Below are 144,179 nucleotides of genomic sequence, written 5' to 3'. Positions count from 1 at the left end.
ACAGTGGTACCTCGGGTTACATACGCTTCAGGTTACATACGCTTCAGTTTACAGACTCCGCTAACCCAGAAATAGTGCTTCAGGTTAAGAACTTTGCTTCAGGATGAAAACAGAAATCGTGCTCCGGCGGCGCGGCAGCAGGAGGCCCCATTAGCTAAAGTGGTGCTTCAGGTTAAGAACAGTTTCAGGTTTGGAACTGGCGGAAATGACTGGCAGAATCCGAGACCAGGGAGAAGAGTTGGTGGAAGAAGATTGGAAAAAATTGAAAGTATAATTACAGAAACATTGTAAAATTAATGAGTGTTAGAAGGATGCTGGAATGAAGCTATATGGTTTTAGTAGAAATGCAACAAAGAATTAAGTAAAAGCTGATTGATAACGGGTTAAAATGAAAAAAATCAAGGTTAGACCGTTAAGATAAATTATTGAATAAAAATTGAGAAAGATGGGAAGAATTTGCTGAAATAGTGAACTGAACTAGAATACAAAAAAAGGGAGGTGTGAGGAGGTTGATGAAACAAGTAAAGGAAAGGTAAAGATATGGAATATTGGATGTGTGTTTTAGTTTTTTCTTTGTTTTTTTTTTGCTGTATTGTTGTATTGCTTTTCTATGTTTTTTCTTCTTCTCTTTTTTATTGTTGTCTTTTTTCTTTTTTCTGTAATTTTTAAACTTTTAATAAATATCATTTTAAAAAAAAAAGAACAGTTTCAGGACCTCCAGAACGAATTAAGTACTTAACCTGAGGTACCACTATACATACATCATAGGAGGCAGTCTACAGCAGAAATCCTGCCTGCCAGGATACCTGATAATAGTCACTGATTGCATTACCTGGGCAGCCTGGCCATTCTTTGGTGATGGTTAATACTTTAGTTCCTGAATCCAGGTCACAGGCTCACGCTATTCATACACAAAGACGCCCTTAAGACAGGATTTGCAAGCAAAAAGACAATGAGAAGGCTTTCCCCATTTGCCTCTCTTACTGCAGAGGAATATTTGAGGTCACTGTTAAGAGTCCAAATGGCTTCAGGATTGCTCTCCTGTACCATGTATAAACACATAGTTTATACATTTAGATATGTGTGCATTTATGAATATTTATTCTATATTTGAGACCTGAAAATTCTTATAACACTAGGGAATGGCAGGGGGCTTGACGGAAACGCATCTCTGAACCTCAGAGATGGTCCTGTCTCCCACCTGCATTGAGATGCATGCATTTTCCAACTTTTCTGTCTGGATTTTCACTTTCTGAAATATGGCAACCATAGCAGATGTTGTTGTTTAGTCGTTTAGTCGTGTCTGACTCTTCGTGACCCCGTGGACCAGAGCACGCCAGGCACTCCTGTCTTCCACTGCCTCCCGCAGTTTGGTCAAACTCATGTTCGTAGTTTCGCGAACACTGTCCAACCATCTCGTCCTCTGTCGTCCCCTTCTCCTTGTGCCCTCCATCTTTCCCAACATCAGGGTCTTTTCCAGGGAGTCTTCTCTTCTCATGAGGTGGCCAAAGTATTGGAGCCTCAGCTTCAGGATCTGTCCTTCCCGTGAGCACTCAGGGCTGATTTCCTTCAGAATGGAGAGGTTTGATCTTCTTGCAGTCCATGGGACTCTCAAGAGTCTCCTCCAGCACCATAATTCAAAAGCATCCATTCTTCGGCGATCAGCCTTCTTTATGGTCCAGCTCTCACTTCCATACATCACTACTGGGAAAACCATGGCTTTAACTATATGGACCTTTGTTGGCAAGGTGATGTCCCTGCAGATGTAGTTTACAGCAGAACAACAGTGAGGGGGTAGCAGGGGTGGCCTAGCCCATTTTGCCACCCTGTCTGCTGCTTGTCTCCCTTGCTGCCCCTGCCAAAGCCCCTGTCCCATACTGGGGGTACACAGCTGTGGCTGCCCGCGAGATCTCCTGAGAGCCCTGCAAAAGCATGCGGAGGCCTCCTGCGAGATCTTGAGTGGCTCTCACGAGATCTTGCCGGAACCCGGAAGCAGCCACAGCCACTTCCGGCTTTGTGTGTGTGCCCACAGAGATGCCCCTCAGATTCTGCTGCCCAAGGCAACTGCCTCAGTCTGCCTCATGGGTGGGCCAGCACTGCTGAGCAGGGCCGAGAGCTGCCAGTCTGAAAGCGCCCTCGGAGAGCGAGCGGAAGAAACTTTTCCCCGCCCTCCCTTGCCACAGAAATGCCATTGTGCCTGCTGTCAAAGAAATAAATCTCTGCAAGAGCCACAGGCTGCATTGAAAGCTCTGATTAGCCTGGCAAAGAGTCAACCCAGCAAGAGGCTATAAGGAAGAGGAGATCCCGAGCAGGAAGGGTTTTCCTGTAAATGGTAACACCAAAGGGAATTTCCTTTGTTTTGGGAGGGCCAAAGCAAACGTGAGGTGGCAGGTGAGTGTTTGTATCATATGAGTGCTGCAAAAGAGGTGCAGGAAAGCAGGAAGAAGGCTTCAGCTGGCAACTAGTTTCGGCGCACGGTGATGCTTTGCAGAAAATGATCTGCATCACCAGGAAATCCTTGACTCGCAACAGCACTCCAAGCATACAGAGATGCGTGATGGCATAAAAAGAAACCCTTTGATGTGCAGAGGGAGGCAACTTGCAAGGCCAGAAAGACATGAACATACATCCCTTGATGGCAGCCTTACTAGCAAAAATTAGGCAGCAGCGTTAATCAAAACTAGAAGCAATTCAATAATAATAATAATAATAATAATTTATTTATACCCCGCCCATCTGGCTGGGTTTCCCCAGCCACTCTGGGCGGCTTCCAACAAAACGCTAAAATACAATAACCTATTAAACATTAAAAGTTTCCCTAAACAGGGCTGCCTTCAGATGTCTTCTAAAAGTCTGGTAGTTATTTTTCTCTTTGACATGTGGTGGGAAGGCGTTCCACAGGGCGGGTGCCACTACCGAGAAGGCCCTCTGCCTGGTTCCCTGTAGCCTGGCTTCTTGCAGCAAGGGAACCGGCCGGAAGGCCCTTGGAGCTGGACCTCAGTGTCCGGGCAGAACGATGGGGGTGGAGACGTTCCTTCAGGTATACTGGACCGAGGCCGTTTAGGGCTTTAAAGGTCAGCACCAACACTCTGAATTGTGTTCGCATCCCCACCACACATTAAAGATCTATTCCTTCCTCAAAGATTCCTGAGACTAAGGTTCCCATGATTCTTTGGGGGAAAGGGATGGGCTTTAAATGTGTGGTGTGGATACTGGCCTGGTTATTGCTGCTGCTATGCTATGCTATGCTATCTGCAGAAGGGGGAAAGGTGAAAGGAGGAAGGGAGGTTTCTCTGTATCTCCAGGGGGAGAAAAGCTTATGGGGGACCCTAGATGTTTACATGGCTGAGTGTGATGTAGGGGGTTGAACTCCATTGGACCCCAACCTGTTTTGGTGTGTGGGGTCTGAACTTATTCTATGTGGCTCATTTAAGGGGAACTATTTCTCGAATCGTGTTGGGGATAGCCCTGCTCAATCTGAGCCACTCCAATACAAATCTATGCAGAAGAGCTCACGAATCTGGAAAAAATATGAAAACATGCAAATGTTGAAAATACCTGCCTAACAACATGGAAATTAATAAACTAGATATGCTTAGTTCAACTAAAACCCCATGCAGGGACAAAACTGAAAGGAAACTGCTTATGTTTTTCAAGTTTGGATTTAATTATTTGTGAACTTCAGTCATGATACCCATACTTAATCTTTTTTTTAATGCAACTATATTTATAACTATCTAAACCACCCATTTTTAGGGACGCGGATGGCACTGTGGGTTAAACCACAGAGCCTAGGACTTGCCGATCAGAAGGTCAGTGGTTTGAATCCCCGTGATGGGGTGAGCTCCCGTTTCTCAGTCCCTGCTCCTGCCAAGCTAGCAGTTCGAAAGCACGTCAAAGTGCAAGTAGATAAATAGGTACCGCTCCGGCGGGAAGGCAAACGGCATTTCCGTGCGCTGCTCTGGTTCGCCAGAAGCGGCTTAGTCATGACCTGGAAGCTGTACGCCGGCTCCCTTGGCCAATAAAGTGAGATGAGCGCCGCAACCCCAGAGTCGGCCACGACTCGCCCTAATGGTCAGGGGTCCCTTTACCTTTACCTTTAAACCATCCATTTACTCAGCCTCAGTTCTTAGGAGAAAACATGGTGCCAGATGCATGATGGGAGATGGAGCGTTGGCACCGACTTCCTGAATAATCTTCTGATACCAGAGGGTGACCAAGGCATCGACAGCACCACCAGCCATGTCATCAGGAAAGTCCCGCAGAGCTGTCTGAATTTTGATCGTCTCCATCAACCTTGGTGGACCAATCCGAATTTTCCCTCATGCCCATGGAGGTTTATTATGTGTTCATTTGTTGCATTCATTGCCTTCCTTCCAAGGTGGTTTGCAATGTGAAACAAGAAATGAACATCAGAAAAGGTAGAATGGCAGGTAGAAAGGTAGAAAGGTAGAGTCCTCTCAGGCTGTCTGGGGAGCTGTTAGCACAAGCTCCCTGGCCTGGGTTTCATAGCTGCCACCTTTTCTCAGGTCACACGGAGGTCTTCAGTAGCCCCAGGAGAAGGCAGGATGAAAGGCTTCTACAGCAGTTCCCTTAGGTCACCTATGGCTCTGTCAGGAGCCAACGGAATGTGCTTCCTGGCCTGGCCTTCCTCACTTCCGCCTTCCTTCAGGTCACACAGAGGTCTTCAGTAGCCAGCCCCAAGGAAGGTCAGGGAAGGGCTATTATTGCAAGAAGATGCTGTGAGGTTGCACCTCACCACATATGGCACCCGTCTGTGACAAGGGGACCTTCTCAGTTCCTGTTCCCTCCTACCCAGTACAAAACTCCAGTTTGGTATTACCACCCGCTCAGAAGTGCAGGGCCAGCTCTTCTGAGAGATGGACTCACAGCTGCATGAGAGACCACAGAATCTTGAGCTGGACCTGACCGTGTGGGTGTGTGGGTGTATAGATAGATACACACACACACACACACACACACACACACAGGCTGTGAGACTTCAACACCACCCCGAGATCTCCTGAGGCTGTTCAGACAAGCAGTGAGCTGGGCAGCACAGTAGCAGAATCCCTTGTCAACGCGTTTAAAACTGTCTGTAGAGAACTCCAGTTGTGTTTATGGCCTCATGCTCTAGCACAGAATTAAGACCAATGAAATAACTGAATTTTGTTCACACAATCCCTCCATCATTTATTATAGGGCAACAGGCCCATGTCTTTGCTCTCCAGTGTTCTTGAACCTTGGCTACAGTACAGAACCTGTTTATTCCAAAGCAGTATCTTACAATGTTAGGACCTGCTTCAGAATAAAGCCCTGTTCATGCTTCCCCCCCTCACACAATTCCAGTGCTTTCTGCCCCCACCCCATCAGTATGTTTTGGAGCACAATTCAAAGTGTTGGTGCTGACCTTTAAAGCCCTCAATGGCCTCGGTCCAGTATACCTGAAGGAGCATCTCCACCCTCATTGTTTAGCCTGGACACTGAGGTCCAGCTCCAAGGGCCTTCTGGTGGTTCCCTCCCTGAGAGAAGTGAGGTTGCAGGCAACCAGGCAGAGGGCCTTCTTGGTGGTGGCCCCCGCCCTGTGGAATGCCCTCCCTTCGGATGTCAAGGAAATAAACAACTATATGACTTTTAGGAGACATCTGAAGGCAGCCCAGTATAGGGAAGTTTTTAATGTTTGATGTTTTATTATGTTTTTATATGTTGGAAGAAACCCAGAGTGGTTGGGGTGACTCAGCCAGATGGGCAGGGCATAAATATGATTATGAAGATGATGATGATGTAGGAGCAGCAACAGAAACAAAACAGATGGGACAGTAAGTATGGGCCACCCCACGGGCTCCATATGTGATTAAAATCTCATGAAGGGGAGCTCATGAATAGGACTTAAGTTTATTGCAAATGAATACATCACGAGTGAATTTATTCCCATTTCACTTCACAAAATTTGTGTTGGCGCTTGTATGTGTGTTTTTAAAAAGCATTGAATATATTTTGGGAACGATTTTTGGTTATGTGAAAAGAATGCATACAAGGCCTAGAAACCTGCGTACGCAAATGCTTCCATCAGCCTTATATTAATTTTGCAGCTGTTTGGAATATTTTTAAGAGTTCAAGTTGCAGTAGAAAACAGGAAGAGGAAATAACTGTACAACAAAAGTATTTGATAATTAAAAAAATATTGTTAATCATAGCCAGAGTAGTCTGGGCTTGAAAGTGGAAAGCTTCTCAGATTCCAACTATACACAAAAGGCTGTGGAAATGTCTTAAATTTAGCAAAGACTGACACATTTATGGGAGGAATGGTATGTTTTTGTCACACAAGATTTGTTGAGAGGTGGGTGCTTTTTTGTGAATTATCATAATGCAGATTTTGGAAAGATTAGAGTTGAAAGTCATTTCTTGAAGTAAAGTATTATTTGTGCATGTTTTGAAAGATGGAAAGAACGAAGGAAAGGGTGAAAGAAAGAAAGAAGGAATTCAAGTACTTTAGAATTACTGCTAGAAGCTCAGTTGGTATTCTTTATTAAATAACAGCCACAGCATGGCCTGATGAGGAGCATGGGATGGGATGAAGGGGACTTAAGAGTCTTAGAGTACTCATGGTTCCAGTCCAAAATAATGACTCCATTGCTGCTATTTGCTCTGGAGGGGAGAGGCTATTGGCAGCTTCCTTCCCGAGGCAAGTAGCACTGATGGGGGCAGAGGGACAATGATGGCAAAGACCCCCCCCCCATATGGTCCATAGAGAGGCCATTCATGTGATTAATCTCATGTATAGTGTGGCCCCTTGTTTGGGGGAAGATATGGGGTATGGAATGGGAATATCTGCAATTATTAAAGGAGGAGGGGAAATAGCCCAAGTTTCTAGCAAATTTCTTCTCTCTCTCTCTCTCTCATTTTTATTAAGAGTTAGGTAACCTCTGTTGTTGTTGTTTAGTCGTGTCCGACTCTTCATGACCCCATGGACCAGAGCACGCCAGGCACTCCTGTCTTCCACTGCCTCCCGCAGTTTGGTCAAACTCATGCTGGTAGCTTCGAGAACACTGTCCAGCCATCTCATCCTCTGCCGTCCCCTTCTCCTTGTGCCCTCCATCTTTCCCAACATCGGGGTCTTTTCCAGGGAGTCTTCTCTTCTCATGAGGTGGCCAAAGTATTGGAGCCTCAGCTTCACGATCTGTCCTTCCAGTGAGCACTCAGGGCTGATTTCCTTCAGAATGAAGAGGTTTGATCTTCTTGCAGTCCATGGGACTCTCAAGAGTCTCCTCCAGCCCCATAATTCAAAAACATCAATTCTTCGGCGATCAGCCTTCTTTATGGTCCAGCTCTCACTTCCGTACATCACTACTGGGAAAACCATAGCTTTAACTATAAGGACCTTTGTTGGCAAGGTGATGTCTCTGTTTTTTAAGATGCTGTCTAGGTTTGTCATTGCTTTCCTCCCAAGCAGCAGGCGTCTTTTAATTTCGTGGCTGCTGTCACCATCTGCAGTGATCATGGAGCCCAAGAAAGTAAAATCGCTCACTGCCTCCATTTCTTTCCCTTCTATTTGCCAGGAGGTGAGGTAACCTCTAGCAAATATATAATACTAGCAACCTTGTCTCCAGTGCTTATTGGGGATTCTAAGAAACAAACAAACAAACAAACAAACAGTGTTGTGTTGAAAGCAGTGGTTAACATCAATGCAGTTTTGAAAAGTTCAGTCTGCTATCTGGAAGGAAAATGGTGTCTCCTTGCACATACGAAAACCTGCTCCTCGATCTCAGAAACCATCATGCAAAAATTGGCTAGGATACCTAAAAGGGTGTCAAAATGCAGAGCGTTCAAACGGCTTTCCAAAATACATAGCAGATTGTCTCAATATTTCATAACACTCATATATAGAAGCCCATTCATTGCTCCCTTTCTCTTTGCTTCTTCCCATTGCTCAGCTTGTTAAATTCAGTTATTTCAATTGTTCCCCTGTTTCTGGAGACATAATCCATTAAAGAGCATGGCACAAAACCAGTAATTTTGATTGGACAGACTTACTGTGGAGATCAAAGGGGACCATTGCTGGTCATGGAGATAAATGACGTGGAGCAAGTAAAATTTGTTTTGGGAGTGTAGGGGCTAATAAATTTCAGGGTTTTAAAACTGAAGCTGCTTATAAACACGTTAGGGACACGGGTGGCGCTGTGGGTTAAACCACAGAGCCTAGGACTTGCCGATCAGAAGGTCGGCGGTTCGAATCCCCGCGATGGGGTGAGCTCCCGTTGTCAGGCCTTAATCCTGCCAACCTAGCAGTTCGAAAGCACATCAAAGTGAAAGTAGATAAATAGGTACCTCTCCGGCGGGAAGGAAAACGGCGTTTCCGTGCGCTACTCTGGTTCACCAGAAGCGGCTTAGTCATGCTGGCCACATGACCAGCTGTACACCGGCTCCCTCGGCCAATAAAGCGAGATGAGCACTGCAACCCCAGAGTCGGTCACGACTGGACCTAATGGTCAGGGGTCCCTTTACCTTTTTCAACACATTCCAACATCCATGGGGATATGAAACCTGGATCTAGTAGGCAACACCAGTATCACAGTACCAGAAAAGGACATGTTCCAAGTCCTCTTCGGTGTACCCTCTAAAGGTGTGGACATCCAAGCCAAGACCTCACTAGATGACCAAACAACAAAACTCCCTCCTTTAAGGCCTATGATTACCAACATCATTGCTTAGCTTCCAACACAAATTTAAAAACGTTTTCATTCCCTCGGGCTTTTCCTGGGGCCTGTGACGATGTTGTTTGCAAACTGACTGTATTGTTGTGTTGTTGTGTTGCTGTTTTGCATTTTATTTTTTTGGTGCGGTTTTACATAACTGGGGTCGTGGAAATAACGATGGACAGGGCAGGATGTAAGTGCAAATGACAAATAAACAACAAAGTTGGAACATGCAGGAAGGGGACAGGCTCTCGCTTCAATATGAAGAGCACCATCTGCCACGCGAAGCTTCATTTACAGGGACATTTGCTATGGCTTATGCCTGAGATCTTACTTCAGATATTATTATTATTATTATTAATGCATAATTTTTATTATTTTTCCATTTAACAATATATAATTACATTATTATCCACTTTACGCTTCAGGCTACAGACTCTGCTAACCCAGAAATAGTGCTTCAGGTTAAGAACTTTGCTTCAGGTTGAGAACAGAAATTGTGCTCCGGCGCTGTGTCAGCAGCAGGAGGCCCCATTAGCTAAAGTGGTGCTTCAGGTTAAGAACAGTTTTAGGTTAAGAACGGACCTCCAGAACGAATTAAGTACTTAACCTGAGGTACCACTGTACTGGGATGGGATAGCTGCAATCTTTTCCCCAGTGGGGGTAATAGCAGTTTAGAGGTGATTTCCATAGGGGAAGTGACATGAGCCCTTCTGTTCAACCAACTTCCACTCCTTTCTTTTTCTTCCAGTTTCTGACTCGTTGCATATATTTCTAGTTCTCTAAAAAGAAACATTGGAAATCTTATCTTAAAAGAACGTCAAACTGCATGTAACATGGAGTTCAGCCCTTAAATCATGTGTGTGTGTGTGTGGATTCCAAAAGGCAGCACAGAGGTCTCAGAAATAATCGCTTTGGGGAAAAGCACAAACGTTGGAAAGCTGAAGATGAATTTGCTGAATCATCTTTTGCCTTCCTGTTTGGTCATAAGCTTTGGGCTGACAATTTCAGTGTCTTCAAGTGATTCTAGACAACGTGCGTCACTTGTATTGCATGCAAGCGATGTGCAGTAATTCTACTTTTGGGACATCACTTCATTTCCTGTGCTTTGGGAGCACGGCCGATAAACCGGGGGGAAGGTTACGCACATATACATTAATATAATTTCCATGCACCTTTACCCCACTCTTCTATCTAAAGGCAGAGTTGCTAAAAAGATTGGAAAACAATAGTTACGGACTACAGTGTAATATAAGGGACGCCGGTGGCGTTGGGGGTTAAACCACAGAGCCTAGGACTTGCCAATCAGAAGGTCGGTGGTTCGAATCCCCGCGATGGGGTGAGCTCCCGTTGCTCAGTCCCTGCTCCTGCCAACCTAGCAGTTCGAAAGCACACCAGTGCAAGTAGATAAATAGGTACCGCTCCGGCGGGAAGGTAAACGGCGTTTCCGTGCACTGCTCTGGTTCGCCAGAAGCAGCATAGTCATGCTGGCCACATGACCCGGAAGCTGTACGCCGGCTCCCTCAGCCAGTAAAGCGAGATGAGTGCTGCAACCCCAGAGTCGGCCACGACTGGACCTAATGGTCAGGGGTCCCTTTACCTTTACCTTACAGTGTAATAAAAAAGCAGCAAAACTACACTGGGGGGAAAACGTTTAGGGCAGGGGTAGGAAAATGGATCTGACCAGTAGGTTGGATGCACAACACTTTGATAGTTGGGTGGGGTTTCCCGCCTGCCAATCATCTGATGGGCAGGGGTAGGAAAATGGATCGGACCAGTAGGTTGGATGCACAACACTTTGATAGTTGGGTGGGGTTTCCCGCCTGCCAATCATCTGATGTCACCAACCTCAAGAGTCCAGGCATAGCTTGATAGCACAAGGATGGAAGAATGAGGAAACCCCGATGAAGGAACAGTGACAAGAAAAATGGATGAACTATGCAGAATTGGCTAAATTGACATACAAACTGCGAGATGAGGACAACTGTGACTTCAAAGAAGAATGGGAACTTTTCACAAAGTATTTAAAAAGACAACAAAATGAATTGGACTCCTTGGCAGGTTTTGAATAAACATACACAAATTTAGTGATTGATAACATGGAAGATAGATAATATAAGGATTGAAATAATTTTATAATATGCAGAGAATAACATGTGCTGAGAAATCAGATTGCGGAGCTGAGGGAAGTCTGGGAGAGGGAGGGAGGGTTTGATGGGGAATGAGAAAAAGGGGGGAAATAATGAATTTGATATGTTTTGATATATTGTTATGTTGAAATTGTTAATAATTTTTTTTAAAAAAGAGAGTCCAGGCATAGTTTGAAGCAAGGTATATAAAAATCAGTGAATTTTTTTTAAACCCCCCCCAATTGATTTTTTTAAAAAATAATAATCTGATTTATTTATTTAAAGTGGATTTTTAAAATAAAATGCTTTTGAAGGAAAAATCTTTCTAACGATAGTTTTCTACTTAAGTTACTTTATAGTCCAAAGGCTATTCGTCAGGGAATATGGATTTGTTTAAAGTTTTTCATGTGTGCTAAAACTAAGGCTAAGGTTTTTTTAAAAAAAGTTTAACCATCAGTTAACAAACATGGATACATATGCTATAATGTTATTGTTTTAGTTAAATCCTGTAAATTGTTTAAACTATTATTAAGGAAATGATTATTTTCCTCCTTCCAATAAAGTACAGCAGAAAAGTTGTCCAAATATAAACAGTGAACTTATTAAACCTCACAATAATTTCATAATTATCTGTCAATGTATTTCTAATAGTATAACCACATCAGTAATTTTTTATACAGCTGTAAAAACTACTCTGAAAATTTATTACTCCAAAAATGAAACCTTCATCTGGTTGTAAATATTAAGATTATACCAGCAAGAGTGAGTCTTTCTGTAAAAAAATTGATTTAAATCAAGTCTTACTGACTAGTGATTTAAATAACGATTTAAATCGATTTGATTTAAATCAAATCCATCCTGGCTTTTTTCCCCAGCACCTGCAAAGCACCACGACCTGGAGCTACCTTTTTACAGAAAAGACCAGAACCACAACGAGATGGCTCAGGTGATTTAGAAGGTGTTTGGGTTCAGGGGTGGACTTTGTGCTTTCAAATTTCAGCGGCGCCCTGCGCAAGGCCAAAATCCGCCCTCCGGCTTGCCCTATCGCTTTCTGTTCCGCTCAATTCACTGAGTCACAGTTGCGACATGCCAACAATCCTACTGTTCAGAATTGGAAAGCTCTGAAGCACCTTGCCCGCTATTTGAAGGGTGCACTACAGACTGAGGTTCACAAGTCAGAAGACTGGAGGTCTTGAAATCTTTGCAGATGCTAGTTTTGGAAGTGACACCACGGATGGTACAAGCACTTCTGGTGTGTGCTACATGTACAACCACTGTCTGTTTGGCTGTGCAAAAAGCAGAGGACAGTAAGCCTAAGTTCTTGTGAAGCAGAACTCAATGCCCTGTCATTTTCACTCATGGATTGTGAATGGTTGATGCAACTGCTTCAGGACATCAAGGTTTCTGTGTAATGTCCTATACAGGTGTATCAAGACAATAGATCCTGTTTGGCTTTGCTGAACTCAGAGAGTTGCAAGCAAAGAACCAAATACTTGCAGATTAAGTTACATAGTGCAAGGGAGTGTATTCAGAAAGGACTCATTCAGGTGTCCTACATGCCAGGAAATGAAATTCCTGCAGATCTGTTGTCTAAGGTTGTTAACAGAGAACAACTTAAGGTTTATGTACAGAGGTTGCAGTTGGGTTGAACCACAGGTACTACAGGTTACACAGAAAGGGGGAGGATGTTAGGATATAGTTCTGTTCCACCTTAAAAGGGAACAGGCATGACTGTTGTGTGTCACATGCCTGTTTACTTCCAGCGCTTGCTGGGAACTTCCGTTTGTATATAGCTTTTGCATTGCTGCTGCTGTTTTGCTGGACACAAAGGGAAGCAGGCATGTTTTTTCCTTTGTTCCTGCTGCTGAATAAAATGCTGTAATACACTGCTTACAGATTTCTCTGTCCACTTCTTCTGCTGTAAGAAGATTTATTCACTCTGCTGATAGAGCGTGCACAGGTCTCTAAAAGTATCTGCCCTAAGCTAGGGCAATAAAGAAGGTTGATCACCGAAGAATTGATGCTTTTGAATTATGGTGCTGGAGGAGACTCTTGAGAGTCCCATGGACTGCAAGAAGATCAAACCTCTCCATTCTGAAGGAAATCAGCCCTGAGTGGAAGGACAGATCCTGAAGCTGAGGCTCCAATATTTGGCCACCTCATGAGAAGAGAAGACTCCTTGGAAAAGACCCTGATGTTGGGAAAGATGGAGGGCAGAAGGAGAAGGGGACGACAGAGGACGAGATGGTTGGACAGTGTTCTCGAAGCTACCAGCATGAGTTTGACCAAACTGCGGGAGGCAGTGGAAGACAGGAGTGACTGGCGTGCTCTGGTTCATGGGGTCATGAAGAGTCGGACACGACTAAACGACTAAACAACAATTGCAGCTGGAATGTTTATCATAAGTATTTGATTTATCTGGTTTATATATTTTCACGGATATCACCTGGTATGTTTACTTTATAATCCATTTAAAAGATGGTAACATCCATATTGTAAAAACGAATCATTTATCCGGATTGTCATATCACGTTTTGAAAAGAATGAGCCCCTAGATTACTATTGTAACGATGTACTGATTTGCAACTTGCAATTTATTCATTTATTTATTTGCTTTCCTGTGAGCCACTTTGGGCACACTTATGTAGGAAAGCAGGGACGCGCTGTGGGTTAAACCACAGAGCCTAGGACTTGCCGATCAGAAGGTTGGCGGTTCAAATCCCCGTGACAGGGTGAGCTCCCGTTGCTCTGTCCCTGCTCCTGCCAACCTAGCAGTTCGAAAGCACGTCAAAGTGCAAGTAGATAAATAGGTACCGCTCTGGCGGGAAGGTAAACGGCGTTTTCATGCGCTGCTCTGGTTCGCCAGAAGTGGCTTAGTCATGCTGGCCACATGACCCGGAAGCTGTACGCCAGCTCCCTTAGCCAATAAAGCGAGATGAGCACCGCAACCCCAGAGTCGTCTGCGACTGGACCTAACATTCAGGGGTCCCTTTACCTTTACTATGTAGGAAAGCAAATTGAAACAAACAAATAAATAAAAGTGCTGCGGTCGATGGGATCAACCCCTTTCCTGCATGAGTGGACGAGGAAGAGGCAGGAGAGAAAAGAGCTGGCGATCGGTGTGACTACTTGCAAAGTAAGGAAAGGGATGAAATCTACAGTTAGCAACAATCTGCCAGGAAAGGACCAGGAAATGAATCTGTCTTACCTGTCAGCATTCCTTCTTATCAATTATATCCTTGCAACAGCAGTCCTTGCCACCGTTCTCTCTTTGGTTGCTCACACACTTTGGCTGAAATATGGCATTTGATGCATTGCACGTTCCTCAGAGTTCTGCACAAAATCCACTCTGGATTTCAGAGAAAGCCGAAGTCAGCTTGGAAGGAAAGCGGCTCTTCCCCAGAAGGCAAACAATGGCCAAGGTGTGGAGCATTTTAGAATTGTTCTCTATCCTGCTTTTGGCGATGCCAGGAAAGGCATGGTTTGTTGCTCAGGTGAAGACTGACCAGCCTCTATGGCCGTTTTAAATGACTGATCATGAGAAAATGAAGGTCAGCATTGTAGCTGACCATTTCTATAATAATATATAATAATAATAATTTATTATTATACCCCGCCCATCTGGCTGGGTCCCCCCAGCCACTCTGGGCAGCTTCCCACAAAACACTAAAATACAATAACCTATTAAACATTAAAAGCTTCCCTAAACAGGGCTGCCTTCAGATGTCTTCTAAAAGTCTGGTAGTTGTTGTTCTCTTTGACATCTGGTGGGAGGGCGTTCCACAGGTTGAGTGCTTGGTTCCCTGTAACTTGGCTTCTCACAGCGAGGAAACCACCAGAAGGCCCTCGGAGCTGGACCTCAGTGTCCGGGCAGAAGGATGGAGGTGGAGACGCTCCTTCAGGTATACTGGACTGAGGCTGTTTAGGGCTTTAAAGGTCATCAGCACCAACACTTTGAATAGTGCTTGGAAACATACTGGGAGCCAGTGTAGGCCTTTCAAGACCGGTGTTATATGGTCTCGGCGGCCGCTCCCAGTCACAAGTCTAGCTGCCGCATTCTGGATTAATTGTAGTTTCCGGGTCACCTTCAAAGGTAGCCCCACATAGAGCGCATTGCAGTAGTCCAAGCGAGAGATAACTAGAGCATGCACCACTCTGGCAAGACAGTCCACGGGCAGGTAGGGTCTCAGCCTGCATACCAGATGGAGCTGATAAACAGCTGCCCTGGACACAGAATTGACCTGCGCCTCCATGGACAGCTGCGAGTCCAGAATGACTCCCAGGCTGCGCACCTGCGCACAGTTACCCCATTCAGGACCAGGGAGTCCTCCACACCCGCCCGTCTCTTGTCCCCCCAAAACAGTACTTCTGTCTTGTCAGGATTCAACCTCAATCTGTTAGCCGCCATCCATCCTCCAACCGCCAAAATTTCTATTTGCACGAGAGGCTCACTTCCATCCCCTGGTATTTGGCAAAGAGCCAGTGAACATTTTCTCTGCTCGGATAGGTGGCCTTTGTTCAGAAGCTCCTATTGCGGTTGCTCCTCCCACTCCTGACCATGACAATTGCGACAAACGAAGATTAGGCGTAGCTTTTTATTACCCCAAATCTGATCTGGAATTTAGTGGAGGGGACAAAACTCATAGGCGGTGCTAATACCTGATGATGGTAATGATTTGCAGTTCTAACCCACCCTCACCATGCGTTCCTAGGGAGGATTACAACAACTTTAAAATGCAGTATTAAAATTAGTTTAAACCAGTTTCAGTCAAGAAAATAGGGTTCATCCCAACAAATCTATCTCAACTCTCAAAGGCCTGGGTAGAGAGATATCTCTTCAGCATACAGTGGTACCTCAGGTTACATACGCTTCAGGTTACATACGCTTCAGGTTACATACGCTTCAGGTTACATACTCCGCTAACCCAGAAATATTACCTCAGGTTAAGAACTTTGCTTCAGAATAAGAACAGAAATCGTGCTCTGGCAGCGCAGCGGCAGCTGGAGGCCCCATTAGCTAGAGTGGTGCTTCAGGTTAAGAACAGTTTCAGGTTAAGAACGGACCTCCAGAATGAATTAAGTACTTAACCTGAGGTACCACTGTACAGACAAAAGCCACACCATGGGGAGCTTGCTTATCTTTATTATTATTACTATTAAAATGCTATGCATTTTGCATTTTTATGCAAAATGTCGTGGACAAAGACTTCAGTGCTCAGCATTGTCTGCTCCAGGGGTCAGCAAACTTTTTCAGCAGGGGACCAGTCCACTGTCCTTCAGACCTTGTGGGGGGCCAGACTATATTTTGAAAAAAAATAATGAACAAATTCCTATGCCCCACAAATAACCCAGAGATGCATTTTAAATAAAAGGACACATTCTACTCATGTAAAAACACACTGATTCCTGGACGGTCTGCAGGCTGGATTTAGAATGCTATTGGGTCGGATCCGGCCTCCGGGCCTTAGTTTGCCAGCCCTTGGTCTACTCTGTGTCCCAATCGCCAAATAACTGCTTTGCCACTAGATCATGATAAAAACACCCTTAGGTCTCTTGCATCGCAAAGTTGCCCTTCGTGTTTGAAAGAGAAGCATGAAGCAATTGTACAAAATCGCCAACAGTTGCGGAAAGAGAAGCATGAAACAATTTTACATTTTGCAAAAAAGATTTAATTAAAAAAACCAAACCAAAACAAAACAAAACCAGACAATGATTTAATCATTGCAGGGCAAGTGAAAGGCTGCGGCATGGATATATCTCACACTACAACTCATCCAGAACGCGGCAGCCAGACTGGTGACTGGGAGCGGCCGCCGAGACCATATAACACTGGTCTTGAAAGATCTACATTGGCTCCCAGTACATTTCCGAGCACAATTCAAAGTGTTGGTGCTGACCTTTAAAGCCCTAAACAGCCTCGGTCCAGTATACCTGAAGGAGCGTCTCCACCCCCATCGTTCTGCCCAGACACTGAGGTCCAGCACCAAGGGCCTTCTGGCGGTTCCCTCACTGCGAGTAGTTATGTTACAGGGAACCAGGTAGAGGGCCTTCTTGGTGGTGGCACCCCCCTTTGGAATGCCTTCCCGTCAGGTGTCAAGGAAATAAACAACCATCTGACTTTTAGAAGACACCTGAAGGCAGCCCTGTTTAGGGAAGTTTTTAATGTCTGATGTTTTATTCTGTTTTTAATCTGATGTGGTTGGTGGCTGCCTCAGGTGGCAGACTCTGTTGTGGGGTGTTTCTCCTGAGTCCCTTGACCGTTCCCCTCTTTTGGGGGTCAGAGCTGTGTATGCCGCAAGGTCTGTCCTGGACCCTCTAACTAGCCTGCTAGTTATGCAAGTGGTATAGGCAGCAGTGTATATGGCCTGAAGGTACCAAGGTCAGAATTAGGCCTGCTCAGGTAACTGCTGATGCCCAGGTCCTGCCAAGGGCTCCCTGTTGCAAAAAGTGAATAAGCAACTCATTCTAGAATGATTTCATTTCTGAAACCAAGCCAGCTCCTCAGTCACGTTTGGTGATTCATTAGTTAAGATATTCCAGAATTTCCAGTCCAGGCTTCGCCATTTCGAAAGCACTTGAAAACGAAATGATTTGACACATGCTTTTGCCGTTTGTCTTCTGGTCGTCGTTTTTCATAGAATCATAGAATCATAGAGTTGGAAGAGACCACAAGGGCCATCGAGTCCAACCCCCTGGCAAGCAGGAAACACCATCAGAGCACTCCTGACATATGGTTGTCAAGCCTCTGCTTAAAGACTTCCAAAGAAGGAGACTCCACCACACTCCTTGGCAGCAAATTCCACTGTCGAACAGCTCTTACTGTCAGGAAGTTCTTCCTAATGTTTAGGTGGAATCTTCTTTCTTGTAGTTTGGATCCATTGCTCCGTGTCCGCTTCTCTGGAGCAGCAGAAAACAACCTTTCTCCCTCCTCTATGTGACATCCTTTTATATATTTGAACATGGCTATCATATCACCCCTTAACCTTCTCTTCTCCAGGCTAAACATGCCCAGCTCCCTTAGCCGTTCCTCATAAGGCATCATTTCCAGGCCTTTGACCATTTTGGTTGCCCTCCTCTGGACACGTTCCAGTTTGTCAGTGTCCTTCTTGAACTGTGGTGCCCAGAACTGGACACAGTACTCCAGGTGAGGTCTGACCAGAGCAGAATACAGTGGCACTATTACTTCCCTTGATCTAGATGCTATACTCCTATTGATGCAGCCCAGAATTGCATTGGCTTTTTTAGCTGCCGCGTCACACTGTTGGCTCATGTTTTTCTCTGGCACGCATGGCGGCAGTTTATTTTGCAAGGAATTTTTTTTAAAAAACCAATTTTCACACTCAGAAAACTCCACTGCTGCCCAAAATACACAAGTAAAGGAGGAAATAATCTGTGGGGTATCAGCCTCCTTGCAGCTTCATCTTTTGTGAACATGTTGTAAGTTTAAAGTGGGGGAAATCGGGAGAGGAATTAATTTAACCAGCGATTATAATTACTGCCCATGGGCTGTGACACTGCGGTTAGAAGGAATCCCTGAAACTAGTGCCAGATTTGTTTCAAATTACAAATGTAATCTGGAATCTTTGGCTCTTGGTAGCCCTTGGTTTATTGATAAAATCTGTTTTGTGGAAATAAAAGAGGATTATGGTTTGTTTGGGTTTCTTTCTTTCTAACTTTATGAAGTCTTCCAATTACACGTGTTGGACAGGATCTAAAGAAACATGCAACTCGTTCACTAAGGCCAAGCTAAGATCTAGACTTGTTTTTTTGTTTTTCTTGAACTGCAGGTGTCTGCTGCCTCTGTTCCTTCATGGAAAACAGCATAAGCAACCTGTTTGTACATGTGAACTCCTTGTGGCTTGTTCGGTGGGGAGGAACCCTGAATAAAACGGTTTATTAAAGTAGTGCCGCCCTGGGCTCATTTGGGAGGGTGGCTAGGAGATAAATTAAATACATAAATACATAAATTTAAAGAGCCCTGAAAGTTCTAATGATCAGTCCATTAGATAGATATACAGCATTTCCACTGATAGCTAAAAGAATCAAAAGGGTTCAAGCTAAAAACTACCAAAAGTTGACATTTTCATATTCAATGGATGGAGATGTTGCACTAATAATAATAATAATGATTTATTATTTATACCCCGCCCATCTGGCTGAGTTTCCCCAGCCACTCCGGGCGGCTTCCAATCAAGTGTTAAAAACAATACAGCATTAAATTTATTTATTTATTTATTTATGGATGGGGTGAAAGATTTGTATGATCTGAAGAGAAACTAGAGTATACTATTTGTTTGTTTCTTCTTTGACTGAATCCATTTATTTATTTATTCGTATTAAATTTGTATACTGCCCTTCATCTGTAAGGTCACGGGGCGGTTCACTACATAAAACTACAATATAAAAAGCACAAAACATGTTTTAAAAAACCAAGAACAAAAACAAAACTAACCAACAACCTCCCTTACTCCACCCCAAACACATTTAAAGGGCTAGAGGAAGTAATCAGCTAAAGGCCTGGTTGAAGAGGAACGATTTTGCCTGGTACCTAAAGGTATACAATGAATGAGCCAGGCAAGCCTCCCTGGGGAGTGCAGTCCATAATTGGGGAGCCATTTTTGTGTTACCACTCGCTGGACTACTCGTGCAGGAGGTGCACAAAGAAGGGCCTCAAAGGGAAATCTCAAGGTCTGGGTCTGAACCGCTTCCCACAAAAGATCTCAAAACGATTCGATGTTTCATTTCTAATTGAAATCACCTTTCCGAAATGAGTTGCTTGAGGTGATACAATTATGCCTCATATGCGCCGTTGCATTCCAAGCGCATGAGAGCAGCTGGAAAGTTCTCAACCTACCTAGACTTGGGTGTGGAACTTGGCTGAGAACCGTGCAGCCAATTTTGTAACAAGGATATATCATTAACTAGCTGTTGTCGTCATCAGTGGGCAACCTGTGGCCATCCAAATGTGGCTGGACTCCAACTTCCATCTCTCCCAGCCAGCATAGCTACTAGCCAAGGATTCTGGGAACTGGAGTCCAAGAAGAAGAAGAAGAGTTTGGATTTGATATCCCGCTTTATCACTACCCGAAGGAGTCTCCAAGCGGCTAACATTCTCCTTTCCCTTCCTCCCCCACAACAAACACTCTGTGAGGTGAGTGGGGCCGAGAGACTTCAAAGAAGTGTGACTGGCCCAAGGTCACCCAGCAGCTGCATGTGGAGGAGCGGAGACACGAACCCGGTTCACCAGATTACGAGTCTACCGCTCCTAACCACTACACCACACTGGCTCTAGAGCATTTAAAGGACCACAGGTTCAATCAATCCTTCTTATCGTCATTATTTTTTATACTAACTTTTTTGGGATCCCCCTTCAGCACACTAGACAATTCACACCTGGCAGCTTCTCTGGCGTGATTGATGCTTCTCTTTTTCTTTTATAATTTTACAAATTAAAAATTACTTTCAAAATCCCGAATAATAAAAAGATAAACCAACAAAGATTCAATCAAATCTCTGGACTTCCCCCCACCCCTCCATGGGTTTGGTCACTAATCCTTTTCTGCTGCATATTTTAAGTCACTCCGATTGTTTTGATATCCCATGTATTCTTAGTTCTTGTTACATTACAAGTGCTACTCAAATCCTGCTAAAGAGCTCGACTGTTTATAGTGGTCTCTAAGGTAAGTTATTGGGACGTGGGTGGTGCTGTGGGTTAAACCACAGAGTCTAAGACTTGCCAATCAGAAGGTCGGTGGTTTGAATCCCTGCAATGGGGTGAGCTCCCGTTGCTCGGTCCCAGCTCCTGCCCACCTAGCAGTTCGAAAGCACATCAAAGTGCAAGTAGATAAATAGGTACCACTCCGGTGGGAAGGTAAATGGCGTTTCTGTGCGCTGCTCTGGTTCGCCAGAAGCGGCTTAGTCATGCTGGCCACATGACCTGGAAGCTGTACTCCGGTTCCCTCGGCCAATAAAGCGAGATGAGCGCCGCAACCCCAGAGTCAGCCATGACTGGACCTAATGGTCAGGGGTCCCTTTACCTTTACCTAAGTTATATATTTCCCCCATTCTTTATTGGAATTCTGTTCTTCCTGGTTTCAGAAACCAATGATTGATGCTTCTTAGTCAATCACTTGGTTCACATGCGCAGTCAGGCTGGCTCTGTCAGTTTCCAGACCTATGGCAATATAGGACATCGCATGCCCAGGTGGAGACCCCCCAACCCCAGGTTACACCCAGGTGGAACAATGACTCGTGACGTGTTATGGGATTAAAATTGGCCACAACTTTATTAAACTTTCAGATGTAGGAAGACCTTGGCTTAGGCCTTGGGCGTTTATCAAGTCAAGTAACCTTTATTGGCATCACATAAGAACATTCAGAATACATTCAGAATAGATAGGCCAGTGTGATCTTGTTGCCACCCCAACAGCACAGTCACCTGCCAAAGGGCAGAAGAGGCGAGCGACCCACCTCATCTCTGTGAGTTTCCAGCAAGGGCAGGATCCTGTAGCATATTTCGGCGACAAAAAAATCAAATAGAGGAACTTAGCTACTGTCTTGGTGAGCTCCTGGTCTCTCCCCTGTAATAAGAAGCGCATAACCTCCATCTCTAGAAATTGTTGGCGGAGATCATCATACATTTTACATTTAAGGGCCATGTGAGCTTGGGTTTCCACCAGGTGGGCATCGCAGGGGCAGATCCTATCTCCTTATGCCAAACCCGCAAACTTGGGCGTTTATCCCATCCCAGCCCCCGGCCGGGGATCTGGGGCACATCCGGGTTAACCAGTCTGTCTGGGAATTGGGCTGGCTCTGGAAGACATACGTTTAAGCAGAGAGCCCGCCCCCATTTCACTGCAACACAGTGGAGTGCACTGACAACCTTTCAGCGTATGGCCAGTGACTCCCCTCAACACAACCCCTTTAACGGGGAGCCCTGGGATCACCGCAGTAGGGGGGGGGGCGTGTGTCACCTCAAATGTTTCTCTGCAAGGAGGGAGGAAATGGGAAAGCCTCACCATTGTCTTTTGCTTACCTGTCTTAAGGGCATCTTTGGGTATGAATAGGGTGAGCCTGTGACCTGGATTCAGGAATTAAAGTATGTACCATCACAAAAGAATGGCCAGGCTGCCCAAGTAAGCAATCACTGGCCATTGTCAGGTATCCTGGCAGACAGGATTTCTGTTGTAGACAGCCTCCTTCTGTGATGTATGTATGGTGTTTTTTGGGGGTGGTCTTGAGCTACAGGGTGGGCAGTTTCAAAAGTCTATATAAGGGCTTGCGCACCATTGTTCTGGGTTCCTCCTCCCTCCTTCGTGTGGTGAGTGAGGACCCTGTTGCAACAGTTTAATAAAGATCAGGCTTACCAGCCGCTTTGCTTCTCAATCTTCTCTGGTTGGCCTCTGTTATTTTCTCCTACTGATAGGGAACCTACTTAAGGACTCTATACGGGCTCTAAGGGAAAAGGAGCAGATTTTGTTTACATCAGTTTTATGGTACGAAAGCTTCGGTACTGAAAGCGGATTTGGAGACCATGTTGATTCTCTTTTTGGAGGAACCGGATGTCTGGATAAAGCTATGGGCTTAGCAACTGCTTTCTCCTGTTTTGATGATACTTGCCAGCGTAACGAGTCTCGGGGGGGAATGATGCACCCAAGATTAAAATGTAGGAGTGCCCAGCAGTATGGTTGCAACACCTGACACACCCTTCTACCTATTCCGTTCTTTTCACTTGTACTAACGCTGATGGAGCCCAGGGCTGTGTCTCAGTGACACCCGTAAGATTGATGAGATGCTGGCAGGTCTCTGTATTAGGAAAGATCACCAGCTTTGTTGAATAGGATGTGCAGGCTGGGGTTGCAGGCACAAAGAAACAAATCAGGCAATGTGCATTGGGTGAAGAAGAGACATGGTGTAAGATGAAGGAAAACAAACAAGACCATCATGGGATGGGGAGCCATCCTTTCGTTCATTGCCACATGGCAGAGTAACATGCACAAAGCAACCCTTGTAAGAACATACAATCTAAAAGCCAGCTGAATGTAACAGTGGCAGACCGAAGTGTTAAAATCAGGATTACCATTTACTGCTTTCCTATGCGGGTGGCGCTATGGGTTAAACTACAGAGCCTAGGACTTGCCGATCAGAAGGTTGGCGGTTCGAATCCCTATGACGGGGTGAGCTCCTGTTGCTTGGTCCCTGCTCCTGCCAACCTAGCAGTTTGAAAGCACGTCAAAGTGCAAGTAGATAAATAGGTACCGCTCCGGCGGGAAGGTAAACGGCGTTTCCGTGCGCTGCTCTGGTTCGCCAGAAGCGGCTTAGTCATGCTGGCCACATGACCCGGAAGCTGTACGCCAGCTCCCTCAGCCAATAAAGCGAGATGAGCGCTCGGTCACGACTGGACCTAATGGTCAGGGGTCCCTTTACCTTTACCTTTACCAAACATTTGAAGCCCGATACACATGATGTAAGTCTCAACCCACACATAAGAAGAAGAAGAAGAAGAAGAGTTTGGATTTGATATCCTGCTTTATCACTACCCGAAGGAGTCTCAAAGCGGCTAACATTCTCCTTTCCCTCCCTCCCCCACAATAAACACTCTGTGAGGTGAGTGGGGTTGAGAGACTTCAGAGAAGTGTGACTAGCTCAAAGTCACCCAGCAGCTGCATGTGGAGGAGCGGAGACGCGAACCCGGTTCCCCAGATTACGAGTCCACCACGCTTAACCACTGCTGTTGAATGTGTCTCCCCTCAAAGCAGCTTCCATCTGATTCGAAAGCATCAACTGCAGGTAACCTGAGGTGTGTACACTTGGGACAGCTGTTGCACATGCTCAGATGACTGTTTTCTTGAGCAGGTGTTTGCAGGAGCAGAGAAACAAATCAGGTCACACACACTGGCTGAAGAGGTCTCCCTCTGTGATGTGCATAGGAATGGGAAAATGTGATGTGAAACGCAGCTGGGGAGGGAACTACCTAGCTGTATTTTAAGTCACAAATGCATAAATAGCTGCGCCCCGATATTTACTTACTGATTATTTGCCGATGGAATTGCTAAACTAGAAGGAACAACCACTCAAAAGAAAAACACCTGGGGCTCGACGGTTTTGTAGTGAAAATTGCAGGTGGAGGTATTGTTCAGTCTACCTTGTCCACCCAGCCATACTGCATTTTGAGTCACCTCTTCGGCCCTCACCTTTCTAGCTGCATATATAGGCATCATGCTGAAGCCAGAAGTAAACGGAACACACTACAAAAACGTCACAAAAAGGGGCAGAACAGGGCGGGGGGGGGAGGCGGAAAGGGGTGTTTGCAGTCTTTTTCAGTGGAGTTTCAAATATTCACAATTTCAGTTTTCACCTATGTCACAAGTCAATGGTGATTGCTCCTCGCTGCTTGTTTCCTTCACATCTGAAGGGAGGGTGTTCCACAGGGCGGGCGCCACTACCGAGAAGGCCCTCTGTCTGGTTCCCTGTAACCTCACTTCTCGCAATGAGGGAACCACCAGAAGGCCCTCAGCTCTGGATCTCAGTGTCCGGGCTGAACGACAGGGGTGGCGACGCTCCTTCAGGTATACAGGACCGAGGCCGTTTAGGGCTTTAAAGGTCAGCACCAACACTTTGAATTGTGCTCGGAAACGTACTGGGAGCCAATGCAGATCTCTCAGGACCGGTGTTATGTGGTCTCGGAGGCCACTCCCAGTCACCAGTCTAGCTGCCACATTCTGGATTAATTGCAGTTTCCGGGCCACCTTCAAAGGTAGCCCCACGTAGAGCGCATTGCAGTAGTCCAAGTAGTCCAATTGAATTAATTTGGCTTGATTTGTAATAATCGGGAATAATAATAATACTAACAACAACAGTTTATTATTTATACCCCGCCCATCTGGCTGGGCTTCCCCAGCCACTCTGGGCGGCTTCCAACAAAATATTAAAATACAGTAATAAAAAATCATTTGGATCAAATAGTCACGATTTCACTGGAACGTGAGCCCTGCATCAGTTGGGAGTTGCCTGTGGTTTCAGCAGGACAAAAGCTGGGTATAATATCAGCGCCAAGGCTAATTTTACTCTCGGTGGGGTGGGGGAGGGGACAAACAAGGGGAAACAAAGGCACAGGTGAGAAAGGATGAATGTGAACCAGTGGCATTACTCATACTTGCGCTTTGCTTCAGCCAAAAAAACGAGGATTGTTTAAAGCTGGTCCCTAAAGCACAAGTGCTATTTTCGGGCATTCCTTTAATCTGATGGTTTTTGTCAAGACAGAATCAGTCAGAAGGGTGGGGCAGCTTCATACGGATATGTCTTGTATTGACATCGCACTCCCACGCTAGCAATCAAGCCTACTCATGAAATCTGCTTTTCCGTGGGAGTCAAAACGGTTATTCTTTAGGGGAAATTACCTCGGACGGGAGTGCCATCAAAAGGAAGGTGAGAGAGAGAGAGGCTAAAAATAAATCAATCTGAAACACAATCCGTCACAGCGTATAATTGCACAATTCAATAAGATACTATCAAAGATGTCGGCGCAGATTACAGCCTACGCATGTGATATATTTTATATTGAACTCGTGGGGGAGTGCCCGGTGCTGCTTGGGAATCTGTAGAAACCGAAAAATATTGCCATTTTTAGATGGGTAGTGTAATTGGTGAGTTTGGACCCCTCACGCCAAAAATTGGGCAAAGTCAGGCCAAAGTCATGTTTCTGTCCGCCATCTTGCTAATCTTGCTTATCCAAATGCGAATTCACCTCAGGAACGTTTGCGTTGAGATTGGTGACAATACCTTGAGAGGTGGCTGAACCCATTGGGAACAGAAGGACGGCCACACCACTTTCCAAAATCTATAGTGGATTGCTCAAATGAGGCACCTTCTCGTTCCTTCTCCAGCTATGTATCCGCAGGCATTTCACCTACAAGAAAGGCTAGATACTCCTCTTGCCGTTAGCTGCATTAGGGTGAAAATACCAACCAAATGGTGTGAGTTCCTATGAAACTGCAGCCATTTATATGTTTTGTGTGATTGAGCGGGTGCCAGGCATGAGTAGGTTCAGCAGAGGATAATAATAATAATAATAATAATAATAATAATAATAATAATAATATATTTATATCCCACCCTCCCCAGCCAAAGCCGGGCTCAGAGTAACAACAGTAAAATAATACAGTGGTACCTCGGGTTAAGTACTTAATTCGTTCCGGGGGTCCGTTCTTAACCTGAAACTGTTCTTAACCTGAAGCACCACTTTAGCTAATGGGGCCTCCTGCTGCCGCCGCGCCGCCAGAGCACGATTTCTGTTCTTATCCTGAAGCAAAGTTCTTAACCTGAAGCACTATTTCTGGGTTAGTGGAGTGTGTAACCTGAAGCGTATGTAACCTGAAGCGTATGTACAGCATTCTAAAATCAATTCATTCTAAAATCAGTTTAAATAAGAAATAGTAGTAGTAGTAGTAGTAGTAGTAATAATAATAATAATAATAATAATAATAATAATAATATACCAGTATTTATGTATTTATATATATTCCACCCATCTTGACTGGGTTGCGCCAGCCACACTGGGAGGCTTCCAACGAATTAAAACATCTTACATTAAAAACTTCCCTACACAGCTTTGTGGAGAGCTGGAAGGGGAAAAGGATTTCCCCCCACCTTTTGCCCCACTTCTGAAACCTCCCTATATAGGTGCAGGTCCTTATAAAAAAACAAAAATGAAGAAACTGCAGAAATGGTATTCAGTTGATAACGAATATTTAGAAATATCTAACGAGTTAGAAGCCACCAAGCTGGATCGAATTCTCCTTCCTGCAGGAACTCAGTCGCAATAGGAAGAGACTTTACCACAAGATTTCCCAATGACTCATTTGTGAATTGCTTGCGCTGGGAATTTCCTCTGACAGAGTTGAAACATGGTACTTCAGGGCAAGTGAGATGGTATAAAAGCAGCAGGTCTTGCAGAGCTCAGACACAAACCTTCTGAAGCACTCCAAGTACCCTGCCTTTCAGGACAGCAGCCAAGAGAGAAATTCCTTGCCTCAACATGAACTCCAAGGTTGTTGTTGCAGTTCTGGCTCTATTCGTGCTCTCCAGCTCTCTGACGGAAGGTAAGCAAGACATTCCGGCTGAACTTTATTTAAAGAGTCCCAGGGGGCTGCGCTTACGACCGTAGCCACAGATACCACAATCCTACAGGGATAAGGAGGGGGAAGAATAGCTGATAATGCAGAAACAGTTCCTCAAGCTTGTTAAGAAGAATGTGAGCCAATGAGATTAAATACGATGTTACGCAAAGTGATTATATGTAAAACCCATAAAAATTATTATTAAAAAATAAGTAAATCGAAGAATGCTTAAGATAAACAGAGCTTCAAATCCGCAGATATGTTTGCCACCCTTGTTTTACATTGCTCCTTTGGGCATATCTTCACTTATGTGGTATAGTTTATTAAATAAATTCAGGGAGGGTAGGAAATTATTAGGTTTTTTAGGTATCTATTGCCTTCCCCCAAATTGAAATGCTTTTTATTGATGATGTCTAAGTTGGTGCATCAATTAAAATGAAACCTGCAGTCGTGAGCAACAGTCCGCTGTTTAGGGTAGCTGCTAACCCTAATGTTGAGATTCCCGCATTGCAGGGGGTGGGATAGAGGACCTTTGGTGGTCCCTACGATTCTATGACTCTATGACTCTAGCTCATAAAAATACAAGGAGGCACTACCAGCTGAATGGCGTCGAAGAGGCCTAGAGAAAAGCAGCTTTTTAAGTTGTGCTTTGGGGGCGGAGGAACAGATGTTCAGTCAGTGTAAAGATGTTTTGTAAAGAGAGTTGTCCCATTTAACCGGTTTCTATCCTTTTGCTCTTTCGTAGGTGTCTCACTGGCCCGGATCGGGAGCGAGTTGCGCTGCCAATGCATAAGCACCCATTCCACGTTCATCCCGACCAGACACATTCAAGATGTCAAACTGACCCAAAGCGGACCCCACTGCAAGAACGTCGAAATCATGTAAGTCCGCTTTTCGAAATTGAGTCTCTCTCTTGCTAGATTTAGAGCCCCATCTATCAAGACAGGACGCAGGTGGCGCTGTGGGTTAAACCACAGAGCCTAGGACTTGCTGATCAGAAGGTCGGCGGTTCAAATCCCAGAGACAGGGTGAGCTCCCGTTGCTTGGTCCCTGTTCCTGCCAACCTAGCAGTTCGAAAGCATGTCAAAGTGCAAGTAGATAAATAGGTACCACTCTGGCGGGAAGGTAAACGGCGTTTCCGTGCGCTACTCTGGTTCGCCAGAAGCGGCTTCGTTCTGCTGGCCACATGACCCGGAAGCTGTACGCCGGCTCCCTCGGCCAATAAAGTGAGATGAGCGCTGCAACCCCAGAGTCGGTCACGACTGGACCTAGTAGTCAGGGGTCCCTTTACCTTTACCTACCAAGACGTTCAGCAGCGAAAAGGCCCATTGCACAACTCCCATGTGTTTAAAACTCCCAGCTGGATCGTTTCCCAGTAGATTGTGCTTGTGGGTAACAACAGCAACAACAACAACAACAACAACAACAACATAATTTATTATTTATACCCCGCCCATCTGGCTGGGTTTCCCCAGCCACTCTGGGCGGCTTCCAACAAAATATTAAAATACAATAATCTATTAAACATTAAAAGCTTCCCTAAAGTGTCTTCCCCAGTTGTGGAAAAGAAATAGCAAGGTATCATGAACTATTCTGCTGAAACTGTAACTGGATATTCTTTAAAAAGTTGATTATTAGGGGATTAGGCACGCCCCACCCCCCATTTAAGACATTTAACCAAGTAGTTAGGTTCTTGTCAATGTTCTTGCATCATGAATGTATCAAAGGGTGTTATATAAATCTAAACAAACAGACAAATAAACAAATAAACAACACTCTGCAACGAAGATGCCTGACCTTCCTGTTTCCCTTTGCTTGCAGTGCTACTCTTAAGGACGGGAAAGAAGTGTGCTTGGAGCCCACAGCTAGATGGGTGAAAGTGATCATCAAAGCCATCCTTGATAAGTAAGTTGTCATTCTCTTCTGGTTTTAAGAACACTGCAATGCTATGCACATATATATTTGGGAGTAAGCTCCATTGGACACAGTGAGACTCTGGCCCAAACATGCCTAAAACTGTGCTGCAAAGCTTATTTTCAGTTAGGTTTGTGCAAGAAAACTTCCAGGTGCCATTGTCCCCGTGGGTCTGATTTGTCCCTTCTCCTTCCAGATATACCCCAAATCCTTCACCTGCCCCTCTTTGCAGGCTGCATCCACAACCAGACAAATGTTCATTAACCTTGTGATCAATAACTATAATGTTCTAATGGCTAGCAAAAGAAAACGGGATACACAAAGGAGATATTTCGTTGCCTTAGCCCTGGACCAAGCTTGTGGTCCTCCAGATGTCCCATAAGCCCTAGTGAGGACAAGCAACGATGATGGGAGTTGTAGTTCGACAATATCTGCAGGGCCGCCGATTCCCCATCCCTGCCACAGACCATGGCTAAGTCCCTGAAATATTAGGGTCATCTAGTCCAGAGGATGACTTTTGTTGGTGCAATCTTTGCAAGAGCCAGGCTTAACTGGGCATATCTGAACAGAGACTCAGGGCGCACTTCCACTTTCCCCATGCCTAGAAACATGGGTCTGCTTGTCCTGAGCTCTCTAGGCCTGAATCTGAATATTTTTGTCTCTGCTTTCCTCCAGAAAACCCCCTCTTTGGTGCTAAAACAGAACAAACAGCAATCCGTGGAACACTCAATTGCTTTTTGTTCCAAATTCGCACTAAAGATCAGGTTTCCCCAGGGGAAAGCAGGAGGGCAAGCAGAGGTTTGAAACCCTATCAGACAACGTTAGTAAGCATGACTCCATGCCTCAGCTTTGCCTATAAACTGAATCAGACCTTTAATGATACTGAACATCTGTTTTTTGCTTTTTACAAATAGCTTATTTCAGTTCTCCCAGGCCATTCTGTCGACTTGTTTCTAACCTCTCCTCACTTTTCCTTTATTCCAGGGCTCAAGCCAGTGCAGAATCCCAGCTATAAGGAAAAAACTTTCAGAATCTCTACTGTTTTGCTTCCTGAAAGAAGCTGAGCCATTTCTACCAAGCCTACTTTATATAAGAGCCTTTTATAAATGGGGATATTTTGGTCTTATTTATGTATTTATTTTACAACTTTGCTGATAGAAAACCCTTTGTAAGGATGTATTTAAAATAAGTGTAAAAGGAAGGCCTTGTGCAGGAAGCAGGAAGATGAGGTGGTTAAGTCAAGGTGATTTGGAAAGTGGAATGTATTGCTAAGTGCAGTAGCAATAGTGGTGAAACTGTGTGTACACCAAGCCATTATTATAGTACAAATTGGCAAATCCTGGTCCCTTGGGGCACAGGCAAAGCTAACACAGTTGCATCAAGAGAGCCAGCTACCTACTGTTGATCACTTTAGTAGTTACAGCACCAGGAGACACGGGTTCAAATCCCCACTCAGCCATGAAACTCAACCTATGGCCTTGGGCTGGTCCGTATTTGTCAGCCAAATCTACCTCATGAGGTTGAGGGGGAAAGAGCCGTGTGTGATGCTCCAAGCACCAGAGGAAGGGTGGGATGAAATGTTATTTAGTTAATATCTGAAGTGCCTTTCATATATTTTGGTTTTTTTTCCAGTTTCTAATCTATTTATTCACATGGTCATATCTGAAGTAATTATTTGTTGTCCTTGAAATCTTCTGTGTCTTATTTTAATTATTATTATTAGAAAATAGTCATATTTAAGTGGGGGGGGGGGATCTTATTTATTCAAATGGTTTGTCACAGCACAGCCTGAAGTTTTCCTCACTTGAGAATTCCTCACGCAGAGATGCCATTCTGAAGCCTCGCGTTTGCACATGAGATGTCTTTATTTATGTATTTATTGACCGAGAAATGTTGAGCACTGTCAAAGCATGTTTGCCTGTGTGCAACGGAATAAATTATTTTCATGTTGAAATATGGAGTTCCTTTGTGTTGTCGCTGCAGTAAGTGAATGTTTGGCTTCAACTTTGCTTCATTAGAGAGATTTCACACGTAAGCAGGACAGAAAGCTTTGTTACTGGGGGTGTGGGGAAGATAACAGGATCAGCCCCACTCATGAAGCAGACTGAGGGAGTCCCCTCAGCCAGTGGCAGAATCCAAAGGGTGCCTTCGTGGGTGATCCTTGTTGTTGGATTAACAGCTGTGGTGAGTTTTGGCTCCCGGCAAAATCTCACGAGAGCCCCGCGAAATCTCACGAGAGTCCCACAAGATTGTTCAAAGGCCTCCAAAGGCCTCTTGCAGAGATCCTGCGAAGTGAGGCTGCGCAGGCGGCAGCACATTCACAAACCAACACCTTCCCATTGCAGTCAGAGAAATGGGCCACCTCTGCCAGATAAACAAGTCTGTGAGGAAGAGGTTGGGGCTTCAGCGTGTCTTGCACCGAAATCAGGCTGGACAAGTTGCTGGGGTGTCCAGCAGAGCACACTGCCCAGGGGAGCCAAAGGTCAGGTTAGGTAAAGGACCCCTGGATGGTTAAGTCCAGTCAAAGGCAACTATGGGGTGCGGCGCTCATCTCGCTTTTCAGGCCCAGGGAGCCGGCGTTTGTCCGCAGGTAGCTTTCCGGGTCTGTTATAGGAATTCTAAGGTCTCAAATATAGAATGAATGTTGATAATTGCAACAAGGAAAGCACACATGCATAAGTATATCAACCACATGTCTAAAATAGTGCCGGAGAGCAATCAAAAAGCCATCTTGGCTCTCCTAAAGCAGGATCAGCAAACTTTTTCAGCCGGAGGTCAGTCCACTGTCCCTCAGACCTTGTGGGGGACGACGACAGACTATATTTTGAAGGGAAAAAATGAATGAATTCCTATGCCCCACAAATAACGCGGAGATGCATTTTAAATAAAAGCACACATTCTACTCTTGTAAAAACACCAGGCAGGCCCCACAAATAACCCAGAGATGCATTTTAAATAAAAGGACACATTCTACTCATGTAAAAACATGCTGATTCCTGGACCGTCTGCGGGCCGGATTGAGAAGGCAATTGGGCCGGATCCAGCCCCCAGGCCTTAGTTTGCCTACCCATGTCCTAAAGATTCTCAATATTTCCTCTGCCTCCTTAATCCCCCTTACCTAATATTAATCAGGGGACGTTCCTGAAGGGATTCCTTTCCTATATCTATGAGCCTCCTTGGTATTAATTGTCACTGTTTGCTCAGATGCTCAGCATTGAGGGTTCTCTGACTGGCATCCTGATTGTCTTATCAAATGTAGATGTTTTGTGTAAACTGTGTCTGGAACTATGCAAAACTTGCTAAAGCCTCAGGAATATCACCCCTTGGCCTGCCTGAGCCACAGTAACCCCACCTGAAGTGTGATGTAATTTCTGACTTTTTGTAGATGTTCTTCTTCTCCATGCCAAAATGCAAACCATGAAAAAGAGGTTTCTTCTGGATTCTGGGTCTCCCTTGCCTCCTTGCCAGGAGGGGAGGAAACTCTGTTGCAAAAAGAGAAATAAAGATCTGCCATGCTTTCACTTCATCCTGACCTCCATCCATTCGTCTCTGACTGATTGTGGACTTAGGGGAATCAGTCCCTTGGGGAGTTCGGCAGCAAAAGCCAACCATCCCTATTTTCTCTATATCATGGGTCATGTGGCTAGCATGACTAAACTGCTTCTGGCACAATGGGACACTGTGGCGGAAGCCAGAGCGCACAGAAACGCCGTTAACCTTCCTGCCGCAGTGGTACCTATTTATCTACTTGCACTGGTATGCTGTCAAACTGCTAGTTTGGCAGAAGCTGGGACAAGGCAACGGGAGCACACTCAATTTTGCGGATTCGAACCACCAACCTTCCGATCGGCAAGCCCAAGAGGCTCAGTGGTTTAGACCACAGCGCCACCGGCTCTCCTTCTCCAGAAACAGAGTGGTGTTTGAGCACGTTCCTGGTTTGCAAGTCTTGCCTGGGGGCATCTCACGTTAAAGAGCGCTGTGCAAAAGCAACAGTTTATGGTTGGGTAAGATTCTTGCGATTCTTAAAGGGGACAGTCGCCCATTCCTGGGGGGTAACAGAACGCAGCTTGTTTTGGGGTGCAGGGGCAGGGAAACCTCACTTTCTTATTGAGGCACCTCATGTTTGGCTCTGTTTTTGAGCTCACCTGAGAATAAGGGGAAAGGAAAAAACTGCAACCTCATAGAGCAAACATGCTTTTTTGAAAAACAAAACAAAAAAAACAGAAGTGCTCGACACTGCCACTTTTATCTTGAAGGAAAAGGAGTTGATTGGCAGTTGTTGCTGGTGGAGTGAAGAGAGACATCCGGATGGGAAACATTAAGTACAACATCTTCCTTACCCTGCCCTGAGACTGAGGCTAAAAAAAGCAGTGGTGGTGGTGGTGCTAAACACACACACACACACACACACACACACACACTTTCTCTCTCTCTCTCTCTCTCTCTCTCTCTCTCTCTCTCCCAGGACATTTCCAGATAATCCCTTGAACATTCATCCCAATTTGTTTCTAGGGAGATTAGACGACGTTGGCAATGGCATGAGCATTCATTCTGTTTGTGGGGAGGTTAGATGATGCTGCATCAGACCACTGTAAGCAGATGAAAACATTATTCGAAACGCCAACCTTCTGATCGGCAAGTCCTAGGCTCTGTGGTTTAACCCACAGCGCCACCCGCATCCCAACAAAAACATTAGCAGGGTTTTAATCTCACTTGTAATGTAACAAACACTATGGGCAATACGTATAGATACAAAACACAGACTATGAAATTATATGCAGTTGGAAATGTTGACAATAGGACCCATGGCTAGGATGGGGGTGGGGGAAGCCTCGAGATTCAGAGAAATTTGTATTTTATGGATATGTATTTGGTATTGTGGGACACAATTTCTATTACACATTGTTATCCATCTTATTTAGTATTCCAGTATTTAAAATGGAACTTGTTTATTCTAATAGGAGTTCTGATTTTTCAATATGGTTTTGCAAGTATCCTTTAAACAGCTTCCAGTCCCTGTCTATCTTCTCTTTTGAGATCCTTCCAATTTCTCCCATTGTTTTGGATATATTGTAGTACTCCAATAATTTGGCAAGCTACTCTATTTTTGTCGGTATAATACTACTTTTCCAATTTTTCCCAGTCAATAGCCTTGCGGCTGCAACCCCATAGTAGCCTTTGACTGTACTTTAAATATATATATATATATATTTATTAAAATTTCACAAGAAAAAAAACCACATTAATGAAGAAAAATTAACAATAAAAAGAAAAAATACAAAGTAAAAAAGAAAAAAAACAATTAAAAACAATTTCATCTTTTCCTCACTTCTTTTACATTTACTTATTTCTCGGACCTCCTCTTACCTCCCTCTTTTGTATTCTAATTAAATATCTTAGTCCAACAATTCCTTTCCCTCCTTTTTAATCCTAATCTTTAATCTTGATATAATATAACTTTAAATTTTAGATTTTACATATTAAAACTAATTTTTCCTTATTCTTTTAGCCTGTACAGCTAGAAACCTCTTAACTTCAATCCAACATCATTCTAACATTCATTAATTTTGCAATATTTCTGTAAATAGTCTTTAAATTTCTTCCAATCTTCTTCCACCGACTCTTCTCCCTGGTCCCTGCCAGTCATTTCCGCCAATTCCATGTAGTCCATCATTTTCATCTGCCATTCCTCCAGTGTGGGTAGATCTTGTGTCTTCCAATGCTTTGCAATGAGTATTCTTGCTGCTGTTGTAGCATACATAAAGAAAGTTCTGTCCTTTTTTAACACCGATTGGCCAACTATGCCCAGGAGAAAGGCCTCTGGTTTCTTCAAGAAGGTATATTTAAATACCTTTTTTAGTTCATTATATATCATCTCCCAGAAAGCCTTAATCTTTGGGCACGTCCACCAAAGGTGAAAAAATGTACCTTCAGTTTCTTTACATTTCCAACATTTATTATCAGGCAAATGGTAGATTTTTGCAAGATTGACTGGGGTTATGTACCACCTGTATATCATTTTCATAATATTTTCTCTTAAGGCATTACATGCCGTAAATTTCATACCTGTGGTCCACAACTGTTCCCAGTCAGCAAACATAATATTATGTCCAACGTCTTGTGCCCATTTAATCATAGCAGATTTCACCGTTTCATCCTGAGTGTTCCATTTCAACAGCAAGTTATACATCTTTGACAAAGTTTTAGTTTTGGGTTCTAACAATTCAGTTTCTAATTTTGATTTTTCCACCTGGAAGCCGATTTTCTTATCCAAATTGTATGCCTCCATTATCTGATAAGCCTTTGACTGTACTTAACCGTCCAGGGGTCCTTTACTTTTTTACCTGTTCTTTTCTAGCCTCTGCTGAAGGGTGGGAGAATGAGGGAGAGGCTACTGTTTCCTCCCTAACAACTGGTGCTCTTCCTTCCAGTTAACAGTGGCAGTAAAAAGCATGCTGAACACCACAGTGTACTTTCAGTCGATGAACTTGATAAGGCCCTTGGTTCAGCACTTGCAAAAGAAACTACTTATCTTCTCTGTTCCTTTCTGGCACAGTGCACAAATTAATTCCCAGCATTTGCAAGAGGTGGGTGGTAACCACTAACTCAGGCGCCTTTAAAAAAAAAAAAAGGATTAGAGAAGCTAGAGGCTTGTGGCCTGTGTTTGCATTGTTGTTTTGTTTGCACCCAGCAAAGATGATTCATTTCCCTTTGCCAAGGGATTTATTGCTCTTTGGTCCCGCTTGCTTGGCCCTCAGATAAAAATCTGGCCCTTGGACCAAAAAAAGGTTGCCAACCGCAGAGTAAGTACAGTGGTACCTTGGGTTAAGTACTTAATTCGTTCCGGAGGTCTGTTCTTAACCTGAAACTGTTCTTAACCTGAAGCACCACTTTAGCTAATGGGGCCTCCTGCTGCTGTCGTGCCGCCAGAGCACAGTTTCTGTTCTCATCCTGAAGCAAAGTTCTTAACCTGAAGCACTATTTCTGGGTTAGTGGAGTCTGTAACCTGACGCGTATGTAACCTGAAGTGTATGTAACCCGAGGTACCACTGTAGACCACACCAGTAGGAGACCCACCTTATTTTTACGGTTGTTATTGTTGGCATCTGTCTGCCTTGAGAGACAATGGAGTATGCCTTTGGAGGTGAAGCCAAACCGCTGAGTTAGCAGCCCTGAAGTGACCTCCCTGGGGTGGGAGCCTGGGCAGTGTGTATGGAGGTCCTGAGCTGCCCAGACAACAAGACCACCATCTTGGCCTCGCTGATGTGGTCTAAAGGAAAGCAGAGCAATATGTTTGGCACCAGCTTGGCTGCAGGAGTTGCTGGAAGGATGCAAGGCGCCATTGAACCTTTGAACTGTGTGCTTACTGACCAGGATGTTCCTGTGACATTGGCATAACAGTGCAATAGCGGGGGATTCATACAGGACCTTCCTCATATTATTCTGCTCTATTAGTTGTTCTGCGTTGCCTTCCAAATATTATTAAAAGGTACAGGGACCCCTGACCATTAGGTCCAGTCGTGACCGACTCTGGGGTTGCGGCGCTCATCTTGTTTTATTGGCCAAGGGAGCCGGCGTACAGCTTCCGGGTCATGTGGCCAGCATGACTAAGCCGCTTCTGGTGAACCAGAGCAGCGCACGGAAACACCGTTTACCTTCCCGCCGGAGCGGTACCTATTTATGTACTTGCACTTTGACGTGCTTTCGAACTTCTAGGTTGGCAGGAGCTGGGACTGAGCAACGGGAGCTCACCCCATCGCGGGGATTCAAACCGCCGATCTTCTGATTGGCAAGTCCTAGGCTCTGTGGTTTAATCCACAACGCCCCCCGCGCCTCCCAATATTAATACATTAAGGTAAAAAAGGTAAAGGACCCCTGGACAGTTATGACCAGTCAAAGGCAACTATGGGGTTGCGGCGCTCATCTTGCTTTCAGGCCGAGGGAGCCGGTGTTTGTCCATAGACAGCTTTCCGGGTCATGTGGCCAGCATGACTAAACCACTTTTGATGCAACAGAACACCATGACGGAAACTAGAGTGCACGGAAATGCTGTTTACCTTCCCGCTACAACGGTACCTATTTATCTACTTTCACTAGCGTGCTTTCAAACTGCTAGGTTGGCAGGAGCAGGGACCGAGCAGCAGGAGCTCACTCTGTCGAGGGGATTCGAACCGCCGACCTTCTGATCAGCAAGCCCAAGAGGCTCAGTGGTTTAGACCACAGTGCCACCCACGTCCCATTACAGTGGTACCTCTGGTTGCAGACTGGATCCGTTCCGGAGCTCTGATCTGGAGGGACCGCTTCTGTGCATGCGTACATGGTGAAACCCAGAAAAATACTTCCAGGTTTGCCACGTTCGCATCCTGAAGGATATGCAACTGGAGGTGTGCGTATCCAGAGGTACCACTGTATTACATTATTGCCATGCAGAAGTGCACCCTTGAACTATAGCGCAATGTTCACTGGGCCAAAGATTTTGGGTATAATATACAGCTGAGTGATTGGGTAAAATTATGGAAAGGTGGTTTAAAATTTACTGCATGCAATGCCCTAAAAGAAAATGTGATGAAAATGATGTATAGATGGTATATTACACCTGTTAAGTTAGCAAAAATGTATAAAGTCAGTAATAAATGTTGGAAATGTAAAGAAAAAGAGGGAACATTTTATCACATGTGGTGGGAATGTAAAAAGGTGAAATGCTTCTGGGAGATGATATATAATGAGATGAAAAAAATGTGCATTTATAAAGAAATCAGAAGCATTCTTACTGGGCATTGTTGGGAGTGATATAAATAGAAAGGAATATAAGCTCTTTTTATATGCAATAACAGCAGCAAGAATATTATTGGCCCAAAAATGGAAGCAAGAAGAATTACCGACAATTGAAGAATGGAGGATGAAGTTAATGGACTATGCAGAACTAGATCAACTAACAGGAAGGATTTGAAGCCGGCGGGACCAGAAATTCACGGAAGACTGGAGTAAATTTACGGACTATTTGAAAAGTATTTGTGAAGATCAGACGACGTTTGTAGGTTTGCAAGAAGTTTTGTGAGGAGTATTATTGGAAGTATTGCAAAAATGGAGAAGGGGAAGGATGATTTGTTAAGAGATGTAAAGGCAATATAAAGTTAATAAATGCAGAAGAAGTGGTTAAAACGGTGGATCATCAGAGGTGCTGATGGAAGTCTAAAAAGACTGTATAAGTGATAAGTTTTGTGGTACATTTTATAATTTATATGTTAAAATCAATAAAAATTATTTAAAAAAAGAAAGAACTATAGCACAATGTTAGGCTTCAGGGGAGTGTCTGCAATATTTAGGTCATGCCCAGAGGACTCTTGTTTAGGGAATTTGATCCTCCATTCCAGTGCAAGTCATCCCCAAGGGACAATGTGCCGTTTCCTTGAACCTGCGCTGAACTTGTGCCAAATCCTCAGGGCTGGCTGACACAAGGATGAGCCCAAGTTTTGTGGTCGGGATGTCTGGCCCTAAGACGGAAGGTGTGTCCCAAAGAAGAGATTGCAGCTCTTTAGCCTCAGCCAGCCAGAGTCAGGAAACACAAACATTTCCACACTCTGCTTATCAGTTAAATACGCCACGTATCGGCTCTAATCCCATGAAACGCAAGAGGAGAAAAACAGCTCTTGCATCTGGAGTACGACGCTCTGGAATGATTCACGGAGAGAACAGGGCAGACTGTTGCTTGTCCATCCTCTCAGAGCCAGCGCAGGGCTGAGACTGGTTTAACCAGCAGGGCCAGCCCTATCATTAGGGAGAGTGAGGCGGTTGCCTCCGGCGGCAGATACTGAGCGCTGGAGAGTGGCGACGTGGTGTCAGAAGTGCCTAAGCTAGGTCGCTTTCTCATCACCGGCGCTGGGCCAGTTTGGTTGCTTCCTCTATGTGCAACTGTGTGTGTGTGTCACTAGTTCCCTGTTCACTAGGTCTGTGTGTCACTAGTTCCCTGGTCATTAGTTCTGTCTGCTTTGCTTGTAATTATGGCAATTTTCTGGATTAGGCATGGGAGACTCGGATCCTAAGTGGTTGCCTGCATGCCAAGTCAGAGGGAGGAAGTAAGTGTGTGGGTGGCTGCTATAATAAGATATTCACTTGCTGACAGTCCATATTTGGGGGGAGGGTGTTGGAGGACCCCCTTCATCCCCAAATAGACCCTATGTTAGAGCAAGTTGCTGTGATTTGACCACATCTCAATCAAATCTCTGTGTGCTGCACAATATTTAATTTAATTTAATTTGCATTTGCATCCTCAAAAAACAATCGTACCTTTGAAAGCAGCACAATTCTTTCCCTTGCCACCTAAAGGACGCCCCCTGCAACAGACATGCTATTAAAATTTTATTTATACTTTTCATATATATACATTTCATTGATTTTACAGTCATTTTGACATTCTAAAACTTGACTTCCTTCCCCCTCTTTCTACAGTTCCTTAAATTTATTTTTAACATCTTCTGCATATCCAAATTAACTTAACTTACTCATTTATTTCTCTTCTTTAAATATATAATCTTATTTAACTGCAGGTTATTACAATAATCCTGCCAGTGTTTTTATCTGTTTACAATTTGTCTGTAAATATTCCAAAAACCATTTCCATTCTTTTATAAAAAGTTTGTTATCTCGATTTCTTATTCTTCCGGTAAGTTTCACCATTTCTTCATATTCCATAAGTTTTTGTATCCATTCTTCCTTTGCTGGGACTTCTTCTTCCCGTTTTTGGGCAACTTTCATTCTTGCCACTGTAGTCGCATACAACGCGGGTGGCACTGTGGGTTAAACCACAGACTTGTTGATCAGAAGGTTGGCGGTTCGAATCCCCACGATGGGGTGAGCTCCTGTTGCTCAGTCCCTGCTCCTGCCAACCTAGCAGCTTGAAAGCACGCCAGTGCAAGTAGATAAATAGGTACCGCTCCAGCGGGAAGGTAAACAGCGTTTCCGTGTGCTGCTCTGGTTCGCCAGAATCAGCTTAGTCATGCCGGACACATGACCCGGAAGCTGTACGCCGGCTCCCCCGGCCAATAAAGTGAGATGAGCGCCGCAACCCCAGAGTCGGTCACGACTGGACCTAATGGTCAGGGGTCCCTTTACCTTTATCCCTATAACTTCCAAGAGAAAGTCGTCTGGTTGTTTTTTTTAAACAAACATTCTTTTAAACATGCTATTCTCTGGCACGTACTATTAGCGCAAGAAAAAGCTTCAGAATAGAGTTAAATGACATTTTAAAGAAATGTGTGACTTCAGAATGTTCATCTAGGCATGTTGTCACCAGCAAAGTCGCAATCTTTTGCTTCACCATGCGCAATATTGGGAAGTTTCTGGGCTCCCCCTGCCCTCTTATGCAATATTTCACAGGCTGTCACTCGGAAGCACTTCCATAAAATGTGCTGAAAAGGCCATTTGTGCTTTGAGTCACAGAAAGCCAACAACATACAAAGAATGAAACGTTCACAAAATGACCAGGTCTGCTAATAGCCTGAGTTGCTTGGTAGCTAATCCGGGTATCTGGCAAATGTTTATCTGCCCAATAGCCAGAGTGAACCATTTCTTAATCTAAGGCTTGCGCCCACCTATCCTGTCAAGCCATTTCCCCATTTATTCACCGCATTTAAAGCCCACCTGGCTGTAATTGTAATCCAGTCCTTTCATTTTGCAATATTCCCTTCATATTCTCCACCACCTCCCCATGAACACCCTAAGGCAGTGATGGCGAAACATTTAGAGACTGAGTGCCCAAACCACAACCCAAAACCCACTTATTTATCGCAAAGTGCCAACACGGCAATTTAACCTGTATATCTCATTTTTTCCTGTGTGTTTCATGTTTCTTCTTTATGACTGCTGCTGTAATAAATAATCCTTCAGAAAAGTTATTGCATTACATTCTTCATTAAATTACCTTTCCATAATTTTATGGTATAACTCAGTGTGTTTTTTCCTAAAAAAATGTTTAAGGGTACTCTCATATTGACTCAAGAAAATCACCACAGGGCAGGGGGGAGGGAATGCAGTTCAAATAGGCGAAAATAAATACAGTGGTACCTCAGTTTTCGAACAGCTTAGTTCTCGAACTACAGTGGTACCTCGGGTTACAGATGCTTCAGGTTACAGACACTTCAGGTTACAGACTCCACTAACCCAGAAATAGTACCTTGGGTTCAGAACTTTGATCAGAATGAGAACAGAAATCGCACGGTGGCAGCGGAAGGCCCGATTAGCTAAAGTTAAGAACAGGTTAAGAACAGTTTCAGGTTAAGAACGGACCTCCAGAACAAATTAAGTTCTTAACCCGAGGTACCACTGTACCTGGAACCTGAAGACTTCAAGCCCGGAAATGAGTGTTTCGGTTTTGGAACTGGTGGTTTAGTGAGTGAGAGCAGGTAGCGGAAGTTATAGGTCTGGATAGGCACCCCATGATTGTAATGGACCGATACCGTTTATGAAAAACCCTGCTTGTTAAACTGCAATAAATAAACAGAAGTTTGTTCCAATTTAACCCTGACTGGACTCAGTATTGTACCAGGTAGGGCCTGGGTGGCGGCAGCGAGAAATAAATTGGTGGCACAGGGATCAATAGATGGTGAAACGTCCAGGGACCCTGTGTGATCGCCACACCTGAATCCAGCAACTGTTAAATTTTAAAGCAAGGATTCAAATGGTTGTAATAGGCAAACAAGTCTCCTAGTAACAGCCCACTAAGTATGGGCTGTTAAGCTAACAAAGGAAGTGGCTTGAAGAGGGAATCTGTTGTCTGTTTCCTCATTGTGCCCCCTCAAAAAACGAGCCTGGAGCCGTGGCCCGCCAGTCTCCTCTGCTATGCCACTGGTGAGATCTCACCCAGAATCGGCACCAATCTTGATGCCACACTCGCTCTCTCGCTCTCAACCTGCAGCTTCTCCCCAGCTTCCTTAAACCTATTTATGTTATTACAGGGGTGGGAGAAAGAAAGAAACTTCAGATGTTCAAAGAAAGATTATGTCCACGCCCAACAGGCTTCGAATTAATCCTTCTTTGAGGGCATGTTTTGAAAAGCGTTTCTCAGCAAGTACATCAACAGTGACAACGTCTCCTACTGTGATAGAAGAATGATTATTCCAAAACACATCGGGCCTGAATAAACTTTTTTTTCCCCAAGTGCAAGGAGTTTCTTCCTCTTCGCCCACCCCCACCCCCCATCCTGTCAGCGGTGCTTTCCCAGTTTTATGCACATTTTTCTATCGTTGAACTGAAAGATTTGTCAGTTTTCGTCCTCTCACTTCCTCATGTTTCCTGTCTTAACCCTAGTTCTCCACAGTTCTCTAGCAATTTTCAGTTGTTTAAAATAAAGAAGACCTCACAGAAATCCAACACTGTGAATTTCTCTTAATAAACAAATTTTACAGGCAGTTTTGACTAATGTACTTTTCTTTTGCAAGCAATGTTCCCTGGTATAATGCACTTTTTGTATACCATTTTCACTAATATATAAATTGTTATGCATACTTTCCCATAATATATGCATTTTTTCGAAGCACTGGTTGGTTGGATTACTGAATTGCAAGTTTGGATAAGTTTGAATTTCAAAAGAAAGCTGTGTTTCAGTTCTCACCTTATTTCAGAACGATCGAATTTGATAGATTCGCTTTTAAATGTGAACTGAATCAAATTTCCTTCCCATCCTTAACACTAACATAAACATATCAACACCTTTATTAGCCCCTCCCTTCAGATGGGAAGGAATAAGAAAATGTTTGTACCCCTCCCCGAAAAAACCCCTTACGATATATTTTCCCATTCAGAAATTTCAAGAAATATCTCCAGCTATTTTCCGTCCATTAGTTCTGATAAGGAACCATAAACCACTCACCCCAAGCCATTAATTCTCATTTGTCCAATACAGTCGTACCTTGGTTTTCGAACAGCTTGGTTCTGAACATTTTGGCTCCCGAATGTTGAAAACCCGGAAGTGACTGTTCCAGTTTGTGAACTATTTTTGGAAGCTGAACGTCCGACGGGGCTTCCGCAGATTCTGATTGGCTGTAGGAGCTTCCTACAGCCAATCAGAAGCTGCGATTTGGTTTTCAAACTTTTTGGAAGTCGAATGGGCTTCCCGATCGGATTCTGTTCGACTCCCAAGGTACGACTGTACATGCAAAAAGTCGTGGTTTTTAATACATGGGTTCACATGCACTGAATGTACAGTGTTGGAAAGATTCATTTATAAAATAAATATCATAGCAAGCAATAGCCAATGGTTAGTAAAAGTAAAGGGACCCCTGACCATTAGGTCCAGTCGTGGCTGACTCTGGGGTTGCGGCGCTCATCTCACTTTATTGGCCAAGGGAGCCGGCGTACAGCTTCCGGGTCATGTGGCCAGCATGACTAAGCCGCTTCTGGTGAACCAGAGCAGCGCACGGAAACACCGTTTACCTTCCCGCCGGAGTGGTACCTATTTATCTACTTGCACTTTGACGTGCTTTCAAACTGCTAGGTTGGCAGGAGAGCCAATGGTTAGGTCTACAAAATATTGTTGAGAGTTTGGGGGAGGGGTGGGCTCTATGCTTGAGTCCAGAAAGGGTTAAAATCTAATACTCATTGTTGAATTAGCCAGGCAAAGGGCCATAATGGCCCCCAAGTATGGGTTGTTCTGTGCTAGAGGGCAAATGGATGGACTTGGTTGGTAGATAGAAAGACAAAGGCTAGGGCATGGGTGTGAGAGAGCTGAGATAGAAACAGGCTGAAGCCAGATGCCAGAGAGTGTATGTCGCACCCCTTGGAGATTGGCGTGCCGTGCAGCAATATATGAGATTTTCAGACTGGTGTTCCAGAGATCCTAGGGTACACTGCCATATGCAGTTTGCACGAGACAAATATCTTCCACAGCCAAGCATGTTTTGATCCAACTCAGTGACAAAACCTATTTGTTGTTGTTTAGTCATGTCCGACTCTTCGTGACCCCATGGACCAGAGCACGCCAGGCGCTCCTGTCTTCCACTGCCTCCGGCAGTTTGGTCAAACTCATGCTGGTAGCTTCGAGAACACTGTCCAACCATCTCGTCCTCTGTCGTCTCCTTCTCCTTGTGCCCTCCATCTTTCCCAACATCACGGTCTTTTCCAAATACAGTGGTACCTCGGGTTACATACGCTTCAGGTTACAGACTCCGCTAACCCAGAAATAGTACCTCGGGTTAAGAACTTTGCTTCAGGATGAGAACAGAAATCGTGCTCCAGTGGCGTGGTGGCAGCAGGAGGCCCCATTAGCTAATGTGGTGCTTCAGGTTAAGAACAGTTTCAGGTTAAGAATGGCCCTCCGGAACGAATTAAGTACTTAACCCGAGGTACCACTGTAAAAGTAAATTGTTGCATGTCATAAGGCTTTTTCAGCCTATTAGCTTTAGGATGAAGAGACAGCACCCTGGGGATATTTTCATTCTGATCATGAAACTGTCCCAAATAATTAACACTGAACGGGTACGCAGGCTGAGACCCTACCTGCCCATGGACTGTCTCGCCAGAGTGGTGCATGCTCTATTTATCTCCCACTTGGACTACTGCAGTGCGCTCTACGTGGGGCTACCTTTGAAGGTGACCCAGAAACTGTAACTAATCCAGAATGCGGCAGCTAGACTGGTGACTGGGGGCGGCCGCCAAGACCACATAACACCGGTCTTCAGAGGGCCTTCTCAGTAGTGGCACCCGCCCTGTGGAATGCCCTCCCACCAGATGTCAAAGAGAAAAACAACTACCAGACTTTTAGAAGACATCTGAAGGCAGCCCTGTCTAGGGAAGCTCTTAATGTTTAATAGACTATTGTATTTTAATATTCTGTTGGAAGCCGCCCAGAGTGGCTGGGGAAACCCAGCCAGATGGGCGGGGTATAAATAATAAATCATTATTATTATAAACCCACTTGAAGAATCCTACCAGACACACAAAGGATCAAAGAGAGAGTACCTGATCATTATTATTTTTAGTAATTTTAAAATTAATTTTCAATTACAATCCTGTTTATTGCTTAATTATTTTCATGGCCAGTTCCCCATGACCTTGGGCAACCTAGGCTGCAAGTAGACAGCAATTTGGACAGCTCTGGTGACTAATCCCTTTAAAAGCCCACTCCACCCACAGTTTGAAAATCCCTATTCTGTTTCACGTGGCCAAACCTGTTCTCCCTGCTTATTATTTCATGGTGCATTGCTCTTCCTGTAATTGTGTGCATTCCATGAAATTCATCTAGAGATCATACAGTTATTTTTCCTCCTCTGCATGTTTGTAAACAGAAGTCCTCAGATGTGTTCCACCAGTAGCTGTTCCGGCAAATCCTTCTATTGCGCAGGGAATTCAAGGCTTCTTCACTTGCCAACAGCAGCATCCTCAGAAGCAACACTGAGTTAGCAGAGCCCCAGCTTTTTGATCGCAATGTGATTTTTGCAGCTTCCTTTTATATTTGTTAAGGTTTTTTTTAAAAAAAGATTTTACATATAAAACATAACGATTTCAAACATTAAAATACAGAGTTCTTTCGAACCCTTAGACCTCCTTCTCTCCCTCCATGCGTTCCATCTTTAAGATTAAATTTACTGCATCTTTTATCCTTATCTAACTATTGCCAACTATTGCTCCTGCCAACTTAGCAGTTCGAAAGCACACAGTGCAAGTAGATAAATAGGTACTGCTCCGGCGGGAAGGTAAACAGCGTTTCCATGTGCTGCTCTGGTTCGCCAGAAGCAGCTTAGTCATGCTGGCCACACGACCCAGAAAATGTACGCCGGCTCTATCGGCCAATAAAGCGAGATGAGCGCCGCAACCCCAGAGTCGGTCATGACTGGACCTAATGGTCAGGGTCCCTTTACCTTTACTAACTATTGTATAATAAGCACAATTACCACTAAAACTTCCACATTACAAGTGTCTTTACATCCCTGCCAAAGATTTGAACTGTTTACAATGGTCTTTTAAGTAAATTACAAATTTACGCCAGTCTTTAGAAAATACTTGATCTTCCTGGTTTCGGATCTTCCCCATCAGTTTTGCCATTTTCGCATACTCCATCAGTTTCATCTGCCATTCTTCATTTGTTGGTATTTCTCCTTTCTTCCATCTCTGGGCTAGTAGCGTTCTCGCTGCCGTTGTTGCATACATAAAAAGTCTTTTATCTTCTCTTGGAAACTCTTCACCTTTAATAGCTAGTAAAAAGGCTTCTGATTTTTAAACAAATGTATTTTTGAACGTTTACTTAAGTTCTTTATATCCTTTCCCAGAAAGCATTTAGCAATGCACATGTCCACCACATATGGTAAAAAGTGCCCTCTTTCTCTTTACATTTCCAACACAGTTTAGAACTTGTTTTGTACATTTTAGCAATTGTAGGTAAAGGTAAAGGGACCCCTGACCATTAGGTCCAGTTGCGGACGACTCTGGGGTTGCAGCGCTCATTTCGCTTTACTGGCCGAGGGAGCTGGTGTACAGCTTCTGGGTCATGTGGCCAGCATGGCTGAGCCACTTCTGGCGAACCAGAGCAGCGCACGGAAACACCGTTTACCTTCCCGCCAGAGCGATACCTATTTATCTACTTGCACTTTGAGGTGCTTTCGAACTGCTAGGTTGGCAGGACCAGGGACAAAGCAACGGGAGCTCACCCCGTTGCGGGGATTCGAACCGCCGACCTTTGATCGGCAAGTCCTAGGCTCTGTGGTTTAACCCACAGCGCCACCCACGCTGTGGGTATTTTACTCGGTGTTAAATACCAATGATACATCATTTTCATATAATTTTCTTTCAACGAACGGCATGCAGTCAATTTTATTTCCTCTTTCCATAACTTTTCCCAGGATGAAAGTTGGCTATTATATGCAAAGTCTCTATCATCACTGCCTTGATTTTTGCAGCCTTCTTGGGGCATGAGCAATGTGCAAGACATGACTTGTCCTTAGTGCCGGATTTACGTATAAGCTGAAGAAGTTATAGCTTAGGGCCCCACAAAAAATTAAAAGGGAAAAAACAACCGGATGTACATTTCCAAAATATAAGATAAAAAACAAATAAAATAAAACCTACCTACAGCAACAGCATTTTGTGTTGTGTAGGCTCCTATGATGTAAGTAATGGGCCCCGCCTGCTAGCCTGCTCCCTAAAATATCACTGGTTTGTTCATTTCTATATATAGGGTGCCTACATTCTGCATGTGCAAATGGCTTTAGATACCTAGTAAAGGTAAAGGGACCCTGACCGTTAGGTCCAGTCGTGAATGACTCTGGGGTTGCGGTGCTCATCTCGCTTTATTGGCTGAGGGAGCCGGCGTACAGCTTCCGGATCATGTGGCCAGCATGACTAAGCCACTTCTAGTGAACCAGAGCAGCGCGCGGAAATGCCGTTTACCTTTCCGCCGGAGCAGTACCTATTTATCTACTTGCACTTTGACGTGTTTTCAAACTGCTAGGTGGGCAGGAGCAGGGACCGAGCAACGGGAGCTCACCCCATCACGGGGATTCGAACAGCCGACCTTCTGATTGGCAATCCCTAGGCTCTGTGGTTTAGACCACAGTGCCACCCACGCTGCAAATGGCTTTAGATTTTTATTTTTTTAATTTGATTCTGTTATGGCTTTAGATACCTATTAGGCCCATAAATTACCATATAGCATATATTCAACATGAAAAACAGCAACAATTTGTTGTTGACAAAGGACAGCTGGACATATAAAGGGCTCGTTACCTTCAGTAGCTTAGGGCCTCATCAAACCTAAATCCAGCCCTGCCTTTGCATTTTAGCCTCACAACAATGGCTCCATATCCATACTCCTGGAACGCCATGATGGAGCACAATTTTGAACAGAAAGAGATGCAGGGGCAGTCTTCTGAAGCTGCTCCCGGGCTTCAGGTGTGCAGAGTTGAGTAAGGGCTCTGTTCCACACATTTGAGTGACACGTGTCATTTCCCCCTCGGTCAGGGCAGAGCAATGCACGGGGAAGAGGACATTTGTGCAAAGAGCAGCCGAATTCAAATCACAGGGCAGGAAAATCTCTGTCTTGTGGCTGCCTGCTGGCAAGGAGTACAACATCCTGTCCCATGCCTTGGCCGGCTTCTGAACCATAGAAAATACTTGCGCAGCCAGCAGCCTTATTTACGCAAAGGAAAATGCCAAGAAGCATGTCAACTGTGTGTGCTACTCCTCAGAACGCGCCCAAGCATTAATGCTTACGTGAAGGGAGAGGCTGGGGATGGTGTAGTCTTTTTTAAAGATTAAAGGTAAAGGTAAACCATTAGATCCAGTTGTGGCCGACTCTGGGGTTGCGGCGCTCATCTCGCTTTACTGGCCAAGGGAGCCAGCATACAGCTTCCGGGTCATGTGGCCAGCATGACTAAGCCACTTCTGGTGAACCAGAGAAGCGCATGGAAACACTGTTTACCTTCCCGCCACAGCGGTACCTATTTATCTGCTTGCACTGGTGTGCTTTTGAACTGCTAGGTGGGCAGGAGCAGGGACCGAGCAACGGGAGCTCACCCTGTTGCGGGGATTCGAACCACTGACCTTCTGATCGGCAAGTCCTAGGCTCTGTGGTTTAACCCACAGTGCCACCCGTGTCCCTTTTTAAAGATACCCCATCATAAATCTGGCAACAGGAGAAGTTGGTGTGGGGTGAAACCTTTTGACGAATGTCCCTCTCATTCCTTCTGAGAATGTGGTAGTGATGATGATCTTTGCCTGGATCAAAAGGTAAAAGGGGTGGTGGTCTTGTAGTAAGGGGTGGTCAGACCTCACCTGGAGTACTGTGTCCAGTTCTGGGCACCACAGTTCAAGAAGGACACTGACAAACTGGAACGTGTCCAGAGGAGGGCAACCAAAATGGTCAAAGGCCTGGAAATGATGCCTTATGAGGAACGGCTAAGGGAGCTGGGCATGAAAGCCTGGAGAAGAGGAGGTTAAGGGGTGATATGATAGCCATGTTCAAATATATAAAAGGATGTCATATAGAGGAGGGAGAAAGGTTGTTTTCTGCTGCTCCAGAGAAGCGGACACGGAGCAATGGATCCAAACTACGAGAAGATTCCACCTAAACATTAGGAAGAATTTCCTGACAGTAAGAGCTGTTCGACAGTGGAATTTGCTGCCAAGGAGTGTGGTGGAGTCTCCTTCTTTGGAGGTCTTTAAGCAGAGGCTTGACAACCATATGTCAGGAGTGCTCTGGTGGTGTTTCCTGCTTGGCAGGGGGTTGGACTCGATGGCCCTTGTGGTCTCTTCCAACTCTATGATTCTATGATATATAATGAAATGAATAGGATGTTTACAGTAACGTTTGTAAAACAACAACAACACAGAAGCTTTTCTTTTGGGAATTGTAGGGACAGAACTACCTAAACTGTATATTCATGTATGCAACTACAGCGGTAAGAATGTTACTTGCCCCCAAATGGAAAGAGGCAGAAGTCCCAGCAAAGGAAGAATGGATACAAAAACTTATGGATGGCAAAACATACTGGAAGAATAAGAAATCAAGGTTACATACGCTTCAGGTTACAGACTCCGCTAACCCAGAAATAGTACCTCGGGTTAAGAACTTTGCTTCAGGATGAGAACAGAAATCGTGCTCCGGCGGTGCGGCGGCAGCAGGAGGCCCCATTAGCTAAAGTGGTGCTTCAGGTTAAGAACAGTTTCAGGTTAAGAACAGACCTCCGGAACGAATTAAGTACGTAACCCGAGGTACCACTCTATCTTAAATTGTAAAACAGGATAATTAATAAAAATTATATAGAAAAACACATACACAAAGGGAATCAAAGGATAACCGTAGCTCTCCTGAGACCACCATACCCTGCCTAGGGAGGCTGCCATTTTGGGGAAGCCAATGCACCCTGACTGCTCTCAGGCACCACATACACCCAAGTCACCCCTAGGAGAAGAGACAGCGGCATCTCTGAGTGGTAACCCCAAAATGGAGATGTGTCTGGTACCACAAAGGCGACCATCTGCTGTCCTTGCTTCTCAGGAGGAAGTCAGATTCCTCATGTACCCAAAAGACAGTGAGGTAGAAGAGCAGTCTAGGCCTAGGGCAGGCTGAAGCAAAAGCTTCTCCTTGCTGGACAGCTCCCTGTTCGTCCTGAATACCTTGATTCCTGACTCACTGGACAGCTCCTCGTACTGGCAAGCAGGCCATTAGGCAGTTAAAGTGGCCACTGGAACAGCCAAGGCAGCTTTCAGACTAGGCAGCCAATGTCAAATCTGTTCTTTATTCAATTCACTCTGTTCTTCTTCAGATAGCAGGGGAGGGTGTAGCCAGGAAAACGGCCTTTCAGGGTTTTTCCATGCTATCCTCCCATCGTTTTACAGAGCTGGTCTGCAGCAATATTTCAGAAACTTAAGGTGCAGTCGCAGCACTTGCTTGTCGAGCGCAGGTGGGCAAGGTGAATTTGAAGTTTTGCAGGGTTGCTGTTTCCTTTTTGTTTCCCTCAGTACGCCAATGCAAACCTTGATCAGTCCCTCATGCAAGTCGCCAGGTAAAAGGTAAAGGGACCCCTGAACGTTAGGTCCAGTTGCGGACGACTCTGGGGTTGGGGCGCTCATCTCGCTTTACTGGCCGAGGGAGCCGGCGTACAGCTTCCGGGTCATATGGCCAGCATGACTAAGCCGCTCCTGGCGAACCAGAGCAGCGCACGGAAATGCCGTTTACCTTCCTGCTGGAGCGGTACCTATTTATCTACTTGCACTTCATGCTTTCGAACTGCTAGGTTGGCAGGAGCAGGGACTGAGCAACGGGAGCTCACCCCGTCATGGGGATTCGAACCACTGACCTTCTCATTGGCAAGCCCTAGGCTCTGTGGTTTAGACCACAGCGCCACCCGCATCCCTGAGGTAAAGGTAAAGGGACCCCTGACCATTAGGTCCAGTCGCGGACGACTCTGAGGTTGCGGCACTCATCTCACTTTACTGGATGAGGGAGCCGGCAGACATACCTTCAAATCTCAGGCTTGGCTAGACAGGTATCCGTAGAGGGAGGGACAGAGAAAGATGGCATCCCTACAGGCTACAGCTGGGATGGGGATCCTTTGGCTCTCCAGATGCTTTTGGGCTCCAATTCCCATCAGCCCCAACCAGTATTACCAGTTGTCAGGGCTGAAGTGAGTTGTAATTCAGCAATGTCTGGAGATCCACAGCTTCCGCATCCTGGGGACAGTGACACTTCAAATCATAGAATTGTAGAGCTCGAAGACCACCAGGGTCATGTAGTCCAAATCCACAACGCTGAGATCAAGAAGCTCATGTTCTACTGACTGAGCTATCCCAGCTATGTCCTCAAACAGAGGACATCATCTTCTAAACAACGTCTTTAGCCTAATTACACTTTTAACACAGTATTTCACCTCAGAATGAGTTAGTTAACAACACGGGTTGCCTTTTTTACTATTATAAACAGTACTTTTTGTTTCTAGTTAACAATATACATCTATAGACAGGGAAAAAGAAAACTCTTCACCGCACCGCATATGAATATCCGCTATAATTTTTCTTAGAATCGTTTTATTTACAGCACTCTAAAGTGATTTTATGTTTCGGAAGGAAGGCTTCTGATATCCCTTTGTGTCTTTGGGGCTGAACTATGTGTTCTGGTACTGGGCACATAATTTTGGTTTTGGACATCCTCTGTCAGGGTGTTTTGAGAGGAGATGGCTCTTCACATTTGATGCCTCAGGGCTATCTGTTCCTTGCTGTTGATGCTCCCTAATTCACCTCAACTTCTTCCCCTTGCCTCTGAACTTCCCATGATCCTCTCTGGCCGTCACCATTTTTAGATCCAATTAGCCTCTTACGACTCATGTCGATGAATTCCAGGCCAACTGTTATCTGAAGCATTTATGGCGTCCCTTCTCCTTCGGAGCGTCAGTTTTGTTTAGGGCTCTTTTAGCCCTCAGCGTAAAAGACAGTTTTGCTTGATCTAGGAGACCATTCTAGGAGCCCCTCAAGTGGGGTGAGGGGCTGATTTGGGGTGGGTTTCAGGAGAAACTCTCCTACTTTCTGTTTGAGGCTGGGCAGTTTCAATGATAGCAATGTATCGGCTATCACGAGGAACCATAGCTGTAATTTTCCTTTCTTTAAATTAATTGGCTTTCAGCTAATTGTAGACCAGCAGTGGCTAAGCAAGACCAGAATCACTATTACTTATTAAATTTGTATACCTCCCTTCATCCATAGATCTCAGGTTCAACATCATAGTCACAAAAGGAGAGTGTAACAGGGGCTGTGGCTTTCCTTGTACCAAACACCTTACAGAAATATTGTAATTTTTCCTATATTTGTTGGCTTTAATGCCCAGGATGGACTTTTAGGGATATATTCAACTAAGTAGTTCCACACATGTAATATTGGTAGTGCAATGGGACTCCCCCCCCCCAACTCCTCTTATCCTTCCTGTGTCATTCGAAATTGAGGGTTGCGAGAAACCCTAGGATGGATTTAGGGGGGCATGGAGAGAAGAGAGGGGGAAAACATTCAATTGTGCAAGGATAAATCCTTCCACTGACAGTACTAGCCATTTTGCCTATGCGGAATACAGCCATTACCTTCTAAATAAGATTTTAATAATGTGTCTTTTGTTTTGTTGTAAAAAACCCCAACACAAAACCTGTCAAGTCTGTAGATCATAGCAGAACAGAAATACGTATATAATATGGTGTTCACAGAGCTGAGCTATCAGAGCTCATGAAGCATTCATCTTTCAGGAACTAATATTATTGAGCTAATCTGTGCGTAGATTAGAGGGTCATAAACAGGGTGGTTGTTGAAGATTGACACATTCTGACGACAAAACCCTTACTCACCTGTGCAAACAGCCCCACAGACTCAGTTTGGATTAGCAATGTCAATTTTGTGTGTGTTAACAGCTCTGGGGATTAGGCGGAAATTCTTTAGCGGGTCTCCTGTCATTGACCTAATTTATCGCTTCACACACAACCGACCAATTTCTCTTCTTGAGTGAGGCATGAACAAGACCATATGCTTGATATTCCTTCTGTTTCTGAAAAGCTGGCTTCGTGCCCTCATCTTACGCAAAACATTTCTGGAATTTCCCCAAGGATAACATCTGTGTTGTTGCCGCGTTTCCAACCGAGTGGAAAGGAGCAGCGCCCCAGCCGCTAAACCGAAATGTTCTTACGCATCGGGGTGATCCAAAAGCAACATAAAGTAGGAGATTTGGTCTTAATAATGACTGTGACAAAACAAAAGCTTACTTGTGTGATAAAACATGCTTACTCAGATGGCATTTTCCCCCACCTTACTTCAGAGACCTAGCTTTCACTCAGATGTTAAATGTGTATCTGGCCTGTACCAGATCAGACTTTGGGCTGGAGTTCAGATGACTGAACGCTGCTCCATACAATGCTATTTCCCACAGGTTGAGCTAAATAAGGCTGCACATAGTAAAGGTAAAGGGACCCCTGACCATTTGGTCCAGTCATGACTGACTCTGGGGTTGCGGCGCTCATCTCGCTTTACTGGCCAAGGTAGCAGGCGTACAGCTTCCGGGTCATGTGGCCAGCATGACTAAGCCACTTCTGGCGAACCAGAGCAGCGCACGGAAACGCCGTTTACCTTCCTGCCGGAGCGGTATCTATTTATCTACTTGCACTTTGACATGCTTTCAAACTGCTAGGTGGGCAGGAGCAGGGACTGAGCAACGGGAACTCACCCCGTCACGGGGATTCAAACCGCTGACCTTCTGATCAGCAAGTCCTAGGCTCTGTGGTTTAACCACAGCGCCACCCGCGTCCCTAAGGCTGCACATACACAGCCTTTAAAACACACAGCATCCCTCAAAGAATCTTGGGAACTGTAGTTTAAAGGTGCTGTGAACAGTAGCTTGGCGAGGGTTAAAATATAGTTCCCAGGATGCTTGAGGGTAAGCCATATGTACATGTGCTGGGGGTTTGTTTGGCTTTTGAGTGGAGGGACATTTAACCATGAGAAACCCTACCTGTAGCTTGAATGGGGTGGATGAAACACTGGTTGACCACCTCAGTATAAAGCAAAGGTTAAGTTACCGTATTTTCGCTCTATAGGATGCACTTTTCCCCCTCCAAAAATGAAGGGGAAATGTGTGTGCGTCCTATGGAGCGAATGCAGGCTCCTTGGCTTCAGTGATAGCAACGTGAAACCTCCGAAGTGCAGAGGGAGAGCTCCCCCCGCGCTCCTTGGCTTCACGTTGCTTTCGCTGAAGCTGCCGGAAGCCCCCAGAGCGCAGGGAACTCCTGCTACGCTCCGGGGGCTTCAGGCGGCTATCCGCAAGCCTTCGGAGTGCAGCAGGAGTTACTGCTGCGCTCCGAAGGCTTGCGGATAGCCGCCTGAAGCCTGGAGAGTGAGAGGGGTCGGTGCACACCAATCCCTCTTGCTCTCCAGACTTTGCTTCGCTGGAGAGGCGCTGCACAGTTTTCCCTCTCTGCGCAGCGCCCCTTCAGCGAAGCGGGAGGAGAAATGGAAGGGGCTCCGTTTCTCCTCCCGCTTCGCTGAAGGGGCACTGAGCAGAGAGGGGGAGAAATTTCCCCCCCTGTTCTCCCCCTCCTATGGTCCGGTGCGTCCTATGGTCCGGTGCGTCCTATAGAGCGGTCTTGGGCTGGTTAACATTCTATGTCCTTTTAAATGTGTTTGCAAGGGGGGGGGATTGTTTTGTCCTTGTTCTTATTGTGCATTTTGTGTTTTTACATTGCATTTTTTTGCTGTGAATGGCCCCAAGATCTTCTGAGGAAGAGTGGCGTACAAATTTAATAAATGAATAAACAGAATAAAATACGCATGATTTCAGATTAAAGCTTACAGTGCTAGACTGCATAGTAAAAATAACAGATCTCATGCTTGCCAGCACCACACACACACACACACACACACACACACACTCTATCCCATTGATCCACAACACAGATCCTGACAGGGAGCTCTATCATTTGTATATAAAGACAAGAAAACCAATAGCAGTTCATAGAACCTTTCTATGTACACAGAGGTTGCTTATGATATGATGTGGTTTTAGGCAGATCCCATATTTATTTATGTATTGTTTAAAAGAGGATTCATAAGGATCCATGCCTCGGATCCATATCTTTGCACCATGGCAGCACTGGAAAGTACCACATTCGTGAATGTCACAGTTAAGTCGATGGAGACGGATAGGCAGTTGGAAAAAAACCAACTGTTTAAGCAGAGGCTTGACAACCATATGTCAGGAGTGCTCTGATGGTGTTTCCTGCTTGGCAGGGGGTTGGACTCGATGGCCCTTGTGGTCTCTTCCAACTCTATGATTCTATGTGGTTTCAAGAGGAATTCGAAGCAAGCACAATCTACTGCCAACCAGTCTTCTCAGTTGCAAGAAAACATTTAATGTAGCCATTGTATGATTGAAGGTCAAAATGAGTTACAGGCAAAATGCAGTCGCTTGGCTTCTAAAAATAATTGGCTCCGACGGTACATTTTAGAAGATATACACGTACCAGCAAGGAAGTACATCAAAATAAATGTCTAAGTGTGCTTTTGCCATATTAATTATACTCCCTGCTAGGAATGCGTTTCCCCCTGAGAGGGGAATCCACACAATAGTTTCGGTACAAACAATAGGCTGGAACAGCAAAACATGATACTGCGGATTTGCATATGCGAACGGGCTTGACCTGTTTGATACGGAACAGATCAACATGCCGTGGATACATGAATGTAATGCCTCGCCTGACTTCTGTATTTTTAGTGGTGACATATATATTGGCCTTTAGGCTAGTCTTTTCAGAAAATAATAATAATAATAAAAGATTGAGGCATAAACTCTACAGCATGGGTGTCCAACTTGGGGAAACAATCTATCGCAGAAGACCAGGTCCCTGCAGGACTTGACATCCTTCTGCAGGGCTTGCAAGACAGAGCTGTTCTGCCTGGCCTTTGGTCCAGGCCCAGTTTGACCCCACTCTATGGGACCCTGTAAGTTACCTCTTTGGCTCTTTTATCTTTTATCATGTGGGACTGTGATAGGAATTTTATGCTCTTAGATATATGGTAATGTTCATAAGTGTATCAACCAAGCACGTACATAGATCAGCACAGGAAGTCCAACCTGGAACCATTTTGATTCCTAAACTGACCAAATCTTTTCTCTGCAAGGTCAAAATGGAAAAGCCTCCCCATTGTCTTTTCCTTCACAAATCCTGTCTTAGGGATATGTCTGTGTTTGAATAGGGTGTGAGCCTGTGACCTGGCCCAGGAACTAAGTATTTATCATTACAAAAGGCTAGCCAGGCTACCCAGGAAATCCAATCAAGTAACCTGCCAGACAGGAGATAAACAACAACAGGAGAAAAACAATATTAAAATTTCTGTGATGTAGGTGTGATGTATCTGAGGGGTGGTCTTAGGTTACACCCCTTCTGTGATGTATGTATGATGTTTCTGGGGGTGGTCTTGATCTACAGGGCTGCAATTTCAAAAGTCTTTATAAGGCCTTGCACGCCATTTTTCTGGGTCCTCCTCCTTTCCTGCGTGTGAGGGGAGCACCCTGTTGCAACAGATCAATAAAAGATCAAGCTTACTAGCTGCTTTGCTTCTCAATATTCTCTGGTTGGCCTCTGTTATTTTCTCCTACCAATAGGGAACCTATGTAAGGACTCTATATGGGCTCTTGGATACCCCATAAGGGAAAAGGGCAATTTTTGTTTACAACAGGACCAACATGGATAGCTGGCCCTGAGGAATACTTGAGGTTCCCAACCCCCTATGGTTGTAATTCGTAGGCAGTCATTTAATTTTATGCTGATTCTAATTTTTAATCAATTGTTTGATTGTGTTTTAATGTATTTGATGTTAGCTGCCCTGAGCCCGGTCTTGGCCGGGGAGGGCGGGGTATAAATAAAAATATATTTACTTACTTACTTACCTACAAAAAGCTCCACTTCCATAGAAGCAGCAGCAAGTATTGTTCTAACATTCTATCATGTTCAAACATGTTTGTCGGGGGCACTTCCTGGTCTGGCTATTGACAAAATAGCTCTCTGAGCCTGTTAAGAAGCTTTGCCCTTTATTACTAAAGGAACTATTGTTTGTGGTCCAAAATTAATATTACTGAATATGTCGATGGTGCCAGTGCAGGTGTATTGCCAAAAGAATTGGTCCTATATATCAGGGCAGCCCAACTTTTCGTACCAAGTGGGTTGCAAGAGTACTTTGACATGGAATCTGCACATTGCCTTGTCGCATGCTGGGAGGGAGCGAGGCCAAAATTTGACACACACCCCTGCCCTCCTGCTACCTTCCCAAAGCTGGGAATGCCCTAACTAGGCTTTGGGAAGGTGTGAGGGCCGGGGGCAGGCCATCAAATGTTCCTGAGGGCCGCCAAAAAAGGCCTTGGGCTGTGCGTTGGACCACCCTGTTGTATATTATTTTAACAGCAAGAATTATAATCGTAACTTGGTACCCCTCACTCTGGAATATAACTGCAATGGAGAAAATTACACATAATTTGAGATTTCAACAAGGACTGGAACCTTCAGATACTTTATAGGATTTGGAATTATTTTATGACATATACAGCGGAGCCATCATTTTCAAGACAACCCCCATTACAAGCCTAGAAAATCTGGAACTGTACTTGAAGATCTGATAAAGCTGATTAACTTTGTTGTTGTTTAGTCGTGTCCGACTCTTCGTGACCCCATGGACCAGAGCACGCCAGGCACTCCTGTCTTCCACTGCCTCCCGCAGTTTGGTCAGATTCATTTTTGTAGCTTCGAGAACACTGTCCAACCATCTCGTCCTCTGTCGTCCCCTTCTCCTTGTGCCCTCCATCTTTCCCAACATCAGGGTCTTTTCCAGGGAGTCTTCTCTTCTCATGAGGTGGCCAGAGTATTGGAGCCTCAGCTTCAGGATCTGTCCTTCCAGTGAGCACTCAGGGCTGATTTCCTTCAGAATGGAGAGGTTTGATCTTCTTGCACTCCATGGGACTCTCAAGAGTCTCCTCCAGCACCATAATTCAAAAGCATCAATTCTTCGGCGATCAGCCTTCTTGATGGTCCAGCTCTCACATCCATACATCACTACTGGGAAAACCATAGCTTTAACTATATGGGCCTTTGTTGGCAAGGTGATGTCTCTGCTTTTTAAGATGATTAACTTTACTTGGACTTTATTTTAACTTATGTGCAGCTACTCATTCTATGTGCCTCTTTTGTAGTTTTGTTTCTCATCTTCCAATTTTCTCCTGTTGCTATAATTGTCCTCTTTAAAATCTTTACAAAAAGAGTCAGCTTTGACCTTAGGAATGGCGAGGAGACCACCTTTCACATGAACAGATAATTTATAAGCTTTTACTCCATCTTCAGGAACGGCATGTTTACCTGTTTCCTATGGAATAAATTGCAGGCTTTCATGAACTCTATCCGCCTCCATCTCAAAGAGAAGAAGAAACCTGAGCTGCTTTTTGAAATAACAATTTTCTTTTAAGGACCTGTCATGGTTTTCTGATGAATTGTGAACGTTTTGACAGGGGGAGGGGAAGCTGCGTATAACAGGAAATCAGAATCATGAGTCACTTGCAAATATTTATTACCTGCCTATTTGTAAGATCTGAATTGACTTTTGCGGAACTCTCGTTTCTAGGATAGGTGTGGAGTGGGGGAAATTCCTGCTTCAAAGGTCAAAGCCAGGACTCTGAACTGAGTCCAGAAACTAACTGGTAGCCAGCGCAGTTGTGCCAGAATTGGCCTAATATGTTCAGACCTTCTGGTCCCAGTCAATAATCTGCCCACTGAGTTCTGCACCAACTGTAGAGGGATTCAAGTTACAAGAAAGGGGATTCTGGCTAAATATCAGGAAGAACTTTCTTGACAGTGGAATGGGAGGTTGTGGACCTTCACCGGAGGCTTCTAAGTAGAGTCTGGATGGTAATCTGTCATGGATGCTTTAGCTGAGATTCCTGCATTGCAGGAGGTTGGACTAGGTGACTCTCAAGGTCCCTTCCAGACAGTGTTAGAAATTATTCAGGAGCCAGGAGCATTTTGCTACTAACATGGGTTCAATTGTGGAGATCTCTGGATGCCAGATTGGCTTTGACATTGGTTCCTGCCATGTCAGATGGGGACTTCCCAAGCGCCATCTGAAAACCAGTTGGATCCATCAGCCTCCTAGGGTGGACCATTCTAATAGATCCCCCACCTCTCCAGAAAAGCCACTGAAAATCTAAAACTCATCAGAAGAGGACCCAACCATGAAAGATGCAGCCCTACCCATTTACAGAGGAAGGGCTGGGGGGGAAAACCCTAAGATGGCAAAGTTAATGTGCTTAATTAGAGAAAAATCAAAATTGTCAACATTTATTCAGAACTGGAAACTTCTTACAGACTTCTTGCATGAAAGAGAAAACAAACTTGTAATGTTGGGACATGGAGATTGAAAAGAATACTGGTTTACAGAAGATGGTTGGATTTTATGAGTGAATACTATATTTAGCTGCAGGACAGAGAACCGGAAGTCATTTTATCTTTCTTTAATCTCTCTCTCCTCTTCTTTTGCTTTCTCTCTCGCTTTTATTTTCATTCTTTCTGCCTTTATTCTTTTTTAGATTAAGAAGCTGTTTTGTTTCAGTGTATTATGTAAAGATACCTTGCCATGGGTATGAACCTTTCTATATTTTTTAATAAGTCTATCCATATCTATATCTATCTATCATCTATCTATCATCTATCTATCTATCTATCATCAGCATCTAATCTCTATCATCTATCTATCATCTCTCTCTCTCTCTCTCTCTCTCTCCCTCTCTCTCTCCCTCTCTCTCATCTATCAAAAAAGAGAAGGATTCAACCAAGACAAGACATTGATGTTACAAATTCCCCACTCTGAGAATTCCCCTCTTTCTGCCCTGTTGAGAAGACCAGATCAGAGTGTGACCTGTCACATGCATTGGGCAGATGACATGTTGGGAGAGCCCCATGGTTGTCACAGCAGTGATAAAGTTCAGCACCACCCCAGACTTAGTGACCACAATATGAATGTTGAGCCATTAAAGGAGATTAAGGGACTTGGTGCAAGACGGCAAATGGGTGGGGGGCCCTCCCTCCACAGACAAAGCCAGAGTTTGGAGTAATAATAATAATAATTTATTTATACCCTGCCCATCCGGCTGGGTTTCCCCAGCCACTCTGGGCGGCTTCCAAAAGAATATTAAAAACACAATAAAACATCAAACATTAAAAGCTTCCCTAAACAGGGCTGCCTTTAGATGTTTTCTAAAAGTCAGATACAGTGGTACCTTGGGTTAAGAACTTAATTCGTTCCGGAGGTCCGTTCTTAACCTGAAACTGTTCTTAAGCTGAGGTACCACTTTAGCTAATGGGGCCTCCTGCTGCCGCCGCGCCACCAGAGCACGATTTCTGTTCTCATCCTGAAGCAAAGTTCTTAACCTGAGGTACTATTTCTGGGTTAGCGGAGTCTGTCACCTGAAGCATCTGTAACCTGAAGTGCCTGTAACCTGAGGTACCACTGTAGTTGTTTATTTCCTTTTTGACATCTGATGGGAGGGCGTTCCACAGTACAGGCGCGACTACCGAGAAGGCCCTCTGCTTGGTTCCCTATAACCTCACTTCTTACAATGAGGGAACCACCAGAAGGCCCTCGGAGCTGGACCTCAGTGTCCAGGCAGAACGATGGGGGTGGAGATGCTCCTTCAGGAGTAGAGTTTTGGGGAGTGTTGTGAATTGATATTTGTTCTTCTGATTCAGCAGTAAACTGCGGGTTTTCCCAAGTGGTGGGACACAATAAAAACCTCTCAGACATGTGCCTAGAAATAACAGAATAAACAGAAGTGTGGTTGAGCCCATTCTCTGGAATTCTTAGAAAAATCTGATTAGGCGCATGTTTCATTGGCCTCACAAAATAAATCACTATCTCTCTTTTTTTTTAAATAACTTTTTATTCAAAATTAAGACAAAACATATTATCCAGAAAAATATCATCCTTATTCCCCCTCCATTTTTCCTCCCTCCCCCCACAGACTCCCCCCACCCCCCAACTTCCCTCAGTTCCAGTCTTTGATTTCTCTAAAAATGCTGTTTTCTGCATGTAACACAGTTGTATAGATCCTCAAACTATTTAGCTGATTATTATCAATAAAAAGTTTGTGAATGTTTATTCAAAACCAGCTAAGGAGTCCAGTTCACTTTGTTGCGTCTTCAAATACTTTGTAAAGGGTTCCCATTCATCTTTAAAGTCACAGTTATCCTGGTCCCGTAGCTTGTATGTCAATTTTGCCAGCTCTGCATAGTCCATCAATTTTTCTTGCCATGATTCTTTAGTTGGGGTTTCTTCAGTCTTCCATCCTTGTGCTACCAGAACTCTCGCGGCCGTTGTCGCATACATGAAGATGTTTTTCAACTTTTTTGGCAGGTCTTTCCCTACAATCCCTAACAAAAATGCCTCGGGTTTTTTAACAAATGTTAAATGGAACATTTTTTTCAATTCGTTGTATATCATTTCCCAAATTTTTTTAATTACCTTACAATCCCACCACATATGATAAAATGTCCCCTCCTTTTCAAAAGAAATCACTCTCTACCCTGAAACAACATGTGTCATCCACCCAGTGGATGCCCGCCTTTGCTGCGTAGCTAATGAAACGATTCCAATTTTTAAAAGGACGCACAGACTACAAAGGTGTTCGCCTACGGAAGTTGCATCAAATTGGATTGGTTAAGAGCCCTTTGGTGCTCTTCAGACTCAGCCGCCAGTCGTTTCAACAGAGCTTGTGTAGAAGGAAGTTTAAGTGGATTGTGCTGTGGGGTTTCCTTGTGTTCTTTGTATGATTTAATGTGGCTGACAAAACTCGTTTTCTCAAGAGTTGGCCAAGGAATGTGAAACTGAGATACTAACAATCTTGCTCTCTAGCTTTAGACAAATGCAAGTTCCCTAGCCCCGCAAAAAACACACACAAAAAAACCACTTTGGGAATTTTGTGGGGAAATTACCCAAACGCTTCTGGAGAACTAGAAATCTGTTTAGGAAGTTTATGACTGTGTGAGAAGCATACGTATTTGAGGAATTCTTCTAAGCATTAATCACGAATTTGTTGAAGCAACTGAACTGAAACATCAGTTAATATGTTAACCACTGCAGCTTCAAGCGGATTTATAGAGTTAGCAGAAGCAAAACTCCATTCTTAGGGTAAATTTGTAGCTATTACCTCCTTGGTTATCAAGGACTTAGAAAAGATTGTGATCGGGTTCTTTTTTTATAATCTTCTAGCAGCCATTAAGGGTGTCCCAGTTGTGTCCCAGAGATTCAACCCCCAAGATATCATTTAGGCTACTGAACTGAAAAGTCAATTAATGTGTTACAACTGCAGCTTCCAAGGAATTTGTTGCTGTTTCATTATTTAGCAAAATGCTTCTTACTTACTAGAACAAAAGACTTCTAAGGGGTTTACAGCAGGCAGCCTAAATTACTCATTAGAAACACCAACAAAAACATTAAAAACAAATTACTTTATCTATCTATCTATCTCTATCATCTATCTATTGTGTGTTTGTGTGTGTGTGTGTGTGTGTGTGTGTGTGTGTGTCTGTAATTTTAAAATGATGGGGAATAAATTGGTAGATAATATTTAATCCTAGATCCCTATGTGATGTATGGAAGTGAGAGCTGGACCATAAACAAGGCTGATCGCAGAAGAATTGATGCTTTTGAATTGTGGTGCTGGAGGAGACTCTTGAGAGTCCCATGGACTGCAAGAAGATCAAACCTCTCCATTCTGAAGGAAATCAGCCCTGAGTGCTCACTGGAAGGACAGATCCTGAAGCTGAGGCTCCAATACTTTGGCCACCTCATGAGAAGAGAAGACTCCCTGGAAAAGACCCTGATGTTGGGAAAGATGGAGGGCACAAGGAGAAGGGGACGACAGAGGACGAGATGGTTGGATAGTGTTCTGGAAGCTACCAGCATGAGTTTGACCAAACTGCGGGAGGCAGTGGAAGACAGGAGTGCCTGGTGTGCTCTGGTCCATGGGGTCACAAAGAGTCGAATACAACTAAACGACTAAACAACAACAACAACAGATCCCTATGTGTGTAGGTGAAGAAACAAAGGAATACAGCTTCCCGCTTGTATTCAAAGCACAGGCCTGAACAGACTCTCCAATCGGAGATTATCACGAGGAGTTTTATTGTGATGTGGAAGAGTGGGGAACTGAATTTAAGATTGGAAAAACGAGAAACTGATAGAAATTAACATACCTGTTCTTCCCTGTTCCTTAGAGCCTGGAGCAGCATTCTACTGGAGGACAACAGCATGGATGGAACTGTGAACAGGCCCATTCCTGCTTGGAAGTGAGGAGGCTGCGCTGCAACATTTTGTTGTAGATCCAACCTGCTTTCTCTAGTTGTGACCTCAGTTGAAAATAAAAAGAGACTTCCCAAATAATAAGGTCATGGCTGGTTTCTGTATGCTTAGTCAGGGGGGGTTGTAGGTTGGTAAACACAAGTAAATTTTGTAAATTTATATTTTTTATAATTTATATTTTTTATAATTTATAATTTTTTGTAAATGTTTGTAAATTACAGGAGAAAGGGGGGTGGGGAGCCAAAAAGGGGGTGCTGTGGTATTGAAAGGGCTAGAGCCTTGGTTGTAACGCACATCACTTTCATTTACCGTACTTGCCCTTTCATTTACTCCAAACCAAATGAATGTAATGACTCAAGAATCTTAACAGCAAAATACTGGAAAAACGATTTAACACCAACAAAAGACGACTGGCGGTTAGAGTTGTGCGAGTACCCTGAACTCCCCAAAATGACAGAGTTAATTAGAAATCAGGCAGAAGATAAGGTTAAAAAAGAATGGGATTGCTTTAAAAATTATCTGAAAAAACATGGCTCCAAATAACAGCACTTGGTTGTGTTTAGATTAATTCCGCAGAAAGGGAACCCCACCCCCCGATTGTTTGGACAAACAATTAAATACAGATTATTTAAATGCAATAGTGGAGTTGAAACCGCAAAGAGATAGAGCGAAGTCAACAAACTCATAAGGGGCTCACAGCAGAATGAAGGTAACTTCTGTATAGGATTTTGTGTACAGAATATTCAAGTTATGGTTTGTACTCCTTAAATAATGTTGCAAATGATAAATAATTTTTCTTTCTTTGTTTTGTTTTGTTTTGCTCTCCTTTTTTCTTTCTCCTTTTTAATTTTATTATTTTTTATTATTTTCTTTTTTGTTCTAGATATTTAAATATTCTCACTATATAATTTGCACCAGTGTTTTTTTTTTTCTTATTGTAGAATATGTAGTTTAGGTTCAGTTTATTATTGTTATTCTTCTCATTGTACATTTCAAAAATGTAATAAAGTATTAAAGAAGAAAAACGCAAGGTATTGTGTTCAGAGTCCATTTTTGTGGGGAAAGGTAGCTGTGAACTCGCTGGTCAAATGCCAGAAAGCTGGATGAACCAAACCTAACCATCTCCATGCTTCTAGAGGCTTCAACCAAGATGCATCTCTTGAAACCCGAGATCATCTTGCATCACATCCCAGACAAAGCAGTGATGAAGGCCTGCTGAATTAATGAAGAGAATTTTTATCATCCACTGGGTTCCCCTGATGCAGATCAAGTATATTTGCTTCTGTTGTTGTTGTTTAGTCGTTTAGTCGTGTCCGACTCTTCGTGACCCCATGGACCAGAGCACGCCAGGCACTCCTGTCTTCCACTGCCTCCCACAGTTTGGTCAAACTCATGCTGGTAGCTTCGCGAACACTGTCCAACCATCTCGTTCTCTGTCGTCCCCTCGTGCCCTCCATCTTTCCCAACATCAGGGTCTTTTCCAGGGAGTCTTTTCTTCTCATGAGGTGGCCAAAGTATTGGAGCCTCAGCTTCAGGACCTGTCCTTCCAGTGAGCACTCAGGGCTGATTTCCTTCAGAATGGATCGGTTTGATCTTCTTGCAGTCCATGGGACTCTCAAGAGTCTCCTCCAGCACCATAATTCAAAAGCATCCATTCCTCGGCAACCAGCCTTCTTTATGGTCCAGCTCTCACTTCCATACATCGCTACTGGGAAAACCATGGCTTTAATTATACAGACCTTTGTTGGCAAGGTGATATTTGCTTCTAATACCTCCTAACTCAGAAGCAAACCGAGCAAAATTAATTGTTGAGTTTCTCTTTGTTTTGGAAGGTTGCAAATAGGCACACACACAAAAAACCCCACATAGACAAATACATTGACTTCTAGCAGCTTGTGACTACGAACCAAGTAGAGCCAGTAATGGTAAGATTCAGTTTTAAACAAATTCCAATGGCGTAGCATAGCCAATAAATAGCCTTATTAGTTGGCTGCAGCAAAATCAGCAAAGAACCCTGACCCCTTAAAGCTAACCATTTTATGATAGTATCAGCTTCTCTCTTTTTGGATAGGTGCATCTGACGAAGTGGACTGCAGTCCACAAAAACTTATGACATGACAAATTTGTTTGTCTTTAAGGTGCCACAAGACTCGCTGAGCCTCACGGAAATCTTCCATTTTGGAAAATTGCAGATATAGTCACACTTGACTTTTGCACAACTCCGGAAAGCTTTTACAGAGTTACAATTAAATACAATAAACTCTGCTTATAGAGATGGGAGACATAGAGGCATACCAGTAACCGAATGTGTTTGTATTAGGGGATGCCCTGAATTAGAGGACCTTACGCATTATATTTTGCTCTGCCCCTTATATCTTGAAGCAAGAGAACGGTTTTTGACACTTATAACGATAAGGTCCCCTGGCCAGAATCCTTCTGACAGGATTCTATATCTCCTTGCAGACATTGATAAGCATGTGACCTGGAGTGTTGCACTTTTTGCAACTGCCGCCAGGAAAATTAGAAAAAAATTATATAGCCGATATCGTTATCAACTGTAAAGGAGATGAATTTATTTGACCCCATCTACACCAAGCTACATCTTTCTCACTAAACTTTGTACATAATTGTCTATTGTATTATTTAACATTACTTTTAATATATTAGTGGCCCCACGGTGATTTTAGCTTATAAATTCTATTGTTTAATGTTTCAATTTGTATACTAAGGAGTTTCTATAGCTTTGTGCAGATTAGGTCATGTTTTGACAATGTAAATGTTTTAAGTTTTCGTATCAAATTAGTATATATTAGTATATATATATATATATAGTATACAAATGACATTGTATACATTGCAGCAGCCTTTGGCTATAAGCAATAAACTTTACTGACAGACAGATATAGTCACACAGGAAAGCACACAAAATGTAGTTGCCCAGTATAGGACAGGTATGGTTAACATCAATAAAGCCGCTATTCACCTTATGTACTTCACTGGGTCACCATGGAGAGTTTGGGAGTTTCCTGGAAACACAAGCTAACTGGTGTGTTGGTACGTAAATCGGTCACAAGACAGGGAGGTTCAACAATTGTTAGTACAACGACATGTTAGTGGGCAATTTTTAATGGGCATTTTCCAGGCGCCATAGGCCACACCAAATTTTGATGGGCTGAGAAGATCTTGAGATCTTTAATGTAATGTGTAGTTTGTCCAAAAGACAAGAAGATGGCAACTGCCTGATCCATCTCAAATCTATTTGATATGTCCTATACCTGTTGCAGGACACACACACCCCCAAATCATTCAGTTTGTACAAACACGACACACACACATTCACACACGACATATGCGACGCTTCTGTTATAAATTCAAAGAAAATCACCCTGTGCTGGTCCAGAGAGGAGGTTACCGTGGGGCGAGGTCCTGGACCTGAGTTGAGGGTCGGCAGACAGTCCTCCTCAGGTGAAGCGGGGTCCATAGCGAGAAGCCGGGCAAGGACAGGAACTCTGGGGAAACAGGACTGGATGCTGGCCGAAACAGCTCTTCAACGACGTTGCTCCCGCAACCTGGGACCGGGCTGACTGGCCTTTATCTTCTCTGAGGCCAGGGGCGGTCCCGGCCCCCAGGAGACCCGCCTCTCCTGGCCTTAAGGCGAGCACTCCTCCTGGGAGAAACCAGTTCCCTTCGCCTCTCTGCCCTGAGCCTCTGCAGTTCAGGAGAGGCTGAAGGGTTACTGGACCCAGGGGGAGACTCACCTGTAGGCACTGAGTCCTCAACCACCTCTGGAGCCAGAGCGGATTCACCTGGTGCCTGCTCCTGAGGATCCGGCACAGGTGCAGGCGCTTCAGAATCAAGGCCCTGCCCCAGTTCAGCCGGCGCTGGAGGCGGGGACTCCTGTGCAGGCTGGGATTCCTCCGGTTCAGCCTCTGAATCGGATTCCCAGGCCATCACACACCTGTACATCGGATCTGTACCGTTCCACTTTTATTTTACACCATGAAGGAAGGACTATCAAAGGTGGGAGTCTTGACACAAGGCAGCCAACACATCCGCAGCGAGCCCTACCCAGTTGGCATGACAACCTTGATGGTCCTAGACAGAAGATCATTACACTCACAAAGGACCTGCATATGGGAGTGGATTCACCGCGGACTGAAACAAAGGACAGTGATCAACTCTTCCCTCTGGAGACAGGAAACTGCAAACTCCCCTTTGTCTTCTGGAAAGTACTCATGGGGAGGGGGAAAGGAGGAACCGGCCAGGTGACAAGACACTCAGGTTACCACCCCAACTCCTCTCTCAACCCTTCCTTTTTGTGATGTGTCAATGATGTAGTCATGATGTAGTTGTGATGTAGTCTTAGGGGTGTAGCATGAGGGATTAGTAGCTAATAAAGGTTGGGGTCTCCTTTTGTTCAGGGCTTCCATCTTGCTTCGACTTGCAGTAAGTGGGAGTCCTGTCACGACAGTCTTCAATAAAGACCAAGCCTACTGGCTGCTGTTTTGCTCCAATTGTCCTGGTTAGTGTCTTTGCTTTTGTCCAAGGGAGCCCTCGGATTTCTCCGTTAACATATCAGGCTTCCTCAACCTCGGCCCTCCAGATGTTCTTGGCCCACAACTCCCATGATCCCTAGCTAGCAGGACCAGTGGTCAGGGATGATGGGAATTGTAGTCTCAAAACATCTGGAGGGCCGAGATTGAGGAAGCCTGTCCTATATTATTAACACACTGGACTAAACCATGTTTTGACTGTACACGTACAAGCCTGACTAAAATTCATGCAAACCTCTCTTTCTTCCACCCCACTCCCAGCATGTTGTTTAGTCGCCTTAGTTGTGTTCGACTCTCTGTGACCCCATGAACCAGAGCATGCCTTGGAAATTCTTCCTTTCTTCTCAAAGCTTCTCCTTTTTTATGTCCATGGAGTTTTCTTGCCAAAATACTGGAGTAGTTTCCCAGTTCCTTCTCCAGGTGGATCACATTTAGTCTAAACTCTCGGCTATGACCTGTTCGTCTTGGGTGGCCCTGCATGGCATATCTCACAACTTCTTGGAGCTATTGAAGCCCCTTCGCCACGACAAGACAGTGATCCATGAAGGGGACCCCCAACATAGTTATTCCCTATTTTCTTTCCGATTTTGAAGCAAGCTGTGGCGTTTGCCCATTCCTCATGATGATGTTTGTACAGGGGGATGGAAACGGTTACTGTAGATTGACCAATGAGAAAGCTCAGAGGCGGAGCCTACCTGGTTTTGAGGTTTACCATGGGGAGATAGAGGAGTGAGGGTCAGACAGAGGCAGTAAAAGTCAAATGTAGTGGTTGTGACCGTTAGAGTGACAGACAGGGATAGAACTGAGAGAGGAGTGTGACAGTGTGAGATACTGCCACATCTAGTTAAGGGCGAGCATTTGAGAAACCGTTCTGAACATATTTAAAACTTGTTTGTTCTTCAATCAACTTTAATCTTCGTTGTTGACTTTACAACCTGAATGAGACTCAGTATTTCACCAGAAGAAACCTGGTTGGTGGCAGTGGAAGAATAAAGCAATGGTGTACAGGTCAATAGTCCGTGAAACGACCGGGAGCCCTGTACGAACCCCACAAAAGCCTTTGTTGTTTAGTCGTTTAGTCGTGTCCGACTCTTCGTGACCCCCTGGACCAGAGCACGCCAGGCACTCCTGTCTTCCACTGCCTCCCGCAGTTTGGTCAATCTCATGCTGGTAGCTTCGAGAACACTGTCCAACCATCTCGTCCTCTGCCGTCCCCTTCTCCTTGTGCCCTCCATCTTTCCCAACATCAGGGTCTTTTCCAGGGAGTCTTCTCTTCTCATGAGGTGGCCAAAGTATTGGAGCCTCAGCTTCAGGATCTGTCCTTCCAGTGAGCACTCAGGGCTGATTTCCTTAAGAATGGATAGGTTTGATCTTCTTGCAGTCCATGGGACTCTCCAGAGTCTCCTCCAGCACCATAATTCAAAAGCATCCATTCTTCGGCGATCAGCCTTCTTTATGGTCCAGCTCTCACTTCCATACATCACTACTGGGAAAACTATAGCTTTAACTATACGGACCTTTGTTGGTAAGGTGATGTCTCTGCTTTTTGAGATGCTGTCTAGGTTTGTCATTGCTTTTCTCTCAAGAAGCAGGGGTCTTTTAATTTCGTGGCTGCTGTCACCATCTGTTGCAATTTTCCAGTTCTGGCGTGCAAGGCCTGATCCGCAGGTTCAGGGCAAATGGCATACAGTTACTTGCCTGAAACTAGACAAGGAGCCAAAAAATCACTGTGTGCAAGAGAAGGGAGTGCATGGGCCAAAGAACCAGGCGAAGCCCATGCCCTTAAGGCTACTTAAGGTAGGTGTGATGAACCTTTAGTTCTTCAGATGATGCTGAACTAGCTTCTCCTGGTACCCAACATCAAAGCGTTGCTTTGATCGACTTCCAGTTGGACCTCTCACCATGGCATGCCCTCTTCACTAGGCGAATGGTCTCCTGGTAGCAATTTTCCACAAATATTCAGGAAAGGAAGGAGATAAGAACACCCTCAATAAGAAAGGGTTGACGGAGTCAGCCATTGCCATTTTTGAAATAGAACTTCAAATCCACACCCTCGATCGGAAAGCAAATGATGGATAATAATAATTATAATAATAATAATTTATTATTTGTACCCCGCCCATCTGGCTGGGTTTCCCCAGCCACTCTGGGCGGCTTCCAACAAAGATTAAAAATACATTAAAATAATAAAATTTATATCTACGCACCAAAAGATATTTACTTTCTCAACTTCCCCATTTCCCGAGAATTGGAATGTTTGCACAACACCCTCCCTGACCACTTAGTAATGTTCAGTCACTTAAAAACCAGGAAAGAGAGACATTTCCTTATTACCCAATATTTTTTTTACTTGATGACAATGCAAAATATTGTCATGTTGTTATGTCGCATGCTCATGGCAGTTTTATAATTACCCATTATAATGGTAAAAAAAAATCTTTTTATATTATTTTTATTCTTATTATTAATCAGATTAATCCGATTTATCCCATGCATCACTTTGTGTACTTTGGTTAGAAGGGTGGTTTGGAAGATGCAGGAATTCAACCAATTACATTTATTACCGTTTGCAAACCTTCCGTTTGACAGTGAAGCGGGGTCCGTTCCACTAGCAGCTCTTACTGTCGGAAAGTTCTTCATGTTTAATCCGAATCTCCTTCATTGCAAATTGAACCCATTGGTTTGAGTCCTGCCCAAACAAGGGGCAGGAGAAAAACAAGCTTGCTCCATCTTCTATGTCTTCAGATGCTTGAATATGGCTAACATAGTCTCCGTCTCCTCTTTCTCAGGCTAAACATACCCAACTCAGTATGTAACACAAAATAACAGTATACAGTGGTACCTCGGGTTAAGTACTTAATTTGTTCTGGAGGTCCGTTCTTAACCTGAAACTGTTCTTAACCTGAAGCACCTCTTTAGCTAATGGGGCCTCCTGATGCTGCCTCGCCGCCGGAGCACGATTTCTGTTCTTATCCTGAAGCAAAGTTCTTAACCTGAAGCACTATTTCTGGGTTGGCGGAGTCTGTAACCTGAAGTGTATGTAACCCAAGGTACCACTGTATAAGGGATAAAATGAGAGTTTTCATACTTCAAACAAACTGCCCAAGACAGGATCAAGACAGCTTTTTCTTCACTGCAGCCATAATTTCCTCTTCCCCAATTTCCATTTTTGTGTGTGCATGCCAAATGATTCAGCTAAAGCAGGCTTGGAAATTATATATATATATATATATATATATATAATTTTCCATTTAATAATATACGTTTACATCATTACAATCCACTTTACATCCCTGGCTCTTTAGAGCCTATCAACTTCCTTCCCTTCCACCTCATGGCTTTTAAAATAAACCTTTGTATCATTATATTTTGTACATTTTCCAATTCTAATTACGCTCATTACAAAATAACTCAAAATTTAAATAAATATAGAAAGGTAGAAAAATTTCTCGTTACAAGTCTCCGGACAACCCTTCTAGTGATGTTAATTGCTTACAATAATCTTTCAGATATCCTATAAATTTACTCCAGTCCTTTTGGAATACTTGAACTTGCTGGTTTGGGGGGGGGGGGGAGGAATTATTATTCATTTTGATTTGTTTGTTGCACGATCGGAGGGAGGCAATGTACCACAAATAAAATCAGTTACACACAGAACTCCGGTAGATAAAGCAAAATCTGGAGCCAGAATGAAAAACAGGCATTGATGATGGCGATCAATTCACCCAGCTGGCAAGAAAAGGAAAGAGATAAAAAAATAAATCAAGGAATTATCTGTGGGATTGAGTGTAGGTATGTTCGGGCATTTTTAAGGATTGTATGAAATGTATGTTTGTATGCTTGTATATTCGCAATACGTGTGTATTAATGCTGAATTATTTTAATAATAAAAACTTTTCAAAAAAAGAAAAACTAAAAAACTAAAATCAACCTCCCAATTGGTTCCGCGGACAGCGACACCTGCTGCTCCCGAGCGGAATTGCCCCGCGCAAGGACCGCTCCGTCGCATCTCTCACCCGACGCCCGCACCCGGCCAATGCCAAGGCGGTGCGCGGGGAAGGGGGCGGGACTCGTCCCTCGCGCGCCCCTCCGCGGCGGCGGCGGGGATCGCAGCAGCTAGGGACCATAAAAGACCGGCCGGCGCGACAGAGCAGCTCAGAGCGTCTCGGCGGCCGCTGCAGCATCACGTCGAGGATCCGCATCGGCTCTGAGCGCGTTGGTAACAATGAATCCGTGCCGTCCAGTCCCCTGCGTGGCCGCCCTGCTGGTCTTCCTGCTGCTAGCCGGGAGCGCTTCGCACAGCCAGGGTATGTTAACCTCAGGTGCATCGACGGGGCGGTCCATTAGCATCCTTTCTGCGCCGATTTGCATTTCAGGGGGGTGGGCGATTGCATGCAGCGGGGCAGGTCCCGGGTTTTCCTGGAAGCTCTGCTAGGCTCCAAAATCCATCCATTTGGGCAGCCGTCGGGGGCCAGGAAACTCCGCAAGCTCCCGGAGGCACCGTCGGAGCCTCCGTTGCAAATTTATAGCCGCATTCAGGGGAGGGGAACGAAACCAAAAAAGCCAGCTAGATGGTTGGTAGAGAGGCAGACTTCGCTGAAAGGTCCTAAACATGATATTAAGATCTGCGACGGGTGGGACGCATCTTCTGAAACGCGAGGTGATGGGAGATAGCAGATGCCATGCTTTTTGGCATGAAAATTTTGTAAACCCAGCTCCCAGTGCCCCCGTCCCCACAGTCTGTGGATTTGCTGTGTTTTGTGAGGCAGATGAACTCTGCTCATGCTCAGAAGAGCTCTTCACCTCTGGGCTGTTCACAATAAAGTTGCTTTTTTGCTGGATAAATGGGGGACAGAGGGTTGAAGTTGTACCACTAAGGTGTGTCGTTTTAGGGGGTGAAACTTAGCTTTTGCAGGGTTTTTTGGGGGGGTATTAAAAAATATGCTTTCAGCTATGAGGGATTCAAATCTGCTTTTTTGTGATTGGATAATATTTAGCTTGGTAGGACTCTGTTTGATGATGAACTGCTTTCAGAAACCCAAAGAATTTGTTATTTTACCTTCAGAAAATGTCAGGTCATCAGCATCATTGCTGCAAATAATTGGCTATCATTTGTTTATTATTCCTATGCAATTTTACATGCCTTTTTACTTGACGAGCAAAACTAAATTATATAGATTTCACCAAAATATCTTTTGCATTCCCAAGTCATGCTACAGCTTTTTAGAACCCTTGTCTGGTTTTTTTAATCTGGAGAAGTTGAAAAAATTGACAGCCACTGTCTCTGCTCCTGACTTCTGCGTATTTAGTAGCTAGTTAAGGCAAGTTGATTGGATAGGCATGAAAGCTGGGATTTAGGCTATTTTCACACCATTATGAACACGTTGAGGTTGGGAGCAGAAGCCTCCCACCCCACCCCACTACCCATCCCCAGCAAATGTTTGAAGAGGGCTTTGCTAGACTTCTGCTCCAAGGCTGATTATGTAATGACCAGGTTCCAGAGACCTTCGGTCTTCATTTGTTGAAAATAACCATGCAGGGAACTTAGTTGTGCTAAAGCCCAAAGCTCTAAGACAGGGGTCAGCAACCTTTTTCAGCCATGGGCCGGTCCACCGTCCCTCAGACCATGTGGTGGGCCAGATTATATTTTGAAGAAGAAAAAAAATGAACGAATTCCTATGCCCCACAAATAACCCAGAGATGCATTTTAAATAAAAGCACACATTCTACTCATGTAAAAACACTAGGCAGGCCCCACAAATAACCCAGAGATGCGTTTTAAAGAAAAGGACACATTCTACTCATGTAGAAACACGCTGATTCCTGGACCGTCCGTGGGCCGGATTGAGAAGGTGATTGGGCTGCATCCGGTCCCCGGGCCTTAGGTTGCCTACCCCTGCTCTACGACTAGGCATCTGAAATTCTAAAACATGATCTAGCCAGAGCTGGGCATCTCATGTCCAACAGCAGTGAAATTTTAAAAGCGTCTGTGATTGGATGGTGCCTATACTGTTGAAGGGGATGCGGGTGGCGCTGTGGGTTAAACCACAGAGCCTAGGATTTGCTGATCAGAAGGTCGGTGGTTTGAATCCCCACGACAGGGTGAGCTCCTGTTGTTCGGTCCCTGCTCCTGCCAACCTAGCAGTTCGAAAGCACATCAAAGTGCAAGTAGATAGATAGGTACCGCTCCGGCGGGAAGGTAAACGGCGTTTCCATGCACTGCTCTGGTTCGCCAGAAGCGGCTTAGTCATGCTGGCCACATGTGGGAGCTGTACGCTGGCTCCCTTGGTCAGTAAAGCAAGATGAGCACTGCAACCCCAGAGTCGGTCACGACTGGACCTAACGGTCAGGGGTCCCTTTACCTTATAGCAGGGGTAGGCAACCTAAGGCCCGGGGGCTGACTGCGGCCCAATCTCATTCTCAATCCGGCCCACGGACGGTCCAGGAATCAGCGTGTTTCTACATGAGTAGAATGTGCCCTTTTCTTTAAAATGCATCTCTGGGTTATTTGTGGGGCCTGCCTGGTGTTTTTACATGAGTAAAATGTGTGCTTTTATTTAAAATGCATCTCTGGGTTATTTGTGGGACATAGGAATTCGTTGATTTCCCCCCCAAAATAATAAAGCCCGGCCCCCCACAAGGTCTGAGGGACAGTGGACCGGCCCCCTGCTGAAAGTTTGCTGACCCCTGTGTTGGAGGGAGGTTGGGTTAAGCGTTTGGTGTGGTTGCGCTAGGTATGTTTTCCTGGGAGGAAGCCAGGAAAAGATACCTTTTGTGATTTGCTTCTCAGTAAATACGCCTAAGGTTGCATAGTTAAATTTCTGCGCTCTCCTTCCGCAGCTGCTCCTATGACTGGGGAGCTACGGTGCCAATGCATCCAAACGGTCTCCCGTGCGATTCCACGCAAGCAAATTGCTTCCGTCATTCTCCTCCCCGAGGGACCTCACTGCGTCGTTCCTGAAGTCATGTAAGTGTCCCGGCCTGGGCTCATGACCTCCCTTGCGACTCTGTGCTGTGCAAAAAGCCCCTTCGCTCACCAGCTCAATTCTCTGCCTTCTCTCCCCTCCTTTGAACAGAGCCACCCTGAACAACGGGAGGAAAGTCTGCCTGGACCCCCAAGCGCCGTGGGTCAAGCTGATTGTCAACAAGATTATGGCAAAGGTAACTACAGAAAAGTGCTGGGAAGGAGCCGCGCGCAGGATGCGGCGTTTACAATATCATTTGGGATCCATGGTGGAAATCTCAGGGCTCGTCTCAGGGTTTCCTTTTTGGGCTACATTTCTAGGTGCAGGTCAGCGTTTTAAGCTGTGTGTCCGAGAACCTTCCCCCCCCCCTTTTATTGCTGAAAACAATTATGTGAGAAACCCAAATTAATGGCACCAGTCCATTTTATTTATAAAATGGATTTCTGTACTCCCATATTATAAAAGGTATCAAGGTGAAATAATAATAATAATAATAATAATAATAATAATAATAATTTATTTATACCCCGCCCTTCCCGGTTCAGAAAACTGGGCTCAGGGCGGCTAACAACAAATTAAAAACACTTAATTGATACAACAAAAGACAGCATAAAAACGTGAATAACAATAAATTCAGAATTCAAAAATCAATTGAGAGGGGAAATCCATCCAATAAACATTAGATGATCACCAGGGCTAGCTGGTTAAATTAGTCCTATTTGGGCCAGCAAGGAGACCAGGGGAGAATTAGCTGTGGGATCCCAGAGCAGGTAATCTTTATAAAAAGCGGAGGGGGGAGGGAAGGAAGGGGAATAAAAGATTAGGCTAAGTTCAAATTGAAAGCCAGGCGGAATAGCTCTGTCTTACAGGCCCTGCGGAAGGAAGTTAAATCCTGCTGGGCCCTGGTCTCGTGGGACAGAGCATTCCACCAGGTCGGAGCCATCACTGAGAAGGCCCTGGCCCTGGTGGAGGATAATTTGACTTAGGGCCCAGGACCTCTATGCTACGATTATTCATGGACCTTAAGGTCCTCTGCGGGGCATACCAGGAGAGGCGGTCCCGTAAATACAGCCTCATTTGAAATTAAATAAGTTAAATTAAATAAATTAAATAAGACATTAAATTAAATCATTCAGGCAGCTGACAATATGTAGCTCATGATGACATATACCTACTGGGTCTCAGCTTGAAGTGCTTTCAGAAGGTCAGGTGAGGCAACAAGCTTTGCAGTTTCTCACCTTCTCATTTGCATAAATATATCTCTTCCTTTTTCTGGTTTCAGCCCTAACATGACAAGCTGCGAAAAATGCTTCGGGCATGTCGTACGGAGCGGTTGTGGAAAGCCTCCGGTTAGAGAAGCTGGATGTTGAGCACCTTAAGAACTGAACCACTTTACAACTATCCACTCGTATTTATTATCGAAACTGATCGGAATGTATTTATTGCTACCTGTAGCTATAGCCGGCCGCCTGATGGATTCAGCACGCTAGATGCCACTGTTATGTATTCTGCGAAGCCAACTGAATGTACACTGAGCACTGTTTCTGCAACGGGGGGGGGGGGGTAGAAATATTCTCTATTAAGTACAGTGGTACCTCAGGTTACATACGCTTCAGGTTACAGACACTTCAGGTTACGGACTCCACTAACCCAGAAATAGTACCTCTGGTTAAGAACTTTACTTCAGGATGAGAACAGAAATCGTGCTGCGACAGTGGGAGGCCCCATTAGCTAAAATGGTAGCTCAGGTTAAGAACAGTTTCAGGTTAAGAACGGACCTCCAGAACGAATTAAGTTCTTAACCTGAGGTACCACTGTATATCGATAAAATGCCAAAGAGTGCCATTCAGCTAATAGTATTCTGGGCAGTCCCCGCTGAAATGAATGGGAGCGGCACAAGAGCTTTGGCACATTTTTTATTACACATATATTCATAGAATTGTGGAGTTGGAAGGGACCCTGTGGGTCATCTAGTCCAACCCGCTGGAATTCAGGAATCTTGCCCACAGCTGTCCCTGGGTGGGCTTGAACCACTAACCTTCTGGTTTATAGCCAGACACACTTGCCCATTGCTGTGAAGGTACAACTCACTGATATTATTGCTGAAAACCTGGCTATGAACCTATGGAATGAATTTTGCTTCATGAACTTTGCTTAATGAGTATATTTAAATAAGGAATTTTATTATTTAAAAAAACCTTGTAAAGAACAGTGATGTTCTATATACACTTGGATATTTCATGTCTTCAATGTATGGCATACTGCCATGTTTTTTTAGGGAATGAGCATTTTATCATTGTGTCTCTGGATTATAAATTCCTTTTCTTATCTGTTTAACTGTGGAATGCCACGCATTCTGTATAAAAATAAATAAAATGTTTTTTTTCTAATTATAGTGCATTGAACTATATTTTTTCTTTCAGAGTCTGTTGTTGAATTTTTATTTATTTATATACTACCAATTAACTCAGAAGTTAAAAACAAATAAACAGGGAAAGTACATTTTTTAAAAATCCAGTTGATAATCCTAAGGGCACTATTAATTCCTGACCTTAAGGAAACACAGGAAAAGATTGAGAGCACACATGTTTTTAACAAACACCAAAATAGAACCAAGGATGGAATTTATTAGAGTCCTGAGGAGAGGCTACTCCATTAAACAAGGGGCCACCACAGAAAAGCCTCTCCCCGTTTCTGCTAACTGAAACAACATCAAAACCAAGAAAGCCTCCAGTTCTGAGCTCAATGCTCAGACCAAATACACATTTATTATTATTCTGTTCTGCCTTATGGCCTGTTTATATATAATGGAAATTAAAATTTTGTACGGAAGCAGCAGCCAATATAAAACGAGGAGATAAAAATGTTACAGTACAGCAAAAGTTGTTGTTGTTGTTGTTTAGTCGTGTCCAACTCTTCGTGACCCCATGGACCAGAGCACGCCAGGCACTCCTGTCTTCCACTTCCACTTCCTCCTGCAGTTTGGTCAAACTCATGCTTGTCGTCCCCTTCTCCTTGTGCCCTCCATCTTTCCCAGCATCAGGGTCTTTCCCAGGGATTTCTTCTCTTCTCATGAGGTGGCCAAAGTATTGGAGTCTCAGCTTCAGGATCTGTCCTTCCAGTGAGCACTCAGGGCTGATTTCCTTCAGAATGGATAGGTTTGATCTTCTTGCAGTCCATGGGACTCTCAAGAGTCTCCTCCAGCACCATAATTCAAAAGCATCAATTCTTCGGCGATCAGCCTTCTTTATGGTCTAGCTTTCACTTCCATACATCACTACTGGGAAAAGTACCCTCCCCTTAAAAAAACAAAACAACCTCAGCACACACTACTTCCTACCTGAAAGACTTTCTGAAATACAAAAGTCTTCACAAGCTTACCTAAAGGCCAAAAGGTCTGTTATAATGTTATAACAGCTTCATCCTGTGGCGTTTGGTAGCATTTTGCCTTGATAGGGCTGCAATTTTTAACCTTGCTGTTTATGTATATGGGAATGGGTACGAGGTACAATTTTGTCCCATTTGCCTTGGGGAAAAATTATATGCTTGTTCCTCAGTCACATCTACACGATATTGTGCAGTGCTGCCTTAGTTATGCGGAGAGAAATTTGAGGAAGATTCACAAAGATCCTGATCCCTTTGCGTGTTTATTCAGAAAAAAAGTCCTATTGGCCTGGTTTGAACACAAAGCTAAGCCATAGTTTGTTTAACAAACAATAAGCTGTCTCGCTGATAATCAAGCACAGCATGGTTTTTCTCCAAAGTTTTTGTTCTCTTGCTGTTCCTTTCTCGTGCCTTTGTGGCTTGGAGAGTTTCGGGTACAGCATGGCTGAACGAACTGTGGTAACTCCAATCCATAGTTGAGCCAAACCAAGGTTTCTAAGAAGCAACAAACCATGGCTTCAGGTCATGGTTTCTTGGCAGTAAACAAACCATGGTTAAGTCACTGGGCAGGTTCACACATAATGCTATGGCATGATTTATTAAACAAGGAGTGAGATACAGAAACCACTGATGATGTAAAGGGAAGAAAGCATGTAGGATGCAGTGGAAAAAAGCAGGGCATTTTGGATGGAAAATGTGTTTAAAAATAAAGACAGCACAATCTTCTGCATGTCTACTCACTAATGAGAAGTAAATCTGATTCAATCCAATGGGACTTTCTTCTAGGTAATATGTGTATAGGATTGCAGCCTTATATTAGCGAAAATATAAATGTGGCTGTTAAGAGTGATGAATTTTGCACTCCTTTTCTGTACTTTCTGAAGCATTCCCTCCAGTTTCAGCTATGATAGGAGAAGGGGAAGATTTCCTTGGCAGCTCTTAGCAGATTTCCTCTACAGCTGATAATGATTTGTCAAAAGTCTCCAGAGTAACAAAGCAAAGCTGCAATGCCAACCATGTCTACTCAGAAGGAAGTTCTATCAAATTCAATGGGGATCACGCCCAAATAATGGGGTGAGAATTGGAGTCATTCTTACTGTCAGGATACATCTGAGTCAGCTGACTAAATCCACATCCAGGTTGTGGTTAGGAATTGCATAATTTAAAAATGGGACCTGCATCAAAGTGTTGCAGTGTGAAGTACATGTGATGAACAGATAACGCTTGTGGGTTTCCAAGAAGCTCTGTGAAAGTATGAGGAATATTGTAAAAAAGGGAATAGGATTGGGGAGGGTATAATAAAAGGCAATATTAAAATTAGGAAATGCGTAAACAATAAACTAAAACGAGAGATTGGCAGAGAAACTGAGGGAAGTCCAAAAGAAAAATGTGTGAAAAATTTTGATATGGTTTTATAAATTTGTATTTGAAAATGAATAAAAAATATTATTAAAAAAACAAAGTGTTGCAGTGTGGGTTGCTTCTGTTCAGGATACCAGCCAATCAGTCATGCTCACCACAATATCTGGTTTTCCATACACACACACACACACACACACACACACACACACAACCCAGTTAGCATTTTATGGCCACTGAACACTTTTAATTCTCCTTGGGGACTGTTACTCAGGTTTTACTCCTGCAACAAAGAAGCTCTTTAGCGTCATTATGAGATCTGTGCATGCAAGATGTTCAGAGGCTCTTTTTGAAACAAACAATTCTAATTCACAGCAGGACATTTCTGATCAGTAAATCATTGCGGGCTCTGAGAGATTGAAAACAGAGCACTCATAGACTGAATCACTGCTGTTTGATCAAGCCACAACTCTTTTGCAATACTGGGAATTACACACTCAAAACAAAAGCCCAGGATATCAGTAGCTCAGCCATGTTATTAAAAACGGGGGGGGGGGGAGGGATAGCAATGACACAGACTTCTAAAATAGTCACATTCCATTTCCGGAATTTTTGAACATTGAGCAAATAAATGGATTTGGCAGACACACGTGTCATGATTTGTTCTATTTATTTTAATTCATCCTTTTAAACTTATTTTGCCAAAGATGAGGCAATGAGATAAGATGAATCGTTTTTATTGCATTAATGACTTTTCAATCCTGCATTTTCTCGAAAGAGTTCAAGGTGCCGTACACGATTCTCTTCCCCACCGCCATTTTTGTCCTCCCAACAATCTGTAAAGGTAAAATTACCTGCAAGGTGCGTTTGGCTGGGAGATGGTGAGCTTCATAGCCCCGTGAGCTCCATAGCCAAGTGCAGGTTTGAATTTTTGGCCCTCCCTCCTGGTGTTAGTCCAACACTGTTGGACTAATTAGCACCACATTCTGGATAAGGCAGAGCTTAACATGAAATGTTGAACTCTATCAACTTTCATAGCTTAACGTCAGAATCACAGTAAGGAACATTGGGAGCTGCTTTATACTGGTATGTCCAGTATTTTGGTATGTCCCACTCAAATTGGGACCAGTGACGTAGTGTGTGTGTGTTTAGGGGGGGTTGTAGTGGGGGGGGCACAAAATTGTTAGGGGCACAAAATTTCAACACCTGGTGCTGCCTCAAAACATCTCTGTGGGCCCCGCTGAAAACAACTTCTCCATGCAAACCAGGACATGACCTCTCCAGATAATGGAACGACTCTTATTTTCTTATCTCTGCGGCTGTGATCTCCTGGGTGATGGAGATGCGCTTAGGCAGTTGAATGTGCATTCTTACTCCATCCATTCCCCATCCACCCCCTTCACACGGCCCCGGGCACTGGCAACCCACCCTGCGTCACTGATAGGGATGGTTGAGGGGTAAGCTATAGCCCAGGGGTCAACAACCTTTTTCAGCCATGGGCCGGTCCAGAATCCCTCAGACCATGTGGTGGGCCAGACTATATTGGGGGGGGGGGGAATTATGAACGAATTCCTATGGCCCACAAATAACCCAGAGATGCATTTTAAATAAAAGCACACGTTCTACTCATGTAAAAACACGAGGCAGGCCCCACAAATAACCCAGACATGCATTTTAAATAAAAGGACACATTCTACTCATGTAAAAACATGCTGATTCCTGGACCGTCTGCAGGCCGGATTGAGAAGGCGATTGGGCCGCAGTCGGCCCCCGGGCCTTAGGTTGCCTACCCCTGCTATAGGTAAAGATAAAGGGACCCCTGACAGTTAGGTCCAGTCGCAGACGACTCTGGGGTTGCAGCGCTCATCTTGCTTTACTGGCTGAGGGAGCTTCCAGATCATGTGGCCAGCATGACTAAGCCGCTTCTGGCGAACCAGAGCAGCGCATGGAAACGCCATTTACCTTCCCGCTGGAGCGGTACCTATTTATCTACTTGCACTTTGACATGCTTTCGAACTGCTAGGTTGGCAGGAGCAGGGACCGAACAACAGGAGCTCACGGGGGAATCGAACCGCCGACCTTCTGATCGGCAAGCCCAAGGCTCTGTGGTTTAGACCACAGCACCACCCACGTCCCTTACCCCTGCTACAGCCTATCCCAAATTGCTTGGGCAGACCAGCTACATGTCATCACGATGCAAGGAGAAAGCCTGCCCCTTGCCTGTGCTGCCTGGGGTTGGTGGGAACTAGAGTCCACCAGCAAAGGGATGTGCTATATCTAGCCAGCCCCTTGGTCCATCTTGCACAGTCTACTGACCGACAGCATCTCTTCCGGCAGGGGACATTCCTATCCCTATCTGGAGATTGAAACTGGCCCTTTCTGCATGCAAGGCAAATGCTTTATCATGGAGCTATGGCTCTTCCCCAGTCTGGAAGCCCACTCCTTCCCCACAATTTACCTTGCTGAGAAGCTTTTTATTGTGGCACTTTGGCGGCTGATGGACAAGGAATTACCCATCACAATCAGCCTTTCTGAAGTTAGTATTAGCCCTGTTTAAAAAAACGAGGACAGAGAGGGAATTATGGGGGGAGATTTCTGAAGCTTCTTAAAAATTACAAATACCTGTGTCTTAGATCCCAGGTTTCGCCATTCTGCCTAGGCTAGATCATTTGGATTTCAGCAAATTTATTCAGCGGTTGAGTGCACTGAGGAAATGCCTGTGTCTGAAGCAAGACAAATAAGTGCTAATTAGCCGGGGACTGCAGCAAACAATCCAAAGCCATCATTTTAAAAGCCTGCTAATAAATTAAATAAACACATTTGTCAGGGGTTCAGGGACAGAGGCACAGGGTAGGCAGGAGATGGAGAGCGATGGGGATGAATCCCAGGACAGCGAGGAAGAGGATGACAATGACTCAAGAGATTCCATGAGTCTTTCCAGCGAATCAGAGGATTCCCAGAAGGGGGCGCCGGTGGTCAAGGCCAGGGGAGCCCCAGGGGGGACGTGTCAGGAGCAGGGGGCCAGCGGGGGATCCCAAAGTGGCAGCTGGGCGTCAGGACCAGCCTCCCCGCCAGAGTGCAGCGAAGGGGGTGGAGGTTTCAGTGTATCAGGGGAAGCGGCTCCGGCAGCAGAGAAAGGAGGGAGGTCGGAGCAAGCCACCCTCCCGGAAGGGGAGGGGAGTAGTGAAGGGAGTAGTGTAGCTGTTAAAAGGAAGGTTAGAGGTTGGGCGCGCGCACCAAGTTCAAATGTAGAGGCGCGCGGAAGTACAGGGAGCCCGGAGGAGGGGCCAGGTCCCAAAGCCCGCAGGAGGGGGCAAGAGCAGTCTGATTCCGCGTCAGAGGAATCCAGGAGGGGCGAAACCCCAGCGGGCAGAAAGACCCTGCGGAAAAGGAAAGAGAGAAAGAGGTGGAGCAGCGCAAGCCTCTTAAACTGGTGCAGGGGAGGGACGGATTCACAGGGGACTTCAGCGGTCTAAGCCTAGCAGACGTAGGGCTGCGCGCCTCGGATGTGAAGCAAACAATGAACTGCAATAAACACTTTTGTATATAAGAAGAGATAGGCGTTGGTCTTTTGTGAGCTGAGACTTGAGGCAGCCTTGACAACATTGAATTATTGTATAAGCCCTCATCTCCATTTCCAGTCTTCTTGAAGGTCACAGAGGTCCTTCTGGAACTCTCTGCGGCAGGGTTTGTGTAAGTTTCACATGCTGACCCTCAAGAATTGTAGCAGCTGAAGCCAATTCAGACTAAATAGGGTTGTTGCCATGGCCTCGGACCCCAATCTCCTCCTTCTGCAGTTCTGTCCCTGTTCCTCCAGGGTCAGGGACAACTGAGGCTTTTGTTGTTTAGTCGTTTAGTTGTGTCCGACTCTTCGTGACCCCATGGACCAGAGCACGCCAGGCACTCCTGTCTTCCACTGCCTCCCGCAGTTTGGTCAAACTCATGCTGGTAGCTTCGAGAACACTGTCCAACCATCTCGTCCTCTGCCGTCCCCTTCTCCTTGGGCCCTCCATCTTTCCCAACATCGGGGTCTTTTCCAGGGAGTCTTCTCTTCTCATGAGGTGGCCAAAGTATTGGAGTCTCAGCTTCAGGATCTGTCCTTCCAGTGAGCATTCAGGGCTGATTTCCTTCAGAATGGATAGGTTTGATCTTCTTGCAGTCCATGGGACTCTCAAGAGTCTCCTCCAGCACCATAATTCAAAACTGAGGTTATATACAGATTAATGGCCAGAAATGCAGTGCGGTTGTTCTCTCGCACCACCACCAACTGCATTTCAAGTCTCATTCTTATGTTGCTGTACAGACCAGAGAGGGGCAGGAATGTCTTCAACCGATGGCCATTACCTGATCTGTTTCCCAGCTTGGAACTCCAGTTCCCTGAAGCTTTCATCAGCGCAAACACGATGGCTGTCCGAAAAGTTGGTCTCAGGGACTGGATGGATGGCGAAGAGCGGTGGGAGGCTCCAGCTGAGGAACCCCCTAGGGAAGCCACAGAAGAAGAAGGCTTAGAGCTAGAGGAGTGGTGGTGGGACACAGAAGACAGATCAGAGAAGGGAGGAAGCTGGGAGGTGGAAGAACAAGATGAACCAGAGACAGGGAGCCCTCCAAGGACAGGGCTGGATGCAGAGGGACACACTATGGGCTCAGGATCTGAAGGAAAGGACAGGAAGGGGCCAGGCGTTAGCGACAGCTTCCCAGCAGCAGGTCGGTCCCTCTGCATTGAGCTCCCCTCCCACTTTGACTCCAAGGTCATGCAGAACTTTACACGTAGTTGAGCGGAAAGCTAGGAAAGCCCAAGGGGGGTGGGATGTCCTCCTCTCCAGAGCCAGTGTGGTGTAGTGGTTAAGAGCGGCAGACTCGTAATCTGGTGAACCGGGTTCGCTTCCCCGCTCCTCCACATGCAGCTGCTGAGTGACCTTGGGCTAGTCACACTTCTCTGAAGTCTCTCAGCCTCACTCACCTCACAGAGTGTTTGTTGTGGGGGAGGAAGGGAGAGGGGAATGTTAGCCGCTTTGAGACTCCTTTGGGTAGTGATAAAGCGGGATATCAAATCCAAACTATTCTTCTTCTTCTTCTTCTTCTTCTTCTTCTTCTTCTTCTTCTTCTTCTTCTTCTTCTCTGTTGGAGTTTCTGTCTGCTTGGAAGATCTCCAGAAGAGGATAGGTAGAAGGAAGAGGAGGTGTCAAGAGCCAGACTTGGCAAAGTCTTCATGGAGGCAACTGTGCCCAAGTGATCTCTGTTGTACAGTGGTACCTCGGGTTAAGTACTTCATTCGTTCCAGAGGTCCGTACTTAACCTGAAACTGTTCTTAACCTGAAGCACAACTTTAGCTAATGGGGCCTCCTGCTGTTGCCGCGCCGCTGGAGCACAATTTCTGTTCTCATCCTGAAGCAAAGTTCTTAACCTGAAGCACTATTTCTGGGTTAGCGGAGTCTGTAACCTGAAGTGTATGTAACCTGAAGCATATGTAACCCGAGGTACCACTGTAGTGTATACTAATTTCCTAAATAAAACAGCTGACTCTACTTCGAGTCTCCGAGTCTCCCTTCTGACCTGTTGATGAACCTGCTCCCCTGACAGTAGGCACCTCTTCCATTTTCAAACCCAGTTGAAGCTGGTCCGCAGGGAAGCTAACCAAGCAGGGGTATTTCTCAAGAAGCCACAGGGTGCCTATGGATCGTGGCCAATGTCATGCGTGCTTGGCTTCAGACACCAGTGGTCAGAGTGCACTGGAGCTACATCAAGTGGTCTTATGTAGGCAGCCTAAGATTCTGAGTCACAACAGAAAGCTGTTGGCAAAGGGGCCATCTCTTATGACTGAACCAGATCTTCTCTGATGGATTCTCCTGTCTGCCTACCACCACCCCTCCTTTTGGTCTTAGATGTTAAACCCACACATGGCCTGTGCTGTTTCTAAGTGCTGCATAGATCCTGGCCATTTTTGACATAACTATAAACAAGAAGAATTAGTATTTAAGTGGGGCCTGCAACAAAAATGTTGCAACGTGGAGTCTTCCAGCCAGCCACAACCCCTTCCAGGATATTGCATTCCAACCCCCCTCCAGCCTTGTTTTGTGCCCTGCGCAAAAGAAAGGTCAGCTACAATTCCATGGCAACTGAACACGCAGAATGCTCAGTGGATTGCTTTTGAGGTCTCCTTACCCTCTCCCATGTTCCCAAAATATTTATTGGACTTCTGCACGTAGGGTTCCCCCAAGTCTGCAGACTCCACCTTCTTGTGCGCAAGTGCTGCCTTTGGGGTTGTAGACACTTGGAAAATACAGATTTTCATTCACGGGTGTAATGGATTTAGGGGTTGCTCGTGCGTAAGTTGCCGCCACTGCTGGCGAGGTTACCTGGTTAAACCCTTTCTGACTGAACAGCCTCCAGCATCGTGACTGTCTCAGTCGCTGGCAGAATCCGTCAGTGGGCGTTTCTTGAACCTTTTCCAGCATAAAAGTTGTTTGACGCCAAGTCTCCTCCTACTCTCCCTGCGTGGAAGTCTTCTGCGCAGGGAGGGTGTGGGCAGCGGAGTACCCGTACTCTCTCCGCTGGTCTCCTGCGAGGAGTCTTGGAGCCTCCTCTCCGATTCCCCCATCTGCCCCCCTTCTCCACTAGTGTTACGCTGATTTCCTTCCCCAGCAGATGGGCTGCCTCTCTCCCTACTGGGACCCTCTCCGGCATCCCTCTGGAGCCTTCCCTCCGCCTCTAGCTCCGATGGCAGTTCCCTGACAACGGGGCATCCAGCGAAGTTGAACACAGTGGTACCTTGGGTTACAGATGCTTCAGGTTACATACGCTTCAGGTTACAGACTCCGCTAATCCAGAAATAGTGCTTCTGGTTAAGAACTTTGCTTCAGGATGAGAACAGAAATCGTGCAGCGGCGGTGCAGCGGCAGCAGGAGGCCCCATTGGCTAAAGTGGTGCTTGAGGTTAAGAACGGACCTCCATAACGAATTAAGTTCTTAACCCGAGGTACCACTGAATTGGAAGACGGAAGTACAGAATGCCATGGCCTGTTCTTAGTATATGTCATTTCTGAAGAAACTGCATTGGCTGCCAATATAACAACAGGCTTAGTTTCAGGTCTCACTGGTAAAGACCTAAGCAACCTGGGACCAAGCAATAATAATTTATAATACTAATTTATTACTTATACCCCACCCATCTGGCTAGGCTTTCCCAACTTGAAGGGCCAACTTATTCTCTATGTGCTTGCCCCAATCACTTTGGTCTTTGAAAGAAGCACATTTGACTGTAACACATGCCCATATCCTCCAACATTTCCCCTATGAAAATAGGGACATCCTATTCTATTATTATTATTATTATTATTATTATTATTTATACCCCACCCATCTAACAGGGTTGCCCCAGCCACTCTGAGCAGCTTCCAACATACAGTGGTACCTCTGGTTACAGACACTTCAGGTTACAGACTCCCCTAACCCAGAAATAGTACCTTGGGTTAAGAACTTTGCTTCAGGATGAGAATACAAATCGAGTGGCGACGGCAGGCCCCATTAGCTAAAGTGGTGCTTCAGGTTAAGAACTGTCTCAGGTTAAGAACGGACCTCCGGAACGAATTAAGTACTTAACCCAAGGTACCACTGCATATAAAAACAGAATTAAACATTTTTTTAAAACTTCCCTGTAAAGGGCTGCCTTGAGATGTCTTCTGAAAGGTTGTACAGCTACTTATCTCCTTGGCTCAGGGGTTGCTTAACTCCATACCCTTCAACATTTCTCCTATGAAAATAGGGATGTCCTAAGGGAAAGCAGAGCATTCCAGGATCAAATCAGAAACCGGGACGGCTTCTGTAAATCTGGGGCTGTCCCTGTAAAACTATTTAGGCCCTGTTTCTAGAGTTCTTTTATTTATTAATTGTCACAGGCATTCTCTGCAGCGTGACCCAGACTTGCTACTGCTGAACACAATGCACTGTTTTGTCTTGCATATACCAAGTGTTTTTTAAAGTGCAGGCCGCTTAGGTATTTATATCTTGAGAGGTATAGAAATTCTGATTAGAAAGGTTAAGTGCTACACAGAAAGGAAATGCACACATACGCAGATATCCCCAGCGCACTCTGTGGAGCAGTCACACGTCTGCCTAGAAACACCAGCTCTCTTCAGCTGTTTGTTCTGAATGTGAAGGAGCTCTCAGGAATTGTCTGGGACAGTCCCTGTTCCCTCAGGAGTCCTGACCCTGTGCTGGAAACCTGACATGCAGAGAAGTTGGCTCACGTCACACTGAGCCAATTGCACATTGGGCTGTGAGTTTGCCAGCATACCGTGGTGCAATAAATTGGGCAGAGCAAGCCCCACACACTTCCTCGGGCCCCTGTGTATGTTAGGAACACCTGATGAGATCTGCTATCATGCATGCACATATATTCCATAGACCCTGAATCTGGAGGGGGTGGGAAACGCACTCCCACATTTTGTTCTTTCTCGTGGTCCTCGCTTAGCTCCTTGGGACACAGCCTCCCACAATCTGGTACACCTTTGGGATGTTTTGGACTACAACTCCATTCAGCCCCAGTCAGTGTGCCCAGTGGTCAATGCCAGATTTACGTATAAGCTAATCCAAGCTATAGCTTAGGGACCCACTCTCTTGGGGCCCCAAAAAAAATTTAAAGGAAAAGAACACCTGGATGTGCATTTCCAAAATATAAGATAAAAAGCAAACAAAACAAAACCTACGTACAGCAACAGTGTTTTGTGTTTTGCGTAGGCTCCTATGATGTAAGTAATGTGAGCCTGCTAGCCTGCTCCCTAAAATATCACTGGTTTGCTCATTTCTATATATAAGGTGCCTATATTCTGCATGGTTGCACGGCAACATGTAGCATGTAGGTCATGAATGTAGGTCAAGCTGTTGTACAGTCATACCTCATGTTACGTTTGCTTCAGGTTGTGCGTTTTCAGGTTGCATCCTGCGGCGACCCGGAAGGACTGGAAAGGGTTACTTTTGGGTTTCGCCGCTCGCGCATGCGCAGACGAGCAAAATGACGTCACACGCAGGCGCAGAAGTGGCAAATCGTGACCCAAGCGCGCACAGACACGGGTTACATTCTTTTCAGGTTGCGAACGGGCCTCCGGGAACGGATCCTGTTCGCAACCAGAGGTACCACTGTACCTGTTATCTAATATTAAAGAGTGCTTGTAGACTGATGTTCAGGCAGCATAGACTAAGAGTCTTATGCCTACTGATTGATTTCATGTAATACATAATTTATTTATTTTGATTCCATTTTGGCTTTAGATACCTATTAGGTCCATAAATTACCATATAGCATCTATTCAACACAAAAAACAGCGACAATTTGCTGTTGACAAAGGACAGCTGGACATACAAAAGGCCCCATTACCTTCAGGAGCTTAGGGCCTCATCAAACGTAAATCCAGCCCTGCCAGTTGTGATGAAATTTAGAGTTCAGCAACATCTGGAAGGAATGCAGGAGAATGCAGCCCTATCATATTGGAAGAGGACTTTGGATGCTAAGGGGACAATCCAGGGATTAATTTAAGTCTTCTTGTTGAAATGTATGGGAGTTTTGCAAGCGCAGGGTACTGCTCTTCTATGCAGCTCTTAATTTGTGTCGGGGAAATTTCCTTGATCAATGCGGCTTCAAAATTAGAGTTAGGCATCCTTTGACAGACATCTTCCTTTCGCTTCTTCCTCAACCATCTGCACCATGTTTCCACTTCCTTTCATTTGCATTCCACCACATGTGAGGAGTGAAGCGTTCCATTTCGCAACCATGGGGTTTTACCTATCGGTCGGGAGTTGTGTACAGTTACTGGAAGACGCCTTGTGTTTTCCTGAAAAGGCATGAACAAACAACAGCGAGACATGCTTCAACCGGGCATGTCAGCAAAAGAATCCATCTGGTGATGTTTGTGCAGCTTAGGAAATGATTGGGATGCTATTTATCAGCAAAACAAGCAATTCTCCCCCTAGATAACGGCTGGAGTTTGTAAGCAAGATGATTATGTTTTGGGCAACCATATCTAGCTTAAGCTCACTTGCTGGGCATAGGCAGTCCTCTACATGTGGTGGGGATGTGCATCTGAATGCAATGTAAGGCTCATCCAAGGCCTTTTCCATTGGCCGGAGGCATCTTCAGGTGTGACCGGAGATGCACATCTTCATCACTTGTTGCTAAAGGCACCTCACTGTGTGTGGCTACACCTGGGTTGAGGCCAAAGGACAGGTACAAGGCAAAAGCATAGGATCTAAGAGAGGTATTTTTGTATGCAACCGCAGCGGCTCATATACTTGTGGCCAAGGGATGGAAAGATCACGAGGCTCCAAAAATAACAGATTGGCAAATCAAATTACAGGAATTGGTGGAGACGGCTCAACTGACTAGTAAACTCAGAGGAAACTCAAAGCAAAAATTAGCGGGAAAATGGGATGTTTATAAAAAAAATTTGTTCAAAAATACAATAATAGTTTTGACTCCGTGCTAGCATTCGAGTGATAAAGGAACTAAAAGGAGGTGGACTACAATTAAGGATTTATTATGTTTTCAGAATGTATTAGAAAAATTATGTAGAAAGGTTTATTAGAATATAAGATAAAACATATGCAAAGGGACTTGACAGGAAGTCAAAGTTAAAGAAAAGACTTTGGAAGATAAAAGGGGGGAAAATATTTACTTTCATTATTATCATTTTCTGTGTGGGTGTGTTGTATGCAATGTTTGGGAGGAAATAAGATGGTGAATAACAAATAACAAACTAAATATTGATGTATGTAATTTTTATTTCTTAATTATATTTAGTGGTAGTATGGCTGTATTGTTTTTTGTAACATAAAACCATTCAATAAAAATTATTAAAAAAAGAAGAAGCATAGGATGGGTGAGGCCTGGCTTGGCAGCATTACAAGTAAAAATGATCTAGGTATCTTGATGGATCACACACTGAGCCAGAATTGAGATGTGGCGGCTCAAAACCTTAAAGCTGCAATTGCAGAAGTATGGTGCTCATATCACAGGGCTTGAACAACAGAATCTCTCTCTGCCTCTCCGCTGCGGCTTCGCTCTCCAGAGCATTCTACAAACATGCCTGATCTCGTGAAATAAAACCAATTTCTCTGGAAAGACACGGAATGTGTTTTATTTGCAGACTCAAGATCTCAGAGATATGCATGCAAATATGCATGCAAATATCACCACACCCACTGGCCTATTGCATAGCCAAAAGCAGTAGAATTCCCAAAGAGTGCCACATTTTGGGAAACAACCGAATTGATTCATTAAAGGAAACATGAAGTGTATGGCCTACCCCTATTATTTATTTTAGTCACAGAGTAGTCATACAGTTCAATCACTTTTCTGAAGAACTCATTGGCATAAAAGAAGCTAGGTGCAAGCTTTCATTGATATACGGTATCAAGCTAGTTGTCAATTCTCTCTGAGTGTTGAACATGCATCACTGAACTTAATAAATTCCTGTATAGCACTAGTGATCCACCTACCTGAGCTGCGACTCCACAGGGTCTCAAATTGAGTGGGGGTCTTTTATAGCATTGCCACTTAAGGCCCTTTTAACTAGAGATGCTGCAGACTGAGTTTAGGTTTGTATTCAGGTTATGGTCTTTGAGACGAATCCACCTGTTCCTTCTCCAAAAATCTCCTGAAAATGTTGTGCGGTAAGCTAAGGTTTTGCTGGCTGAAGATATTGAGAGACTTGTTCTGTCACTTAAAATGATCAAGGCTGGAACCATGCCCATTATTTTATGCATGCTCAGAGATCATCTTTTCTTTCTTAAAGCCTCAGTGATTATGTCATGGATGGTGTTAAGTTGTGGGTGAACATATCAGACGACACAGCGATTCTTCAGACAGCTCTTGTTTATTCACAGGCCAGAACAGAACTGAAGTGAAGGGTTCAGCCAACCTGCTTATATAGAGTTCAACTACAAAGCAACAGTAACAACTTTCTGTAACTATCCAATCACTGAACATCACTTTCAATTCCTTATTTGCATATGTGGACCTGAGTGAAAACTATCTACAGTATCCCCCTGCTGGCCCAGGGTGAGAACTTCAGTACATAATAGATAAGTTGGAGGCAGAGAAATGGTGGGAGGAACCAGTTGGGGAACCACCAAAGGAAGAAGGCTCAGAGCCCCTGATGGTGGAACTATGATGAGTGGTCAGAGGGAGAAGAGTGGTGTCGGAAGCTGAAGAGGTAACAGGGTTTAGTGAGCAGGGAGAGTCTGTGGCAGACAGCAGTCCAGAATCAGAATGGGAGGAGAGGCCAAGAGGCAGAGATGAGTCAGGCTGGTGTCTCTCCCTCCTGCTGTGACAAGGTCCCCTCCCGCCTTGTCTCCCAGAACCAGAAGAGAATGAAGGAGGTGGAGGAGAGATTAGTGATGCGCAGACCCAGTTTCCAATTGCTGGGGGGGGGGGACCCTGGAGAGGGTAGTTAGGCAGCTGTGGGGAGGCAGGGACCTTCAGCCCTTCACCTGCTTCATGGGGGCAAGACCTACTGGAGATGGGTTGCTGTGTCCATTAGGCCTGACACTCCTGTACAGATTGTGTTTTTGCTAATAAAGAGTTACCGTATTTTTTGCTCTATAAGACTCACTTTTTCCGTCCTAAAAAGTAAGGGGAAATGTGTGTGCGTCTTATGGAGCGAATGCAGGCTGTGCAGCTATCCCAGGAGCCAGAACAGCAAGAGGGATTGCTGCTTTCACTGCTCAGCGATCCCTCTTGCTGTTCCGGCTTCTGAGATTCAGAATATTTTTTTTCTTGTTTTCCTCCTCCAAAAACTAGATGCGTCTTGTGGTCTGGTGCGTCTTATAGAGCGAAAAATACGGTAACTCCAACATGCATGGAGTGATTTACTGCTAGTTCACTCCTGACACTTTATAGGTGTAGGATTTTGGCCTGCCAGTGGAAACAAATACTTCCCTTATGCTCTGCTCCAGCTAAGTTTTTAACTCCTGATCTTCACAACCATTTGATACTCTAGCACTCTTTGGGCATTCAAAAAGATTGCATGACTCAGACCTGGGGTGCCCCAACCCTCAGTGTCCTTGCATGCATATCAGCTGTTTTGCAATGCTTCCCCAGTGTTCTTGCATGATTGCCATCACCTCCATAATGAGATGAGACTCCTTCCTCATTCAAGGAGACATTCATTATTTGGACCAAACCCCTGCCACTCAAAGTGACTTTCACATGATGGATTGGGGAACAAGCTCCATGTGGTACCCTTCACAATGCCAAGTGAGTTGTCGGCATCCTTGAGATAAACAGTGCCAAAGTGATTATCCAAATAATTATGGTAAGCTGAACTGTGGCATACAAGTTGGAACAAAGCTAGGTGATTTTATCTGCAAAGAATTGTGTGATACTGTTCCAGCAGGATGTCTTTTGGTGAATCATTTTTACTAGCTAGTTAGAAATCCACCAGAAAAGCTCTGCCAGACACAATTTTGCTTAAGCAGCCATAGTGCGGGAAGAAAAAGTTATTTACCACCACTACCTCCTGGTGGTGGTTCTATGGCATGTCAGATTTTGCACAGGAATGCTCCTGGAAGGACTATGCAGAATTAGATAAATTAACAGGAAGGATTCGAAACCTGCGGGACCAGAGATTCTTAGAAAATTGGAGTAAATATATGAACTATTTGAAAAGCAATTGTAATGAACAGATTACGCTAGTAGGACTGCAAGAAGTTCTGTAAGGAGGAGTATTTGAAATATTGCAAGAAAGACCATGAAGGGAATTATTAGTTAATGATTAATTAAGAGCAATAGAGAAATTAAGAAATGCAGAATAAGTGATAAAGAACAGAAAATCATCAGATGTGGTTGACGGAAGTCTAAAATAATGTATAAGATAAGAAGTTATGTTAAATGATTGTTGAAAATGATATGTAAAAAAAACCCCAATAAAAATGCATATAAAAAGGGATGTTCCTGGAATAATGTGTGGATCAGTGTGTACTTATCCCTCATATTGCTCAGTTCTGAGAAGGCAGGGGGAGGCTGAGGCTTACTCACATGCTTAGGAGGTAGCCGAAGAACTGCCTTTCAAAAAATACTTCACTTCTTTCTTTACAGTCCAACTGGCCATGAGACCTATAAAGGTAAAGGGACCCCTGACCATTAGGTCCAGCCAACCTTCCTGCCAAGTCCTAGGCTCTGTGGTTTAACTCACAGCGCCACCCGCGTCCCTTATCTGTGCACCATAGGGCAGTCTAAAGAATAGAAACGCAAAAATACATAAACAAACAATAACTCCCAAATCCACCCCACACAGAGAGAGAGCTTAAAAGGCCATAAAGGTAAAGGTACCCCTGAACACTGGGTCCAGTTGTGACCGACTCTGGGGTTGCGGTGCTCATCTCACTTTATTGGCCGAGGGAGCCGGCGTACAGCTTCTGGGTCATGTGGCCAGCATGACTAAGACACTTCTGGCGAACCAGAGCAGCGCACAGAAACGCCGTTTACCTTCCCGCCGGAGCGGTACCTATTTATCTACTTGCACTTTGACGTGCTTTCGAACTGCTAGGTTGGCAGGAGCAGGGACTGAGCAACGGGAGCTCACCCCGTCGTGGGGATTTGAACCACCGACCTTCTGATCGGCAAGTCCTAGGCTCTGTGGTTTAACCCACAGCGCCACCCGCGTCCCTATTCTATATGAGACCTATACATGGACATTAAATATGTGGGCACAGATGCCCCTGCAGCCAGCCACCTCTCTCCCACCCCAATACAATGTCCATGGGAGGGATAGATAGCAGGCCACCATGTCTCATTACTCACAGGGGCATTTGCAGCCACATTTTGAACATCTGTGCACCACTTACAGGGCTTGTACACATCTGGGCACTACTTATATGTCAACCCACTTTCTCCCCATTTGAATTAGACTGGTGTAGTCTGTACCCACAGCTATCTGAATTTGCATGTGAGGAGCAACTTCAGAAGGCATTCCCTTTTTCGTTTGCCTATGCCTTCTAATTTGTTGATTCTCTGATATGCACCGAGGCTTATTTGTTTTCTAAAAGGAATTCCCCTCCCAAGAAGTGTGCAAAAGCACAGTTAGGCAACTGTAAATTTGCTTGTTCGGTTTTCTGGTTTTGTGAAAATCTGAGGAAAAGATAGATAGACCTCAAATCTCAGGGATCAAAAGCAGGGGGAGAATATTCATCTATTCAGGAGCACACAGGACATAGTAACAAGCACAGCTGAAAACAAAAAAAATGAAAGCATTGAGGAAGTAGTGGGTATTGAAAGGAGAGCAGCAGAAAGTGACAATTGATCCACTCACCCCCAAACCCTAAAATAAATTGTCTGCAACCTCAAATACCAACCCCAATTTGCCCCAGTTTATAGGGTTATCCCCATATTGGGTAATCCCAAATAAAAAGGGGGAAAGAATAGAGACTGGTGTTGTTTGAGGGTAATGTCTAAACTGCACAAATTAAATGGGAACACAAACAGCTGCAAACACACAGTAAACTCCAGTGTGGACAAGCCCAAAGCCGGGTGTTCCTGTTGCTTGAAACAGCAAGAAGGGAAACATTTTTTTAAAGGCAACGCTAGGACCATCTTATAAATCTCTGAAGTGTTGATTTTTTAAACAATATTTTCATGCTGCTTTTTTAAAACAAACAAACACACAAACAAACAAATAAAAACACACACATTAATGTGCAAACTGAGTGGAACCAAACTTATTTAGGACATAAGTGCAAAAGACACAGTACAGAACTATATTGATATATCTATCAAATGCTCAACTCCTCATAAAACTGCAGGGAGCCAGGCTGTTTAGGTGGGAGTGTCAATTGCCCCAGTTAGCCTCCTGCTTCACATCTTCCTGGGGCAGCATCATTCTCAGAGCATTTTGGAATTCAAAGCGATCTTTCAGCTTCTATGGCCGGACCATCCTAGCCCACAGCAAAGGTGGGCAGCCAGATCCACACATATGCCTTCAGCAGGTAGTGATCTTTCCATGGGAACAGCTTCACACTATATCTACCAAATAGTGGCATTCTGTAAGAAAATTGTAGGAATAACTTGAGGCAAAGCTATAATGAAGCTAGTAATTCTTCCAATTCCAGGAAACTACACTAAAGTTAATATGGCTCAGTCATCAGTACAAAATCAATTTAATCGTCATTCAGAAAGAAAGAAAGAAAGAAAGAAAGAGAGGTACAGATAGAAAGAGAGAGAGGGGGGGGAGAGAGAGAGAGAGAGAGAGAGAGAGAGAGAGAAAGAAAGAAAGAAAGGTAGAGAGGTTGAGATAGATAGAAAGAAAGAGAGGTACAGATAGAGAGAGAAAGAAAGAGGTAGAGAGGTTGAGATAGACAGAAAGAAAGAGAGGTACAGAGAGAGAGAGAGAGAGAGAGAGAAAGAAAGAAAGAAAGAAAGAGGTATAGAGAGGTTGAGATAGACAGCAAGCAAGAAAGAAAGAAAGAAAGAGAGGTACAGATAGAAAGAGAGAGAGAGAGAGAGAGAGAGAGAGGTAGAGAGGTTGAGATAGACAGAAAGAAAGAGGTACAGAGAGAGAGAGAGAGAGAGAGAGAGAAAGAAAGAAAGAAAGAAAGAAAGAAAGAAAGAGGTAGAGATAGAGAGCGAGAGATAGGCAGAGATAGATAGAGAGGGAGAAAAGCGAGAGGGGGTGGTGGAGAGAGAGAGAGAGAGAGAGAGAGAGAGAGAAAGAAAAAGAAAGAAAGAAAGAAAGAAAGAAAGAGAGAAATAGAGAGACAGATCAGCTCCCCTCCCTGATACGGAGGAAGCCGGTCCCTCTTCCCCCCTCTGAGCCACCCAGCTCGGCCCTCCGCCCAGCGTCCCTGTCCCTCTCTCGGCGGCGGCGGCGGCGGCGAGGCCTGCCTTTGGGCGGGCGCAGGGAGGAGCCAGAGGCGGAGCCACCCCGAAGCCGGCCGGCGACCCGGACCGGCGCGAGAGGCCGGCGACGTCCACGGCCTTCGGATATGGCGGCGGCGGCGGCGGCGGCGGCGACCTGCGCCCCCGTTTGCCGCCGCCTCGTGCTGCTGCTGCTGCGGAGAAGGCGACGCGGAGGCTCCCCGCGGCTGCCGTCGGCCGGCAAACGCCTCAGCAGCAGCAGCAGCAGCAGCAGCTCCCTCAGCAGCGGCGTCGTCAGGTGCTGAGGGGAAGAGAAGGGCGTCATGGGAGGCGGGGGACGAGGGGGTCGTCGTCGGTGGGGCGGGGGGACCCGAGCACCCCCCCCCCAAGTCCTTAAGTGGGGATATTGGGGTCAGGGCCGGCCCACCCCTGAGGCAAGGGGAGGCGGCGGCCTCAGGCGGCAGGATTCGTAGGGGCGACGAGGCTCTCTTCCCTCATCCCAGGGCGCCCTCAGGTGGGCTCGCCTCCTTGGAATATTTGAGGGAGCCGGTTCTTCCCCCCGCCCCCACCGCACAAAAAAGTAGATGGGTTTTGCCACTCAAATGGCGTACACATGCCGTGTTGTGTGATTGATTATGTGGGGCGGAGCTTACCTGATTGGTTATGTGAGGTGGAGCTTACCTGATTGGTTATGCGATTGGTTATGTGGGGCGGAGCTTACCTGATTGGTTATGAGATTGGTTATGCGGAGCAGAGCTTACCTGATTGATTATGTGATTGGTTGTGTGGGGCAGAGCTTACCTGATTGGTTATGTGGGGCAGAGCTTACCTGATAGGTTATGTGATTGATTATGCGGAGCAGAGCTTACCTGATTGGTTATGTGACTGATTATGCGGAACAGAGCTTACCTGATTCGTTATGCGATTGGTTATGTGGGGCAGAGCTTACCTGATTGGTTATGTGATTGATTATGTGGGGCGGAGCTTACCTGATTGGTTATGTGGGGGAGAGCTTACCTGATTGGTTATGAGATTGGTTATGTGGGACGGAGCTTACCTGATTGGTTATGTGATTGGTAATATGGGGCGGAGCTTACTTGATTGGTTATGAGATTGATTATGCGGGGCAGAGCATACCTGATTGGTTATGTGATTGGTAATGTGGAGCGGAGCTTACTTGATTGGTGTGATTGATTATGTGGGGCAGAGCTTACTTCGGCCTCCCCAATATTTTATTCAAGTTGACACCCCACGTTGGGCAAAAGATTCTTGTGTTGCGGATGTGTGTGTGTAATTTCTATTATTAAATATTTTTAAAATCATGATTTAAATCGTAAATTTGATTTTAGTCAAATCCACCCTGATTTAACCCAAGCCATAATCCCTGGTTCGGTTGTCACCCTTAGTTTGGGACTTGGGTTTGATTTTCCTGTGTGTGAGTGGGGAGAGGCAAATCAGGTGGGCTTGTTCATGTGTAAACGACCATTGAATGCACTCCCAGCTTGCTATCGGAAAGCTGCTAGATCAGGCTTCCTCGACCTTGGCCCTCCAGATGTTTTTGGCCTACAACTCCCATGATCCCTAGCTAGCAGGACCAGTGGTCAGGGATGCTGGGAATTGTAGTCTCAAAACATCTGGAGGGCCGAGTTTGAGGAAGCCTGCACTAGATGCTATAGGAGCAACAATTCCCCGAGCAATACATGTGTTGCACATGATGCATTTACTGTGCATTTTAATTAATTTGAAGCATGAGGGAGGCAGCTTGAAGAAACATCGCTTTCAGGTGATGTAGTTCCTTTCCGTGAGGTCTTCTCATGGAAACAGTATTGACTTGATTGTCGGTAACTCTTTTAAGGCAAGAAGAGCGTAAACCATGCATGCAGCCCGCCTAGTTCTGCACTTGAATTCTGATATGGAAAGTAGCATCTCAAAGTGGTGTGACACTGTATATTGGCTGTATGCATAACTCAATCCCTCTTCTTGCTTTAAAGGACCACTGACCCTTCAAGGAAAATGAGGATGACCACATGCACAAGCAACATGGGTATGTGTAGTATTTATAGAATATCCAGAGGTCAGAGAGGAGGGAGGGTGAACCAGGCAATCTATTAGTTGTAGTTCCCCATTTAAGAGAAGGGTTAAGGAGCGACGGTTATTGGCATAGCTGTCAACTTACAGATTTGAAAATAAGGGACCAGCAGCCTCGAAAATAAGGGATCAGCAGCCAAAATAAGGGATCAACAATTACTTTGATAAAATACATATTTTGTTGCGTGCAAATGGCTTTAGATACCTATTAGGTCCATAAATTACCATATAGCATATATTCAACACAAAAAAGCAACAATTTGTTGTTGACAAAGCACAGCTGGACATAGAAAGGGCCGCATTACCTTCAGTAGCTTATTTAAGGGACATCATCAATAAGGGACAGCAGCGGGACATGGCGCTGGGATAAGGGACTATCCCGCCAAATAAGAGACGCTTGACAGCTATGGTTATTGGACAAATGCCTATTTGCTGACGAGATGCTTTAATAGCAGTGAGAACTCACTAATGTGGACATTTTATTTATTTTAGATATTTTTTACCAACCTTCTGCCTCGTACCAAAATCACCCAAGGTAACATACATCCTAAAAAGGTTTTAAAAGAAGATAAGTCAGATAAAATTAAAATAAGCAGGAAAAGAACAACAGAAAATGACAACGAAAAGTTATAGGATCTGTTACTTTGAGCTGCTGTCTGTGTGGAGGACTGGAATGTGTGGCTTTTTGTTGGCTGTGAATTTTGGTTCGTGGTATCTTACATATTTTTTGGATATTTTGTATTCTTTCTCAGAAGTTTTAATTTTAATTCCGACTAGCTTTCTCTTTGAATGTGGAAGGTGGTAAATTTGGGAAACCACATGAAGGGTTGTGTTTGTTCTTGAGCCCAGGAACCAATGCTAAGAAGACAAGATGATTTATTTTTAAACTCCCTCACAAATTTTGGGAAGTCATTTTGTTGGAGGGAAAAAGCCTTGTCTTTGCCTTTTTCTCTAAGGGCGAAAGCTGTGACAACAAATGATTTAAACAGCCCTTCTGTGTGCGTTTTTAGCTTTCTTATGCCATATACTTTTTCCAGTTTACCATAATTAAATAACTTTCTCTCAAACATTCTCCCTACCAGTATCCTGAACTATTTGTGGAAGTGGCTGTTGTGTTCTCAAGGCATATATCTGGGCACCATGATGGACATGTTTTTCATCAGTCTCAGTTGGCTGGAGGAAAAAATCCTGCTTTAAATTTGGGTGCCACTGTTGATGTCCATATTATCACCACAGCGGAGATACTAATGTTACAGAAAACAAGGATCAGCATATTGTAGTATTTTTTCTTCCCATTAGTTATTTATTCATACCATACTTTTCAATATATTCCCCCATCACTTTTAAAATCAGTCTTTCCTCCCCATATTTTAAAAGTGGATTTGTCACGGAAACTTCCACTACACTTTTGACTCCCTCCTGCAAAATGGATTTGCTTCCCTACAGAACCCAGGAGTCATTGGAGCAAACACAAGAGTGTCTTTGCTAATGTTACCCTGATACCTGCTCTGTCCAAGTGATAACCTGCAAATAGCTAAGGATTTTACCACTCATTCTCCCCATAGCAGCAGGAACCTGGGGGTGAGTAGATGGGGATGTACTGCTAAATCTCTGGCAATAGATCAGCAAAGGTTTTTGGCTCCCAGTCGTTTACAATAGCAATAGCAAAAAGTCTTGATTTGGCTCCAAAGGGACGTGGGTGGGGCTGTGGGTTAAACCACAGAGCCTAGGACTTGCCGATCAGAAGGTCGGCGGTTCGAATCCCCCCGACGGGGTGAGCTCCCATTGCTCGGTCCCTGCTCCTGCCAACCTAGCGGTTCGAAAGCACATAAAAGTGCAAGTAGATAAATAGGTACTGCTCCAGCGGGAAGGTAAACGGCGTTTCCGTGCGCTGCTCTGGTTCACCAAGTGGCTCAGTCATGCTGGCCACATGACCCAGAAGCTGTACGCCGGCTCCCTCGGCCAATAAAGTGAGATGAGCGCCGCAACCCCAGAGTCGGTCACAACTGGACCTAATGGTCAGGGGTCCCTTTACCTTTAACAGGAAAGTGTCTTCCTTTTATTCTTTTTGCTATGCGTTCCCACTGCCTCTCCCTTTCCCTCCAATATGGCAAATTTAGAAAAGGGGTTGTGGGGAACTCAGGGAGAAGCCTAGTTGGGACTAGTTTTCCATCAAAACAAAGAGTGGTTGAGAGCTAGGCTGCTCTTCAACCTGCCCAGTGCACTGCGGGAAAATCCCTGCATTGCTGATGCTAGGAATGTTCTAGAACAGGCATAGGCAAACTCTGGCCCTCCAGAATTGGCCTCCACAGTCACTTAAGAACTCATTGTGAAAACTGTGTTTATGGAAGACAATCTTACTCGGCTACGAGTGATCGCCATAGAAGAAGAGTAGTAAGATCATGATCCCCACAGCACCCTGGCCTAGGGACTTGCAGGAGAATTCTGAAGGTTCGGTTTGTATTGTTCCGTGTAGTTAGGCTCATACTTCCAAGATAAAATAGGTCATGAGTGCTTTGGCTAACAGTAGATATGGTTGGAATAAAGTGTTTGGTGTTTACTTAGGTGTCTCTGCATCATTTGCCCCCACCCTGGCATATTGGAAGCTTATCTACTTTGGGGGATGGGGGAGGCTAGGAGCCACCTTTCAACACACAGCCCATTGATTTTGTGCACCCTGTATGCAGGGCCGGATTTAGGGTTGATGAGGCCCTAAGCTAAACCACAGAGCCTAGGACTTGCCGATCAGAAGGTCAGCAGTTCGAATCCCCGCGACGGGGTGAGCTCCCGTTGCTCAGTCCCAGCTCCTGCCAACCTAGCAGTTCGAAAGCACGTCAAAGTGCAAGTAGATAAATAGGTACCGCGCCAGAGGGAAGGTAAATGGCGTTTCTGTGCGCTGCTCTGGTTTGCCAGAAGCAGCTTAGTCCTGCTGGCCACATGACCCGGAAGCTGTATGCCGGCTCCCTCTGCCTGTAAAGCGAGATGAGCGCTGCAACCCCAGAGTCGGTCACGACTGGACCTAATGGTCAGGGGTCTCTTTACCTTTAAGCTACTGAAGGTAATGGGGCCCTTTATATGTCCATCTGTCCTTTGTCAACAACAAATTGTTGCTGTTTTTTGTGTTGAATATATGAAATCAATCAGCAGGCATAAGACTAAGGGTATCTTAGTCTATGCTGCCTGATCATCAGTCTACAAGCACTCTTTAATATTAGATAACAGGTACAACAGCTTGACCTATGTTCAACTGTGCTGCACTGCAGTCTGTAGCTGCGTGCTACATGTTGCCATGCAACTATGCAGAATGTAGGCACCCTATATATAGAAATGAGCAAACCAGTGATATTTTAGGGAGCAGGCTAGCACATGGGGCCCATTACTTACATCATAGGAGCCTACACAACACAAAACGCTGTTGCTGTAGGTAAGTTTTATTTTATTTGTTTTTTATCTTATATTTTGGAAATGTACATCCAGTTTTTTTTCCCTTTTAATTTTTTGTGGGGCCCTAAACTATAGCAGTATGTGGACCGAGAGCTCCCAGAAGTGCAAGCTGGATTTCGAAGGGGTAGAGGAACCAGAGACCAAATTGCAAACATGCGCTGGATTATGGAGAAAGCTAGAGAGTTCCAGAAAGACATCTACTTCTGCTTCATTGACTATGCAAAAGCCTTTGACTGTGTCGACCACAACAAACTATGGCAAGTTCTTAAAGAAATGGGAGTGCCTGATCACCTCATCTGTCTCCTGAGAAATCTCTATATGGGACAAGAAGCTACAGTTAGAACTGGATATGGAACAACTGATTGGTTCAAAATTGGGAAAGGAGTACGGCAAGGCTGTATATTGTCTCCCTGCTTATTTAACTTATATGCAGAATTCATCATGCGAAAGGCTGGGCTGGATGAATCCCAAGCCGGAATTAAGATTGCTGGAAGAAATACTAACAACCTCAGATATGCAGATGACACAACCTTGATGGCAGAAAGTGAGGAGGAATTAAAGAACCTTTTAATGAGGGTGAAAGAGGAGAGCACAAAATATGGTCTGAAGCTCAACATCAAAAAAACGAAGATCATGGCCACTGGGCCCATCACCTGGCAAATAGAAGGGAAAGAAATGGAGGCAGTGAGAGATTTTACTTTCTTGGGCTCCATGATCACTGCAGATGGTGACAGCAGTCACGAAATTAAAAGATGCCTGCTCCTTGGGAGAAAGGCGATGGCAAACCTAGACAGCATCTTAAAAAGCAGAGACATCACCTTGCCAACAAAGGTCCATGTAGTTAAAGCCATGGTTTTCCCAGTAGTGATGTATGGAAGTGAGAGCTGGACCATAAAGAAGGCTGATCGCCGAAGAATTGACGCTTTTGAATTATGGTGCTGGAGGAGGCTCTTGAGAGTCCCATGGACTGCAAGAAGATCAAACCTATCCATTCTGAAGGAAATCAGCCTTGAGTGATCACTGGAAGGACAGATCGTGAAGCTGAGGCTCCAATACTTTGGCCACCTCATGAGAAGACTCCCTGGGAAAGACCCTGATGTTGGGAAAGATTGAGGGCACAAGAAGAAGGGGACGACAGAGGACGAGATGGTTGGACAGTGTTCTCGAAGCTAAAAACATGAGTCTGACCAAACTGTGGGAAGCAGCGAAAGACAGGAGTGCCTGGCGTGCTCTGGTCCATGGGGTCACGAAGATTCGGACACGACTAAACGACTAAACAACAACAAACTATAGTTTGTTTAGCTTATACGTAAATCCAGCACTCAGGCCAAGTCATGTCTTGCACATTGCTCATGCTTCAAGAAAGCTGCAAAAATCAAGGCAGTGATGATAGAGATTTTGCATATAATAGCCAACTTTCATCCTGGGAAAAGTTGTGGAAAGAGGAAATAAAATTGACTGCATGCTGTTCGTTGAAAGAAAATTATATGAAAATCATGTATCATTGGTATTTAACACTGAGTAAAATTGCTAAAACGTACAAAACAAGTTCTAAACTGTGTTGGAAATGTAAAGAGAAAGAGGGCATATTTTACGGAGCAGGCTAGTAGGCGGGGCCCATTACTTATATCATAGGAGCCTACACAACACAAAACACTGTTGCTGTATGTGGAAGTTTTTTCCCTTTACGTTTTTGGGGGGCTCCCAAGAGAGTGGGGCCCTAAGCTATAGCTTGTTTCGCTTATATGTAAATCCGGCACTACCTGTATGGGAATTATTGTTATTGGCTATCGAGGAAGGAAGGGTTGTTCAGCCAGTGCAGTTTCCATGCATTGCAAGTGGGGGGGGGGAGAGGAAATATTTACAATGGTAATACAATAAGGCATGAGATCCCTTCCTTGACTAGCTCTTTGGGGGGGGGGATGTTTGCACCTCTATTTGGAGGAACAGAGTGCAATTTTATGTTGGATGTTAATGTTCAGAGCTTCTGAGGTGAGGATTTTCGTAAGGATTTTTGAGAGCATCAACTTTGGCTATATGCCTTTTTGATCAGTCTTATTGGAACAGGATGCCGTGCTGTTGCATAAAGGTTTGTATCATCAAACTCCCTCTGGGATACTGTATAAACCAGCTTTTCCCAACCTTGGGTTTCCAGCTGTTTTTGGACTACAACTCCCATCATCCCTAGCTAGGAAGACCAGTGGTCAGGGATGATGGGAACTGTGGTCCAAAAACTGCCAAAGACCAAAGGCTGGGAAACACTGATATAAACTCTCCTGACGAGGTCAGAGGGATACAGCTTCGTTCCACATTCTGTATTATGAGCTGTGTGTTTCCTTCCTGGGGTTTGTCTGTTGCTGTCGGTGTTGTGCGATTTGCTGCAGAATTTGTGGATTGATTCACTGTGACTGACTGGAAGGAGATGCATGGAAATGTCTGGCTTTCCCTCTGTTTCAATATGGCAGCCATGTTGTGTTTCTGCTGCACCCCCGTAACAGCTCTCGTGTGTTTTGTTATGCCCTACACAGCACTTTAGGGACGCGGGTGGCGCTGTGGGTTAAACCACAGAGCCTAGGACTTGCCGACCAGAAGGTTGGCGGTTCAAATCCCCGCGACGGGGTGAGCTCCCGTTGCTCGGTCCCCGCTCCTGCCAGCCTAGCAGTTCGAAAGCACATCAAAGTGCAAGTAGATAAATAGGTACCACTGCAGCGGGAAGGTAAACAGCGTTTCCGTGCGCTGCTCTGGTTCACCAGAAGCGGCTTAGTCGTGCTGGCCACATGACCCAGAAGCTGTACGCCAGCTCCCTTGGCCAATAAAGCGAGATGAGCGCCGCAACCCCAGAGTCGGTCACGACTGGACCTAATGGTCAGGGGTCCCTTTACCTTTACCTTTACCTTTACACAGCACTTTCTCAAATTCCCAAACCTATCCACTGATCCAAACGGGTTGCTGATCCCTCTCCTAGGTGCTGTAGCCATCTTGTGCTTGTGCCATTTATACGCAGGTTAAGGTGTTATAATGGCAACGTTTATTAATGCAGACTTTAGGATGACATCTTTGCTGAGCGGTAATATGTTGGCCTTAAAACTTTAGTCTTTTATCGATTCGTTTTGTCCTTTGTATTTTATAGTACCGAAGCAACTATTATCTCAGGGAAAAGGCTGGCAGCCCAGGTCTGCGAGGAGATACAGAAGGATGTAGACTCCTGGCTTGCCCTTGGGAACAAGAGGCCTCATCTCACCGTTGTTTTAGTAGGAGACAACCCAGCCAGTCACACGTATGTGAGAAATAAAGTAAAAGCAGCGGCAGCCGTAGGTATGCCTTTTTCTTCAAACAGTTTTCCGAACAATGGCAGCTTTCTGGACACAACATGTGCTTCCTTTCAGAGGCTGCATTCCCCGGGAGGTAATCTCCATGCTGGCAGCGGGCAGAATTTGTGGCATTAATAATAATAATAATAATAATAATAATAATAATAATAATAATTTATTTATACCCCGCCCATCTGGCTGGGTTTCCCCAGCCACTCTGGGCGGCTTCCAACTGAATATTAAAAACAATACAGCATCAGACATTAAAAACTTCCCTAAACAGGGCCGCCTTCAGTTGTATTTTAAAAGTAAAATCGTTGTTTATTGCCTTGACACCTGCTGGGAGCTCTGTCAGTCTCTCTACTCCCCTTCCCACCCCCACTCCCATCTCTCCATTTTGGCTCCCCACTGTTCCCCATTACCGTATTTTTCGCCCTATAGGACGCACCAGACGATAAGACGCACCTAGTTTGGCGGGGGAGGAAACAAGAAGAAAAAAATTCTGAACCCCAGAAGCCAGAACAGCAAGAGGGATATGGCTTCTGGGATAGCCTCTTGCTGTTCTGGCTTCGGGGACAGCCTGTGAAGCCTCCACAGGGCAGCGAGGTGAAGGCACCCCATTGCCTTGTGGAGGCTTAGCACAGCCATCCCCAGGCTAGAACAGTGAGACGGAGCACTGTTCTGGCTTTGGGCTTAGCCGTGCGGCCTGCCTTCGCTCCATACTTCCCTTTTTAGAAGGGAAAAACTGCGTCCCATAGAGCGAAAAATACGGACATTAACAAATTTTGGAACTGATGACTGGCAGAAGGCTCCTCCTCCAGGGCCAGACTTTGGTAATATGGCTCCCTGAGCGAGGACAAAATCGGGCAAACCCCCTGCCCTCAAATATTTCTTATTTGTGTTCCCCCTTGCCCTCCCCTCTCTTTTCCCATCCAGGCTCCCCACCCTGAGGCTCATTGCAAGGTTCTTTTTCCCAGGCTACTGCATCTCTCTCTGTCTTCTCTCTCTCTCTCTCTCTCTCTCTCTCTCTCTCTCTCTCTCACACACACACACACACACACACACACACAGATACATTACAGAAGAGTGATCTTGAGAGCTAGAGAGGGCTTGTAGCATCCTCATGGCTGTGGGTTCCTCACCCACTATCTGTAAGGAAAAATATATTTAAAAAATAAATAAACCATTAAATACTGAGTGTGAATTTATTTTAGTATTCTAATTAAAAATGCTACCAATAGATAGAATTGCACAATCGGAATTTTGTTGCATGTGACTAAACGGAACTAATGTTTTGCTGATGATATTGTTTGCTTCCTCTTTTTACTTTAGGCATTTGTAGTGAAATAATACTGAGGCCCAAAGATATTTCTCAGGAAGAACTTTTAGATCTGACTGGCAGATTAAACAAGGATCCAAGAGTCAGTGGTATATTAGTCCAGTTACCTCTGCCAGGTAATGTTATTTTATACAATGTCACAAAGTTGGGTGGTTTTGAGGAATAAATGAGAAAAATCAAGTGCACTTAACTTGATATAAACCTTGCAATGAGAGAAAGGGTTTATAAATAACCAAACTAGAAGGACACTGACAAACTGGAACGTGTCCAGAGGAGGGCAACCAAAATGGTCAAAGGCCTGGAAACGATGCCTTATGAGGAACGGCTAAGGGAGCTGGGAATGTTTAGCCTGGAGAAGAGGAGGTTAAGGGGTGATATGATAGCCATGTTCAAATATATAAAAGGATGTCACATAGAGGAGGGAGAAAGGTTGTTTTCTGCTGCTCCAGAGAAGCGGACACGGAGCAATGGATCCAAACTACAAGAAAGAAGATTCCACCTAAACATTAGGAAGAACTTCCTGACAGTAAGAGCTGTTTGACAGTGGAATTTGCTGCCAAGGAGTGTGGTGGAGTCTCCTTCTTTGGAGGTCTTTAAGCAGAGGCTTGACAACCATATGTCAGGAGTGCTCTGATGGTGTTTCCTGCTTGGCAGGGGGTTGGACTCGATGGCCCTTGTGGTCTCTTCCAACTCTATGATTCTATGAACTATTCAGTACCTTGACCGTATTGGTAATTATTTTTCCAACATACAGTGGGGGCCATATTTTCAATACCATTTTTTATTAATGTGCTTGCAGGCTAGAATGCTGATTTTATTCAGCCAAATCAACCCTGGCGATCAATGGGGTGACAGATGTCGCACCCAGATTGCCCTCACATCCACCCTGTCACCCCCCCAACTGTATTACCTGGGTTATGAAGGCACCCTAAAGACGTTAAAGCAAAGATTATGGGATAATGCACACAGTGACTTGCGATCTCAATCACACTCAGTCTGTAGTCCGCTGGCAGTAGGGGTACAATATGGGCATGTCTTTAAGTTAACATCTTACATTAAAAACCTGACAGTACCAAATTATCGAAGGCTTTTCACCAAAGCCAGACTAAACGTCTTTCCTTCTGCAGTTATGGATGGCAGGTTGAGAGGAGTTCCCTACCAGGACAGACTTTGCTCGTGTGCTCAAGACATTGATTCCATAAAACATATTTTGTTGCATTGTGCAAAATATGAGCAAGCCAGGGCTGAACTGATATTACCCTTGCTGGTACCTTTCCCGGGAAAATCAGAGGCTCACTATGTCAGGTTCCTATTGGAAGACCGGACAAACGCTAGAACATTAGCAGTGGCAAAGTTTTTATCGGTGGTTGCAAGAACCAACGATCCCTATATTCTGAACAAAATGCTTGTTTAACCTGGAGGTAGGCTGTATGAATTGTGTATTGCTTTGTAACGATTTGTTGGGTCACTGGACCGTAATAAAGATTGATGATGATGATGATGATTTTATTCACCTGCTTGCAGTTTCTACACTAGAACTATTTGGTTCAAATTATACATTTCCTAAATAAATGAGAATGAAAGATTGACCACATGGTGGCAGTGTAACATAAACTGAACCAGGCTCAGCACTGTTCGTTGACTCTTTGCACCATAGACAAACTTAAAACTTGTGTGGTGAATGCAGGTTAGGCTGTGCTTTTATGTACTGCAGAGAGCAAAGGCAAAGCTATGAATTCTTGTGCATGGAGGTAGCTCTAAAGTCAAGCTTTAAAGCCTCAGCAGTATTGCTCAGAGCATCAGTTGCCAACTTGATGTTTGCAAGGGCAGTCGACGTGTGACCTGTGTATCTGACATAATTGAACCTGATTACTCAAAGGTTGGTACGCGGGTGGCGCTGTGGGTTAAACCACAGAGCCTAGGACTTGCCAATCAGAAGGTCGGCAGTTCGAATCCCCGCGACGGGCTGAGCTCCCGTTGCTTGGTCCCAGCTCCTACCAACCTAGCAGTTTGAAAGCACGTCAAAGTGCAAGTAGATAAATAGGTACCGCTCTGGCGGAAAGGTAAATGGCATTTCCGTGCGCTGCTCTGGTTCGCCAGAAGCGGCTTAGTCATGCTGGCCACATGACCCGGAAGCTGTACGCCGGCTCCCTCGGCCAATAAAGTGAGATGAGCGCCGCAACCCCAGAGTCGGTCACGACTGGACCGAATGGTCAGGGGTCCCTTTACCTTTACCTTACTCCAAAGGCAGTAAAAAATGTCTTGAGAAAAACTATTTGTATGCTGCACTATTGACAGATTTGTCCTTGGAAATGATCAGATTTAACTCCAAACTCATGATTTCCAAGGTCATAGCCAGAATGCACATATGGCTCTTGTCACTGGATTTTGGACCTAGAATTGTAATAAAAGGGTGCCCCTTTTCCATCACCAAGTTCTTTGGCTTGGTGAATTTTGAAACAAAAAATAAGAAGGCAGGTCAAACCTCAGCAGTCCTTTTGGACAGCCGAAAAACATTCGTTGTTCTCCCATTCAACCATGAGCCCAAATTGCCACAGTCCAGGTTATTGACCAGAAGTTCTGCATGAAACGTCCACCAGAGCCTCTTCATCCTCAAAAGGCAGCTCAAACAGTCAGATAGGTTTTGCTTTTGTGGATGGTCTGTGGGAGGAGATCATCCGCCCAGATCAGGTTGACAGTAATGCTAAGGATATGTGCTGGTGATCTCCAGAAACCCACAGAACAGATTGTGGACATCAAAAATCTAGGAGTACAGTGGTACTTTGGTTGACGAACTTTTTTTTTTTAGGAAAAGTTTTTATTGTTAAAATAATTCAGCATTAATACACACATATTGTGAATATACAAACATACATTTCATACAATCCTTAAAAATGTTCAAACATACCTACACTCAATCCCACAGATAATTCCTTTTCCCATCACCATCCACCACCTTTGTGTTGGGCTTCCAGTCTACTCAATTGCAATTTCTTTCCACTTCTATTACTTTCTTTCACATGCCTTTAACCTAATTTCATGCTTTTTTCCTATTAGAATAAATAAGTTCCGTTTTAAATACTAAATAAGATGGATAACAATGTGTAATAGAAAAAGCAGCTTGGGTGTCGAACTTAATCCATTCCGGGAGTCCGTTCGACTACTGAAACCTTTTGAAAACCAAGGCACAGCTTCCAGTTGGCTGCAGGAGCTTCCTGAATTCAATTGGAAGCTGTGTCGGACGTTCAGCTTCCAAAAAACATTCGCAAACCAGAACAGTTACTTCCAGGTTTGCTGCGTTTGGGAGCCAATTTGTTCAGGAGCCAAGCTGTTCGACTACCAAGGTACCACTGTAGTGGTAAATAGATCCTCGTAGAATCCGAGAAACATCCTCCTGCTCAACACTGTTTGTTCTCCACTGAACATAAAGCCCATCAGACAAGTTCCAGATAACAAAAAGGACATGAAATTGTATTTTCCAGGTCACATTGATGAAAGAACTGTGTGTAACACTGTTGCCCCTGAAAAGGATGTGGATGGTTTTCATATTTTCAACATAGGACAACTGTGTCTTGACCAACCTTCTGTTATACCTGCCACTGCTGCTGCTGTCTGGGAAATAATAAAAAGAACAGGTAAGAGAAATGAGGTGTTTCAGAGAAATATAGGGTATCAAGTTATACGATCCTGCGGTGCTTAAATCCTGAATGAAATAGGAGATGCTATAAAATTTGGATTTGCACTGTGGTTTGTTTCATTGGATATGCTTAGCCCATCTTTTTGTTTTAAGGAGTGCACCAAAATATTTTTTGTTAATATTTAGCAGTGGGGTACAAGGTGCAGAAAAACCACAGTTTTCTCTCTTTTTTTGATCCCTGTTGCTTTCAGGCAACCAGTGTGGTATAGCGGTTAGAGTGGTCAGCTAGATATGGGGAAACTGGTTTTCAAATGGGAGACTGGATTAGTCACTATTTTTCAGCTTAAACTACCTTGCAGAGTCCTTACGAGGATAAGATGGCAGGTGAACCATGCACATCACCTTGAGGTCATTGGAGGAAAGACAGGACATAAATGTAACAATTTAATAATTATTTCCCAAAAAGGTAGCGATTGCAATATTTTTTTTTTATGTGTAATACAGTCACTCTGGCTGGACCAGTCAAAATTTGGGCAGCTGAGTTGTGCACTAATTTTTTGGGCTGTTTTTAGCAGCAGCCCCCAAGGCAGTGCATTACTTTAACCCAGCCCAGAATGTTTCCAGAACTTAATTCTTACTAGAGTGTAAATCAAGAGTAGGCACCTCATCTAATAATAATAATAATAATAATAATAATAATAATAATAATAATTTATTTATACCCCACCCATCTGGCTGGGTTTCCCCAGCCACTCTGGGCAGCTTCCAACAGAACACTAAAATACAATAACCTATTAAACATTAAAAGCTTCCCTAAACGGGGCTGCCTTCAGATGTCTTCTAAAAGTTTGGTAATTATTTTTCTCTTTGACACCTGGTGGGAGGGCATTCCACAGGGTGTGTGCCACTACCGAGAAGGCCCTCTGCCTGGTTCCCTGTAACTGGGCTTCTCACAGCGAGGGAACTGCCAGAAGGCCCTCAGAGCTGGACCTCAGTGTCCAGGCAGAACGATGGGGGTGGAGACGCTCCTTCTATATAGAGCTACATAAATATGTAAGCTCTGGTTTAAAGTCTGGCTTTGATGTAAGATGTGGTATTTCAAGATGGAATTATCTAGCGAGCTATTACCTCCGAAAGGGATACAGCTTTGCTGTATTGTAGTACCTTGGATCCTGAACGCCTTGGTACTCGGACGTTTTGGCTCCCAAACACTGCAAACCCGGAAGTGAGTGTTCCAGTTTGCGAACGTTCTTTGGAACCTGAATGTCCAACGGGGCTTCTGCAGCTTCTGATTGGCTGTAGGAGCTTCCTGCAGCCAATCAGAAGCCACACTTTGGTTTCCGAACGTTTTGGAAGTCGAACGGACTTCCGGAACGGATTCCATTCGACTTCCAAGGTACAACTGTAATGTCAGTCACATAATGGTTAATTCAGCAAAAAAGGAGCACTTAACTATGGTACCCTACCACAGTTTCTATACTAGAAAAAGAACAAATGTTTCCAAAAGGAAAATTATGTTCAATAGCTAGATCTGGTTTTCCTGTCGCAAGGACTGCCACTCGCCACATGAACCAAACTGGGCTCTGAATGTGGCATTCAAGGGCCTTCTCTTTGTGCCCCCTCTGAAGGAGGTACAGAGAGTGGCAACATGAGAACGTTTTAGTGGTAGCTCCCAGATTATGGAATCCCCAGAGAGAGAATTCTGTTGACATCACTATCTACTTTTAGGTTCCAGGCAAAAAATCTTCTTTTAGCCGGACCTTCTTTACCCAAGCCCTTAATTTGGAGGGTTTCAGATATTTGTGCCCTCTTTCAACTGGTGGGGTGCGTTAGACCTGCCTTTTATATGTATGGATTTCTTAAAGGTTTTATTCTGTTTTGACACTACGCTGGTTTTAATCTTAGTACTATTTTGTTAGATGTTTTGGGTTATGTTTTGTAAAGAAAAGCCACTGATCGCCATTCATAATAATCTAACATTTCAAATCTGTACGATCGAAGGCCTTTCATTCCATAGGAATGAGTCACTCTCTTCGATATTATTTTTCTCCTTCTGAAAGGAATACAAACATTTGGAAGAAACGTCGTTGTCGTTGGGAGATCAAAGAATGTTGGAATGCCTATTTCAATGCTTTTACATACCGACGGAGGACATGAAAGGCCCGGAGGTATGTTGAATAACATTCTGTTTTGTTGAAACCCTCAGCACAGAGAAAAGGGAAGGTTCAAAGGAAGAAAAAATAGTTTGTAAGCATCTAAATGCATAACAGGATTTAGAATGTCTGATTTTCAAAATAATGTTTTAGATCCTTAGCTTTTAGGGACATAACCCATTTTGCTATTTCTATACTCTTACCTGCCCATATAGTATGATGAATGCCAGCTGTTCTTAAGAGAATCTGCTGGACATTTGGCACTGAGTAATTTTGACCTTCCAAACTGTGATCATTTGGATTACTCTAGAGTTTGAGTTTCAGATAAGATGAGGATATTTTCGGATGTCAGTGTTTCTTTTTAATGTCTGTAGGGAAAAAGAAGACTACGGTTACAAAGTTCTCATGCACACGCCCCATTTATTTCAATGGGCCTTGCACAGAATAATTTTCCAGTGGATTGTGCCAAAAGTGCATTCTAGAATTAAAACCTTGTGTGATAAGACATTTGTATTGTTTTCGAGGCTTCCAGAAATATAATTTATTTTACAGGGCCTGATACCGTACTGCCAAAATAATGGCAAACTAAAGAAAGTGCTGCAAACAGTTTGCTAACACTACGACGATCATTTTAATCACAACTGCATTGCAGTTTTGTAAATGATCAGTAATTGGGACTAATATATTTGTATTTCAGGTGATGCTACAGTTACAATTGCTCACAGATATACACCCAAAGATCAGCTGAAGATCCATACGCAGCTTGCTGATATTGTAATAGTTGCTGCAGGTAATGTAGCACTGTCAATGTTTTAAAATACAATAAAATTCAAATATACACACACATCCCGCTTTACAAATGTTCATTATGGAAAAATTCTCATGTCCAAATATGAGGAATTAGTAGCCAAACCTTGCTATATACACGGCAGATTCAGATATCTGCAAGGAGCAAGGAGCGATTGAACAAATAAGAGAGCATTTCTTCTAGGTGTTCCCAAGGGTTTGTTTGGTCTTTTTGCTTTTGGGTGAGGGTGTGTTAGGAAATGTCAGGAGCTCGTCCTACACTCGAGTAGGACCCTGGCAGAGACACATGCCCGACTGGCATGTTCTCTCCCTCCTGGTCTTTTGTTTGGGAGATTCAAAAGCTTTCTTCAGCCCGAACATCACAGCAACCGATGCCAACAGACACCGGGACACTTAGGGATCCGCAGAGTGTTCGCAGTTTGCGTAACAGACCTCAGCAACACCGCATTTTGGCTAATCTACTTTAAAGGTAAAGGGTAAAGGGACCCCTGACCATTAGGTCCAGTTGCGGACGACTCTGGGGTTGCGGCACTCATCTCGCTTTATTGGCCGAGGGAGCCGGCGTACAGCTTCCAGGTCATGTGGCCAGCATGACTAAGCCGCTTCTGGCGAACCAGAGCAGCGCATGGAAACACTGTTTACCTTCCTGCCAGAGCGGTACCTATTTATCTACTTGCACTTTGACGTGCTTTTGAACTGCTAGGTTGGCAGGAACAGGGACCGAGCAACGGGAGCTCACCCCGTCGCAGGGATTTGAACCGCCGACCTTCTGATCGGCAAGTCCTAGGCTCTGTGGTTTAACCCATAGCGCCACCCACGTCCCTCTTTATTTACGCGTCTACTTTATTTACTTTATTTACATATAAATATACACGGAGCACTGCAACATGGCTCCCTCTCTAGCATCAGACAGCAAAGAGAGAAAAAACAAAGGACAATAGTCCCACTTCACAGAACACAGTAACACAAACATCCTGTCTCCGTCACTTCCCACACTGTGGAGTCAAAACATACACCGTCATGTGATAGACAACAATCCCATGACTGCAATCACAGAGCAGGAATTCTAACAGGGAACACATTAGAGAATTTCCCATAGGAATCAGTTGCAATCATCAACTCATATGCGAACCCTTGCCTAGTTAACAATTTCCAAGGAATGCATTATGTTTTGTAAGTGGAGCCTGTGTGTCGTAGGTCTGAAAGTCACTATTATGTTGTCTCTGTGACCGCAAACTTCGCATGTTTCATGCTTGTGCCGCAGTAAAGTGAAAATTGCATACAATATGGATTTTATGGGTGCAAGCTATGGCGCAGGCTCACTTTCGCACTGAAGAGTTCACATTTTCACTAGCAGCTATTTAAGCAAAGCGGCCAGCATTTACTTAACTTGCCTAGAATTTGGCAAGAGCTTGGGAACAATGGCATTTTAGGAATAAAAAATTTCAGAGTGTCTAGCATTTACAAGAATAGTACAGAATTAATAAATAGGGAGATGGAAAACTTTGGTCCTGGGTTCTACCGTCCTTATATCCAATTTACAGCCAGGTTTACAGTTGCAGTATTGGAATTGTAAAAATGCCGTATTTATTATTTAATAGGTTTAAGTTATATAAGCAAGAGGTTTTATTTTGAAATCCTTGGGGGTGAGGAGGAGCTGATAGCTCATGGTAGCCCAAAATGTCTGTGGAAAAAAATCAACCTCAAACTTAGAAATGCCTTAATTGCCTAATTACACCTGAGTATTTGCAGAATTCTTGGTATGCCAATATAATTATAGGCCTGTTTAATTCTACAAATACCAACATTTTCTGAGGATTATTTTCCCCTCCTCTGACATTGTCACTGCTTTGCCCTTCCTCCAGAGGTCTGTAATTCTTCTTCGTAACTTGCCGTTGAAGGTTGTAGTGGCAGTGCTGGCCTTCTTTGCTAGTCTATAAGGTTCAAGGAACTTATGGTTTCTAAATATTTGTTTCCAGCCATGCACAATGCTATAAACACACCACTACATACCCTCCCAACATTTCTCTGATGACAATAGTGATGTCGTCGTCTTCTTCTTCTTCTTCTTCTTCTTCTTCTTATTATTATTATTATTATTTTATTTATACCCCACTCACCTGACTGAGTTGCCCCAGCCACTTTGGGCAGCTTCCAACATATATAAAAACATAATAAAGCGTTAAACATTTAAAAAACTTCCCTATACGGAGCTGCCTTCAGATGTCTTCTAAAGCAGGGGTCAGCAAACTTTTTCAGCAGGGGGTCGGTCCACTGTCCCTCAGACCTCCATATTTTGAAGGGGGGGAAATGACCGAATTCCTATGCCCCACAAATAACCCAGAGATGCATTTTAAATAAAAGCACACATTCTACTCATGTAAAAACATGCTGATTCCCAGACCGTCCGCAGGCCGGATTTAGAAGGCGATTGGGCCGGATCCGGCCCCCAGACCTTAGTTTGCCTACCCATGTTCTAAAGGCTGTATAGTTACTCGTCTCCTTGGCTCGCATAACCATACCATCTATAATTTCTCCGATGAAACTATGGACGTAATGACTGAGGTATTAGTATCCCTCATCAAATATAAAGTGCTTAAAAGCTTAAGTATTCACATTTCTCCCCCCCGCCCCTCAGGATCTGTGAATCCTAATTGGATTGGTGGTTTCAGGTGTCCCAAAGCTGATTACTTCTGATATGGTTAAAGAAGGGGCAGCAGTGATCGATGTCGGGATCAACCATATCCACGATCCTCTCACAGGAAAGACCAACTTAGTGGGGGATGTGGACTTTGAAGGTAAGCAAAATGGCAGTGGTTTTTTTTTGTGGAGGGGGGGAGTAGGAATCTGTTCCAGTTACAACTGCTCTTGAAGCAGCGAGTTTAAATAACACATTATTTTTCCCTTGGCCAAAAGAGAAATATTAAGAGCCATACTGAAAGTTAACCCACATATTTAGAGGAATTGGACACCCTAGAGAATCTGAAGGGTGCTTTACCCAGCTATTTCCTTGAGTAACTTTTGAGAAAGTTCATCTCATGGGGCTTATCAGTACTTCCATTTTCTCATGTAATTTTCTTTTATGTTAAGCATTTTAATAGTGTTGTGTGTGTGCATATATTCATATGATTTAAACATTAACCAACAGTGTTCTGCTAATATAGTTATTTCACACACACAAAAACCCCCAGTACCTAATGTAAAATGTGTCCCAGGTTTGCAAATACTTTGTTCAAAGAACTATGTATTTTCTCCTTACATGGAGATGAGTATTCTGGGCTAATATATCCTATTTGGCCTGAACTTCTCCACTTTAAAAAAGCCCCAAGAATGAGGGCTTCCAAAGCTGAGGATCCAGTTTGTCAAGGATGGATTTTGTTGCTTTTACAAGCCGAAAAAACATTGAAAGTACCGAAGGCATTGCAAAATGTTGATACTGTTCCACCAAGTTTAGCTGTATTTAGAGAATTAAAACACACCACCTAAAATAGATGCTTTGATGTATTTGTGGGCAACCTTCTCCAAACTTGATTTGGAATGGACCCGTCTAAAATGGCCTCACGTTGACACTTTTCAGATCAGGCCTAATTTACACTATCAGCTCAGACCTGCTCCAGTCTCTTGTGTTCCCATAAATTTCAATGAAAACATGACAGTTGCTTGAGAAACAACAAACCTTTAGCTCTTCCCACCTTCTTGTGAGGTCCCCCCCCCCTCCGCACCGAGAACAGGAGTTATGCTTTCAAGATTTATGAGCATCCCTTGATTTCTTCTGAAATAAACATGGCTTTAATTTTAGGACTGGAGTACAGAACTTAGGTGGCACTGTGGGTTAAACCACAGAGCCTAGGGCTTGCCGATCAGAAGGTCGGCGGTTCGAATCCCCGCGACGGGGTGAGCTCCCGTTGCTCGGTCCCTGCTCCTGCCAACCTAGCAGTTTGAAAGCACGTCAAAGTACAAGTAGATAAATAGGTACCGCTCCGGCAGGAAGGTAAACAGTGTTTCCATGCGCTGCTCTGGTTCGCCAGAAGCGGCTTAGTCATGCTGGCCACATGACCTGGAAGCTGTACGCCGGCTCCCTCGGCCAATAAAGCGAGATGAGCGCCGCAACCCCAGAGTCTGTCATGACTGGACCTAATGTTGAGGGGTCCCTTTACCTTTTAAAGAACTTAGCACAAATAAATTCTTGTTCTCAGTGTATAGATTGGGGGGTAGAGACTGATTTGGCCAAGCCCTCATAATGAATCTGTAACAAAGACTTCAACCCATCTTTGGAGTTGATTCGCAGATATCAACTGCGATTAATCTTATGAAATAATAAATTCGATGATCAGACTCTAAATCCTGGGATTGGAAAAAAAACAAAACCATTTTGAAATGTATTGCATATTGGCATCTGTAATTTGACCAGCAAACAGAAATGTTGTTCCTCACACTGTTGTTTGTGGGTTGCTTTGTCTGATGACCAGCATATTAACTTAAGTTTTATTTGCATTTTCTATTGCTCCCCACCCCCCCAGAGGTAAAGAAGAAAGCTGGTTTCATCACGCCAGTCCCGGGAGGCGTAGGACCAATGACAGTTGCTATGCTTTTGAAGAATACATTAATTGCAGCCAAGAAGCTTATTTATTAAGATCTATCAATTCAAGCCATTCTATTTATTGATACATATACATTTATTTTTCTTACAAATATATTTATTTCTAAATTGTATTTATTCATGTCAGAATATGGACAATGGGTTTCTTTGCATACTTACAAAAATGTTTATTACTTCTGCTGCTGAATAGGCACCTACTCTCTTCATGTCCGGATGTGTGTGATTTCTCTACGTAATTCCAGTCTAAGAACCTGGTCCAAGTTTGAGGTGTGCAGTTTTTGCAAAACATCCCTCGCCAATGTGAGTCTCTTTTGCAACAGAAAAAGAGATGTGGGCCTGAGCTTTAACTGCATGCCACACTCTAGCCAAGGATAATAAAGGGCTCATACTTTGAACTACATTATGCATAAGGGGGGAAACTCCCAGAACCCGGTATGCTTGATAGAAATAAATCAGGAATTTGAAAAGCCAGGTATTGATAACTGAACATGTATGAAAACACTAAAAACAAAGTGAATTGTGTGTGATTTTTGAAAGCATGCTTAGTATTTGCTATTGCTGTAATCCCAAGTCAGAGGTGAAAAAGTCATTCCAAAGGGAGTTAATACACTTCATTGCAATCCGCTTCTATGTCTAGTTTTGCCCTCGCGTCCCAAAACACAGTATCAGTATCATTCCTATTTAGATTAATAGATGTGAGCTGTCCAATTTCGTTCTCATTGAAGAAGCATCATTTCCGTCAAGAAGGGACAGGAGAACATCTGTAAAATTAATTGATTCTGTATTGGAGAATTCAAAATATTTTTAAAACGACTACATTATTGATCATCAACTTTAAAAAAATCCTTCTGAATTGTATTTCCATTCCAGTGAACTGTAATATTAAAACAATACCCATGATTGCTGAAACCATACGGATGAAGGACCTGGTTATTATTTTTTCATTGACTCATTATAGAAGCTGGTGCAAGACCAACTAGGTGTCTGTCGGTCTTTATTCCAGTTGGAGGAGGGGCTTGAATATAAAGACTCATTCAGTAGTTGTTGCTATAGTTCCAAGCAAGTGCTTGAATGAAGAAAGATTTTCTTCAAATGAATGGATAAATCCACAGTAAATCAATTGAGGGAAATGTGATCTTTTTGTTGCTTCATATGTTGAAAAATGTAAGATGGGAACATTTAAGAATTAAAGTTTAACTACCATATTTTTTGCCCATAGGACGCACCGCCCCATAGGACGCACCTAGATTTTTTGGGGGGGAAATAAAAAAAATTTTATTTCCCCCCCCCCCAGGCGCGGGGGAAGCCCGAGCTTCCCCAGCCCCCAGAACAGGCTGCTGCCTGCAAGCCTTGCGAGCCCGGCGGGACCTCCCGCCAGGCGGCGAGGTTTGCGGACATCTGCCTGAAGCACGGGGCGTGCTCCGCAGCGTGCCCCGTGCTTCAGGCTGCAGGCTGCCGCCCCAAGCCTTGCGCGCCCGGTGGGACCTCCCACTGGGCGCGCGAGGCTTGCGGATAGCTTCCTGAAGCCTGGAGAGCGAGAGGGGTCGGTGCGCACTGACGCCTCTCGCTCTCCAGGCTTCGGCGAAAGCCTGCATTCGCCCCATAAGACACACACACATTTCCCCTTCATTTTTGGAGGGGGAAAAGTGCGTCCTATGGGGCGAAAAATACAGTATATTTGCCTTGCCATTTAGATTCGGCTACACTAAGATGTGGCAGAAGATCGCAATGGCTATTTTATAAGTTACAGTATGAAAGCCTACATCATAGTGCAGCTGAGCTTTACAGACCAAGAACCTTTGTGGCTTGAATTAACATCTTAACTGGAAAAGTATTCTCACCTTTCCCTTCCGCTTCCCCTTCTCTGCCAGCTCCCCTGACCTTCCAGATATTATTATTATTATTATGATTATTATTATGATTATTATTATTTTATCATTTATACCCTGCTCATCTGTCTGGGTTTCCCCTGCCACTCTGGGCGGCTCCCAACAGAATATTAAAAACATGATAAAACATCAAACATTAAAAACTTCCCTAAAAAGGGTTGCTTTCAGATGTCCTCCAAAAGTCAGATAGTTGTTTATCTCCTTGGCATCTGACAGGAGGGTGTTCCACAGGGCGGGTGCCACTACCAAGAAGGCCCTCTGCCTGGTTGCCTGCAACCTCACTTATCGCAGGGAGGAAACTGCCAGAAGGCCCTCTGAGCTGGACCTCAGTGTCCGGGCAGAACAATGGGGGTGGAGACGCTCCTTCAGGTACTCTCCTCATCCACCTGAGGCAGGGGTGTCTTAATTTGTGGCCTCAGAAATGATGCTGGATTGCAACTCCAACCCGCATAGTGATTAATGAAGAGACAGGTGTGATAATTGTCATTACGGTAAGTGTTCACAATGTAGAAGATAATAGCTGTGTCAAAGTTATTTGTGATGACACTTGCACAAAATGAGCAATTGCCAATATCGGAACAAGAATAATGATGAACGAAGCCGTCATACTTCCTACCAACACACGATTTGCTAGGTTGTGATTCCACTGCCTCCCACAGGAATTCCTGAAAATTGATATCTGTCAATGTGCTTAAAAAATTATTTTTTTTTAATTTATACCCTGCCCACCTGGCTGGGTTTCCCCAGCCACTCTGGGCGGCTTACAGCACATAAAAAATTGTAAAACATTAGACATATAAAATTTCCTGATACAGTGGTACCTCTGGCTAAAACCAGGAGATAAAAATGTCTGCAAGAGTGAGAAACCACCTCCAGTTTCATTTGCCTTTCAGGAAAAGGTTAAAAATAGTACACATCCATTTGGAGAGTAAGATCCTCCAGATACAGATACCGCTTTGGGCAGAAAAATTAAAGATACAGCAAAATCCTCCAACCAAAATGGGCTGACCCAGCACCTAAGAGACTTTCAAAAAGCTTGGATATAATTATGTGACTGAACATGCTTGAGCAGAAAATGCTGAGCTGTATCTTAACCTGCATATTCCATTTTTTAGAATGCAAGGGGACTTACAAGTACAGTAGTACCTTGGAAGTCGGACAGTATCCGTTCCAGAAATCCATTCGACTTCCAAAACATTCGACTTACAAAGCGCGGCTTTTGATTGGCTGCAAGAAGCTCCTGCAGCCTATCGGAAGCCCCGTCGGACGTTCGGCTTCCAAAAGAACGTTCAATTCAAGAACTCTGGAATTTACTGCGTCATAAAACTTGAAATGGCAGGCTTGGACAACAGCCCGGACTGAAGATAAGAGTGAGTCAGGAAAAAGCTGCGCTGACAAACTGTCAAGGAAATACACACACAAATCTGAAAAGCAGGGGGATCAATAAGGGTCAGTTGGGGGGAGTGAGAACTCCAGGGCAGGTGTGGTGGGGGTGGCAGAAATACAGAAGCCAAAGGGGCAGCATACCTCCAACATTCCTCAGTTGAAAATGTCTGTCTTGTTATCTGAGGAATGTTGGAGAGTGTGAAATTTCAGCAGTTCTCAAAGCTTAATCTGGTAAAAAGGTAAAGGACCCCTGACAGTTAAGTCCAGTCACGAACGACTCTGGGGTTGCAGCGCTCATCTCGCTTTACTGGCTGAGGGAGCTGACGTTTGTCCGCAGACAGTTTTTCCAGGTCATGTGTCCAGCATGACTAAGCAGCTTCTGGCGAATCAGAGCAGCGCACGGAAACACCGTTTACCTTCCCTCCGGAGTGGTACCTATTTATCCACTTGCACTTTGATGTGCTTTCGAACTGCTAGGTTGGCAGGAGCAGGGACCGAGCAACGGGAGCTCATCCCGTCATGGGGATTCAAACCGCCGACATTCCAATTGGCAAGCCCAAGGCTCAGTGGTTGACACCACAGCGCCACCCACGTCCCCTTAATCTGGTAAGGTAAAGGTAAAGGGACCCCTGACCATTAGCTCCAGTCGTGAACGACTCTGGGGTTGTGGCGCTCATCTCGCTTTAATGGCTGATGGATCCGGTGTACAGCTTCCGGGTCATGTGGCTGGCATGACGAAGCCGCTTCTGGCGAAACCAGAGCAGCGCATGGAAACGTCGTTTACCTTCCCGCCGGAGTGGTACCTATTTATCTACTTGCACTTTGACGTGCTTTCAAACTGCTAGGTTGGCAGGAGCAAGGACCGAGCAACGGGAGCTCACCCCGTCGCGGGGATTCAAACTACCGACCTTCTGATCGGCAAGCCCAAGGCTCAGTGGTTTAACCCACAGCGCCCCCTGCATCCCCTTAATCTGGTAGTGGGGCACAATTTGGCTTTTGACAATATTTCTGCAAATTATCCTCCTTTAATCCTTTGCAGACAAAATGGAGATTGCAGAATGCACACAAATATACATTTCCTACAAAAGATACACAAAACTTTTGATTCCTGAGTCTGCGACTAAAATTTCTAAAAGTTAGGAATTGGTTACAGCAAATGTCACGGCGCTGTCCCTTGGATCGCTCCCTCTCTCATGAGCAACTGGATCACAAACGTGTGTCTGGCTTGTTCCATATGTGCACATCCAGCAAAGTCGGTTTTGCACCTTCTTTCTCCTATCGCAAAGCACGTTTTCCCCTCAAGCAGTGTCCTTGAATGCACAAAGATGCCTGCAGGTAACAGGAAGCTGGTGCTTTAAAAAGAAATCCCACCTGATCCCTTTGCAAGATAGCGGCTTCCTAAATCAATGTCTAGTTGCTCTGGGGCTTCGCTCCTGTTTCCAGATGCACAATTCTCTTCAGTTGCAAAGAACAGAAGACGGCAATTTGTAAATGTGCGAGAGGCAAAAGAACACAAACAGAAAGAACAGAAATATTTGGAAAGAAGAACAGGGGAAAAGAGCCCACAAGCACGGATGACTGGTATGACTTTTGAGTTTTACAGAGACAGGAATAAAGATTGCTAAAAGGTTCTAGAATACATGATTTTGTGATTAAACCAGGGTGGAAAACTCTTACAGGTTTTGTTTGCAGAATAATCAAAGTTTTGTTGATTAATTAGTGAGAGAGTAAGTTTCTGTTGAGCCTGTTGAAGGGCACATCTTTATTTTTAAAGGCATTTTGGTGTTGATGTGTTACTGTGGTAGGAAAGAAATATACCAAATATCCCTTTCCTTTCTAATAATGGGGTAGCTCTTGCTTATTAAATTCCAAGTTCTCTTACATGCCGTTCAGTATCTCAAAAACACACCTGCATTCTAGTTTTGCTCATGGGCAAAGGTAATTTACAACCAGGCTGAAATCGGATGCCCGCTTGCCTGGGAGTAAGTCCCCTTGAACTCTGTGGGACTCTGTGGGACTCTGCAGACATGCAAATATTTAAAAAGTAGGTGATTCACTAAAAAAAAATAAAAAAAATTGAGGCTAGTTTCCAGTAGTTTAAATGGAATTAAGTAATATATCACTTTCCCCACTACGTTTTGGGATGAACATTTATGATTTAAGTGAGAACTTTTTTTCTTTCTTTCAAGAATCCGTATAGTCCAAAGGCATGTTAAGTGTGTACCAGCATGTTTGTCCATCCTTTTACAGGAACCTGTCTGATGAGGAAGGTATTGCAATTAACATTCTAGACAGTCCATCAAAGGACTTTCAAATATTACCTCCCCCCTTTCAAATATTTTCCTTTCAAATATTTTCCAAAGCAATTTATCATCATCATGGGTTAAAAAGCTAAAGGTAAAGGGACCCCTGACCATTAGGTCCAGTCGTGACCGACTCTGGGGTTGCGGTGCTCATCTCGCTTTATTGGCTGAGGGAGCCGGTGTACAGCTTCCGGGTCATGTGGCCAGCATGACTAGGCTGCTTCTGGTGAACCAGAGCGGCGCACGGAAACGCCGTTTACCTTCCCACAGTAGTGGTACCTATTTATCTACTTGCACTTTGAGGTGCTTTCGAACTGCTAGGTTGGCAGGAGCAGGGACCGAGCAACGGGAGCTCACCCCCTCGCGGGGATTCGAACTGCCAACCTTCTGATCGGCAAGTCTGGTAAAATGTGGTCTTGACTATGCTACCACTCAGTGGATTTGTAACTGGCTGACTGACCGAACCCAAAGGGTGCTCATCAATGGTTCCTCTTCATCCTGGAGAAGAGTGACTAGTGGGGTGCCACAGGGTTCTGTCTTGGGCCCGGTCTTATTCAACATTTTTATCAACGACTTGGATGATGGACTCAAGGGCATCCTGATCAAATTTGCAGATGACACCAAATTGGGAGGGGTGGCTAACACCCCAGAGGACAGGATCACACTTCAAAACGACCTTGACAGATTAGAGAACTGGGCCAAAACAAACAAGATGAACTTTAACAGGGAGAAATGTAAAGTATTGCACTTGGGCAAAAAAAATGAGAGGCACAAATACAAGATGGGTGACACCTGGCTTGAGAGCAGTACATGTGAAAAGGATCTAGGAGTCTTGGTTGACCACAAACTTGACATGAGCCAACAGTGTGACGCGGCAGCTAAAAAAGCCAATGCAATTCTGGGCTGCATCAATAGGAGTATAGCATCTAGATCAAGGGAAGTAATAGTGCCACTGTATTCTGCTCTGGTCAGACCTCACCTGGAGTACTGTGTCCAGTTCTGGGCACCACAGTTCAAGAAGGACACTGACAAACTGGAACGTGTCCAGAGGAGGGCAACCAAAATGGTCAAAGGCCTGGAAACGATGCCTTATGAGGAACGGCTAAGGGAGCTGGGAATGTTTAGCCTGGAGAAGAGGAGGTTAAGGGGTGATATGATAGCCATGTTCAAATATATAAAAGGATGTCACATAGAGGAGGGAGAAAGGTTGTTTTCTGCTGCTCCAGAGAAGCGGACACGGAGCAATGGATCCAAACTACAAGAAAGAAGATTCCACCTAAACATTAGGAAGAACTTCCTGACAGTAAGAGCTGTTTGACAGTGGAATTTGCTGCCAAGGAGTGTGGTGGAGTCTCCTTCTTTGGAGGTCTTTAAGCAGAGGCTTGACAACCATATGTCAGGAGTGCTCTGATGGTGTTTCCTGCTTGGCAGGGGGTTGGACTCGATGGCCCTTGTGGTCTCTTCCAACTCTATGATTCTATGATTCTATGATTCTAAGTCCTAGGCTCTGTGGTTTATCCCACAGCGCCACCCGCGTCATCATGGGTTACATCAAAACAAATACCAAATCATTTAAATTAGCAGGAGTTCATTTCATTTCAAAAAGGATGTTTCGATAAATGAAATCTCTGCAACTTTCTGCCTCAAGTTCCCTGCTGCTTGAGTTATACCGTGATGATGTCACTGGGTGAAGTGATTGCTGTTGTCACATAGTCACCCCTCCAGTTTCCTCAAACACAGCTGAAGAAGCAGCAAGGGCAATTGGTGCTTTGAAGCCGCTTAATCAGGAAGACACGTAGAATCATAGAATTGGAAGGGACCCGAGGGTCATCTAGACCAACCCCCTGCAAAGCAAGAGTCTCAGCTAAAGCATCCATGTCAGATGGCCGTACAACCTCTGTTTAAAAACCTCAAAGGAAGGAGAGTCCACCACCTTTTGTGGGAATCTGTTCCGCTGCCGAACAGCTCTTACTGTCAAAAAATTTGGACGAATGTTTCGTCTTGGACTACTGCAATGCGCTCTATGTGGGGCTACCTTTGAAGGTGACCCGGAAACTACAACTAATCCAGAATGCGGCAGCTAGACTGGGGACTGGGGGCGGCCGCCAAGACCACATAACACAGGTCTTGAAATACCTCCATTGGCTCCCAGTACATTTCCGAGCACAATTCAAAGTGTTGGTGCTGACCTTTAAAGCCCTAAACGGCCTCAGTCCAGTATACCTGAAGGAGTGTCTCCACCCCCATCGTTCTGCCCAGACACTGAGATCCAGCGCTGAGGGCCTTTTGGCGGTTCCCTTACTGAGAGAAGTGAGGTGACAGGGAACCAGGCAGAGGGCCTTCTAGGTGGTGGCACCCGCTCTGTGGAACGCCCTCCCTTCAGATGTCAAAGAGATAAACATTCTGACATACCTGACATTCAGAAGCCATCAGGGAAGTTTTTAATGTGTGACATTTAAATGTATTTTTAATCTTTGTTGGAAGCCGCCCAGAGTGGCTGGGGAAACCCAGCCAGATGGGCAGGGTACAAATTATTATTGGTCAGGGGTCCCTTTACCCTTTACCTTTACCTCCCTTGATCTGGACACTAGACTTTTGTTGCTGCAGCCTAGAATAGCTTTTTTTTGCTGCTACGTCACACTGTTGACTCATGTTAAACTTGTGGCCCACCAGACCCCTAGATCCTTTTCACATTTACGGCAAGCTGCAGGTCTCTGTTCTTATTTATCCATTTTGTGCACAAGCAGAATGTTGGAATTTCCCCCAAAATAATACAGAAGTGAAGTTTCTGTGGAGGATTTAAAATGCAATGTTTCACATGCAAGAGTGAATCAGGCTGGTTTATTTAACAACCTCTCTCGTAGACAAGAGTTAATGAAGAAGAAATAAATGCCCTGTGCTGCAGACATTTCAAGGTAACACAATATTCTGGACATTTATTGTCCATGTTAATTTTTCTTATCTATTCCTCCCTTCCAGCAGGACATCTGGCCAGTTCTACGTACCAAGAAAACGTACAATCCTGTCTTGAAGATCAGCACAGCTATTGTATTAATGGTATCTGCATATTTAATAAGGAACTACAGGTGCCCACCTGCAGGTAAACAAGTATACAAAATAAAACAAAATAAAAATTTATTATTATTATTATTATTATTATTATTATTATTATTAGTTGTGCAGCAATCTCGATATTATGATGTACCTGAAAAAGCTCTTTACTCTTGGGGCACAGGGCTGCAGAAGCCATCTTGACGAGTGATTTGGCTATTAATTGATGCCCCTTTGGTTATGACTACTGCAAGCTAGGTTTTATCTTCCAGGCAGCCTTTCCTTAGGAATTTTATTATATTTCCCCCCACTCTAGGTGCCTCGCAGGTTACAGTGGCGAGAGATGTGAACATTTGATGTTGAACTCCCACGCGCAGCACCCTTATGACCATTACATTGCTGTCGGGATTGGGGCTGGAATATTGCTAATAGGTATTTTTGCTGCCATCTACTGCTGCCTAAGAAAAAGGTACGAAAGAGAAGACAGTACCGTATTTTTCGCTCTATAACACGCCCCATGTCCATAACACGCACATAGTTTTTAGAGGAGGAAAACAAGAAAAAAAATATTCTAAACGAAACAGTGGATGTCTGATTTTTGTGGTTCATGCTGTGGCCACAGACATGTGATCTGACGGTGAGTTTGGGGTAGCCCAATGCAAAAATCCTGAGGATCCATGTGGATCCATGCTTTGTAACCATGTTTTTGCGCCATTGCGGCCCCATGAAACAGTGGGTGCGTGTGTTTTTTGGTGCAGGCTGTAGGCATGGACATGCTATGTGATCTGATGGTGAATTTGGAGTGACCAAGTGCCAAAATCCTGAGTATCCATGTGGATCCGTTCTTTGTAACCACGTTTTAAGTGGGGAGGGAAGGAAAGGCACTCAAGGGACAAGGAGCACGCGTGGGGTGTGTGGAGAAGGATGCTGCTAATAATGCAGGAGAGGGGTATAAGGGGAGAAGGCTGCTCTCCTCTCCTGCTTTGCTCCTTTAAAACAAGCAGGCTCTGCTTCTCTCCCTCCTCCCCGGCTCGGCTCGCTGAAAAGCTTTGCTGCTATTTAGCGAGCTGAGTGGGGAGGAGAGAGGGACAGAGAGCACAGTTGCTTTAAAGCAGCCAACCAGACAGGAGCCGCTTACACCTGTGTAAGCGGCTCCTCTCCCGCTTTGCTGTTTCAAAGCGAGCCATGGAGGAGGGAAGGAAGGGGAACCACGGATTCTCTGCTCACGACTGCAGCAGACACCCCCCCCCCCCGCCATCCGTAGGCATTCGCTCCATAACACGCACAGACATATCCCCTTACTTTCTAGGAGAAAAAAAGTGCGTGTTATGGTGCGAAAGATACGGGTATTTGTCTTGCCTGTTGCATTTTGTAGGGGATGTTCCACTGGTGGTGCGGATGTGTCTTGTTTTTGGGTGTACAGTTCCAGTTCCCTTATCCAATGCTTTTCCCCCTAAAAAATGTTTAGGGGTACTCTCATTGTGACTCACGAAAACCACCATTTTATAGTTCAAATCGGGGGAAATAAATAAAGTAAATGGACAAAAGTACAAAGATTCACATAAATATATCCATAACTGACACAGAAATAGGCTGATCCATCCATTCCTAGTTTTGGGAGGCAGGCAGTAAGGTGTGTCATGATCACACTTGCACCGACATTGCAAGTTGGAAAAGGATTCTCAGAAAACAGATAAGCTTTCTGTGTACGCTTCCCAGGACTGCTTTGTACACTGAGTTGCTTCCATATGTAGCCAAGGTGTTGTTGTTTAGTCATTTAGTCGTGTCCGACTCTTCGTGACCCCGTGGACCAGAGCACGCCAGGCACTCCTGTCTTCCACTGCCTCCCGCAGTTTGGTCAAACTCATGCTGGTAGCTTCAAGAACACTGTCCAACCATCTCATCCTCTGTCATCCCCTTCTCCTTGTGCCCTCCATCTTTCCCAACGTCAGGGTCTTTTCCAAGGAGTCTTCTCTTCTCATGAGGTGGCAAAGTATTGGAGCCTCAGCTTCAGGATCTGTCCTTCCAGTGAGCACTCAGGGCTGATTTCCTTCAGAATGAAGAGGTTTGATCTTCTTGCAGTCCATGGGACTCTCAAGAGTCTCCTCCAGCACCATAATTCAAAAGCATCAATTCTTTGGCGATCAGCCTTCTTTATGGTCCAGCTCTCACTTCCATACATCACTACTGGGGAAAACCACAGCTTTTACTATACGGACCTTTGTTGGCAAGGTGATGTCTCTACGCTCACCCATTCACTAGTACAGGGGTCAGCAACGTGCAGCCTGTGGGCCGGATGCGGCCCACGAAGACCGTTTTACCAGCCCCTGATCTGCCCCCGATCGAGTGACCCACTCAGCATATCCCCCGCGTGCTGCGTTAAACCAGCGCGGCATGGCGCGGGGACTCGACGAGTGGCGCCGGAAATCACGTCTGCACACACGCAGATACCGGAAATCGCTTCTGCACATGCCCAGATGCCCAAAATTGCTTCTGCACAGGCACGATTTCCGGTGTCTGGGCATGCGCAGAAGCGATTTCTGGCGCCGTGGACATGCGCAAACGCGATTTTCGGCGTCGCTCTGCGCCTGACTGGCCCACGGATTATCTCCGCGGGAGTGATCCAGCCCATGGCTGGTAAGCCTTGCCGACCCCTGCACTAGTACATTTACTACAAAACATGACCCCCTTTCCCCTAAACTTTTCTAGTACTTTGACGATGATACCCGATGACAATGCATTGCAAACTCTTCTTGCCAGCGTTCCATGTACAGTGGTACCTCGGGTTACAGACACTTCAGGTTACAGACTCTGCTAACCCAGAAATAGTACATCGGGTTAAGAACTTTGCTTCAGGATGAGAACAGAAATCGCACGGCAGCATAGCAGCAGCAGCAGCAGCAGCAGCGGGAGGCTCCATTAGCTAAAGTGGTGCTTCAGGTTAAGATCAGTTTCAGGTTAAGAACAGACCTCTGGAACAACTTAAGTACGTAACTGTTATATACTGAAGTTCTCATCCTGGGCCACCAGGGGGATACTGTAGATAGTTTTCACTCAGGTCCACATATGCAAATAAGGGATTGAAAGTGACGTTCAGTGATTGGATAGTTACAGAAAATGGCTACTGTTGCGTTCTAGTGGAGCTCTATATAAGCAGGCTGGCTGAACCCTTCAGTTCAGTTCTGTTCTGGCCTATGAATAAACAAGAGCTGTTTGAAGAATCGTTGTGTCATCTGATATGTTCACCCACAACTTAACAGTAACCAGAGGTACCACTGTAATCAGAAATGACTGCGGGGGCCGAGATCTCAATTCCATTCATGCTGCCTTTTCTTCCCTAGGTACAGAAAGACCACACTCCTACAAAGTCTGCTGTGAGGAGACAGCACTGTGAAGGTCTTCTGGGTGGTGTATGAGTTTCCTGATGAACTAGGTGTGGTGGCCAAAGAAAACCAGAGTCGGCAAAAGACTTTGCAGGCTGCTAGCTGCAAGGACCTTTCTCACCTGCCTTGTCCTTAGCTTCTGAGCAGAACGCTACAGAGGCCTTGCACCATGGACCAGGCGAAATATGTGCTCTCTCCTCCTGATTGGCACTGTTGATCTATGTGGTTCAATGTTGTCCCCTCCGAGTGGTAGTTTTCTGCAGAGTCTTGGGTCTCTTTTTTTGCATCTAGAGATGTGGGGGACTGAATTTGGCTTGCCGATTGGAAGGTCGGTGGTTCAAATCCCTGCGATGGGGTGAGCTCCCGTTGCTGTGTCCCAGCTCCTGCCAACCTAGCAGTTCGAAAGCACACCAGTGCAAGTAGATAAATAGGTACCGCTGCAGCGGGAAGGTAAACGGTGTTTCCACGCGCTCTGGTTTCCATCATGGTGTCCATAAATAACAACACTTTGGAGGTCCCGAGCGTCAAGGAGGTTAGATTGGTCTCATCTAGGGCCAGGGCCTTTTCAGCACTGCCCCCGACTTGGTGGAACGCTCTAACACAAGAGACCAGGGCCCTGTGGGATTTGACATCTTTCTGCAGGGCCTGCAAGATGGAGCTGTTCTGCCTGGCCTCTGGCTTGGACTCACTCTGACCCCTTATATGGGATTTGGCATATAAATTTTCCCTTGGCTTTTTTGCTGGCCCATGTAGGACCAGCATGGATAGCTGGCTCAGGTGAAAATCTGATGTTTCCTCCCTTTACTACTAAAAGGAGGCTGCATTTTAAGCTGTATTTTAAGCCGTATTTTAAGCCATATGTTAATTAACTGTTTTTGGGGTTCCCCCTTTTTTTCTATTACGTTTTATCGTAATTTATATTCGGTGTTAGCCGCCCTGAGCCCGGCCCTGCCCGGGAAGGGCAGGGTATAAATAAAATGCTATTATTATTATTATTATTATTATTATTATTATTATTATTATTTTCAAATGTGGTGAGTGCCAGCGCCCTGCCACTCCTTCTGAGCAGCAGCGGCAGCAGGCACCGCAACCTTCCAACAGTTTGACTTCACCCCCAAAAGCACACTCCTCCATTGTCTCACGAGACAGACGGATCCTGACGTTACAATGTGTGAAATTCTACAGAGTCAAAATAAATGCAAAATGAAAGGGAAAAAAAACATTAGACCCAAATGTTGATGGCAAAGCACACGCTTGCAGAAGACTTGTGGAAGCCCTGCACCCCACTTCCCAGATGCCCATACATTCGGATTTCATCAGAAGGCGTTCAACTCACAGCCCAATGCATGTGTTATTGTAATATACAGTAGCTGACTCACACTTGCATGCATGAAAGAGTTAACCTGAGCCCAGAGCTCAGGTTGCAAGTGGGTGTGGCCTACCAGCCTCTCAGCAGCCTCTGCTGTCCTCCGCTTCTCAGTCTTCTTTTAATGCTTCCAGGGGCAAGCGAAGAAGGAGTCGTGCGGCCAATGGCTCCCAGCTGCAGTGATAACCAAGTGAACTGAATCTCTCCAAAGGGAGATTTTACAGCCTGCATCTTTGCTAACCCAAAGATTGCATGATCCTTTTTGTGAGGAAACCAAGTTCTTTTGTTTTTAAGTTGTTTGGAACTATTTTTTCCACATCTTTGTTTCACTACCTGCAGATGGAGACTTATTTGATGCAACTTCTGGAAATTCTATGAGTAAAATGTTCACTTGTTTGCAAAGCTAAGTGTCTCTGATTTATTCTAGCCTAAGCATTTTCATGGGGAACGTTTATTTAAAGGTGGGTGAGAGCAGATGTAAATCTAAGCAACTTCCAATGTGCTTGGAGCAATTGCCATTGTGCAGTTGACCTTCTAAACCTCTCTCTCCAACATGTGTTCCTATTGCTATCATTTCACTCACAGATCTACTACTTGCCTTCCTGAATAGCTTCCAGGGAATGCATGTAGAGCTCCTCCATGTGAGGACCAGGACCCCTGATTGGTCCAGGGTCCCTCCTCACAGGGAGGAGCTGTGTGTTCATCCGTTAGCAAATGAATAGAATTCCTTCTGACATAGCTTGAATACACAGACACTGGGGAAACTGGGCCACGTCAAAGGCTCGGGCTTGCTCATGTGTTCCCACAAATGCCATTTCTTTATTTACAACCAGAGATGTACAGTAAGATGGGGTAAAATACGAAAGAGCCAAATTCTAAAAACGATAGAACAATGACTACAATTGTATAATTCACATTCTGTAAATATTATGGAAGAATGAACCTGTGGAGGGCGGGGTCATATGAGCCCCAATATCATAGCTGTCAACTTTTCCCTTTTCTTGCAAGGAATCCTGTTTGGAATAAGGGAATTTCCCTTAAAAAAAGGGAAAAGTTGACAGCTATGCCCAATCAGCATTCTAAGTGTTATGATGGTTTGGGTGGAATGAGGAGAGGGACAGAATGGTGCTATTTGGCTCCCAGTTGAGTTCTGCAGGAATGCTTTAACATTCACTATTCTTTTGCTGCATAAAATTAAATTACAAGATTGATGGAAGGGTGGAGTGGGGTGTAACTGAGGTCTCAGTAACCTTAGAATCCTGACTAAGCACCACTGCTCCCATGCTGTAACCTAATCACCACCCATTTTTGGCCCCTGTTGCATCAGTGTAACCCAGGCACACTTGGCCCTCCAGATGTTTTGGGACTACAACTCCCATCATCCCTGACCACCTGTTAGCAAGGAATGATGGGAGTTGTAGTCCCAAAACATCTGGCGGGCCGAGTTTGCCTATGCCTGGTGTAACCCCATGCTGGCATAATGGGGTGAAGCACCAATATAGAATTTTCAAAGGTGGTATAGTTGCAAGATCTGCTAGAAGAAGAAAATCAGTTTGGATGTCCAGCCAGCGTAACTCGATCAGACGAGTGGACCGCAAATCGCTTTGCGCATGAAAAACAACTTTTTTATTCATATAAAATGTGCAGAAGGGTTCAGTCATGTGCCATTCAGAAACCAGAGTGCACACCTCTAGAGGCCACTGTTGCACCATTAATCAGCTTTGGGGCTTGCTGCTTTTTCCAGTTGCTACGCAGATTTCCGAAACGATGGCTCATTTTTAGTTTGCGCTGAACTAACCATTTTAGTTATGCCTGCAAATAAAAACTGCTGAACAGAAAGGCTAAGCTCCACGTTTCCACTCCCACTGAAATTAATGGAAGATTTTGAATCTGCAGACATATATCATGCCAAAATTAAAGCTAAATGTATGTCTGATTGATTGATTGATTGATTGAATGAATGAATGAATTTATATACCACCCTATACCTGGGGGTCTCAGAGCAGTTCACAGAATAAAATCAAGATATAAAACCATAAAATACCTAATAAAAATAAAATAACCCAATACCCCCCCCCCAAAAAAAACACATTTTAAAATGGCATAGGATGTAAATCAGATCAACCAAAGGCCTGGTTAAAAAGGAACGTTTTTGCCTGGCGCCTAAAGGTGTATAATGAAGCATGACTAAGCCGCTTCTGGCGAACCAGAGCAGTGCACGGAAACACCGTTTACCTTCCCACCGGAGCGGTACCTATTTATCTACTTGCACTTTGTGCTTTCAAACTGCTAGGTTAGCAGGAGCTGGGACTGAGCAACGGAAGCTCACCCCGTCGCAGGGATTCGAACCGCCGACCTTCTGATCGGCAAGCCGAAGAGGCTCAGTGGTTTAGACCACAGCGCCACCCGCGTCCCTCCGAAATGCTCCTAGTGACTAACTTATTCCTGTAGCTGCCTCTGCCTTTAACGTACAGCTGCAATGGATTCACCCAGCTTCCTCGCCTGCAGCTAACATGAAAAAAGAACTGGAACCCCAATGGCCTCGCCTGAATCCACGCGCACACACAAACACACACGCACACTCATTGCTAGGGTTGCTGCGCCAGCTTCTATGTTGCTGGCTCAACACGGAACTGAGGGCCAAGCAGGCAACATTTATCGGATCTATTTAAAGCTGTGTGCATACTGCTTAATCATTTGCATTTCTAAGTAGTGTACCTGAAAAGAAAACGTACGGAGAATTAAGCCATAAAAAGCCGCCATAAAACCCAGCACTTCCTTAAAAGGCATAAGGAAGCTTCCGTCAAGAGCCTAAAGTTCAGCAAGGACTTGGGTAGACAACGTAAGGCCTGTGGGCCAGATCCGGCCCAATTGCCTTCTCAATCCAGCCCGCGGACGGTCCTGGGATCAGTGTCTTTTTACATGAGTAGAATGTGTCCTTTTATTTAAAATGCATCTCTGGTTTATTTGTGGGCCATAGGAATTTGTTCATTTTTTCCCCTTCCAAAATATAGTCCGGCCCCCCACAAGGTCTGAAGGACAGTGGACTGGCCCCCGGCTGAAAAAGTTTGCTGAGCCCTGAGCAAGGAGGATGCGTTTGTGATCTCCATCAGGCTTGGGACTACTTCTGAATGTACTGTACTATAAAATAAATGGCTTCTGAATGGATCCTGGGGTCTCCCTATTTCCCTCGCCCGTGCTGCTACCCCCGAGCTCAAGGAAGGCAAAAAGGTAAAGGACCCTTGGACGGTTAAGTCCAGTCAAAGGTGACTATGAGGTTGTGGCACTCATCTCGCTTTCAGGACGAGGGAGCTGGCCTTTGTCCACAGATAGTTTTCCGGATCATGTGGCCAGCAGGACTAAATCACTTCTGGTGCAGCGGGACACCAGACAGAAACCAGAGCACACAGAAACGCTGTTTACCTTCCCTCCACAGTGGTACCTATTTATCTACTTGCACTGGCGTGCTTTTGAACTGCTAGGTTGGCAGGAGCTGGGACAGAGCAACGGGAGCTCACCCTGTTGCAGGGATTTGAACTGCCAACCTCCTGACCAGCAAGCCCAAGAGGTTCAGTGGTTTAGACCATAGTACCACCCGTGTCCTCTAGAGGACTGTGAAATTTTGTGTCTTGGGCTTTTGTCTCAACAAATAAAACTGATTTGTAAAAATGTTACATGGGGGGGGGGGGAATATGAGAGAGAGACATTGCAAACACTTTTGTAAATCAAGAAAATCTTTAATAATAATAATAAAATAGCACCGGGAATTCCTGAATGAAAGCTTCCACACTGCGCGGCCCCGGACTTCACCACCTGCCCTTTAACTTGAGAGACCCCTTCCCCACTTCCTAGGCCTGTCCCTTCCGAGTCCCCGTTCTGGCTTGCGTCAGAATGTTCCTGGATCTAGTAAGACTCTTCAAAAGATCCGTAGGTCCTGCTTCTTAGAATTAGATGACTAAAGGCCGGGCAGGGGAGGAGGAGGATGTATTTAGAAGCAGTCACCTGGAGATAAGGAACCAGAGGGCAGTGGATTTGCATCTGTGTTGACAGCAGTCGCAATAAATGTCAGTTTAGCGCAGTCTACGGTAAACGTCAAGCCCAGGCCTTGCACAGTAATGAGAATTGGTCTGGGGACCCTTCGAAAGCCAAGAAATTCAGGAGAGAGTTGAGGTGAACACGTTGAACATTACTCAAGTGTTTTACTTTATTTTTGAAATTTCTGTCAAGACTTTAAATTTTTAGGTTTTGTTCATTGTTTGAAATTTGCTTAGTACAGTGGAACCTCTACTTACGGACATACAGTGGTACCTCAGGTTAAGTACTTAATTCGTTCCGGAGGTCTGTTTTTAACCTGAAACTGTTCTTAACCTGAAGCACCACTTTAGCTAATGGGGCCTCCTGCTGCTGCCATGCCACCGGAGCACAATTTCTGTTCTCATCCTGAAGGAAAGTTCTTAACCTGAAGCACTATATCTGGGTTAGCGGAGTCTGTAACCTGAAGCGTATGTAACCTGAAGCATATGTAACCTGAGGTACCACTGTAATCTGTTCCGGAGGTCCGTCTGCTGGTCGAAACGGGACGCCAGAAGGGGCATCTTGTGCGCGTGCGCATTTGGCGGTAGTGCGCTTCTGCACATGCGCAGACAGCGGCAGCTGCTTCTGTGCATGCGCAGATGGCAGAAGCCACTTCTGCACATGCGCAAATCGCGGCAAACCCGGTGTTTACTTCCGGGTTTGCCACAGACGCAACTTGGAACATCCGCAAGATGAGGCATATGTAAGTCGAGGTTCCACTGTATTGCATATTTTATTGTTCTAATCTGCTTTGAGAGCAACTTGGTGGGATATAATTTTTAAAACAAAAAGGGGTAAATATTTTTTTAAAAAACAACGCTACCTGCTTGCCTCATGTCTCCACTCTGTACTTCAGTCTTTCCTTTGGAAGGGCATGTTCGTTCACATAGCACCCAAAGGCTGGCACCAGATGAGGTTGAGCTTCTGAACATAGCATGGGGGACCCACGGGGTGGTTGTCCCAGACGCAAAACTGTTAGGGGTGCAAAATTTCAGCACCTGGTGCTGCCTCCATACAGCTGTGCGCTTTCGTTGCTGGACTCTATTGAAAGCAGCTTTTCCATGCAAACCTGGAAGAGATGTCTCCAGACAACGGAATGACGCTTCTTTTCTTATCTCTGCGGCTGCGATCTCCTGAGTAACCTGGACACCATTAGGCAGTTGAATGCGCATGAATGTGTTCATTTCCCTCCCGCCACCCAATCACCACCCTCCACGAGGCCCTTGGTGGTGGCAACCCATGCTACACCACTGCTTCTGAATACCAGTTGCTGGAAATTACAGGGGGGGCAGAGTGGTCCTGCATTCGAATCCTGATTATGGGCTTTGCACAGGCATCTGGTTAGCCACTGTGAGAACAGGATGCTGGACTTGGGCTTGATCCAGCAGGCTCGTCTTCCGTTCTTACGTCTACATACGAGGCCAAATGATCCCGGGCAAAGCATGGAAGACACAAGATTTGCCCACCCGGGAAGAATGGCAGATGAAGTTGATGGACTACATGGAACTGGCGGAAATGACTGGCAGAATCCGAGACCAGGGAGAGGAGTTGGTGGAAGAAGATTGGAAAAAGTTTAAAGACTACCTACAGAAATATTGTAAAATTAATGAATGTTAGAAAAATGTTGAAACGAAGTTATATGGCTTTAGTAGAAATATTATAAGGAATTAAGTACAGATAGGTTAATAGAGTATTAAAGGAAAAAATAAGGTTAGAATGAGTTAAGATAATCATAGGATAGAAAACAGAGGAAGATGGAAAGGAATTGCTGAAATAATTAACAGAAGTGGAAAACAAAAAGGGAGGTGTGAGGAGGTCGTGGAAATAAGTGAATGAAAGATGGGATAATGAAATTGTTTGATTTATTTTATTGTCTTTGTTTTGTTTTGTTAATTTGATGTGTTGTATTGTATTGTTTTTCTTTTTCTTTTTTTTCTTCTTTTTTTTTAGTGTTTTGGGAAAATATAATAAATATTATTTTTTTAAAAAAAAATGATCCCGGGCAAAGCAATGACAGCAAGAAAATGGAGGGTTAAGCCAAGGTAATGACTGATGGAGGATGATATGGATCTTGAGTCATCAAGTTTGCAATCTCAGAATGGGAAAGTGTTTTGCAGAATGAAGTGGAAGGCAGGTTCAGGATAAAGATCTCGGAATCAAGGCAGGGCAAACCAGACTGGAAAGAGAGGAAGCGCGGAGAGGGATGAGTAACCAGCAACATCAAAGGAACCGAGAAGCTGGCCAGGTGGGCAAGGAAACACAAAAATTCCAAGGTGAAGAGAGCGGGTGAGTTGAAGATGCCAAGAGCCCTGAGCTGTGAAATGATTGGTTTGCTGAAACTTACCATGGAAGGAAGGAGTAAATATAGGGGAAAGACTGCAAGCCAGTGAAAGTGCTCCCTGGTTTTAGGGCAAAACTAGCATCCGGGTGGCGCTGTGGGTTAAACCACAGAGCCTAGGACTTGCCGATCAGAAGGTTGGTGGTTCGAATCCCCGCGACAGGGTGAGCTCCTGTTGCTCGGTCCCTGCTCCTGCCAACCTAGCAGTTTGAAAGCACGTCAAAGTGCAAGTAGATAAATAGGTACCGCTCCAGCGGGAAGGTAAACGGCGTTTCGCCAGAAGTGGCTTAGTTATGCTGGCCACATGACCCGGAAGCTGTACGCCGGCTCCTCGGCCAATAACGTGAGATGAGCACCGCAACCCCAGAGTCGGCCACGACTGGACCTAATGGTTAGGGGTCCCTTTACCTTTAGCTTTTAGCATCCTGTCTATGCCCCTGTGTGTACTACAGACTTCCTGCTTTGAAAATGATGACTCACCACAGCAATAGGAGGGGCAGGAGAAGCTGTGCACATTTGGGAGTGGGCTGAAAGATGCAGACCCTTTCACCATGTTGGCCTTCATCAAGCAAGTAATACCTGAAGAGGACCCAGATGTGAGTTCCAGAACAGGAGCTTCCCAACTGATACCCACTATAGGAGCTTGAGGACGCGGGTGGCGCTGTGGGTTAAACCACAGAGCCTAGGACTTGCTGATCAGAAGGTTGGCGGTTCGAATCCTCGCAATGGGGTGAGCTCCCGTTGCTCAGTCCCTGCTCCTGCCAACCTAGCAGTTCGAAAGCACATGAAAGTGCAAGTAGCTAAATAGGTACCGCTCCGGCGGGAAGGTAAACGGCGTTTCCATGCGCTGCTCTGGTTCGCCAGAAGTGGCTTAGTCATGCTGGCCACATGACCCGGAAGCTGTACGCCGGCTCCCTTGGCCAATAAAGCGACATGAGCGCCGCAACCCCAGAGTCGGTCACGACTGGACCCAGTGGTCAGGGGTACCTTTACCTTTATGGCCTTTTAAGCTCTCTCTCTGTGTGGGGTGGATTTGGGAGTTATTGTTTGTTTATGTATTTTTGCATTTCTATTCTTTAGACTGCCCTGTGGTGCACAGATAAGGGATGCGGGTGGCGCTGTGAGTTAAACCACAGAGCCTAGGACTTGGCAGGAAGGTTGGCTGGACCTAATGGTCAGGGGTCCCTTTACCTTTATAGGTCTCATGGCCAGTTGGACTGTAAAGAAAGAAGTGAAGTATTTTTTGAAAGGCAGTTCTTCGGCTACCTCCTAAGCGTGTGAGTAAGCCTCGCCTCCCCCTGCCTTCTCAGAACTGAGCAATCTGAGGGATAAGTACACACTGATCCACACATTATTCCAGGAACATCCCTTTTTATATGCATTTTTATTGGGTTTTTTTACATATCATTTTCAACAATCATTTAACATAACTTCTTATCTTATACATTATTTTAGACTTCCGTCAACCACCTCTGATGATTTTCTGTTCTTTATCACTTATTCTGCATTTCTTAATTTCTCTATTGCTCTTAATTAATCATTAACTAACCGGAAGCTGTACGCCGGCTCCCTCGGCCAATAAAGCGACATGAGCGCCGCAACCCCAGAGTTGGCCACGACTGGACCTAATGGTCAGGGGTCCCTTAACCTTAATAGGAGCTTGAGCATGCCAATTGACTCTCCTTGCTCTTTCAGCTGCCATGCAAAAAATAGATGTCTATCTGATGACATCTGCGAAATCACTTGCAACAATAAACATCTTTCCCTTCCACGTATCTGCCATTTTGAAGGCATTTAATTTTTACTCTTTTCTGCGGTGGTGGGGCATTTATCTAGCACTGATTTCCGAACCAATGGATTCTTGCTACAAGAAAAGAGATTCTGACTGAAGATCGGGAATAACTTTGCGACAATCAGGGCTGGACTCCCTCAGACACCACCTTGGAAGGTGGTAAAGTCTCCTTCATTTTAGGGTTGTGTTTTTTTAAGCAGAGCTTGGGAAGCCATCTGATGTGGATGCTGTAGTTGAGATTCCTGCTCAGACATCAAGTATGGTTTTGCAGCGATCCCCTTCAACAATTGCACAAGCAAATGCATCTTTATTAAGACCTGGGATGAATGCAAGAAGCTTTTATTTCAGATGCATTTTGATGATGCAGTGGTACCTCGGGTTACATACGCTTCAGGTTACAGACTCCGCTAACCCAGAAATAGTACCTCGGGTTAAGAACTTTGCTTCAGGATGAGAACAGAAATCGTGTAGCAGCAGCGGGGCGGCAGCAGGAGGCCCCATTAGCTGAAGTGGTGCTTCAGGTTAAGAACAGTTTCAGGTTAAAAACGAACCTCCGGAACGAACTAAGTACGTAACCAGAGGTACCACTGTACACCATAATTGGAACTTTTGGACATAAGTGCTTAAGAAGTTTTGCGAGGTGTGATAACATGAAGGCAGAAGTTGCGTGCCTGTAACTGTGCACACCATGAATGTAGACAACAGGCCTACTGGGAACTGATCCAAACAGTTTGAGAAGGATGGTTCTCCATCATTAGTTCTGACCTGTTTGCCCATTTTAGTTTTGTTATGGATTCCACAATAGAAGTGTGGGTGATGTTTCATGAATAAGCCAAGCAGATCTGCAGAGTACACCCCCCCCCCCGGTGAGTTCTTCTCACAGAAGCTGAATATCAAGAACATGGATCTTCCAGGAAACTTTCAGGGCAAAGTTGCTGGGAGATTGTGCTATTTTTAAAGGGATGTGTACAAGGTGGTTCACAAGGTCTGTAAAAATTATGCCACAATTCAGTGCTTTTCAACCAGTGTGCTGTGGCTCCCTGGGGTGCCTTGAATGAGGGGTGCTGTGGGCAACACTGGACTTTGTCCCTCTTTCCTCCCCTTCCTCCTCTGTTGCCCCCTCACGCCTCTGCCTCCCAAAGGCTTGCCCAGCTGTTTGTTGCAGCAGCCCTAGCTACAAGCTCCACAGGCGAATGGAGCCTCTGGGGCTGGGCCAGGGGGTGCTGGTTGCCAGGAGCTGAGGTGGCCTCGGAGTAAGCAAGAAAGCCGGCGAGGGAGCCCAGCCAGCTAGTCTGCCAGCCCTTGTTGTTGGGAATGGACAGCCAAGTCCTAGGCCCCTGTGGGGCAGTGTGAGGAGACACCTCTCTTTGGGGCAGGGAGGGGGCAGCTCAGAGACTGGGGTGGAAGCAAGGACTGCCCGGAGGACCCCCAAGGAGAGGGGAGAGGAGAGGAGGCTGAGGAAACACTCCACAAGGGAGGGTGTTCAAAAAAAGGCGAGGGGCTGCCAGCTCTGCAGGCAAGGGGTGACCTAACTGGGCTCCTGAGCCCCACAGGGGTGCCGCAGAAAGAACGTAGTTGGTCAAGGGAGTGTGGACCCAACAGGTTGAAAACCCCTGCCATAATTAATGAGAACTGTCCAACAAAGATTATTTTCAAATATATGATTGAAGTTTGATGGCCTTTCACCATAAGGTTGCAGTTATGCTAACTACAGTGGTACCTCTGGATGCGAGCACGATCCATTCCGGAGCCCCGTTCGCATCCTGAAGCAAATGCAACCTGCGTCCGCACATCTGTGGGTCACGATTTGCCGCTTCCGTGCATGCACGTGACGTCATCTTGAGCGTCTGCGCATGCGCGAGCGGCAAAACCTGGTCGTTGTGGAGCGCAACCCGAAAATGCTCAACCCAAAGCTACTTCAATCCGAGATATGACTGTACTTACTTATGAGTAGTCCCATCGGCCTCTGTGAGACTGTCAACTTCCATCTGGGCTGCATGAGTGTCTCCCGGGTGATATGCAAATCCCACCCACAAGGTCCGGCTGGTAACCAGAAATGAAATATTTTTGCACTTAGTTCCTGAATGTTAGACTTAGTCAGCGTGAGCGCAGCTTAAAAGGTGATAGTCAGGCTTTCTTTGCTTGCAAGGTCACAGATAAGTTATTCACTTAATTTGCACCCCACGCCAGAGGATCCCAGATGAGTTGCCCTTCCCTTCCACCCCAGATTATCCCTACATAAAGTTATCTTGAATTATTTCCCCAAAATACAGTGGTACCTATGGTTGCGAACAGGATCCATTCTGGAGCCCTGTTCGCAACATGAGGAGAACGCAGCCCGCGTCTGCACGTGCGTGGGTCGTGATTCAGCACTTCTGTGCATGCGCGTGACGTCATTTTGAGCGTCTGCGCATGCACGAGTGGCAAAACCCGGAAGTAATCCTTTCCGGTACTTCCGGGTCGCCACAGGACGCAACCTGAAAAGATTTAACCTGAAGCAAACGTAACAAGAGGTATGACTGCAATACCTTATCCTGCAACCAGGATCACACCCTCGATTCAATTTTCCCCAAATTAATTACTCATGCAGAAGCACTCAATGGGGCCACTTCTAGCAGCATCACTGTTTGCTGTGATGTCACGGAAGGCAACCAATGTCTTTTGTGGGGTGTCCAATTACAGCTCTCTAAAATCCTTTCTATGAGCAGTTGTCACCTTTACCCTGCAAGCAGGGGGCAAACCCATTAGAAGACTAACCAGGAAGTTCTGTCTTCAGTCCATGGAATTGTTTCCCTCTTATTTTTTAGGTCTACAAATATTATTGTTTCTTATTCTTTTTCTTTATTTCATTTCTATATTCTACATTTCATTTACTGTTGTTAGCCGCTCTGAGCCCGGCTTTGGCTGGGGAGGGGGGGTATATAAATAAAAAAATATTATTTTTTATTATTATTACACCGCTTTATATTTTTAGGAAAAATCTCAAAGCGGTTTACAGCATATTAAAACATCAACAAAACAATCCAGGATCAAACATATAGAGCATACGGTCAAAGCAACATAATTAACAGAAAACTGAAATATTATCTTAAATATTTCAAAATAAAATGCTACAGAGGTCAGCTACAGATTACATGTTTAACACAAAGTTAACAAAAAAAAAAAACCTTAAACATTTTTTTTTAAAAAAGACACGAAAACCATTGCTAAGTGAAGTCAAATCTAAAATGCGCATTTAAAACAGCACAATTAACAAGAGAATAAAATATTATCATAAGTATGGCACGGCTGTTTGGCAGGCACAAATAGATGGGGCAAAATAATCCAATATTTAGGGTTTGTTGTCCCTCTGGTCTCACCTCTTTGGTAGGGCTGGTGAGTCTGGGCTCTGACCATAGCTGTCAACTTATAGGTTTGAAAATAAGGGACCAGCAGCCTCGAAAATAAGGGATCAGCAGCCAAAATAAGGGATTTTAGTCAACCAGCAGCCAAACGAAGCCTCAAGTGGTGGTTCCCACAGCGCAGCAACCCGGCAAAGGGGCTGCAGCAAGGAAAACCACCGTCACCTCTCCGCTGGGAAGCGCTGAGCAAAGGCGAGTCCCCAGGCAACGTGGCCGATTTGATGGGCACAAGGTATGCAAGCTCCACTCCCCAGTCGTTTTTAGACTCCTTATTGGGTGAGCAACGCAGCCAAGCACCACAGTTGGAGCCTCCCTCCTCCCTGGCTGGCAGGGAGGGAGGGAGAGGAGCTGCTTCCTTTGAAACCCGGGAAATTTAAGGGACATCATCAATAAGGGACAGCAGTGGGACGCGGCGCTGGGATAAGGGAGTTTCCCACCAAATAAGGGACGGTTGACAGCTATGGCCCCGACCCCTAGGCCAGGTGGAAAAGGCCTTGCAGGGAGTGGCCTTCACGACTCACAACCATTACATATAATTCCAAGAGTCCCATGTTCTTTTCCAGAGCACTTATTGTGCATCATTTACAAAAGTTTGCAGCGATGGATATTACACTTGCACGGTTGACAGAAACTTGCTGTTAACAACCTAGGCTCTCCATTTTCCTGTTAAAAAAAATCCTTCCAGTAGCACCTTTAAGACCAACTAAGTTAGTTCTTGGTATGAGCTTTCGTGTGCAAGCACACTTCTTCAGATACGTATCTGAAGAAGTGTGCTTGCACACGAAAGCTCATACCAAGAACTAACTTAGTTGGTCTTAAAGGTGCTACTGGAAGGATTTTTTTTATTTTGACTATGGCAGACCAACACGGCTACCTATCTGTAACATTTTCCTGTTGGCATCTATCTCAGCAATGCTCTGAGCATGCGGTTTGGAAATATTCTTTCGTTTGGTTGCACACCTTGACCCTGCAAAGGGCCTGGTTTAGGAAGAGAGGCAGAAAAACCTTTCTTTCTTTCTTTCCTGCTGCGGACTTGCTTTTCAAACCTTATTTGAACAGAACAGTTTATGTTTATATTCCGCTCTGATATGTGACAGAAAGGCAGGCAACCTTTGTTCCTTGAATACCTCACATTCCTCCTCCAGGCCATTTGGTTCTCTTATTCCTTTACAGTTGACATACTGTATAGAGATTACCGATTCCTCTTGACTGAGGCCTGTGAAGTGATCTTGAGATCGCCTTACGCATCTTTAAGAGCTTGAAGAGGCAGCAAAGAGAAGAAGAATCAAAGCAGCTGAACACTATGGGGATGGTAGGGCTTTTGCCCAAAGTTACCATATTAAATTCAATGTTTCAGTGCACACTCCATAGATAAACGATGTTGCCTGCGCGATACTGAATGCACCTCTCTGGGTTGAACGGATGCATATTAAGTTCACAAGTGTAGTTATTGGTTGCCATAGGAAGCTTGAGCAAATAAGTTAACTCAGGGATGATTCAACTCTGC

General features: G+C 44.9%; 2 protein-coding genes and 2 long non-coding RNA genes across 4 annotated transcripts; 3 read left to right on the top strand and 1 right to left on the bottom strand.

Annotated features, from left to right (window-relative positions):
• Window positions 1-26,700: 26,700 nt before the first annotated feature.
• On the top strand, window positions 26,701-30,811 carry LOC308461162 (interleukin-8-like). The gene is made up of 4 exons (XM_080977833.1): window positions 26,701-26,925; window positions 27,689-27,824; window positions 28,765-28,848; window positions 29,842-30,811. Exons 1-4 carry the CDS (start codon window positions 26,862-26,864, stop codon window positions 29,870-29,872), a joined length of 315 nt encoding a protein of 104 aa, XP_080833959.1. The 5' UTR covers window positions 26,701-26,861; the 3' UTR covers window positions 29,873-30,811.
• A 20,898-nt stretch (window positions 30,812-51,709) lies between these two features.
• Window positions 51,710-63,179, top strand: LOC308460681. The gene is made up of 3 exons (XR_013978717.1): window positions 51,710-51,820; window positions 52,926-53,034; window positions 63,123-63,179. It is a non-coding gene; the product is annotated as an uncharacterized lncRNA (long non-coding RNA).
• An 8,730-nt stretch (window positions 63,180-71,909) lies between these two features.
• On the top strand, window positions 71,910-77,093 carry LOC308460593 (growth-regulated alpha protein-like). Its single transcript, XM_080977178.1, has 4 exons — window positions 71,910-72,067; window positions 74,601-74,727; window positions 74,837-74,921; window positions 76,008-77,093. Exons 1-4 carry the CDS (start codon window positions 71,986-71,988, stop codon window positions 76,011-76,013), a joined length of 300 nt encoding a protein of 99 aa, XP_080833304.1. The 5' UTR covers window positions 71,910-71,985; the 3' UTR covers window positions 76,014-77,093.
• Window positions 77,094-90,322: 13,229 nt separating this feature from the next.
• Window positions 90,323-96,996, bottom strand: LOC308460628. Its single transcript, XR_013978660.1, has 3 exons — window positions 96,964-96,996; window positions 91,309-95,497; window positions 90,323-91,174 (listed from the first exon to the last, which is right to left on the bottom strand). It is a non-coding gene; the product is annotated as an uncharacterized lncRNA (long non-coding RNA).
• Between the last annotated feature and the right edge of the window lie 47,183 nt (window positions 96,997-144,179).

This window comes from Podarcis pityusensis (genome assembly GCF_964106645.2).
Source record: "Podarcis pityusensis genome assembly, chromosome: 13".
Classification (NCBI taxonomy): Eukaryota; Metazoa; Chordata; class Lepidosauria; order Squamata; family Lacertidae; genus Podarcis; species Podarcis pityusensis.
The sequence above is the reverse complement of the archived record's forward strand: the minus strand, read 5'-3'. Positions and strand labels throughout refer to the sequence as shown.

What these genes read in the sequence shown, in the direction of transcription:
- LOC308460593 (XM_080977178.1), top strand. Translation starts at nt 71,986, where the DNA reads ATGAATCCGTGCCGTCCAGTCCCCTGCGTGGCCGCCCTGCTGGTCTTC. An exon ending in GAGCGCTTCGCACAGCCAGG is followed by an intron (nt 72,068 to 74,600) that starts GTATGTTAACCT and finishes CTCCTTCCGCAG; the next exon opens with CTGCTCCTATGACTGGGGAG. An exon ending in TGCGTCGTTCCTGAAGTCAT is followed by an intron (nt 74,728 to 74,836) that starts GTAAGTGTCCCG and finishes TCCTTTGAACAG; the next exon opens with AGCCACCCTGAACAACGGGA.
- LOC308461162 (XM_080977833.1), top strand. Translation starts at nt 26,862, where the DNA reads ATGAACTCCAAGGTTGTTGTTGCAGTTCTGGCTCTATTCGTGCTCTCC. An exon ending in CTCCAGCTCTCTGACGGAAG is followed by an intron (nt 26,926 to 27,688) that starts GTAAGCAAGACA and finishes GCTCTTTCGTAG; the next exon opens with GTGTCTCACTGGCCCGGATC. An exon ending in TGCAAGAACGTCGAAATCAT is followed by an intron (nt 27,825 to 28,764) that starts GTAAGTCCGCTT and finishes CTTTGCTTGCAG; the next exon opens with TGCTACTCTTAAGGACGGGA.